General features: G+C 38.4%; 1 protein-coding gene across 1 annotated transcript; it reads right to left on the minus strand.

The window, feature by feature from the left end:
• Nucleotides 1-7,296: 7,296 nt before the first annotated feature.
• Nucleotides 7,297-75,615, minus strand: PLCL1 (phospholipase C like 1 (inactive)). Its single transcript, XM_036254836.1, has 5 exons — nucleotides 73,164-75,615; nucleotides 70,672-70,875; nucleotides 53,643-53,718; nucleotides 51,455-51,564; nucleotides 7,297-7,718 (listed from the first exon to the last, which is right to left on the minus strand). The coding sequence occupies exons 1-5, from the start codon at nucleotides 75,582-75,584 to the stop codon at nucleotides 7,536-7,538; spliced, it is 2,994 nt and encodes a 997-aa protein (XP_036110729.1). The 5' UTR covers nucleotides 75,585-75,615; the 3' UTR covers nucleotides 7,297-7,535.
• Nucleotides 75,616-144,179: the final 68,564 nt, after the last annotated feature.

The raw sequence follows: 144,179 nt of genomic DNA on the forward strand, positions 1-144,179 counted from the left end.
GATCTCATAGTGTTTATATTTCACTTGGGAAAGGCCGATAATAAACAAAGAAATCAACAACTAAACACGGTGATCCAAAGGAATAAAACCGTGTTGGGTTGGAGACACTACTTCAGCTTGTGTGGTCAGAGAAGGTCTTTCTGAAGAGGTGACATTTAAGACCAGAATCAGAGAGAGAGAGTCACTGGAAGAGAAAAGGTTGAGCGCAGAGGCAAGAATAAGCTTCATGGGTCTGAGGTTGGACTGTAACGGCAGAGAGGCTGGCAGAGACAAGGGCAGGGTCTGAGTCGGCTCAGGCTGCTACAGCAGGAACCACAGACTGGGAGGCTTCAACAGACATTTATTTCTCACGGTTCTGGAGGCTGGGAATTCCAGGATTAAGGTGCCGACTACTTTGGTTCCTTAAAGGCCCTCTTTCTGATTTGCAGACGTCTTCTTGTATTTTCACATGATAGAAAAGAGAGAGCTCTCGTCTCTTTTTCCTCTTGTAAGGACACCAGTGCCTCACAGGGGATCCACCATGATCTCACCTAAACTTAATTACCTCCCCAAGGCCCACCTCCAAATACCATCCCATTAGAGGTTTGGGGTTTTAAACATATGAATTCGGAGAGGATGCAATCATGGGGTACAAAACCGGCTCTGGCCCCTGCCTACTCAGGAACCAAACTATTAAACCTCTCCTAGTTACAATGGTGGTGAATACTGCCAGTATGTTTATGATTATAAAAGAAATTAACACACTATTTTATAAATTGCAACAGAGTGCTTGTTTTATTATGACTCCTTGTGCATACTTGAGGGGAAAAAACACAATCTCTTCATGTCTGACTGAAAAATGAGCTCATAATGCATAAAGCTTTATTCTATCTGTGCAATATTTTTTCATGATTATTTAGAAACTGTTCCAGAAGGAAAGAATTCATGAATACTATTTTCTTACTCAGAAATGAATCTTAAATCTCAGAAATGTCCAAATAGTCTCTACCAAAAGGAAAGTGGTATCATTTGACACTGTTAACAAATAAACAAATACAGAAACTCATTTAAAAATCATCTTACAATTTGATTTTAAATTAAAATTATAATTCCTTAAATTTTCATGTTAAATTCTTCCTCACAGCTAAATTGAACTGACAGCACAGATAATTTAATTTATAGTAAAGAAATTCATTGTGGTATTTCAACAAGAAACTCTGGTGACTGCTGAAATGCACAGCTTCAGGGCGAAACCCTTTGTTTTCACAGTGGAGGGTGGTCTGTTGTGAACCGTCTGCCTAGGGCAAAGGCTCGAAACACACATCTGGGAGCAAATAGAGGAATTCACCAGTCAGAGGCGGGCATGGTCCACAGGAGTCAAAGTCAGATACAGAAGCTGCGAGGAGAAAGTGGATTTGGTGGAGGTGAAACTCGGCATGTTAGCTGATTTGTTTTGTGTGGCGACCTGAGTGAGAGTTTTTAAGTGTTTCCAGAAATCTCGGTATTTGTCCTGCATGAAAGGCTAACTGAAAATTTGAGCACAGAAGGGGATCAATGGCCAGATTCTGGAAAGAGAAAAACACCCAGAGCGAGGAAGGGAAGCCGCAGGAAGACTGCCATGATAGGAGCCAGGAAATCTGGAACCCGAGGCTGTAATCACACACCTGGACCCTCTTCCAGGGCCCCCGACGCTCTGTCAAAAAGAAGCAAGGCCTTCCTAGGTCCATGACTGAAACCTACTCAGGCCTCCTCGGCATGCCTGGCAGCATTATATTTCATGAGAAGAAAAAAATCAGAATACATGGTGTCCCAGCTATGGCTGTACTGATGAAAAACACTGTGCAGAAAATCTAAAATCTGGCCTCTCCAGTTTGCAAGGTCAAATTACTTACACTGTGTGTGCTGACAAGCAGAAGCTACATCTTCCAAGTAGAACAGATAAAGAGAACTTTAAGAATATATGACATTAATATTAGCTACTGAACAGAACATCTAATCATTGAACAGTTACAATGCCTCTGAGATTTCATTTGACTGACATTTCCATTCAGCTGTGCTTCACTGCTTTCTTGAGAGATAAGAAGTTCTGTGAAATATTCTTATAAAAGCTATTGTGATCTTTCCTATGTTTGTTTTACTCATCAAGTAACTGTGAACCTGTTGTTGAGAAATGCTAAAATCTATGGTGACATAAACAAAGGACAGATGAAAAGGGCTATTAAGCAATGTGCCAGGAGCTATTAGTATGTTTGTTTTAGCAATCCTAAAATCTAAACATTCATGCATTGTATTTTATAAAGAGACTGTACAGCAGAGAGGGCAATATTTATATGGCATATTTGGAAATGGACAAATGCTGACACAAATCCATCAATCCCAATATATTCCTATGTATATTCCAATTAGGGCCTGGGAAATTTTAAAGAACTGAGAAAGAATGTAAAGCCTGGAAGACCATTTATTCCTAATACCACCGGGATGTTAGGAACATGTTCACCATGATGAAAACTTGAAGGAATAAATTCCTGCTGTTGTATCCTTGGAACTTCCTTGGGTTTAAGTTTAAAGCAACTATGACGTGCACACAGTTTGGGTGACTTACTCTTCTGCTTTCCTTTATCTTGTTGACAAGGTGATGCTAAAAATAACTGTGGAGGAATTAAAAGTCACCAAATTGAGAACCAGGAAGGATAACTTCCAGGGCCCCCTCAACAAAGAAACATGCTTGGTTTCCCCAACAGACAAATGAGGATTATAAGACCTGTCACAAAACATAATAAGGTTGTAAAACAATCTATTATATTTTCTATAAACCATGAATAATCAATTTGAAAATTTAAATTTTAAAATGTTACTATTTATAACAGCATGAAAAACATAAAATACCCAAGAATAAACCTAATGAAAGAGGAGTAAGACTTTTACATAGAAACCTATAAAATTGTATTAAGATAACTTAATACCTAAGTAAATGAAGACATATACCAGGTGATTAGATTCGAATAATAAAGTTTCTGGAGAAATGCAGAGCCAAAAATAAGCAAGACAATGTTGAAGAAGAAAACTATGGAGACCTACATTCTCTGATACCAAACATTATAAAGCTGTAGTAATTAAGACAGTGCAGTAATATGACCAGAACAGAAACAACCCAAAAGAGCCAAGCATATTCCAGAAACACATGGGTGTCTCACTTCTGACAAGGGTGGCACTACAGAGTCGTGGACAAAGGACGGGCTTTACAATAAACGGGCTGGGTCAGCTGACTACCCACATGGGCACAAAATGAAAATGGACCTCTACCTTACACTGCACACAAAAATCAATTCTAGGGAATTGTAAATTCAGTGTGAAAAATAAACCAACAAAGCTACAGCGGATAATGAAATTATCTTCATGCGCATAGGTAGGCAAAGAAGTCTTAGCACTAACCATAAAGAAAAAAATCATAAAATAGGGATCTAAATAACAAAAGACATTAGCAGCTAACACATGGTTAAAATTCTCATTAAGGAAATGCCTCTCGAAACAAATAATAAAAACATAAAAATTTACTACCCCACCCAAAAATGATCAAAAAACAAAATATATAATCTATATGAGATTATTTATAGTCAATAAACACAATATGTGCTCAATCTCAATAGAGAACAAATATAATGGGAAATAAGATTTTTAACCTAGTAGATTGGCAAAAATAAATAAGAAAAATTAAATTTAGTATTAGCCAAGATTTGAATACTCTCATAAACTCCTGGTGAGAATGTAAATGGAGACTTTTTCTGGAGACTGTGTGGCCATGTATCTCAAAATCCCTGGGGAGAAAAAAAAGTATCCTTTGACCCAATAATTCCACTTATAAAAATTTAGCCTAAAGAAAAAGTTGAACAACTATGAAAAGAATGGATTTTTGTCACAGCAATGCTTACATTAGCAAGAAATTAGGAGAGAAAAGTCTAACAATAGGAATTGGTTAAATATGTTATGATGATCCACATAATAAGACACCATGTCATTACTATAGAAAATGATTTGGATCCAGGATCACGACCGAAGACATCCAGAGGGGCAGGCTATAACACAGGAGTAAAGAGGCCCTTTGGCAAACTAGGTATTCCATGCCCCTTCGTGGAGGGCATCTCCAATTAACTGATGCCAAATAAAAAGTGTGTGGGGGGTGGGAGGGGGCGTGCCTAGTGTTTTCAGAATACTCAGAGATATTCTAATCTAATTTTTCTAATCTATATTTAAAAGAAGTAGAAAATTGAATTTTTATGTGAAATCTCATGATTTTTAAAAGTTGTTAAGAATTTAATTTTTTAATATATATTCATTCTTTATTGATTTTTTAGAGAGAGGAAAGGAGAGGGAGAGAGAAAGAAACATCCATGAGAGAGAACATCCACTGGCCACCTCCTGCATGACCCCCAATGGGGATCAGGCCCACAACCCGGGCATGTGCCCTGACTGGGAATGGAACCGGCGACCTCTTGGTGTGTGGGTCAACACTCAACCAGTGAACCACACCAGCCAGGCTTGTTTAAGAGTTTTTTTAAAAAGAGTCAGTGGACAAAGAAAATACATCATTTGTGAAAACTCCAGTGTATGTGTGTGTGTGTGTGTGTGTGTGTGTGTGTGTGTAGAATAGAAAGATATCCAAGATGTATTAGTTTTATTATTGTAAAAAGCCTGTTACAAAACAGTTTATATAACATGATCTCATTTTTGTTAAAAATGAAAGCATAATTTACAAGTATGTATAAACTCTAAACAGAGTCTGAAGGGTATAAATCTAAATGTTAATAATAGTGAGTGATTTTTATTTCTCTTACCTTTCTTTATTTTTGCATTTTTATATTAATCATTAATATTTGCTTACCAGAAAATGTGATCAAGTTTGTTTCATCTATTATAAAGGACAGAGTTAAGGGTTTAGTTTAAATTTTTGAGAACTAAATTAAAAATCAAAATTAGTAAATAAATATTGTTGCACATACAATCTGAGAAACCAGAATTCAAAGTCAGTTTTTCTATTAATTATGTCAGTAGCCTTGGGCTTTCTCACCTATAAAATGCCAGTAATAACACCTTCCATCTCTGCCTCAAATCCCCTTGGCAATGTAAAAATTAATAAAGCAGAATTAATATGTACCATATTACCTTCCCAGCATCACCAACAGCTACATGTAGAAGGGGGCTTTTTCTACTGCAGTTCAAGTCTGGAAAGGAGATGGTCCTTGTAGAATGCAATGATGCAAGAAGTTTTATGCTTGCTGTTTCATCCAGAGGCAAGATTGCAATAGGGATCTTCTCCATCGCAACTTCTTCCCTCTCCGCAGCTAAAGCTACTCTCTGCCCCATTCCTCACTCGTTGCTCAGAAACAGTGCCCAATGCAGTGAAGCAGAGATTGGCTGACAACCCATAGCCAGAGGCAGCGTCAGGCAAGGTGGAATCCATATCATGTTCTGAAGAATATCTGGGTAGGTCCTAAGTGTGAGTAGAGCTCCAGCACAAATGGAACAGACTAGGATTAGAGTTGACCCTCAAGTACAGAAATGCACATTGGTTGAGAGTTGGCCACCCTTTCTCTTCTCTTCCCTGCTGTCTGTATCACCAATAAAGCCACGAATTTCTCAGCAGAATTCAGGAAAGTGGGAAGAAGGTCCACAGAGGACACCAACCAGATGGCTGATGAAGGTAGGTTTTCTTTCTGTCCATATCTCCTATTTTTCATCACAAAGGGCTTAAATATGTGCACTCCACTATTTCTTCTACCATGCAGGATAAGTACAATGGAAAGGAAAGGAATTTATTCAGGCTATTGTAGAAATGACCTTTCTGATCTTTTCAGAAAGGAAACCTTTCATTTGGAAACCTACCAAAATGAGCTCATGTATCTGCCCAAGTGCAGGTTAAATTCAGAGAGAAACTTCATCATATCTGGTCCATGGACATATCATACCCTTTAAGATATTTTGTATATAATAACCCATTTTCATTATCATTCTTTTTTCAATTAATTCACAATAAAAGGGAACAATAAAAGTGTTGTTTCATAGCTTTACTCTTTCAGTAATGTGCAACATGAACATAATAGTGTTAAGAAGTCAGAAGTAACAACATGGTAGCTAAAGAAGATGTTTATATTTGCAAAATTTCAACAATTATCTTCCCTAGGTTCCCCCAAATTAGCATATTTGTTAATCAAATCAATTCAGAAGCTTTTCAAAATAAAAGCAATGTTTTAAATAAATATATTTTCATAACCATAGAACATTTAGTTCTGTTGGAGGTAAGAAACAATATTACACTCAAGTACTTTATGAAAATATTAGGGCAAAAATGATCTAGATATAATTATAAATGTACCCTAATTAGTCATTTGCTTCTTTTTTGTGTTTTTCTGAATGTGTTATATTATAGACATTTTGTAATCAATTAGTTCTTAAGTCATCAGGAAAATGTTATCTGACCCACAGAATTTATATCAGCTCAACGTGATGATATATTGTTTGACCAATGTCACTAAGTTTAAATTTAGTACTCTAAACTAAATGCTATCAAAGCCAAGACCCCTAGCTGCCCATATCTGCTATAGAAAATGAATGCTCAGCTCCTAGTTTGGAAGAATGAGAACTTCCTACAAATCTAAACCTTGACATTTTGTAACTAAATATTATTGTCACATCAAAATCCTAATTACAAAAGAGCTCTTGCTATATTTCAGAGTACCACATAGGTGGGTATAAATTCCCTAATGATCAGCTTTTCCACTGAAATCATATCTGTTTTGTAAACAACTACATAAAACTTTCTAAAAATTGACTTTATTTAATAAATATTTTAGAGTTTACTAACTGAAGAAATGACCTTTCTGATCTTTTCAGAAATTCTAACCATTTGTTTATCTTTCATTCACTTTAATTTCTACCGTGATTGTTGGGAATTTTGCTAATCTATCAAAACATTAATGCATTGGTAAATTTGGCTTCCTTCAATATTAAGCTATGTTAACATCTTTGAATTAAATGACAAAGACAGAGAAGTAAAGTTAAACACAGCAACAGGTCCTAGTGAGTGCTCTTTAGAATTTTAGATTAACAAATTTTTCCTAAAATGATACATTAATAACTTACTAAATGAATAATGCAACACAATAGATTTTAACAGGATCTCAGCCTCTCTCTGTCTCTGTCTCTGTCTGTCTTTCTGCCTCTCTTCCCCTCTCTCTCTCTCTCTCTCTCTCTCTCTCTCTCATGCATGCTCTCGCCCTCACTCTTTTCTGAGACACTCTCTCTCTCTCTCACACACACACACACACACACACACACATCCATACATGGGTGTGTACACATCTCAGAATTTAAAACACTGCTACTAACCATTTTAACTTACATAAATTAACTACATTAATATACTGACATTGTGAAAATATCTTTATGTCCAACACCCCATAGATGGCATCTTTCTGTGAGCATCTGAAAAAGCGTAAGGAGAGAAGAGCAGAAAGAAACGCTGACACAGAGGATGGGCGAGCACGCCGGCACGCTCGGGGTCACAGCTTCCCACTGTCCTCACCACTTTCCTTCTCCTCTATGGCTTCCAGGCTGCGCTTGCTCTTGGCCTCGGCGCCGCTGCTGGGGGCCTTACTGAGGCCACAAGACAAGCACGCCAGCTGGATCTGCTTCATGTTTTCTAGAGCTTCGTTCTTCGCATTCTTCAACAGATCTCCTTGGCCCTACAAACAGGTAGAGACATGCAAAGAGGAAGAACGTCATGGGCCAGGCATATCCTGAGTGACCACTGCTCTGTGAGGGAACAGACCCAAGAACTCAGGTCTCCAGGGTTCACCCCAGGTTCTGTCTAGCATTGTTGAGGATCTCTGCTCTCTCCGCCCAGTATGTCACCCTGAGCCTTCCCGATCAGCTCCGTGGTTGCCGGCAGCCCCTTGAGATTCCTGCAATCGCGGCCGACCTCAGGGGGACCCTCCTCTGAATGAGCTGAGGACATCAGTCCTGTCGTTACCACGATCTGAGACTGCACGCCGCTGAAACTGGAGCCCCTAGGCCCAGCATTCCTAGCCTTTGGAGAAAACAAGGATCTCTGTCTTCTGGAACTGAACATGAGATCAGTCCCTCAGTGTACAAGAGCTTACAAAGCAAAACACCTCTGTCAAGTAAGTCATACGCTCTTATGCTTGGTTAACTGAGCTTTAATATTTTGGGTTATCCTTGCGATCTTCCTTTTAATGAATTATTAGTTGTCCACATTGCCCCGTCTTCTCCATCATCCTGAGGGCAATGTTCCCATCTGAATGATGGAGAAAGAGAGGTTCCAGAGGCGCAGTGTGGCAATAAAAACAAAAAGCAAATGAGGACCACAGGAAATCACCAGCAGTCGAAAAATACCTTTGCCCATTACTTTTATTTTGTGTTTTATTTCACTGCTACGATGATCAAGTGTACACACTGGTGCTGACCCAGGGGCCTGAAGAACTCAATGTGGGAAAACTGGAATGTGTTTCCAGAGTATAGACAAGAGAGAAAGTAACTCCTCTCTGTCCTTCCTCTCCCTTTCAGGGCAGTGCCCGCGAGTGTGGAGGACAGCGTGGGAGCAGGCGGAGGTCACACAGCCTGCTGGGGACCTCCTCCTCGAGCAGAGAGCCGGGGAAAAGGCACGTCACCCACTTCACGCGCGGCGCTCCATGATGCACTGTTGTATTGCTTTAATTTAGGAATGCTTTTTCCGTAGGATGCATGAGGAAACTTGTATTTTAAAAAATGCCTCAGAATGTATCATTCTTTAAAATCTATGCAAGCACTTGTCAATTCTATCTTATATAATAATAGTTAAACTCTTCTAATAATAGCCTTTGCCTAAATAGGATGAATAAGCAGGGCTTTGCCTAATATTTTTTGTTAAAGTAACAGCCAAGTACCTGAGGCACGGAATGGGATCTTAGGTGGTGGGGAAGCTGTCACTAGCTAGCCTTCTCAGGAGAGAAGCGGAGCTCACCCAGGCTGCAGACGCCCCGGGTCACAGCGGGCAAACGCCTGAGCTGGGACTGGAGGCTAGGTCTGCTGCGTCAGGGACCGCGACTATTCCACACCCAGGGTTAGCAATGAGACTAAGAACCAAGACTGGAGAGCGCGCACTGTCGGACAGGTTACCCTCGGGAAGCATTCACTGCACCACAGGATCTGGGGTGCAGACACAGTGAGCCCCCCTCGGCCACTGGAAAACAAAGTCACATCCGCATGAAAAATGCAATTCCTAAGTAATAATAACACAACACGTGAAGTTCCTCGGGGCAGGCACTCTCTCCTCTGTGCTTTACATACATGTCACTCATTCACTTGTCACAACAGCCCTGTGAGAGAGAGTGGCACTTTTCTTATTCTCAGTTTATGAATGAAAAGAAATAATAACAACTGGGCCCAGAGCCCACAGTCACGCAGCTGGTAAGAGGTAGAGCTGGGCCCGGCGGGTGTGGCTCAGTGGTTGAGCATCGACCCATGCACCAAGAGGTTGCCAGTTCGATTCCCGGTCAGGGCACATGCCCGGGTGGTGGGTCCGATCCTCAGTGGGGGACATGCAGGAGGCGGCCAGTCGATGTTCTCTCTCATTGATGTTTCTACCTCTCTCTCCCTCTCCCTTCCTCTGTCTCTAAGATCAATAAAGAAAAAAAAAAAAAAAAAAAAAAAAACAGGTAGAGCTGGGGTTTAAGTCAAGTCCAGCAGTTGGCTCCAGTCTGTAGTGTTAACCACAACACGATGAGGCATCTCTTCTAGGCAAGCCATGCACCCTCTACAAAGCACATTTCAGCCTCCTAGTCATTGCTACCCACGGAGACAAACAGATGCAAAGAAAATCATTGCCCGCGTAGCACAATCTGACAGAACTTAGAGATGAAGTCCGAGGGTCGGGACGGTGAGGTACACCAAGAACACGCTGGCAGGAACAGAAGTCAGTGTCTCAGCTTTGCTTTCAGCTCCAACAGTTTCTTCCAAGGCCACCTTCTCTTTCGTAAAAATAAAAATATCCTCCTGCCTTCCTCACAGCTCTAAAGATTCCGGAAAATATGTTGAAAAGCTATTTGTGATTTAAATAACCACAAGTAAACTATGCTGTAAGGTGATATGAAAAGCATTTAAAATAGCCTTCTACTATAAAAAAAAATACCTTGGTACTGTGCATATTTTAATATAAGTTTTACTGATTTGTTTAAAATGCATCTGCAAGAGTCTATTTAGAAAGATGTATACTGCTACTATTTTTACAAACGAAAAGATTTCTTTAAAATCCAAACTGTATTAATAAAGAGATAATACCCACACTCATTTTGAGAGTATTACTCTTCAGAACTCCCTTTTCTTTTAGTTTTGAAATTTTCATCAAGAATTTTTAAAGTTTTAACAAAAACAAAATTGGCATCTTCCTTCATTGCAAGAGAACAGCGAAGCATGCAAAAAAACGTCAAGCTTGAAACTGCCAGTTAATGCAGAATGCTCTCACATCCTTGTCCTGCAGCAGGTTATAAAACGTATCTAATTAGTCAGTCAGAATGTCATCTCCTCCGTTTTCGAGGTGGCATCCAGGCCTGAATGCCACACAGTGCCAGTTCTGCTCAACAGAAGTCAGTCTCTCTCGGAAACAATGGCCAGTTGGAGAACAGTGTGTGCCAGTGCACAGAACACAACTACATCATCTCCTGATGCCCAGGAGACAACACGTCCTGTCTGAACGGTACAGGCAGGAAAAAATAGAAATTACACTGTGAATTAATGGAAGAACAACAAAATAAAAGACTAAGTTATAAAGAGTTTACATTGAAACATTTATGTAAAATTTTTGTTTTCTATTTTTTTAGATGGGAGAAAAAAATAGAGGTCATCTTTCTATTTTGTGATTCAAGGAATCAATTCCTTGGTTCCTCAGGACAAGAAAAGATTCATCCTAGGGAAAACTGTAGAGAGGGTGAAGTTTTCTGTTAACACCCCCATCCTGGCATTCCTTTTTATAGTGCTGACTTTTTCCCATGTTTTGTGCAGTGATTTTTCTCCTGACCAGTAGCATCTCTCTACTCTGTTACACTCCTCAAATCCCTCCTAACCAGCCAGCTTACACCACATCTCCTCCCTGAAAACATCGCTGTCCTGTGTCTCACTTTCCACAAGATGTATTAGGTATTCGGATCAGCTAAGCCATTTACAGGTATCGGTACGTAGCTTGCATTTGAGTATTATAACAGGGCATTTCTAAAAAAAAAAAGGCTCAAAAATTCTCAGAGGTCTTAGGAGAGGAGGAGAGGAAAGGAGAGAAACCCAGGAGAATTCATTTTACTTGGTGGTATATTTATTGAAACACCTTTTGGGTACTAAAATAAGTCTGGGATTGTCATGGCCTCAAATGTAAAATGAATGTACAATTTCATCACTGAAAGTTCAACCTGGAAGAAATGTCTAGCTACTGCCGATGTTACATTGTACTAGCAATCTCCTGGGACTGTGCAGTTTTTCTCCCTCTGGTATTAGGAATGCTTCAGGTAAAAAAAAAAAAGAGTAATAGAAGGCATCCCAGGAAGACTGCTGCTGATGGACAACAGGGCTATCAGAAGTCTCAAGAGCAATCGTTAGCAATTCGGCCTCTATAGTTATTTGGCTCCTGAATGTAAGAGTCCATGAAAATCCCAACACATTTAGAAAGTAATACTTGGAATGCTAGGAAACCATAGAGAGATAATTAAAGTATTTTAAATTAAAAATTAGCAATGATTAATTAATTTTTTAAAAAGAGACATTAGGCATTCATAACCAAATCCTTCCAACTGCATTAAATTGCAGTTCAAATACATTATCTAGAAATCAAGAAATATCTGATGCAACTTAGATTGTAAATGAGGCTGCTGTATAATACCACCACAATTTTTACTACTACTAATAAATCTATGACTGAAAATAAAATACTATCACAACACTAAACAGAAGCTAGCATTTATTGAACACAACATATTGAGTGCAAACCAATTAGCACACATTATCTCATTATATCATAACCATAAAAGAGGCTGGAATTCTAAATGTAAGTTACTATTAGTTCTACATTTGTAAGTTATCTTACTAACATATTTTATTATCTATCAAAGACATTTAGGATTTTTGTTATTCCCATTCTTACTAAGAAATGCAGTTTCTCCCCTCTGTTGGAAAATAGTTTCAGCTACCATCTGGTAGAGTAATTTAGAAAAGACATCCATGGCTCCTTCACACACACTTTTCCCATGAACTGCGCTATCCCTTGTGATGTCAGTGCACGAAAGAGCAGAGGAACATCTTAACTAGTGTCCTTGTCAAGCGAAAGAATTGCGTGGGTTGTCTCAGAGAACACCACAAATATTTAAAGCAGCTAATTGAGCCTCTGGGAGTGGAGAGACCCTCACATATACACAACTACATGCAAACAAATGCAACTCTGTCTCCAGGCAGACTTATGTGGGTATTTTTCAGCACACACTCAATAACACACTGATTCCCTTGATGTTGTTTCCGTGTGAGAGTCCACACCCACAGCTAGAGTCAGCCATGGATAATGCTGCAGTAAACAGTCACGGGCAGCATGGTTGAATTAGTAGCTCTTTATTTTTTCCAGCTATCAGTTGGTGGACAAGACCATACTCTAGTGGGCTGTGCATTGTTACCAGCTTGCTAGTTCAAATATCATGCTTTTGGGGAACCTCAATATTACATAAAGAGGTTAAATATTGTACTCTGAAGAGATAGAAACAACTATTACAAGGTCTTTTATTTAAAAAATTAAAATAGCAGGTCAAATTTATGTTGATGTCACAAAAGCTGTATTTTTCTTGATGTTACATTTCTGGAATATTGGTAACACTATGCAAAAACAGCCTGGAATTTCAGCTCTCCAGCATGAAAACTTAGCCATGTAGGGAATGTACACAAGATGTTAACAAGTTACAGGGCACAGAGGTGCAACTATTAGGGGATTATGTACTAAATACTTTAATTGCACAAAAATAGAAGTTTCCACTGCATTTAGTAATCAACACTCAGATTTACTATTTTTCAACACCTTGGCAACCAAATATTTGAATAGCATTCTACTCACTACTTAAAAAGTTGAATTTTTACTCTGTGAACACTCAAGAAATATGGATGAAAAATTGTAACATAGATCCAATCTACAAGTATTGGCTTAATGGAGCTTTCTATGTTACTCTTCTGAAATTCTGCACTCAAAACAAATTGAACACTGCTTTTCAAAACTTTATTATGTAATGGCATTAAATTATTTTAATTTTATAGAAACAGAAAGGGAATTACATTGAACATATTCACCTGAGCCATTTATAATTTTATATAAAGTTTAGTTTTTTTTAAAATTAGTTTTATGACTGATACATTTTAGTATTGGTCATAAAATCAATAAATCAAATGTTCTGAAGACTATGGAAATAAAAAAAATAAGTCTTCTTAATATCTGAGATTCTAGTTCTGAAGTGTAGAAGATTTCAAAGAAATTTTAAGAACAATACCGAAGAGAAAGCAGCATTGTAAATAGAACAAAATGACATGTTCAATAAACATGACCATCCATACAAAAGCCTATAAAATACTGAAGTTATATTCTGTTAAAATTAAATAAAATACAACATAAATTCAAAGTTAAATTTGAAAGCATGTTTTAAAGACCTCACAAATAAGATTTTATTATAAAAACTCTCAATAAATTGAATATAGAAGGAATGTACCTCAACATAATACTGGCCATATATAAGAAGCCCACAGGCAATGTCCTCAATGGTAAAAGATTGAAAATTTGTCACCTAAAGTTAAGAACAAGACAAGGGTGCCCACTCTCACTGTTCCTACTCAACATGGTATTATAAGTTCTAGCTAGAGCAATTAGGTAAGAAAACAAAATAAGCCCTGGCCGGTTTGGCTCAGTGGTTGGAGCATCGGCCTGCAGACCAGAGAGTCCCAGGTTCGGTTCCTGCTAGGGGCATGTACCAAAAAAGAAAGAAAGAAAACAAAATAAAAGGAATCCAAATGAGAAAGGAAGAAGTAAAATTGTCTCTGATTGTAGATACTTGTCTTATATATAGAAAACCCTAAGGACTCCACCAAAAACAAAAAACAAAAAAAAAACAAAAAAAAAACGGTTGGAACTAATAAATGAATTCAGTAAAGGTATAGGACACAAAATCAACATACAAAAATTAATTATGTTTCTATACACTAACAATGAACAATCAGAAAAAGAAAATTTTTAATTCCAATTAAAACATCAAAAATAATAAAATATTTAGGAATAAATTTAACCAAGGAAGTGAAAGGTCTGTAGACTGAAAACTGCAAGACATTGATGAAAGAAATGGAAGACACAAAAAATAAAAATATATTTCATGTTCATGGATCAGAAAAATTAATATTATTAAAATTTCCATACTACACCAAGTCATCTATATACTCAGTGGAAGTCCTATCAAAATTTCAATGGCAATTTTCACAGAAAAAGAATAACCTTAAAGTTTATATGGAATTACAAAAACCTGAAATAGCCAAGCAATCTTGAGAAAACAGAACAAAGCTGGAGGCACCACACTTCCTGATTTCAAACTATTTTACAAAGTTACAGTAATCAAAACATTATGGCACCGGCATAAAAACAGACACAAACAAATGGAACAGAATTGAGAACTTAGCAATAAACCCATTGCATATATGGTCAACTAATATTTGAGCTAAGAATATTCAATGGGGAAAAGATCACCTTTTCAATAAATGGTGCAAGAAAAACTGGATATTCACATGCAAATGAATAAAATTGCACCCCTATAATATACCACTCACAAAAGTTACCTCTAAATGGATTAAAGACTAAAATATAAGACTTGAAATCATAAAATTCCTAGCAAAAAAAATCTCCTTGATGGTGATTTTGGCAATGATTTGGGAGCGGGGGGGGGGGGGGGGAATATGACAAAAGAGGCACAAGCAACAAAAGCAAAAGTAAGCATGTGGGAGTACATCAAACTAAAAAGCTTCTTCACAGCAAAAGAAACAATCAACAAGATGAAAAGACCACCTATGGAATGAGAAAAAACATTTGCACGTCACATATCTGATAAGAGGTTAGTATCCCAAATATATAAGGAACTCTATACTTATATAACAACTGAAAACATATAACAACTCAATAGCAAAAAACAAAAACAAGTAGTTCAATTTTTTTAAATGGGCAAAAGATCTGAATAGACATTTTTCCAAAGAAGACATATAAATGGCCAATAGGAACATGAAAAGGTGCTCAACATCACTCATCATTAGGGGAATGCAAATCAAAACCACAAAGAGATATCACACCACCTTACACCTGTTAGGATGGCTATTACAAAAAAAAAAAAAAAAAACAATAACAAGCACTGGCAAAGATATGGAGAAAAGGGAGCCCTTGTGCACTGTTGGTGGGAATGTAAACTGGTAAACTGGTGCAGCCACCAGATAAATCAGTATGGATGTTCTTCAAGAAATTTAAACTACAACTATATGATCCAGCAATTCTACTTCTGAGAACATATGCAAAAGAAATAATATTAGGATCTCAAAGAGATATTTGCATTCCCATGTTCATTGCAGCATTTTTTATAATACCCAAGACATGGAAACAATCTGTTTGTCAAACAGATAAATAGACAAAGGATATATGATATATATACATATATATATATATATGCAAAAGTAGGTTAAATTACCAACCATCATTTCCTCATAGATAAATCATAAGTAAGGATATGAAATAATATCGATAATAAGACAAATAATACAAATAAATAATACAATAGTAAATAAATAAATAAAAATACAAGAATAAACAGTTTTGCATACTCACACTCCAAACCTACTTTTGCCCACCCCTCTATATATCTCACATCATCTTTTTATATATAACATCTTTAATGTTTATATATATATTGAAAGCTGTTATATATATAATGAGAAAGAAGGTAATCCTGCCATTTCAACAACATAGATGACTTTTGAGGGCATTGAAATAAGGCAGGGAAAGACAAATACCAGAGGATCTCACTTACATGTGAAATCTAAAACACAGGAGTCATGAAAATAGCATAGACTGTTGGTTGTGAAGGGCAGGGAAATGGGTGAAATGGGTGAAGGTGGTCAAAAGGATACAAACTTCTAACTACAAAATGAATAAGGCCCTGGCCAGTTTGGCTCAGTGGTTGGAACGTCAGCCTGCTGACCAGAGAGTCCCAGGTTCGGTTCCCACTAGGGGCACGTACCAAAAAAAAAAAAAATGAATAAGTGAGAGCTCATGTATATAGCCTATTGACTATAGTTAACAATACTATACTATATACTTGAAAGTTTCTAAGAGAGTAAATCATAGAAGTTTTCACCACAAAAAAAAAACAAAAAAAGTAATCATGTGAGATTATGAATGTGTTATCTAATTATGATAATCATATCACAATATATACATAAATCAAATCATTACATTGTACACCTTAAACTTATACAATGTTGTATGTCAATTATGTCTTAGTAAAGCTGAAAAGATAATAATATAATCATCATAATAAAATTAATAATAATCCAGTAGCGATAGTGCTGACAACAGGTGCTATTAACAATGGGTGATGTCTTATCAATAAAACCTACTGTATTTGAGATGCACTTGTTGACCAGAGCTTTAAAAAGAGTATGGGAGGGGTGGGAAGAGATAAACCAAAGAACTTATATGCATATATGCACAACCAATCGACACAGACATTAGGTTGGGGAAAGCAGGAGGGGGGTGGGAGCAGGAAGGAGGGGGTTGATGGGGAAAAAAGGGGGACATCTGTATTACTTGCATATATATATAGTGCATAAACATGAAAAAAGAAAGAGTATGGAATTTAACACCTCCATTCCCACTTGTTGTCCCTATAATACACTGTTCTAAGTTACAATATGTGAACTGAGACATAACCACCACCTCCTCCCTTTGATTTAGGAACAATGGAGGTCTCCTTTAGCTATCAATGAGGACTTGGGTCTTCATCTACCTATCCATCAAGAAAATATTTGTTAAGCCCTGGCCGGTTTGGCTCAGCGGTTAGAGCGTCGGCCTGCGGTCCCGAGAGACCCGGGTTCGGTTCCCGCTAAGGGCATGTACCTCGGTTGCAGTTTGTCCCCGGCTCTGGTCAGTCGTACGGGTGGCAGCCACTCGATGTGTCCCTTCACGTCGATGTTTCTCTCTCTCTCTGTTCCTCTCTCCCCCTCCTACTCTACCTGAACAAAAAATGGAAAAATGTCCTCGGGTGAGGATAAAAAAAAAAAAAAAAAAAAGGAAAATATTTGTTAAACATTAACCACATACCAGACTTTGTCTTTTACCTGTGGTTCTCAGCCCTGTCAAAACCAAAGCTCTTTAAATCACATATTTTGTAAGTCTGTTTTATTATCCTAAAATAAAAGTAATAAATAATATAACTTAGTTATATCCATTAAAATGTAAGTAAATATAGTATCCTAGCTATAATATAAGGAGAAATAAGAGACCGATTATTTAAAACAAAATAATATGTATCGCAACATGTAAATGCCCAGGCAGGCACACAAGAAACCATGATGAAGTAGGCAGATGCTTGCGCTTACTTAATATGGATGGATTCATTTAAATGTAAAATAGAAATAAGAAAATCAGATGCCACCCCACACTCAAAAATATATATATATAAAATGAAAATGCAGATGTACCAGATAGACACTAATATAAAAACAAAAAGTGGCAAGCAACGAGACTTATTTGCATACAATAAAAGAAGGAAGGAAATAACCCTAATTAAGGTAGGGATAACATGCCAAGACAAGTAGTCTCTCCCATGGAGAAAAAGTCTGATAATCCCACAGGTGAGGTAGTACATTATGTCCATACATCCCACCAAAGTTGCCAAACCTTCAAAAGTACCTCAAAGGACATTTTTTTGTGTGATTGAAAATATCAACTTCTACTTTGTAAGACACTGTAGAATGTCTACCATGGACAGTCAATAATAACAAATAAAGTATCATATTAAAGCCAACATCTCACTTCCCAGTTTGTTCCTGTATTATTGTATAGTAATTATACAATAAAGCACACAGAAGTCCCAGAGTGAATAAATCATTCAATAATTTAGAAATATCTTTACTCATTTAGATTTCCCTCTCAGTAAATACTTTTCCTCATATACTGAGCCTTTAATGCACTTCAACTTGTATTTTAGAGGGTTCAGTCCAGCAGGACTTAAGCAAGTGTTGCAGGACAGGGGCAATTCTATGTTGCACTGTCCTACAGTGCAGGGCATCCAGCTTTCCAGGCCACTACCACTAAATGCCAGGGGAATCCTCCCAATCACTTCCACAATTTTTCAAAATACCCTCTAGGGGGCAGTGCTGCACCCATTAAGAACCACCAGACTATACTCCTGATAAGATGCTGAGTACAGATGCCCTTCTTGACCACACAGAACTTAAGTCTAGTTAGGGATACAGGCATAAATCAAAAGCCATAAAAATAAAGTTATAGCTAAACACAAGTTGTGCTATGCACTTGAAGAAAAGGAATGTGATGCTGTGAGGATGTCCATTCTAGGGGATCGGACAAGGCTTGCCTGTTTAAGTGATAACTGAGCAACAACTTGAAAGATAGAAGGGCACCTTCCTTTCTTTCTGGTCATCTTGTAATGAGTGAAATAGCACATGAGGGTCTTTTGATGCTGGCCTTGAGTTCTCAATCCTCCTACAGACTTACAGCTACAGATATAAATAGTATAGGAGAATGTTCTGGAAGGATGCTTCCTCCATGGTACAGCACCAAAAGAGTCTAATAGATTCCATTTTTTATTATATTTTATCTACTTAGAATTGATCTTCTTTTCTTGAAATTTGTACCTAATAAAACGCAGAAAGTGGGAAATACTCAATAAAGTATATTTAATGACAGTATAATGTTATTCTGCTAAGAGTTCTTAGCAATTATTTCAAATTTTTGAGACATTTGAAGAACAGCTACAATGTTTTTTTAACTTTATAGATCAAGAAATGGACACAAGAAAGCTAAGAAAATATACTGCCCAGGTACACACAGGAAATAAGTGTAAAGAAAATAACTAGTAATGTCTGTTTCCTAGACCAATAGATGTTTTTCCTTCACTGTATTTAGATATATTATATGATATATTGAACATGTCATCTAATAGATCTTAGAAATACAAAGAAAAAAAGCTTAAGACCTACTTGGTTTATAAAAGAAAAAAATCCTATGATAGAACCCCATAAATGCCCCACACAAAAATACCTTGCTCTCTGATTTTTGCCTTTAATGTGGCAAATTTCAGAGTTTGAAATAATTTAATAATATTAATCTGAGCCAAGTTTTCGGGAAACAAATACAAAAGCAATGGTAGAAGATTCGTATGGAGAAGTGTGGAAAAGATGACTGGTTTTCATTTCAAAGTTATCAGCATAGCCCTACTGGATCAGACCAAAACAGACAATTTTATAAGAATCAAATTCATTACAGGCCCCAGCCGAACGTGTTAAAGGATGCTGTTAATGTGAGGACTCCTCAGTCAGTTCTCAGGTCTCCAGACCCTTAATGTCCTGGTAGTGTCCACGAGCCCCTAAAAACCTCGGGTCCAACTCAGCAGCAACACACACAGCTGAGGAGCAGAGCCCAAACTCTGAGTCTCAGGACTCTTTCTATTTCTCTCATAAAATAAAAATCTGGTCTAGAGACTTTGAATTGTAACCATATTGCTACTGACAGGTGAACTTACACTGTGACCTTCACTATCAGACTACCTGGTTTCAAATCCTGGCTCCACCACCTCTTTGTTTATTGACCTTGCGCAAGGTCACTCAGTGCCTTGGTTTACTTATCCATTAAATGGCTAAACTAATTATACTCATGTCTGGGCTTATTGTGAGATTAATAAAAACAATATAGGTGATTCATTGAGAACAATGCCTGGAATACATGGCAAACTGTAATGACTGTTAGCTATTATTATTAGTCTATAAACAGAAAATTAAAAGGTTTCCATAAATGAAATGTTTTGATATCAATAATGACAATGTTATTGGTGTCTACCGTACTTTACTTTATAAAATGTGAGGAAACAAGACCACTTTGAACCTTAGAAAAGACAAGTTGGTGGAGTGAGGCAAACAACTGTTACTGAGAACAAAATTCAGGATGGCTCACCCACTAGTCCTATAAAAGACCCCATAATGGTTAATATAAAAAGAGTAACAATTGCACTGATGCAGGAACTTTCCTTGGGGAACCCCAGAACATGTCATGCTCCGGCTCCACAAGCTTATGTTTTTATTTGTAATTTAGAGCCTACAACATGGTTCAGTGAAAAACACTAAAGCATTGCTCACTAGTGGAATACACAATTTTAAACCGCTGTTTCACTTCTGTCACCAAAAGAAATTAATGACAAACATTATCTTTTGTGACAGACCTGTTATTCTTCTGAAGATATCATAAAATAAGTTCCTGCAAGGGTACTCTGGTGCTCCCTGCTTTGGGCAAATGACTGCCAGCCTCATCCGCTTCCAGAATATGTCAACAAAATTGCTTCAACACCGATGAGTTGAATAATAGAAAACCCTGAGCTAAACTTTAAAAATACAATTCAGCTGCAGAAAGCTTTATGAATGTAGGTTTGTGTGATGATACTGGCATCCTGGAAATTCTCCTGCAGTCATTTTGACAAAAGAACCATTCGATAAAACGCTAAGAGTCACTGCCTGTTGGCCCGCCTGCTCTCTGCTCTTACCTTCCTATCACCGCAGGCATCTGCCTCCATGTCAACAGCTCCAATGAGAAAGGACACAAGATTAATATCAACATTTAGCAAGGTGACAAAGGTAATTTACTACACTCCAAATGTAGCTTTAGTAATGGATGGTCATCAGCACCAAAAACAAATACTGTTTAAGCCCTGGCCAGTTTTTCTCAGTGGTTAGAGCGTCAGCCTGTGGACCAGAGAGTCCCGGGTTCGGTTCCCACTAAGGGCACGTTGCAGTTTGTCCCCGGTCCTAGTTGGGGTCGTGTGGGTGGCAACCAGTCGATGTGTCTCTCTCACATTGATGTTTCTCTCTCTCTCTTCACCCCTCTCTCCCTCAGGTAAGAACTGAAAAGAACAACAATAAAAAAATACTGTTTGAAAGTTCCAGTATCTCAAATTAACTTTCCCTGGATAATAAATGACTCTGAAATCTAAATTCATACTACTGTTGGGAGTGCCATAAGCCAAAGACAGAAGGAGCTTCTACAGAAACCTCTATTTAGCCAACTCATGCTCGTCCCACTTCAGAAAGATCAGTGACAACAGCTTGACAGATGCAGGGTGCTCCAAACCCCCGAAGAGACAAAGGCTATAGAGACAGTTACCAATATTAGAAAGATATGTTTAAGTGCATTTTGGTATTTGCTTGGTAAGGTTTCACTTTAAGAAATTTACTGATTATATTGCTTACATTATTGGCTACTTGATCCATCCAAAAAATAAATAAATCTGCAAAAATACCAGAATAAAAGTGTAGATACAATAACAATGGTCCTGAAGCAGAATGGATTGATCACAGAATGCCTTTGAGCTGCTTAACCACCTCCACAGTGCTGAAAATTTCAGCAAGCAAGTGGCTTTCAGTGACGTCTGGTCCTATGTTGCACAGCTCCAGGGGCACCAATGACACTGCCTTCCAAATACATGCCATTCCCTGCAGCCTAATGACAGCCATACTGCCTCTGGCCTAGATGTACCCTTTACCAAGGACATTTATTCCGTATTTTCTGCAAAATTATAATGCTTTTAAATAGGTTGAACTGTCCCCTTTAGGAGAGCATCATGGAGAGTGCAGGGCTAACCCGTCCAGTGGTGTGTGTTCTAGGTTTAGTGCCATTTGCAGGGGCCAAGTACGTGCTAGCAAGACATTGTCAAAGGGGCAGCTTCCCTGCACTCTCCACCCAATAGGTCATTGTTTTATTAATAATGGCAAGGTAAGTATCAAATGAAATGGGCTACTTCTTATTAATAGTTAAATTGAGGAGTGGCCAACTTGGCTCCCTCCACAAAAGACTGTTTAGAGATTTGGTTATTAATGAGGTTGTCACTGTGGATGCCCCAAATCCAACAAGGAATTCAGTTAAACATCAGACTACCTGTTACTCCAAGGAAATGTCAAGACCTGTTTTCCCTAATCTGAGACTCACTCAAGTTTCAGATCTCAAACTCAAACCATCTACAACACCAAACTACTAGCAACACAATTACCCTTCGATTTGTTTATTTTTAAAATAATACTGTACAAAAGTTGAACTAAAAGCATCTATGTTTTCTTGTCATTTATATTATGTCATATTGGCTCAATCAACTTATCTGTTACAATCTATCTATCGGTGTATATTTCATTCTAAATACCTCACTAGGGATATCATGAAAACATGGGTGTTCTACATAACCACAACCCAATGAAATGAACATTCATTCCACAATTTCATCTGATATGAAGTGCATAGTAAAAGTCCACAAATGCCCAAAACATCTTTTATAGTTATTTTTGAAAATCAAGAATCCAATCAGGTTTACACATTACCTGTATCTCTGAAAATAATAAGAGATAGACAAGAACCTGGGAAAAGACAACAGCAAGTTCACGGCAGTCAAGCACCACTTCCTTGAAAGACATTCATTTCCACAGCTTCACTCCTGTCCATGTTATGGAACATGCACCATTACATGGTGACATATACTTGTCAAAACATTTCTTCTGAATGTCAAATACCATCATTCTTACATTCGTATTTTTAAATCAGCTTTATAAATGTGTATGCCTGGAAAAATCCACCACACCTACTCAATTTTGGAGTGTCATGCTGACACTTCTCTAAATGCTCTTCCAATCCAGGTCTCAGATTTCTCCCTAGAATACATGACTGAAAATCAATGATCAGAAACTAGTGGAAGAGAACATTCATATTCAATTCCAATGTTTCAGTAGCTGATATAATTGAGGCCTTAGCTATGCAAATCAAAAAACTCACATTTTTTAGAGGAACTCTAAATTATCACCATGTAGAAAATCCAGAACTTCTTGCATAATCCTGTCCATGTACACAGACTTTGCTAAACAAACTAGCCCAGGCTGAACTTGAACTGGAATGGTCCTGCTAGATACTATAAGAGGCCCTCTTCACAAGACATTGTCAAAGGGGCAACATCCCTGCACCCTCCACCCAAAAGGTCATTGTTTTATTAATGACAGCAAGATGACTATCAAATGAAATGAGCTACTTCTTATTAATAACTAAACTGAGGAGTGGCCCACTTGGACGGAGCGGTCACACATGGCCCAATCAGTAGATGCCCAGTGGCCTATGAGCTGGCCTGACTCCAGGCAGTGATGACGGTAATTAGTCAAACCAATCAGATTAACTCTCAGAAAGCGAGACTGGGGAATTCAAAGAGCCTCAGTCAGTTGTCAACAGAAAGAAGTGCTAGAAAAATACACGGAAGAAAGAGACAAGAGAGAGCTGAGCCCCTCTAAAGCCACAGCACTAGAGTAAAATCCACAAAATGTTGCTCCTCGGGGACAGGAAAAGATAACACAGTCCCCTCTGGCCAGCTTGTTTGTCATGGTCTCCCAGCCCAAGGTTCTGTGAGGCTGCCCATGCTGTGCCTTCTCTTCTCCCAGGAAAAGTGTTCCTTGCATCATCATGTCTAGTCTCACCGGAAGAAGCCTAAAGGAGTCTCTGTTCCCTGTAACCCAGCCAAAAAAAAAAAGAGAGAGAGAGACTTTTACTTTGAAGGAGAAATGACAGGGCTGTTAAAATTTGAATCATGGTATTTGATTGGTTGATAACTAAGGTAAAATGGGGTTTAAACCATGCTTCCGTCCCAGCTAAGGCCTTCTGATCTTCTTGCAGAGAAAGCCAGAATCCAAGGAAAGGAAAGACGGGTGTGGCTGATGTCTGTAGTGGGAGGAATGATTAAGAAATGATGAACCAGCTGTGTGACCTTGGGAATATCGTAACTCCTGTGGGCTGCCACTGCCTTCTGTATGAAACAAGAGGATTAAATGAGATGTTCTTTGCAGTTCACCATTTATACTGAAGGTCTATAATTAATTAATTAGGGTTCAGTTTGAAATTGCGGTGCTTCAATGAGACAGACTGTCTAGTTGCAAAGAGATAAGGAAGCAATTAAAGTGCTATGATGGGGGAAGAACGGGGACTGTGGTGACACATGGCAAGAAACCTAGCCCTGTTGAGCACAGGCGGTGGGAGAAGGGGCAGGGTCAGTAAAGATATCCTGAAGAGGTGGTACCTGAGCTGACAGACAAAGTGCCCTGGTGCAGTGTGTAAACAAGGGGGTGGCTCCCAGGGAGCAGGGGTACAAGACACCTTTAAAGCAGGAGGCATTGCTCAGCCTGAGAACACTACCTGTGCCACTGAGGAACTAGAAAACTTTAGTGTGGCTGGAGAAGCACATGGAAAAGAAGGTGACGAGAGACGAAGCTGGAGAGGGAGGTGGTCACCACGAGCTCCACAGGGAAAGGTGAGTTTGCAGGAGGAGCCATGGGAAACCTCGGAAGGGCTTTAAGCAGGCAGATGGCCATGGTCAGCCTTAAGTTTAGAAAGGTCACCCCAGCTGCGGAGTTGTGGGGGCAGGGGACTGGGGTATATGGGAAAGGAAAGAGTTTTCACTAACTCAGGTAATATGAAAAGAACCAAGGGGATAGCTATGGAAATGAGATCTCTAGGGAGACAATTAGAACGTTTACCCAATAATACTTGGTAACTGCTTATAGCTGGAAATTTAGGGGAAAGATCAAGGATTAACTTCCAGGATTCTTGCCTGGACAACTCTGAGCTGTCATTCAATCATTCAGGTAGGGACACCATGGTGTCGCTGAGGGCAGGCAAGAGATGAACAGTTTAAGATATGCTGACCTCACCGTGGCTAACAGACCTCCAAAGTGTGATGAAGTCTGGTGGGTAGTTGAGAGGAGGTAAGTGGCAAATGGAGGTCATCTAGAGATAAGGAGAGACAGATGAACCAAAGATATACTTTTGAGATTTGATAGCCTAGAGAGGGTAACAAAAACCATTTGCTTGGACAGTGTGAGCCAGAAAGAAAGAAAGAAGAGGAGAGAACCTAGGTTAGAACCCTAAGGAACTCCAGCATTTAATAGAACAGTAGACGAAGGGTAACCTGCAGAAGCTCCTGGAAGAAAGAGCCAGACATGTAAGCGGAAGACCAGACAGAGTGTGGTGTCCCAGAATTCTAGGGACGCGGTGACGCAAGGTGGGAGAGGTCAGCCAGGTAGGACATTCCCAAGTAATCAAATAAGATAGAAACTCAAAAGTGTTCACAAGCTTTCGTGACAGGAAGGCGACTGGAGACCTTGGTGAGAGGGCTTTATGGAGTGTCAGGGAAGAGGACAGATGAAAGCGGGCTAAGGAGCGTGTAGGAGGTGAGGGAGGAAGTGGCTGCAGTAAGAGTCAACACAACTTTGTTAAGAAGCTGGATGTGTAGGAGGGAGACAGAGAGGAAGTAGGGTAGCTGGAGGGGAGCTTAAGTCTCTTATAGAAGCCTTTTTATACAAATAAACAGAGGCTGAACAATGAATTGTGAAAAGACAAACACAAAATATAAAATGGAATAACTAAAAGCCTCTACTTCTTGGACTTACTGTTCTCACTTCATTTTCCTAGTGTCCTAAATTTTCCCCCTTAGTTCAGAGCCTATTATTAGTATGAAGTTGGAAAATTATGCAGCAATTAAAATTGTAAAGCATGTTAATTTAAAGACATAAGTAAATCTACCGAAACTTAAAAGTAAAATATAGGGATTTCATATGATCTATGCATTTATGACAACCTCCAGAAAATGAAGAATTCTCACTGTGTACACCAGGTGATGACCCTGTTTTGGGGATTAGTAGGAATTTCTTGTCTGTCCTCAAAAAGCCTGTGTTCCAATGGTTAGAAATGGCCTCCTGTGATCCAATGGTTAGAAATGGCCTCCGAAAATCTTTTTCTTTTTTTTTTCCTCATCCAAGGACATTTTTCCATTTTTTGTACAGATAGAGTGGAAGGAAGAGAGAGAGAGAAACATCGATGTGAAAGGGACACATCGAGTGGTTGCCACCCGCACAACCCAACCAGAGCCGGGGACAAACCGCAACCATGGTACGTGCCCTTAGTGGGAACCAAACCCAGGTCTCTCTGGACCATAGGCTGACACTCTAACCACTGAACCAAACCAGCCAGGGCCTAAAATCTTTTTTTTATTATTCCTCTGCTTCCATGTAGATTTGAACCTCGATCATTCTTTTTTTTTTTTTTTTCCTTTATTGATTTTTAGAGGGAGAGGAAGAGAGAGAGAGAAACATTGATGAGAAAGAATATCGATTGGCTGCCTCCTGCATGCCCCCACTGGGGGTTTGGCCCACAACCTGGGCATGTGCCCTGACCAGAAATTGAACGAGCAACCTCTTGATACATGGATCAACGATCAACCACTCAGTCACACAGGCCAGGCAAACCTTGATCATTCTAATTATGTAAAAAGTGGCCTCAAATAAATTCTGAAAACTTACAAGTCATCAAAAAACATTAGTGTATCACCAACATATAAGGAAGCATTTAAATTATAAGTGAACACCGAGTACACACATTTTCAGATGGAAAATATCTTAGCAAAATCAAAATAGTCATTTTGACAAAAAAAATCTAGTTACTTGTTTTCATAATTTGGTGAAAGGAAAAAATTATAACTAAGAACATCTAATATATGTGTATCTTATATAATAAAAGATAGGTTAACATATCAATGTTAAGTATAGAACAGTATCTTTACATTTGCTGTTTCAAAAATTTAAACATGCACAACTCAATCTAATATAATGTAATGGTCTCAGGTTTAAGTAACCTGTTAATAGTTAGAAGACATAAAGACCTTTCCTCTACTTGAAAGGGCTTATTAGCAAGATTTAGCATAAGAAAAATAGTATTATGCATTTATGAATATTCACAATAAGGAAGATATGTAGGTTGAAGGGCAATGGAAAGGTCTACCCCATAGATACTTCCCTTTGCCCCTCCCTCGCCCACCCTGCTATGCCTGAAACGTCCACCAGAAATAAAAGGGTAGAGGGCAACAGTCAGTTTTATAATTATCAGTGTACAGAGACTAAGAATACACACCCCCACCCCCACCCCCACATTAGCTAAAACCAGCCTCCCTCACTTGCCAGTCTTCCGGGAAACAGGTCCACCATTTTTAACTTGCTAACAGTGCAGAATGAGTGTTAGCACCTCAGGTTTGGGATCCAAATGAAAATGAGAGAAGGGCCAAGGTAAGGATGGCTCCCTCCAGCCGCCCCCGGGAAATCCCCACGGCTGGGGCAGCAGATCATTTTACCCCCACTGTGTCCATCTCTCCTCATTTTATGAGAAATTTAAATGAAAAAAAATATATATATATATACGCAACAGCTTAGCCACTGAGCAGAATCACCCCAGAAGGCAGGACGACCATGGTGTACTGGGAGAACTGCAGAGGAACTCTGTGCCTGGGACACAATACATAAGTAGAAGCTAATTCAAGAATGACAGCATATCATTAAGGAAAATGACCTCCTTAACAAGGTGAAGCCACCACATTAGAGGCAAATTAAAAGAATTGTCTCTTATCCTTTGAGATGACATGGAGGGACCTGGAAAGTATTATCCTAAGCGAAACAAGCCAAACAGAGAAAGACAAGTATCATATGATCTCACTTATTTGTGGAATATAATGAACATAACAGTCTGAGGAAGTCCCAGAGACATGGAAGTGGGGTACAGACTGACAATCCCCAGAAGAGGGGGTGGTGGGGGAGAGATAAACCACAGAACTTACATGCATGTATGCATGAACAATGGACATGGACAACAAAGCTGAGGATAGGGCAGGGAGGGAGGGGTGGGGGGGATCAGTGGAGTGAAAAGGAGAAACACCTGTAACAAAAATAAAATAATTAATTAAAAAAAATGTTAAGACTAAAAAAAAAGAATTGTATCCAACTAGACAGGATTTTAAAACATTGTTACCCTAGAGACAGAGAAATTATATTTCTCTAAGGAAAATAATTGTTTATCAATATTTGTTTATTTCATATGCTGATATTTATTGTGCTGCCTAACTATAAATTTACATAATGTCTATTCAGAACAAACACTGAAGCATTCTGACCATCTCCTAGCAGGGTCCCAGGGGCCAATCTTCCTTCTCTTTAACTTTCCAAACGTATGCGCTCGAACAGCTAGGCTGCCAGCTGCCAGAGATGTTTCAGTATAGAGCGAAATCAATGGATCCCGGCGGCTGTCTCAGCTCCCTTCAAAGGGTGACCTTCAGGAGTGGCAGCAAAAGCATATCCCTCACCAGGATGTATTATTTTTTTAATCCTCAACTTCGGATTGCATATTTTAATAAAGTCTTCCACTAATATCAACTTCAAGGGTATTAAAGACCATAGCGGGTTTCCTTCTCTACCCAGACATTATTATCTTCTTTTTTTCTCTTATACTTGGAAAAATAGAGATTGGCTGTACTGAAGTTGAAATTAATTCTCTCAGCTGTGGATAATACAAATGTTGCTATACTATTTTAAAGTAACAGTCTCCAACTCTCCCATATTTCTAAACCACAGGATGTTTTTTTTAAATAGTCGGGTTTTTATAATAAAAGGACAAAGTATATATTTTTAAATCCCCTAGTTACTACAAGCAAATTGCTCATAAATACAAAAATGAATACTCAAGGAATGAAAAGCCTCAATATTCATAATACTCAGAGAAAAGGAATTCTCTCTGTAGTTTAAAGTCAAGTCTCATTCCTCATTTTGAAGGCCAGACCAAGATGAGATTTGTACTGTGGCCTATCGCCAAAAGTGGACTATTTTGGTGGAAATTATATATATCTCTTATGTTCTCTAAGGAATTAACAGTTAAGGATTCTCTTATTTTACTTCATAATTCTGGCATAACTCTAGAGCCCAAAACTGTGTTTGCCAAAAGAACTTTCTGTGACAATGGAACTATTCTGTATCTCTGATGCCAACATGATCGTCACCAGCCACAGGTGACTGGTGAGCACTGAAAATGTGACTAGACCACTGAGAAACTGATCACATAATCTTATTTCATTTTAATCACTTTCATTACAATGTGGCTAGTGTTTTCCACAATGGACAGCCCAGGCTAAAAGATAGTGTAAACCTTCAGCAATATACTAAATTAAGTAAAATTGTTTTTCACTCTCTCCAGCTTCCTTCCTGACATAGCACTCGCCACAATCACAGCTTAATAACTAACGATGGCTTGCATTTGTTACCATCTGAGTCTTCCACAAGAAGCACGTGCCTGAGCGTATGGTTGCCTTTGTCGTGTGCACAGGTGTGTCCCCAGCAGCTAGCACCAGGCCTTGCCCAAAGCAGGGCTCCAAGCACTTGTTGAATAAAAGAATAAACTGGGTGACACTGACTACACATTCACCTGGCCTGGGACTAGTGCTATCCACCCCCAGCAAAATCTCATTTCCAACCTTTTAATTCTGGCAAAAAAATAGTCAACTCACCCCAAGAGTAGCCCACCCTTTTATAAGCAATACACTACCCCCTATCTTTTACTCAAGAACTTTTTAACAAGAATTTTCTGGAAGGACAAAAAAAATCAAAGGACTGACCGCAATACTAGTAGAAATTTCAAGACCAGGTGGAGTGGTACATAGATCTGGGGAGGCAGGCGCCAGTGCAGTAATAGCTGATACATTTGGTGGGAGATGTGAGCTGGTGGAGTTCTTCTAATCATATCACCAAGGAGATTGTTCTATCTGCCCACGTCGAGAACAAACACCCACTTCACATAAAAATGTGTTCTAATCAAATTATATTTTCAGCCGATGCCCAACAGAAATTGGGGAGGCGGGGGTTCCTAATGGGTTTTATATTAGAAAACTCCTTAAACTTTAGCTTTCAATCTTTCTCTTCCTGGGTCACTGTGATGGACTAAATGTTTGTGTTCCTCCAAAATTTGTATGTTGAAGTCTTAATCCAAAGTTAAAACCTTTGGAAGGTCATTAGATTTCAATGTGAGATCATGGGGGCTGAGCTCCAATGACGGGATCGGTGCCCCATAAGGGGATAAAGAGACTTGAGCTCACTCTCTCTCTCCAGGAAGAGGGTTCTCACCAGAACATAACCTGCTGACACCCTGGTCTCAGACTTCCAGCCTCCAGAACTGTGAGAATCAATATCATTGTTTAAGCCACCCAGTCTGTGGTATTCTTGTTAGACCAGCCCAAACAGACTGAGACAGTCAGTATATTACCCATTGGGCTTCCATAGCAGAGTGCCACAGACTGGGCCAATTACACAGCAGAAATCTATTTCTCACAGTTCTAGAGGCTCAAAGTCCGGGAGTAGGGTGTAGGCAGGGTTGGTTTCTTCTGAGGCCTCTCTCCTTGGCTTGGGGACAACCACCGTCTCCCTGTGTGTTCACATGGTCTTTCTTCTGTGTGCGTCTCTGTTAAACCTCCTCTCCTTATAAGGACACCAGTCCCGTTGGAGTAAGGCCCACCTTAATGACTTCATTTTTACTTAATTACCTCTGTAAGACTCTGTCTCCAAAAACAGTCACATTCTGAAATACTGAGGTTGGGATTTCAACATATGAGGTTGGGATTTCAACATATGCATTTGTGGGGACACAGTCTAGCCCGTAACTGTTACCCTCTTTTAATGTTCCAGTTGGTATCTTAGGTTAACTTCTTATCTACGTCCAACCACACTGAAACCTCTGTGTTTAAAATTCTGGCCTCGTGTGCCTACTGTATTATGAATAAGAAACCCTTCTCTGATCACCTAGAGACCCACTTATAGTTATATATTTGTAATTTTAGGATTCTAATTATTATAAAGTACGGCTTTAATGTCATCGATGTGTTTTTCATATATGATGTGTGAAATGGCTATGTAACAGGGGACAGTCCTGTCATCCTGTGGGCAAGGACCCCCGGTCCAGACTGCCTGGGTGTCAGTTCTGGCTCTGCCTCTCAGCTAGTCGACCTTTCTAAAGGTGAGTCGACCTATCTAAACTTTCTGTCTCTCCACTTTCTCATGTATAAATTAGAAATAGTAATACTACATACATCATAAGGTTGTTATTTGAACTAAATGATTAAGTAAGTATGAAGCACTTGGAACACTGTCTAGCAGAGAATAAGCATTTTATAGCTATTATTTATTGTTACTGGTAAACTGCATTCTTTATTTAAAAAATATTTAAAAGAGAATCAAATTTATGAATTCCAATGAGTCATGCTTGATTCAAGTTTTACAGTGAATATTCTGATTTTCCCCAAAATGTCCCATTTTTTTCTGGTGCACACAAGTTGTTTTTTAAAAATAATTCTTTGTTTTTTGACTAAAAATAAGATTAGCCAAGATTAAAGGATTTTTCCAAAAGCATAACTAAGACCACCAATGAGAGAAATTTTGCCAATTTGGGGCTTAAGTGAAGTCTAGGGAGGAGAGCAAACTCTCAAGACATTTTCATATATTTATAGCACTAGGTATATGATGAGTTCTTAATAAATACTTAAAAGGTGACAATGATGAAGATGATGACGACTCACAATGGAAGAAGGAGCTCAAAGGTAAAGATACCTAGATTATATAAAAAGATCACATAAAAATTCTAAAGTTTAGTCACTTGGATTATTAATGATATTTCAACCATGTTGGAAAAAGACAAGAAACTCAAAGAGAATTAAAGTATCTCTTTTCAGTCCTCTTAAGAACAACTAAAGGAACCCGGCTGGTGTGGCTCAGTGGTTGAGCGTTGGCCACAAGAGGTCGCCAGTTTGGTTCCCAGTCAGGGCACACGTCCAGGTTTTGGACCCAATCTCCAGTGGGAGGCATGCAGGAGGCGGCCAATTGATGTTCTCTCTTATCGATGTTTCTCTCCCTCTCTAAAAATCAATAAAGAAAAATAAATTTGAAAAAAAGAACAACTAAAGGGAAGAACTTTAGTGACTAAAGTTTTATTGCACTAGGACAATTTTTAATATTCTTTCTAGCATTATTTTCAAATAATTCAATGCAACAAACACATGTTGAGCATATACCATGTGCTGCTTCTATTGTAATAACAAAAAATGAATGTAGGCACTAGAATTTTAAAATGTAGAACAGGGCTACCAAAAAGTACATAAAATGTATATTCAAAATATTTGTGTACATGTGCACACACTGCACGTACATGGCATCAACAGAGGAAAATGGCTGGAAGGAGCTGAAACAGTGATCTGGAAACCAATGCATCTCTACCTGAGAATAGTCACTAGTTGCCTGATAGACAAAAGATGAGTTCCCAGAGGATAAAGAAAATAAAGGTGGGTGTTAGGCCTACTGACAGAAAAAGCTAAAACCAAATTACCAGTCTAGTGCACATAGGCACCTGCCTGTATTCCTTGAAGATAGAATCCCCTGGCAAGAAAAGATGATCCTGAGTAAGAATAGGCCAGGGAAGAGGAAATTTCCCAGAGGCACAGCGAGGAAAGAAGAGGTCAAAACATCAACCCCATGAGAAAATAAAGCAACAGCAGAAATGCCCATCTTCCCAAGTAAGTGACACACAGGAATCAAATGGTAACATTGGACACCATGGCCATGGGTGTTCATAACAGGCTTTAAAGTCAAGGTTTGCATCCAGTCCACTGCATAACTAGTGAGTTATGTTATCTTGAACTAATTGACCAGCTTCTGTAATCCTGTTTTCTCTGCTTAAGCTCAGCACTATGCGAAGGCACAGACTCTGCTGAAGGAGCTAGAAAAGACAATCATAACACTACAGTCAGGCAGGGTGGGGAACACAAGAATGAAATTATGCAGAAGCTACAGATATAGCACTAAAAAGTCATTTGCTTATCTGGTTTTGATGAGAGTTGGGAGATGAAAATCGTGGAGAGAAAAGAAGCAGATAAATTTTCCCTAGAACAGTAACAGATAACACTTGTGCTGGATTTGAGAGCTGAGGAGATGCTGGTCAGTTGACCGAGGGGGAAAGAACATTACAATGGGCAGGAAGAGCATGTGCAAAGGCATGGAATTCTAAAGTTGCCAGCTCTATGTTCCAAGAACCACGGGAGTGCGGGAGTGCGGGAGTGCGGGAGTGCGGGAGTGCGGGAGTGCGGGAGTGCGGGAGTGCGGGAGTGGAGGACTGGGGGAGTGCGGGACTGCGGGAGTGCGGGAGTGCGGGAGTGCGGGAGTGCGGGGTTGTGGGAGTGCGGGACTGCGGGAGTGCGGGAGAGCGGGAGTGCGGGAGTGCAGGACTGTGGGACTGTGGGAGTGCGGGAGTGCGGGACTGCGGGAGTGCCGGAGTGCGGGACTGCGGGAGTGCGGGAGAGCGGGAGTGCGGGAGAGCGGGAGAGCGGGAGTGCGGGACTGCGGGACTGTGGGAGTGCGGGAGTGCGGGACTGTGGGAGTGCGGGAGAGTGGGAGAGCGGGAGTGTGGGACTGTGGGAGTGCGGGAGAGCGGGAGAGCGGGAGTGCGGGACTGTGGGAGTGCGGGAGAGTGGGAGAGCGGGAGTGCTGGACTGTGGGAGTGCGGGAGTGCGGGGGAGCGGGAGTGCGGGAGTGTGGAGCACGAGATGTGAAGGTACAGAGCTAAGCAGAGGCCTCGTCACTGAGGACCTTCTATCCAGACCAAGAACTTGCGATTATTTCCTGTAGATGACCGACAAACATCAAAACATTGGTCTCACTCAAGTCTACTTGAGCTATCTAGAAGGTTTGTTTGTTTTCCAATCCTGTTCAGTGGTTACAGAGAACTTTTTTCTGAATATCAAAAATGTTTTAATTACATTTTCTCTCATAAGAAAGTTGTATTAGACTTGAAAAGGAGACTGTATATTATTTTCCCAATGCCTTCTGTTTCTGTCATCTGGAGTTACAAACTGAATCAACTGTATTTGGTTGTCAAAACCAATCAACGTGCAGCTCTACCTAAGTCACAAATGAAATTTTCCTTGTCTGGATTGTGAAGCTTCTCCACCATGATTCCAAATGCAAATAAACGGCAGCTTCACAAACAGACAAACCACTGAACATGGGTCTTTTGGAAATTACTAAGACTTCTAATAAATGTAAACTTCAGTAGGAAAAGCACTGTAAATAGACATTAATTACAACTAATATAAATAAATACTTATAGACACTCCCAAAAATTCACGGAACACAGAAGGCTAGAGGTAGAAAAATGCTTAGGCTGACAACTTGGTAACAGCTGTGTGACAAATCTAGAAGGCAACATTCACATAGATTCAAAGGAAATAGCGCCCCCTAGAACCATGTAGTGCACAACCCACATGATAGTATGTAGCAACTCTGGCCAATGTAGGGATCAGATTGTTAAAACTTGTGTTGCAAAAAATAATAATAACTGCACTAGCGTAGAAGATAATTTTGGTTGTACTGATGTTTAACTTTAATGAATTCATAGTCTCATGTAACTCATTATCAAGACCAGCTGTAGTTCAGGGTCTCCTATGAAAACTCTCCCTGGGAATCCTTGACAAAGGAGCCAAAGGAAATGACCTTCCCAGGAGCAGTTATTTAAAAATAAGGATAGTGGTGATCATTTCACTCTTTGCTCCCTCTCTATCTTACCAGAGAAGTTCTAGAACAAAATTATACTTTCTGAGACAAACTCAATAATCTGTAAGGTGATGGTTTTTAACCGAAGGATTACTGAAATGATTCCATCCGAGTGGTATGACTATAATTCAGTAGCTAAGAACGTACTTTTCAAAATTCAGATATGGAATTTCCACCCTGAAAGTGCTTGTAATTATATTGTTATACACATATTGGTGTTTTTCACAAGAACTGAGAACAGTTTTAAATAGCCAAAAACTTATAGGAAGATATTTCTCCAGTATTGTTATGATTATATCTGCATGTATCATTACAAGGCTTACAATAAGTGGGTTAATGAATGGATTGTTTAATATAAAAACCACAGGGCTATGTTATAACACACATACGCGCATGAACACACACACACATACACACACATAATTGTTCCTTTCAATAACATTCTTCCTCTCCCAGGCAAAATGTATTAGAGATAAAAGAGAACAGGAAGGAAGTTGCCGGCTTTTTCCTTCTCAGGTTTCAGATTCTATGAAAAGACTCGGTGGGCTGACCCAGAGGATACACAATACACATTGTTAAGAATCTTTAGTCTCATTTATTCAGATTTAATATTAAGACACAGTTACTACTAAAACATACTTTTCATGTACAAGCATTGACATGCCAGCTTCATTTTTGGCAGCCTTAGATATAAGTTTCTTGGTTGATAGCAAATCCACAATAGGCAATAGTCTGTTTCCTACAACATGTATAGTAAGTGTAAAGAACCATATGGAAGGTGCGAATAAGGAAGGGGTATGTGATTTCCCCAGAAATTAGACTGCCAGTAATTCAGTCACTATCAGGCAGACTGAACGATTAAAGTACTGATTCAACAATGAACCACCAGAGAATGCAAGTAACCCTCTCCTGGTGGTTCCCAACCTTCCTAATGTTGCAACCCTTTAATACAGTTCCTCATGTTGTGGTGACCCCCAACCATAAAATTATTTTTATTGCTCCTTCATAACTGTAATTTTGCTACTGTTATGTCTTAGGCAAACCCTATGAAAGGGTCGTTCGACCCCCAAAGGGTTCGTGACCCACAGGTTGAGAAGCGCTGGTTTAGAGTCTAAACCATCCAACCTTCCCTCAATATTTGTGTTTTTAAAAAAGTGAAGTTCAACTAAATCTGGAGAAATAGAAAATCGCAGTGAGACAAACCCACGCCACTGACCCAAGGCAATCAGAACTAACTGCTGAAACCCAAGCCGTACTTTCAGGGTTTCTAGTATATTTTTAATATGTATGAGAAATACATCTTTTAATGCATGTTTAAGAAAAGAATTCTCAACTTTCTGAAACTAGATTTGTTAGCGATTTATCAGGAACTTCTTTTCAGCCCACGGGACTAATATTTCACCGGCAGCAGCATCCACAAACCAATGTTCTTCTAGTTGTTCCATAATGCCAGCTGCTGAGCGGCAGACACCTGGGAGAGCCAGAATATTCTAACTGATTAGGGATACCTCAGAGAGACTTAGATTGCCATGTTTTTATCCTGAGGACATTGTAAAGCAATTAAAGAACTTTCAATCCCTGAGTCCACTGACTCAACTGTCCATTGAGAATAGTACTTTTAAATAAACACCCAAAGACTTTGGCTGTTTTTAGAACACATAGCTTTGTCCTGGCAGATTTACAAACCAAATCATAAGGGGTTATGTATTTTGCTGCATAAGGAAGGATGTTCTTCAGATAGGAAGAAACCTATTCTCTTTTTTGTCTCTGAAATCAAGCAGCTTCTACCTAATGATTTTAAAACCTTTCCATAACAACATCTGATAATACAAAGGTTTAAGACTGAATTCTAAGTCATAGTTCTGTGATAGGGAGTCTTTCTTTCCTTCCAGAAGTTACCTTCTTTAAAAAAATTAATATGATGATTGTAATAAAAATGAATGTTTCTTGCTTTAGCCAATAATTTCCTGAAGAGTTATATGTACATTTTTTATGAATCTAAACTTACTTTAAAACATCCAAGGGGAGCCCTGGCCGGTTTGGCTCAGCAGTTGGAGCATCGGCCTGCGGACCAGAGAGTCCAGGGCTTGGTTCCCGCTAGGGACACATACCAAAAAACAAACAAACAAACAAACAAAAACATCCTGGGGGATTTTTCAAAATATATATAACTAATCTTTTTATAAAGCCATGGTTTTTCTTTAAAAGAAAAGTTAAGTTCCTAATTATTCTGCTTTGGTGAACAGGTACCTTCACTTGTTACAAATACTTAAAGTACCACTAATGCCCTGGCCATTTTGGCTCAGCAGTTAGAGCATCGGCCCTCGGACCAGAGAGTCCCAGGTTCAGTTCCCGCTAAGGGCATGTACCTCAGTTGCAGTTTGTCCCTGGCCCTGTTTGGGGTCGTGTGGGTGGCAGCCACTCAATGTGTCCCTTTCACATCGATGTTTCTCTCTCTCTTCCTCCCTCTCTCCCTCCCACTCTATCTGAAGAAAAATGCAAGAAAAAAATAAGTATCACTAATATGTGGGGAGTGATTAATACCACACTATAGTTTCACAAGAAGTGGGAAATAAGGTTGGGGGGTCTTTCCCACCTCCTTGTCTATTAGTATGGGCATGTAATTTCATACAGGATGTATATTTGAGCACACTGAATCTACTTGAAATAAAAGAAGTCTAATTAAATTGGAAGGTAACTACTTCTGGATGGAGAGAAATTTTCTTGCTGACCATTGTGATCTTTTCAGAGTTTTAAAAGAGTAACATCTAATTTCATTATTCTTAAGCTAAAGTATCTTTATATACTTACGTATACAGGTAAGTATATACATGTGTGTATATACACACACATATAGAGCCTTTCATATGCATATTTATATATGTATGTGTGTATGTTGACAAATGTTAAACTTTATCTGAGCCCTGTGTTCCTGGGAAACAGGGATGGTTAATAAATCCCCAGTCTTTTGTGCTCTGGAAGGTGGCTTACTGCAAAGAAACCCCTTTGCCCATGCCTTAGGTAAGCCTCAGGGATGCCCCCTTGTTTACCTATGCCAAGGCCTGACATGCCCCCTCCAAGTTCTCTTTCAGAAATGATGTAGGCGAACTGGATAAAATACCTGCTTCCTTGACTTGGCCAAATGTTAGCTGAGCTCCTCTCCTTCCTTCAAGCACCTGAACTTGACCCCCCCTCAGCTTATAGCCTCTTCTTTTCTTTTCTTTTTTTATCCTCACCTGAGGACATTTTTGTATTTATCTTCAGATAGATTGGGAGGGAGAGAGGGGGGAAGAGAGAGAGAAACATCTATGTGAGAGAGACACATCAAGTGGTCGCCACGCACATGACCCCATCCAGGGCTGGGGACAAACTGCAACCGAGGTGCATGCCCTTCGTGGGAACCGAACCCAAGGTCTCTCTGGTCCATAGGCCAATGCTCTAACCACTTAGCAAACCAGCCAGGGCTATAGCCTCTTCTTAATGGCCTCTCAGGTTCATAACACCCAGCCACCCACTCCCCATACCCTGTCCTTTCTAGCCTATTTGATCCTCCCAGTAAAAGAAAAATTCCTTTTGCCTGACCTTTGAGAAGCTTACAGATATTATGGAAGGAGGAGCCTCCCTATTTATTGCATTGGTCTCCTTCCCCATATTGCAAAAATCCTTTCAAATGAAATCTCTCTTGCCCAGCCAATGTGGCTCAGTGGACTGAACATCACTCCCATGGACTGAGAGGTCCTGGTTCAATTCTCAGATGGGGCACGTGCCCGGGTTGCAGGCTCAGTCCCTGGCAGGGGGCGTGCAGAAGGCAGCCAATCAGTGTTTCTCACATCAGTGTTTCTGTATCTCTCTCTCTTCCTCCCTCTCTAAAAAAATCAATGAAAACTTTCATTTTATTTTATTTTTATTATTTTATTTTATTTTTGGTACATGCCCCTAGCAGGAACCGAACCCAGGACTCTCTGGTCCACAGGCCAACACTCCAACCACTGAGCCAAACTGGCCAGGGCCATGTTTTAAAAAAATCTCTCTTTACCTAAATCTGGATTTGCTTTTACTTACTAATGTACATGCCACACTTACACATGCATTCAGAAGTGGGAGCCCACACTCTGATGTGGTTAGGAATAAGGAAATCAGCTAACTGTCTCCCATCTTCGTCTCCCTAGTGTAACAGGAAAGTAGAGGAGCTTGCGTCCCAAAACCTTGAAAGGGCTACGTGAAGTTAAAAATGAAACACTTTTGTTATCAATGCTTTCTTTCCTCTTCTATCATTGTAGAAAATAGTTAATAGAGTTAAGACATCAAACTCACCTTAGCTAAAAATTCACCTTAGACTGAAACTATATGTGTAAGCAAAACATCTTCTCTAAAGAAAGTTTTCCTGCAAGAAAAGTAAGACCTTCCAGAACATCACAAATTGGAGCTAAGTCCTCTGGTCTATAGTAGCCATTCATTAAGATTCTGCCACTTGTGAATTATTCAGAATCATTACAAAATGCTGCTTTCATCTGGAAAAAAAAAGTGTACTTCCCAGAGACACTAAATTTAGTTGTACTGGAGATAAAGTAGAGTGGTCTGTGCTTCCGTAATCATGTCAACAGCCTGGCTTTTATCTCTACTAAACTCCTGGGAGGCACAGCTGGGATGCGGCCACCCAAGGCAGAAATCTGGGCGCTGTAACCAGCCTGCTTATTGCTAAGAAGCATTAACATTCCATCTGAACTGTCCTATATTGGTGGACAAGAGCTGTTTGAAATAATGTTTTAGATTTGCACTTTGTTTATAATTATAAATCATACTTTTATTTAAATTTACTGTTTTTTCTATTGTTAATACAGCTAATATTCTATATTCTGTCATTCTCTCTCTAAATCTTTTCAACTTTAAATTACAGAAACCTCTCAAAAACCAATCTTATAACATTCTCTTCTGCAACTATAATCTGTTAAATGAATTTTATGGATACACATGGACACAGAAAGCTGCTACAGATTACTTTTTTAGAAGACTGGTGATTAAATTCACTTGTGATTAACAATATGACTCATGACCAGATTTTATATAATAACAAATTAGCTATGATGCTAATGAAGGGTAATTAAATGAGCCAGGCAGACATTTTAGAACTTCCCAGACCAAGTTAAGGAAGTCCAGCACATTTATTTTGATTTGTTTTCTTCTCACCATTATTTTCAGATTGTTTTGGCAACCACACTCAAGTATCAAGATACAAGGCAGGATTTTGGACTCCATGAAAGGCTGAAGTTATCTGCTCACTGCTCAACTGGTACTTCCCCATAGAAGACCTCCCTGACCTCTCCCATTAGGTCAAAACCCGTTACACTTTCTCGGTAACTCCACACAACTTCTCCCCCGTGGCACTCTTCACAGAGACAAACTGAACATGCAGTGTGTGATTATTAATGACTGTCTCTCCCACAAGACTGTCAGCTCCATGAGACCAGGGGACCATGTTTTTATTCACCAGTACATTCCCAGGCACACAGCCTAGCGCCCTGTAGGAACTTGCAGATATTTGTTGAATAGATAAGGGCGATTTCACACAAACACACAGACACAAAAATTACCGTTTGCCAATTACGGATTAGAAGAAGCCTCTTTTATAGTTTATACCTTCTTATTTATAAATGTTGGGGGTGGGGATAAATGAAATTCCCTTCTTGATATGGAGAGAAAGGTATTTACTCTGCACTAATAAGCCAAACAATAACAAGGTCCTAAAAATGTGCCTTGGAGTACCTTTTCAGACACCTAGCCCAAGTATAAACACATCAAACTTAGCTTTTAAAGCCTCAGGAGTTGATGCTATGCCTTCTAAATGCTCTTCACTTCATAAGGCCCCGAAACATTTTCTTTTGAGTATGGAGAGAACAGTAACGACAGATGAGACAGAAGGTGTTCTCCTAGAACTGGTTCACCCGTTCACTCTCACCTGCAGCCTTCTTCCTGGTGATAAATGACAAGCATTGCAAGGCAGCTGGCTGAGGTTGCAGGTGAGGCTAGAGCTTGCTAGGCTGACTGAGACGAAACCAGCTGCCACTATAACCAGACCCTCCATTTTGGCATCAGTTATTTTCCCTTCCCTGTTCCGGTCACTAAACATTGCCAGCATGACAATACCATAACTGCTTGCCAAAACTCAAATATTATTTTTAAACATATAATAGGCAAAACTATAAGAATGAGAAATCAAATGAAATTTTCAAAAATAAATGTAGCACAGAGATTTAGATAGACTAGATCAATATGCAACATTCCTTTCGCTATTAGGCTCACTTACCCTAACAATATGAGAAATTCCTTACATCGGTAGGTAAGTTTTTGAGCAGATGAGTACACGACTAGCTGGACAGATAAGTGAACAGTCAGTGTATCTTGCGGTAGTAATTATTTATGTGGTCTATTCTGTGCAACTTGCTTTTTACAATAGACCACTTGACCTATGTTTGACAGACTGTAATCTATATTTTCAGAGCAGAACTTCTGTGAGTTATAAACTAAATTTACTTATCAGAACCTCTATGATGTTGTTTGAGTATTTTTCACTGTAGGGCAGTCTTGTAGAATGATAGAAAAGATCATTTTGTTTTGTTTTCTCCTTTATTGATTTTTTAGAGAAGGAGGAAGGAAGAGGGAGAGAGAGAGCTAGAAACATCAATGAGAGAGAACATTGACTGACTGCCTCCTGCATGCCCCCCACTGGGGATTGAGTGCACAACCTGGGCATGTGCCCTGACCAGGAATCGAACCGGCGACCTCTTGGTGCATGGGTCAATACTCAACCACTGAGCCACACTGGCCAGACAATCATTTTGTTTTCAAAAATTCCTAACAAAAAGACAATATTCTTACAATGTCAATACTACCAAAAGAAATCCAAAGATTCAATGAAATCCCAATGATGTTTCTGGAGACATAGAAAAAACCATCCTACAATTCATAAGGAATCTCAAGACACCCTGAATAGCCAAAAAAATTGAAAAATAAGAACAAAACAGGAGTACTCATACTTACCAATTTTAAAGCTTACTACAAAGCTATAGAAATCAAAGCAGTGTGATACTGGCATAAACTCAAACATATAAAACAAAGGAATATAACAGATATTCCAGAAGTAAACCCTTGTATATAGGGATCAAATGACTTTGATAAGGGTGCCAAGACTATTCAATGAAGACAGGACAGTCTTTTCAACAAATGGTGCTAGGAAAACTGAATGTCCACATGCGAAAGAATGAGGTTGGACCCTTATCTAACAACATATACAAAAATTAACTCAAAATGGATCAAAGACCTAAATGTAAAACCTAAAAGTATAAAACTCTTAGGTGAAAACATACATCAAAAGCTTCATGACACTGAATTTGGCAGTGACTTCTTGGATGTAACACCAACAACATAGCCAACAATAGAAAAAATAGACAGATTAGACTTCATGAAAATTTTAAAACTTTGTGCATCAAAAGACAATAGCATCAGAATAAAAAAGCAACCCACAGAATGGGATAAAATATTCACAAATCATATATCTGATAAGCAATTATGTCTATACTTAATAATTATTAATGATATAGAGATGATTAAGCAATTAATCATCTATAATTAATAATATATAGAGAACATCTGAGACTCAACAACAACAATAAAAAAATAAATTCAAATGGGCAAAGGACTAAATAGATATATCTTCAAAGAATATACAAATGACCAATAAGCACATAAAAAGATGCTCAACATCATTAATCATCAGGAAAATGCAAATTTTCCTACGAGATAACCACTTCATATTCATTAGGATGGATACTATAAAAACAAAACAAAAAAACAGAGTGTTAGTGAGGATGTGAGGAAATTGAAACTCGTATGCATTGTTGTTGAGAATGTAAAATGATACAGCTGATATGGAAAACAGTATAATGGTTCCTCAAAAAAATTAAACATAGAATTACAATATGATACAATTCCACTTCTGGGTATATACCCAAATTAATTTAAATCAGGGCCTCAAAGAGACATTTGTACACCCACGTTCATAGCTGTATTACTCACAAAAGTTAAAACCCGGAAGTATCCAAGTGTCCACTGACAGATGATGGGTTAGCAAAATGATGTCTTTATATACAATGAAATATTATTCAGCCTTAAAGAGGAAGGAAATTCTGACATCTGTTACAACATGGATAAACCTTGAAAACATGATGCTAAATGAAATCAGTCAGTCATAAAAAGATAAATACTGCATAATTCTACTTATATGAAATACCTACAGTTGTCAAAATCATAGAGACAGACAGTAGAATCATGATTCCCAGGGACTGAAGTGAGTGGTGAATGGGGAGAGCCTGTTTAATAAGCATTATGGAGATGCATGGTGGTGATGGTTGCCCAACACTTTGAAATGTATTTGATACTACTGAAGTGTACACTTAAAATGGTTATTATGGTAACTTTTATGTCATGTGTATTTTACCACAATTTAAAAAAAGGCAAAAAAAAATTCCCAACAAGATGCTCAATATAGATCATTCCACTTGGAAAGAGCAATCGGGAAGGGAGAAGAGAGTGGTGGGAGGGATCACAGTGGTAGACTGTGTGAAGTAAAAACAAAAACTTTAAATTAGGGTCTGTGAGCACCATGAGTTTAAAAGAAAATCAAAAGTTGGAGGGGGCAAGACATAAAAGATAGGATCTATAAGTAGAGAGATTTACACTATTGATAAGGTTAGTGACAAAAGGACCAATGTATTTAAGCAATGTAATACAGTTAAGTGACAGGAAAAGATTGAAAACACACATAATCATAAAATGTGGAGACCACTTCATCTGCCCCATTATGCAGTTGGAAATAAAGAAGCCAATGAAAAAATATAGTGTGTGGCCACACCTACCAAGAAGAAGCCATTGTTCGCATGATTGAGTTCAAGCACAAGCAGAAGAAAAGGTCTGTTGCCCTAAAATCAGCTGCAGCCACACCCATGTGAGAATGTCTGATCTCATCCAGGACAAAGCACTGAGAAGGGCAGTGGAGAGCCACCACAAGAAAAGACACTGTCAATCAGAGTAGGGAAAAGCCACCTGCTCGCAGTGAAGTCCACATACTACCTCTTACCCAGCCACCTGTAGAGAGAGAGGTGCTGTATAGCATACTTTGGGGTAAAACTTGAAGGTTTTTAAGTGTAATTGAAACCATTTTTCTGTTATAATAAAAAGTCATGGGAATTATATTGTTTATTTTTAAGTATTGTATAATTTTAAATAATATTTTGATTATCAAAAAAAAATGTGAAGAGCTCTAAGGACTCTAGCAATCATAAAGTCTAGTCTCATTGTTAGGTGAGGAAATCTAGCCCCAGAGAAGACAAGATAATTTTTTTAAAGTATATTAATTGAAGGTTTCTAGACTCATTGTCCAAATTCCTATAGGTCTAAACTCTTAGATAACTTAAAAATAAAAAGACGAGAATTTACGACCCCAAAATTTGTTATTTTGTATGTCTCATCAGAAAATATTTTCCTTGCCCAGCTGGTGTGGCTCACTGGTTGAGCATTGACCCACGCACCAAGAGGTCACCGGTTCAATGCCTGGTCAGGGCACATGCCCAGGTTGTGCACTCAATCCCCAGTGGGGGGTGTGCAGGAGGCGGCCAATCGATTTACTTTCTCATCGATGTTTCTATCTCTCTCTCCTTCTCCCTTTCTCTCTTTCTAACATCAATAAAAGAAAAATGTAAAGGAAAAAAAAGAAAAAGAAAGCATTTCCCTCAGACCAGAAATAAGAGCTTTGCTTAAACTCTTTGAAAGTTGGCTTCTCAAGGTTGGTGACTTAAAAGGTTCATCAACTTTGTCTCGCAGGAAGCTCCTCTCTTCTCAGTGAAGCCTGAAGAATTTACTCCTCGGGACTTCACCTCTCATTTTTCAATCATCTCAAGTTTTCTCTTCAGAGGAAGAGGAGCCCAGGACTCGCGCTCTCACAGCACAGGCGATGAAGGACAGACTGGGGTTCTGAGAGGAGCTGACGCTGCGGACCAGGGGGCTGAGGAAGGAATGTGAAGGCAGTTTGCTGGAGGCAGGAGTCTCAGACTTCCTCTGTGTTTTGTAGATGTGGAAGCTGGCAACGTCCAGACTAAAAGTGAAGCCGTCCAAGAGAAACAGGAGGAAGTGGGCTGGGTTCCCAGGGTAGGTCCAGGGTCTGGTCCTCTGCTTTGGTGTTTTTGGTGTAGTTTTTTTTTTTTTTTTTGCTTTCACTCTATGGTATCTGTCCAGGGGCTCAATTGCATCCATTTGCTCAGGGATGATCAGGCCCCGGAGCGCCAGTTCATGCTAACCAAGCTCATAGGAGATGGACTGATCAAAAAGGAAATTAACTGACTCGTTTACAAAGAGAACTGTAACTGCCAGGCATCTGGGTCTAGTTATGTCGCTTGGTCAACCCATTCCATTTCCACTAAAAGAGTATACTTGGACAGCCACATGGAGAACAGAGGAGCTTGGTGAACAAGAAAATGTGGTGGTCCCAAACGATGTGCTCTCAATGCACCTTTCTACGCTGTAAGAATACACTGTGAGTGGAATACTCATGTTATTTGGACAAGACACTCCCTTGGACAGTAAGACAGTAAGTATAAAGCATTTAGTACAATACTTGATACATAGAAAGCACTCAGTTAATATAAACTATTGGGGGGAGGGGGTCAGAATGAGCCACTCCAAATGTGCCTCAGTAGTAGGCAGATTATTTTGAGCTAAAGGCAATTTTAGCTTTAGGTGCCAGAGAAGCGTCTGCCCTCCCCCCTATAACTACCTAGAGGAACTTGAATTATAAGAATTTTCCCATAATAAGAGATCATCAGAGATAACCTCTTCTAACCTATCAATAAGGCAGGGCAAACATCTATTTACTAAACATTCGTTCTTATCATCCCACAATGACCCTTTGAAGCCCCCCATTACATGACCTTATCCCTAGATCAGAATGTCTTATATACCTAGATTCCCCTATCTCTGAGCCTCTCATGTATGTGGGGTTCCCATGTGCATGAGATTAAATTAGATTTTCTCGTCATTCTGTTTATTTGATTATTCATTCAGCCAAAAAAACTAGAGGAGGAAAAGGGTAATTTTCCCTCTTCCCCACACTATCATCATTACATTGCTACACATATTCTGACAATCTAACTCAGTGGGCTGGCAGCATGGGATTCTGAGTTCGATCCTTGCTCCATCACTCACTATCTATGTGCCAATGGGAGAGTTATGTAACCCCTCAAGCCTCAGTTCTCCTATCTGTAAAATGAGTGTAACAACAGTATCTTTACAGGGTTACCTTTAAAATTACTTAAGATGTTGTATGAAAATCACCTAACTGCTCATTTTAAGTACTGAGTGCTCCTTATCAATAATAAAAATAATACACACTTACACAGCACTTGTTACATGCCAGAGATTGCTTTATAACTCCTTTAGTCCTCACCATAACCCTCTGAGGTGGGCACAGTGAGGAACGTGTTGCTGGTAGACCATGTTCACCGGTATCTGCTCCCTTTCTTGAGCAGGGCACACCTGCACCACCACACTAAAGTCAGATTTGACCACTTGGTTTGCTTTGCCAATCAAATGTGAATGGAAGGAACGTGTGACACTTACCTGGCAGAAGAGTTTAAAACCAACCTGTGCTTCCCTACCTCTAGGACTATAGTGTTTGTTAAGATAGAGCCCCATTAGTTTGAGTTCCTAAGTAACCCCCGCTGACCCGTGAGAGACATACACTGTGAGCTAGAAATAAGCCATTGTTTTAAGCCACTGAGATTCTCAAATTTTTGTTACCACAGCACAACCTAGCATACCCCAACTGATTCAGAAGCATAAAGACAAAAGAAACATTTCCCAAGGCCACACAGCTAAAAAGTATCTGGCTCCAGAGTCTGTACACCCAACCACTTGCTTTATGTTTCTTAATAATTAATAGCAATATCAATATAAAGAATAGTTTGTTATTAATGCATTGTAATTGGGGACCTATTTCTAGACATTATTATAAATACCTGTTCTTTTCTGAATGAACTGGCTCAGGAGAAAACCTTGCCATTCTCTGGCTTCTACTGCAACAATAGCCAGCAGCTACCAAGAACACCATTGGAGTTTTCAATGGAGGATACTGGACATGTCCCAGAGCAGCCGCAGGGGCATGGCCACTATGACTGCCAGAGAGCTTGGTTTGATCGCCACTCCCTCCACACATACACAGTATCTCATAGAATGTTTTAAATATCTATGGCCATTCAGTTAAGGGTAACTGGATTCTTGCTATCCTTCAGTCTTTCAGAGAGGGATGCCTCTCCTAATAATTGTTTTCCCATTAGCCCATCACCTTGTTTTCCCTTCCTTTGTCTTTCAACAATGAGAGAGACTTCAATGTGTTTGCAAGGTCTATTAGAAAGCATAGTACTACACTGGCATCTATGTAATGCCCCGGACGTAGTAAAATTCCCCAGAGTTGTGAAGGATGAGAGAACAAGTTCCCAGAGGAGAAGTCAGATGCTTCAGCCATTGTTCTGCCCAAGGAAAAGGAAAATGTTGTCAAGATAAAAGCAGAAGGAGCAAAGGCTTAGCAGTGATGAAAAGCCAAAAAGTTAAGTGAAAAAAGATTAGCCAGATCAACTGAACATAAATCCATAAAAGAGACCCAGTTTTTATGGTACACATTGAAATGCATTAAACTATAACTTCCTTCAATATTATTTATACATATCTCTACTCGACACTGCAGCCTGCTAAAATTGATTTTTTAATCAAACTTTTAAAAATATAAAGATAATGGAATTTATTTCCTTAACATAGTCAACAGGCCAAGTCAGAAAAATATACCTTGGGAAAACTCAATGAAATGCTACTCTTGGCTGCTTTCTAATTTCAATTGTATATGTGTGACCACCCTACAATGAAGTTCTTTTTGTACTTAAAGAGTCAAAACACTCTAGATGGAGTCCCAGACTTTATTTTATTTTATTTTATTTTTTTATCCTCACCCGAGGACATTCTTCCATTTTTTGTACAGATAGAGTGGGAGGGAGAGAGAGGAAGGGAGAGAGAGAGAAAAACATCGACGTGAAGGGACACATCGAGTGGCTGCCACCCGCACGACCAACCAGGGCCGGGGACAAACTGCAACCGAGGCACGTGCCCTTAGCGGGAACCGAACCCGGGACTCTCCAGACCGCAGGCCGACGCTCTAACCGCTGAGCCAAACTGGCCAGGGCTGGAGTCCCAGACTTTAAATGAATTCCATTTCATAGTACATTGTGTTTTATCAGTGATACAATATAAGCTCATATCTCTCTTCCAAGAGGAGATCTTAGAATTGTCACGAGTGAAACACTTCCAAAATGAGTGATAACTGAGTACAATAGGTTTGCGATGCAATGAAGTTGTCGTATTTTTTTTCTGGAAGACTTAAACAGGAGACATTCCTATTGTAAGATTTTAATATTATGTTAATAACCAAACAAAACTAATTTCTGAAGGAGATAATGGAGAAAAGACAGATGGAAGGAACTGTTCATGGGGGAGGGAGGGCCGAGACAGACCTATCTTGGTCCAGGGAAATCTGGAAAAGATACTGAAGACTGAGAGACAGGCATCATCATTCAACATGGCGGCCATGTAAGGAGTTGGATTTTGTGCTCAGTAGTGAAAGAGAAAGAAGGGGAGTGGGAAAGGAGGGGTATATTTGGACACTGGCATATGGTAACAGTGTGGGGAAATGCAAAAGATCTGCTAAGCTAGTCCCTACTGTGGACCCATGCATGGTGCTAAACTATGAATTAAAGAAAAACCTGAATGGGAGCTTCCAGGACTATCTTGATTTCAGCCTCCTGCTGGATTCTAAGTCCTAACCCCTGGCTTAGAAAATGTGTAGACTGTAATTACAATTCATATTTATTATATTATACAGCTATTCATCTTTGTCTCTGAAAACTTTTCTCCAGCTTCCCTGACATTTTTTTTTTTATCCTCACTGGAGGACATTTTTTCGTTTTTTTGTTCAGATAGAGTGGGAGGGAGAGAGAGAAAGAGAGAGACAGAGAAACATCAACATGAAAGGGATACATCAAGTGGTCACCACCGGCACGACCCATCCAGGACTGGGGACAAACTGCAACTGAGGTACATGCCCTTAGCGGCAATCGAACCTGGATCTCTCTGGACCATGTTCTAACCACTGAGCCAAACTGGCCAGGGCATTGCCACTTATTTATATCAGAAGAGTATAATACTGGATTTCAGAAAACATAAACTAAGGAATTTATTTTATAGTCTCAGCTCAATTTACTTTAACGCCAATGCCCCTTCCTACCATTCCATGCTGCCAACCCACCACTTACCTAAAGGCACATTTCTCATTTTTTTCAACTCCTCCCTTACTTGTTGGAAATTATATTGACATTAAATATTTTATCTACATGAACCCACATATTCAACCAATACTGATCAAGCTCTATTCTCCTCACCCACCTAGATAGTGGGGAGAACTCGTGTAAGTTTGCATGTAAGAGAATCTTTTCAATAGGCAACGCAGAATTTTATAGGTGAGCCCTGCCGTGTCCTACTAATTCAGTGACTATAGCTTACCAGTGTGGTTATTACTAATTCCACCAGTTGCAATGAAAATTGACTCTCAAGAGGAGGGGCATTTATTGGAAGACTTTGAGGAGCTCAGAAAATCAACAGGAAGGCAGGAGAACAAAGCAGGAATGAAGAGCTCCAAATCCTGATACAGAAATAAAGAAATCTTGGAGAGAAGAGGATCTTCTCAGAGGTACCATTGGAATAAACAGTCTCCATCTGAGTCCAGTCTCTTTGTCTCTCCACTAAAACTTCAAATTCCAAGGAGGTCATTTGTCCAGTATGTGCAGAAGGGGCACCTGATTAACAAGCCCACCAAACTGTGACTTGGATCTTTTGTCATTTATTATCTCATTTAATTCCCACTAAACCTGGGTGCAGATATTATGAGCACACTACATAACTTGGCTAAAGCCTCACAGATCTCAGACGATCTGCACACAGAGCCTGTACCCTCACCCCTGCTCTAGGCTGCCCTGACTCAGTCACCTGGACTGAATTTCACAGGAGGAAGGAGGTCAGGGTAATGGTTAGAACCACAGGCATAAGTTAAAATCTCAGCTCTGCCATTTACTAGCTGAAGGCAAGAAACTTAGACCTCCCTAGGCCTCAATTTTCTCATCTGTGAGATGAGAGAGATGCAATATCAGAAAAAACACGAGTTGTTTCAAGGTCACACAGTTATTGCACAGAGGAAAGGGAAAATGTATATCAGCTACTTAGCCATGAGTTCTTGTCACATGTTAAGTGCTGAATAATCAATGGCCATTATTAGCTATATGTCTGTCACCCCTTGTAGACTAATTCTGGAAGCCTAGGTATTCCTCTTTTGCTGTTTGAATCCTAGCACCTTTCTCAGTGACCAGAACATAGTAAGTCCACATAAATATCTGCTGAATGGAAAGCATTTGTATCAGGGTTCACACTGACACACTGTACTCCAGTGTTAGAATGAGCTCCTCTTTATATTAATGTGATAGCTCCTTCCTGCCTAGTAAGCAAACGATGTCTATTTTCCTCCACCCGCACCCCTTGCCCCTAGGCTGTCAATTCATGAGGTCAGGGTCTGTATCTCTTTTGTTCCCCATAGATCCCCAATGTCTAGCACACAGTAGGGCTTAACAGATATCTGTGAAGTGAATTTTTAAGCATTTTTGATACATTTTACAGATCACCTAGCATTTTCACACAAACGTGTGCAGCATCTCTCTGCAGAGCAGTTAAAGACACTGCAGATGACCTGGGTTCAAATTCCAGCTCCAGCCTTTACTAGCTGAGTGACCTTGAGTAATATATGTAACTTTTTAATGCCTCAGTTTTCTTACCTGTGAAATGGGAATAATAACAGTATCGGGTTGTTGTATTAAAATGTTAATTCGTATAAACCTTATGAAACAGTACCTGACACACAGTATGTGTTCTTTAAATGTCAGCAATGATTAATTCTGTTTGTGGCTGTTTTCCTCCTATCATACTGTCAAAAACAAATTATTCCAACTGCTTAAATCATTTCTCCTTTCATGTAATAAAAAGTGGCATCTTTACTTAAAATTCTGAAATTAATTTTCAGCAGAGCAAATCATAATCTCAAGAAAATGACTTCCAAAGCTATTTGCAAAAATAAATGTATTTATAAAGTCTGTTCTTAAAATAAAAATAATTCTAAATGGCTCAAGATAGTCTATAGCTTAAGGCTCTTCTGAATCACTTGCATCGGGACCACATTTGACCTTATTCTTTTCCCAAACAGGAACAGCTATACTGACTTGACCAAAAGGGTTCATGTGCATAAATGCACATGCACAAACACCAGGCAACAGTACTGGGTTCTGCTGTCCTCTGCAAACCTCCTTGCCCTCTTAGGGCAAATAGCATGTCAATCCCAGTATTTATCTCGTAGAGCATGAGCCTGGTGATTAGGCCACACATTACTGAAAAATGCAAAGCACTGTATCTAACTGCTGATGCTTCTCTACACTCTGGAGAGATGAGGAGGAGAAAAGCAAAGGAAAAGGGGGCACCTGGGCATTTCACTTACCTTCAATACTGTAATGTTCCAAGCAAAGCTCTCGGTTGCCTTGTTGAGTTTTCTTCCTTTCAAGCCTTCCTTTGCCCCCAGATTATGAAGTTCCTCATGGAACTCCATCCCTTGGAAAAGAGAACATGTAAGAATTCTTAGTATATTCTGAAGAAAAATAGGCATTTTATGAAAGTGTTATGAATAAAAATATAATTTCCCATTCGTATCTTCCTCTTATAATCTCTAAATCCCTAAATTAAATTTTCCTTCCTAGTCTGTTGATCCCCACTAAATGGTTATTCTTAGGGGAAATCTAACAATAATCAATGCATTAGACTAAGTTATATTTTAAACAGCCAGGAGCCATAGACAAAGACATAGGAAGGTAAGAAGCAAATTCTTCCAACAGGTTACATACATCTTGTTTGTCCTCTGCCTGGTTTTTATATGAAATGGTATAATGTGTGGAGGGCAACCATATGTGATGGATGCAAATATCTCTCTTTTCCTATGAACCATCCATGTGGCTTCACAGTAGGCCCTGGAGCCCACATCACTAACAATGTTAATTAATAAATGTTGAATATAAATAAAAAGATTCCTGGAAACACCCAAATGTTTCAGATTTGAGGACGACCTTGAAGTGATTTTTAGCTCAACCATTCTTGCAAGCTTGAACACTACAAAAACATCACCACGATCTGTTCCTTCAGCCTCTATCTTAGAACCTCAAGGAACGGACAGCTCATTCCATCTTTGAAAAGCTATGACCAATACCCAGCCAAAGACCCCTCTTCCCTGGAATTTTAATTCATTCCTTGGTGCTGGCTAGACCCAGACCAGCAGGTCTAATCTCGTTTCCACAGAGCAGCCCTTTAAATATTTTAAGAAAGATATTAAAGTCCACTAGAGTCTCCTCTTTTCCAGATTAGACATTCTAACATCTTTCCACTTACTAATACTGTCCTTCATTTAAGGACGACATCCAGGCAGGGCGACTGCATTGCATAACTTCCCAGAGTGAAGCTTGCAGAGACCTGCGACCAGGCACATCTATCAAAATGGGCTTGAAGCAGCCCACACGAGGGAGGGATGGACCACCCCTACTTGTTCCAGCTACTCTGCTTTTATTAATGCAGCCTAAAACCATATCAACTTTCCTGGTGCTAACATCTCAAACACAGCACATGGTAAGAGCGTGACTGTGGAGCCTGGGCTAGCACTGGCTCCACCACTTACCAGGTACGTGAGCAACCGCAAGTCTGAAACACCACGATTCAGTTTCTTATTGGTAAAACGGTGATAACAGGAATGTTTACCTCGAAGGATTGTGGTGAGGATTAAATGAGTCAGTACCTATAAAGCTCTCAGAGCAGTGCCTGGCACACAGGAGCATTATATAACTATGTGGTAGTATTATCTTTGTGCTTCCTGTCAACTGGAACATGTAAGCCTGCTGGTCAGTCAGTAAGGGGCGCCATTTTTAAAGTTCAGTCTGGGTTCAAAGGTCAGCTTTACCATGTTTTAATATGGGATGTTAGGTACTTCACTCAATTTCTCAGAATCTCAGATGCCTCGTCTGTAGATTGGATATAATGATGATTACCTTGCAGAGTTGTTATGAGGTCTAAGTAATATAATATAGTGATTAGTGTATTATACCCATATATATTAAGCAATTGTCATTATTGTCCTCATTCTCATCATAACCATTATTGAGTGTGTGGATCAAGGAGACATGGATCCAAAAAAATGAAAGTACAGGGTTTGAATAAAAATAAACATAAATAGAGGTGTGTCCCCACAGATATGTAACCCATCCCATCCTCAAAAGAAGAACATTCTAAAATGAGGACCAGCAAATGAGGCAAAAACCTGGAAGATTAAAAGGATCATGTTTCAAATTGTAAAAATAAACTGGTTCCTAAGAGGCAATACAGAACCATAGAGTAGTAAAAGGTTTTGATAGGCTCCCAAACCACAAAAGCAGATTCAGAAATCCTCACCTGTCCAGAAATCTTCAGACGTCATCCCCACATGTATACACTCTGTACTAAACAGACTTAACTGTAGCTCAAAGTACAAACTACGCCATGAAATATTTGCATTTTAAAAGAACACAAACATTTTTTAAAAATCTGCCAAGAATTATCATTATGAGTTCTAAACAAAACAGTGGCAGCAGGGTGACGTGGGAGGCGATTACCTGCGTTCTGGCACTGCACAATCTTTTCCTGGACTGTGTCAGCCATTTCTATGAGAAACCGGCTCTCTTGAATCATCTGTCACAAAACAAACATCAAAAAGGTGGTTGTCAGAAATCCTTAAACTGGCTCATTGGAAAGAGTACATACGGAAAGACCTACATGATATGGCCAGCAATGGGGAGCCATGGTCTTAACCACAAGAAACGGGAGAAGGGAAGGTCATCTCTGCTCCAACTCTCACCCACTCTAACACTACCGCTAGAGCCACCTACCTTGATTTCTCTACTTATGTAACATGCCTCTCACACAATGAGTGCAAAACAAGTAACTGCTGAAAAAATGCATACACATTCTTTAAGTCCCAGATGGCATTCATGAATATATCTTTTTCCACTCCCTCATCCCAGAAGTTATTACAACATCAGGGAAAGTGGCATTAAAACAATAGCAATAGGAATCAGAAGAGGAAATAGCCTAGTGATGAGCTAAAGGACTACAAAACACATAAATGAAGTTGTCAGCCTGGATTTGGGTGGCCTAAAGATGGCAAAGGTCGCCATCCCTCTAGAAAGGCTCCACCTCCATTGGTAATAATGAGGAGTAGGTCAGGTCTCAGAGCTACCAACTCAACAGAGCTTGTAGGTACCAACACTGAGGTGGTTGTCCCTACCCTCCATATTTGGGTAGAAAGTAAATACGTCTAAGAGATCATTAATATACTGAGTGAAGTAGGGGAAATAAGATAACTGTTGGAGAGATGGAGAAAATAAAAATCTGTATGTGAAGACAGGGAAAGATGATAGTAGGTAAAAAAGTTTGATCAGAAAGAGTAAGGGACTGGGGCCCTTTTGAAGAAATTATTAAAGAAAGTCAACGAATAGGCAAACTAACACTTCCTGAATTTCCAGCCACTCTTCTCTTCTCAATAAATGTTGTCCCATTTCATCTGACTATTCCATGTTTCTCAGTCTGGTTCAATATTCTCAAGGGAGTTAATTCAAAGCAGAATTCAAAGTGAACATAAAAGGTCTTAAGTAAGACACTTTTCATGTCAAATGCTGTTGAACAGACTGTAGTCTTGTATAATCACTTCCAAATATAAAGTGGTTTATGATTACAAGTTTTCAAATAGAAAAGAACATTGAATCACAAATTTTCAGTGCCTAACAACTCCATAGAAGTAAAATTCTATCCTTCATTCATTTAACAAATATCTATTAAGCAGCCACTATGTGTAAGCACTTTGGAAAATACAAGAGATGTGATGCATCGATGAGAAAAAGACACATCACTATCTCCATGGAGCTCAGAGTCTAAAGGGAAGTCGACTCAAATGAATAAAATATGATAATCAATTCAACCAAACGGAATTCATTTAATCATATTTTCTGTTCAGAGTGATTAGTCTCAAGTTACTTATTTGAAGGACAAAATTGATTGTCAAAACCATAAAACCAGACTCGTAAGAAGGACCCAACTGAGTCAAACTTTTTAACTGCAGTAGTTAACTCTTTCGACTCCCAACAAAAAGTAGAACGCTTGTGAACAACAATATATCAAGTGGTTAATAGCAGCGTGAGTTACCACAGCTTCCATGTGAATGAAATTTATAGGCAGAGAAAAATTTAATATAAAGGCAATTTGATTTAGTCTTTTCTAAGCTTAGCATCTACACCTGTAACATCAATTGAGTTTCTATAATGTTTTCAAAAGTTATCAGAGGTTCCAATTACTTAAGCAGCAGACAAGATGTTTTCATAAAATTCAAGCATGGGAAACATTAATTTTTACAGCTGCATAATATTCCATTGTGTAAATGTACACAGCTTTTTTATCCACTCATCTACTGATGGACACTTGGGCTGTTTCCAGATCTCAGCTATTGTAAATAGCACTGCTATGAACATAGGGGTACATATATTTTTTCTGATTGTGTTTTGGGATGTTCAGAATATATTCCTAAAAGTGAAATAACTAAGTCAAATGGCAGTTCCATTTTTAATTTTGGGGGGGAGATTCCATACTCTTTCCTACCAGTCTGCATTCCTACCAGCAGTGTACTAGGGTTCCCTTTTCTCTAAATCCTCACCAGCACTGTTGCTTGCAAAGTGGAAATAGAGGGATCATACCTCAACATAATAAAGGCCATAATGACAAACCTACAGTCAACATCACACAATGGGCAAAAACTAAAAGTGCTTCCCAAAAACTAAAAGCATTTTCTCACAGAAAACCCTAAAGACTCCACCAAAAACTACAGACTTAATAAATGAATTTGGCAAAGTAGCAGGATACAAAATTAACATCCAGAAATCAATTGCATTCTTATACACCAATAATAAACACTCAGAATGAGAAACTAAAAAAATCCTATTTACCATTGCAACAACAAAAAATTAAAATAACTAGGAATAAACTTAACTAAGGAGGTAAAAGACCTGTTCTCAGAAAACTACAGGACATTAAAAAAGGAAATAGAGGAAGATATAAGCAAGTTGAAGCATATACCGTGTTCATGGATTGGAAGAATTAACATCATTGAAATGTCCATACTACCTAAAGCAATCTATAGATTCAATGCAATCCCTATTAAAATACCAACAGCATATTTCACAGATCTAGAACAAATATTCCAAAATTGGTATGGAACCAAAAAAGACCCCGAATAGCCACAGAAATCTTGAGAAAGAAGAATAAAGTAGGAGGGATCATAATAACGGGTATCAAATTATACTTTTGGGGAGGTTTTTGAAAGGTGTTTCAATTTTCTTACTGTTGATTGGTCTATTTAAATTTTCCAGTTCTTAAGGTGGGCTGATGATCAAAATAGACCCAAAGACATAGAAAGAAGTATGGTTCAGAGTGACAAACTTCAGAGTATGGGGGCAGGGGGATGGATGAGATGAACCAAAGAACTTCTATATACGTATGCATAACCAACGGATGTAGACAACAAAGCTAAAGGGGGGGGGGGGAGGGATGGAGAGGAGGGTGTCTAGGGGGGAAAATGTAGAAACATCTGTAACAAAAATAAATTAATAAAAATTGGAAAAACGTTTTTCCCAGTTCTTTGTGATTCAGACAAGGAAGATTATATATTTCTAGGAACTTATTCATTTCTTCTAGGTTACTGAATTTGGTAGCATATAGTATTTCATAGTATTGTTGTATGATCCTTGTATATCTGTGATGTCTATGGTAACTTCTCCTCTTTCAAGTTTTATTTTGTTTATTTGAGTCTTTTCTTTTTTTACCCTAGTTAGCTACAGTGCCCAAGACATGATTTAAAAATATGTGGTATGCCCTGGCTGGTTTAGCTCTGCAGTTAGAGTGTTGGCCTGTGGAGTGACGGTCACAGGTTCGATTCCCATCAAGGGCACGTACCTGGGTTGCAGGTTCAATCCCCGGCCCTGGTCATGGTCATGCAGGAGGCAACCAGTCAATGTTTCTCTCTCACATCAATGTTTCTCTCTCTCTCTCTCTTTCCCTTCCACTCTTCCTCAAACAAATCAATGGAAAAAGATCCTTGGGTGAGAATTAACAACAAAAAAAAAAGAAAGAAAGAAAAATCTGGTACATATATACAATGGAATACTACTCAGCCATAAGATGAAATACTGCCATTTGTGACAACGTGGATGGACCTTGAGAATATCATGCTGAGCGAAATAAGTCAGGCAGAAAAAATTAAGAACTATATGACTTCATCCATATGTGGGATATGAAACTGAAAGCAACAAACAAGACAAACAAACAAAAACTCATAGACATAAACAGCAGTATAGTGGATAGCAGAGGGAAGCAGGATGGGGGGAGTAAAGGGTAAAGGGGTCAAATACATGGTGATAGAAGATGATTTGACTTTGGGTGGTAGGTACACAACACAATATACAGATCATGTATCACAGAATTGTACACTTGAAATCTATATAATCTTATTAACCAATGTTGCCAATGAATTTAATAAAATATAAATAAATACAAAGATGAAGCTAATACTGAAAAAAAGAAGAAAGAAAGAAAGAAAAGAAACTAAGACTTATAGGAGTTGAGATTCTTGACCTAAAAAACAGAAGTAATTCATGCTCAAGCTAAAATTAAAATACCAGTTTCCTGGCATCCCTATTACTTTCATGAAAAAATAGCACTCATCTATTTTTGTCTGGCCTGGTCATGCTCCACATGAGAACACATGCCTTCACATACATGCAATCTTTCCAGTCTGAAATGTAGCATTCCAAAATCACTTGGCCCAGCCTGTCAGAAAAAAAAACAAAAGGGCACGCTCATAACTAATCCATTTCAACTAGATTCAAACATACTCTTTTTAAGGAACATTTTTTTAAAGAAATAAGATCTATAATTTCCTTTGATAATATCCTTACTGACATATTATATTCATTTCTCTTGATTTTGCTCTAAGTAGAGAATATATGATACCATTCTCTGATTAAAAAAACAAAACCTCTTGTAGAGGTTTTGTAATTTGTAGAGCCGTTTTCTTTGTAGTATTGTGCTAAGTGTCTTCTCCTGTTAAGAACAAAAAGAATACAGTTCCTGCATCCAAAAACTCTTTGTAACAATTTGAGAAGGAAGTGTCCTCTTCTTTCAATCCTCCTCCCCGCTGCTTCCTTCAGGAACCGGTTCCTAATGACTCCTGCTTTTCCTCTTCAACCTCCACCTCTCTCCTGGCTTATTCCCTTCTCTCATAGTCAAATCCTACCAAGCCTCAAAGCTCACTTCAGTGCCCCCTCTTCCACTAGAATCCTGATTCTACCTTCCCTCCCTATTTTACCTCCAAATTCCCAGAACATTCTATTTTTTTAGTCTGTTTGTAATTTTTTTCTATCTTAAATTACAGTTAATTGTTTACTTATATTATCTCCCACCACTCACTTCTTCAGTAAATGGTAATTCTGGTAGTGCAGGGACCCTATCTTATTCACTTTTACATCCCCAGATTCATCTATCCATTTATATAATCACTTTTTTCCTACTTTACTTTGTGATACTTATTTCCCCTACACATCTATTGCCCATACGTGTATGCACAATAAAATATTTTATGTATGATTGAATTGTCTTTTTTGAATTCTAAGCTCTCTTTTTGTTTCTGGTCTTTTTGTCTAGGCTCCTCCATTTTTTTATAATCTTACATGCCCTTAATTCCCTTTCAGAAAAAGTCCTGAAAAATGAATATAAAGCTTTTAACAGAATCATCCCTACAGAAAATACAATCCTCAATATCAGAAAATAAATTTTAAAACTATATTACTTGTTTGAGATAAAAATAAAGTCCGGCTCAAAATATACAACAAATTCTATGATTCAAGTTGTCTTCAAAAGCCCCCAAGTAAGTATTTGTTAACTTCATATCATAAGAAGTTTGTTCTTCCCAATGTCTAATAGATCACTCCATAAAGAGACAGTCGAGGGTGATTTAACCTTCAACGTGGAAGAGCATCCCTTTGACATCCTCTAGACTAGGGGATAACCTGAAATCTGTTAGTAATAAAAGTCAGAACTTTTATTCTAAAATACTGCATCACTAATATTCTCAGAATTTAAAATCATCGCTCATATGAACTATTCTCATAAGAGTATTTGATCTTTTCTATGATAACCCTTTCCATTGTATTTAGAAAAATAATTTTATTCTATTTTCCACGGTCAACTTTCAACTACTACTAGTTTAAGAGAAAACAATAAGATGGATGGCTGAATGTACCAATAATTCCAAACCACATTTAAATGAACAATTTCAACCTTTCCTCCAGCTAAGTAATTTATCTACATTGTCAGGAAGGAAAAATGGTTGCTTTGAGTTTCATCTCCTTCTTAGGTCTCTACAGATCCTGGCAGAAAGGACATGTAAGGTGAAAAAGCCAAGGAGAGCAGGTTAGAGAATGTCCTCGGATACTCCCCTGGCTGGGTAGATAGGACACTGAGCTGGCCAAGGCTTGGTTGACTCAATCTATAGAATCTGGAATTAGCCTGATTTACCTCCCCAATGTCTCATCCTGAGTTCCCAGTTGCCTTTGCCTGTGGCAGTAATACAAAGAGCTTTTCTTTGGTTCTGTCACATGAGTATCTCCTAATGAATCTTATTTCCTTGCCACAGCTTTGTATCTAAAAGATTAGAGGATTCACCCAGATAAAGGGTGGCATTACTTAATGCATTAGATGTCCTCAATAGGGCTGCATAAAGTTATCAGTTAAGATTAAAATCATTAATTTAAAATGAAAACAGTAATGCTTTTACTCAGAGATGGACTAAATTGTCCAATCTGTGTGAAAAAACTGTCCTTCCAGTTCTTCTCCATACAGAATGTAACTAACTGCCTAGGATCACTGCAGAGTTGCTGTAACTATTTAATGTTAATGAAAGATGAGCTTCCATCGCATCGAGACTCATAAACCTTTCATAGATTCCAATTTTCTTCTGAATTATATCTAAATTCCTAGAACCACAGAACTTTATCTTTGTAAGTCACTTTAAGGACCATCATGGACAATCCTATTTTATAGATGAAAAAACTGAGCCCCCAAATGACCTGTCTAAAGCCACACAACTAGTTGGTGAAATAATTGAGTGTAGAAGCCAGGTTTTCTTGAGTAGACCTAAGCTGATAAGTTGATCTATGATACGAATATTATATTAAAGTTCAGAATTCCTACTGCAAGTGTAAGTTGGTGATTAACATTGAATAAAGTAGAATTCATCAAGCAAAGCATCCTGAAAATACATTTTTGCCTTGACTGCTACACCCTCCAAGTCTAATTTGCAATATGCATCAAACAACATAGAGAGTCTTCCTAGGAAACCTAGAAAGAAGTGTACTTACTTACACCCTCTGTTTTTTCAGAAAGGAGTTATCAAATTTGGAAAGTCAATCACCTAAGAATATGTGAGCCAATAAAAAAAGTTTAAAAAAATCTACTCTAGACCTAGTTTGTTCTCTCCCCTTAAAAAAAAAGCATGAAATAATTCATCTATCTCTTACCTTCCTTCTCATCAAAACACTAGGTGTTAGTTTTTGGTTCTGTGGTCGCTCAGCTGTTCAGATTCCTTAAAATTAGACTTGAATTTTATTAAACTTGGCACATTTTAAAATCTGGTTGCTGTTATACATATATCTACTAATTAGAATAAAGATAATTTCCTTTCATTTTTTTATTTCTTAAAAAAGTTTAAGTCTGATAAAAGCCATGTTAATAGATATTGTTTTTAAGCAAAGTCAATCCTATCAGGGGGTTAATTTTCAGTAAAACAAGAACACACATAAGGTCGGAACATTTGCACGCTTATTGGAAGTCCACTGCCTTCGGTGCATGTGATGAAGTGTTCTCTGTCCTGGGACCAGCTCTGAGTCACATTTCAAGCCTGATTTATAATGCGCAGAGCTCGCATGGAGCAGGCTGAAGGGCGCATGTCTCCACAGCCAGGATAGTAACAGGAGCTGCTTCACGGAGCCGCTTTTTCCTCCAGTTGTTCTGTTTCCAGTTGTTGGCTATGTACTGATTAATCATTAGAAATGTTTGATTTTTCTCCAGCTATGATTAAAATTTAGCTAATTCATAAAATTACCAGTGTCTAACCATCGTGAACCACTTCCAGAATCTGCAGGCCAATTTAAATAGCTCACACTGCCTTTAACTAAAAGTGTTGCAAGAACTTGAGTGCTCAGGAATACAAAGTAAACTTGGAGGATACAGGCACAATATTCCACAGCAGAGCCAGCCTGAAATACTTGTTTACTGATGTGTCTCTGACATCCAGTGTCTTGGGACCCTGGTACCAAGTGGAAATGTTGTCAATCTTCAAGGTGCTGACAACTCCTCCATTATGCAGAAAATGTTCAGAAGACATTACCACTCCCACGAAGGAAATGCACTAAGTGCACAACATCTTGTTTTAAAATAACCAGCTCTGGATGGGCACATGCCAACAGGCTCTTCTTTCACTGAGCTCCATTACTACACACGTCAACATCGTTTCTGAAATGCAAACTATATAAATTTCCACATAAACTTCATAATGAGAGAGAGGGATGGAAGAACATTATCTTTACTTATCTAATTTAAATTGATTTCAATAACCAAAACTACTGTAGAAAGGCCTACAACTTTTTCCACCCTGAGGCTTAATATATCTTGGTATAACTGACAGAAGAGAATATATTTAACCCAACTCATTGTGGTTGGCTTAATTGGGATACCTGCCAGTATCCTGATTCCAGTGCAAGAGTGATTAAAGAAAGCAATTAGCTCTTTTTGCTGGATTCCTGGTTATGCTAACACAATCAACTGCTCTCCAAATCACACCCCAGCTGACTTAGTAAAAGATTAAATAACCCTTGACTTGCGTTCTCTAGAATGTTTTGATTTCTTTTTTAACTTCAGAATATCTGTTGCTCTTACCATAGTATAGTTTTAACTTTTATGTTAATGATAAATCAGCACAGAAGTCACCTTTGGAAAATGCTTTGGTTTTATTTTTTTCACTGCAGTCCCCTGTAACTATTCCTCCTCTGAATGCTATATTTAAAACACTAACTACACAAAAGTTCTCACAATAATTTAAAACATTTAAAAGGACCAAATACGTTAGGCAAATATTTCTTGACTATGCATGGAAAAGAAGACAAGTGAGAACATTAGAAAAGTAAAAATTAAGCTATCTAAAGAAAAAGTTATATAAATGTTAAACAATATTTTTATTTCAAAATTATTTGTAAATAAAATTCTGCTGACATGGGGTAAGAGTGGGGGGATGGGGTGTATTACAAGTCCCTGTGAAAAGTCCATCATAGGACTCAAGGTCCTTAGACTCCTCTGAGCTCAGGACATAAAACATTATTGCGCTCACTCTCTGGACCCTGTGTCTCTGCTCCTTCCCTCTTTGGGGGTAAGCCCTGCTTTCCTATCAGGATTTTCCATTCCTAAAGGACAGAAACTTTGTTGCATACCATTTCTTTCCCCCAGCACCCTGCACAGTAATAGGTATCCAGAACCTGTTTGTCCAGCTGAGTAATCAAAAGCTTAATGACTCACACAAAAATAACTTCAAAAGAGAAAGTGTTTTACAAGTGGCAAATACATGTTCCATCTCATTTTACTTCTATTTCTCTCCAGTCAAAGGTCTGTCATGCTTTACATTGGACCTACTTGTGCCTCCACCTGCCTCTATTTATTCGTCTCTGTGTTACAGAGTCTACTCTAGTTCCTTATATGTGGTATATATTCAATGTCATGAATAAAGTCAATGAATGAATCTTTCCTTAATAAGGTCAGTTTTGCTAGAAGTTAGGACAAAGGGCTGGACATTGAGGGAGAGGGAATTAAGGCTGAGAAGGCATTCTAGGTGGTATAGAATAAAAATACAAAGGATGAAGAAAAAAAAGGCATGGGAAACACATCACCTGGTTGAAGGAGGGGGATTCAGGCAGAAGGAAATGGAAAGTGAGGATGGCAAAACAGACTGCACCGGTGGGCAGAGGCTTTGTAAGGCGAGTTAAAAATCAAAAATAGTGTTTGAGGATGAATATTCCAATTTTCAAATTAGGGAAAAGTAGAGGCTAGATGGGGGACTAGTCAGCCTACTGACAAATTCAAGCAGGAGGAGAAGAAAGCCTGGTGAGAACCTTGGCTAAGTCCATGTAAAAAATGGATATAAGAGTAATGCCGTAAGAAAAGAAGTAGATCTCATTAAATTGAATTGTAAATTTTAAAACAAAAAGACTTTATTGGAGTTAATATGGAGAGAGAGAGAGAGCACGCATGCATTTGGAAAGGATTTAGAAAAGTGAAGACCTTTGGCCTGGTGGTACCTTTTACAGCGGTCAAGAAAAGGTGAATAAATACCTTAGGAAAGAAAAATATTAACTCAGTTTTAAACCTATTAAATTTCTGTTGTTTGTTTTTGAGATACCCAAGTGATATCTTGTAATCAAATGTGGAAATGTGACTAGAGTCATTTAGGGTGAGTGAGGTAAAGATGGGTTTCTAAAAATAATATTCAATCTACATGCATAAAAACACTATTGTAGAAAGAAACAAGTCAAAACTATTTTGATAGTACTCTGCTGAAATTGCTAAGTATTTTCCAGTGGAATCACCCACCATTATGACCTCAGATTAAATGACGAGGAACAGAACAGATCACCAATCACAGACTCATAGGCCAGAGTTGGACCTCACCAGGTCGCCGTCCTGACAGTGCGCTACTGGAACACAGGGAGTGCTGTACCCTTCACGGATTTCACACAGCCATGGAGTCACTTAGCAGTGACTCTGGGGCTGTGTTACCTACTTCAGTGGGATATTTTCTTAGAGAAAGTGACAATCCAGAATGGGGAAGTGATGCTTACTCTTTCAGAGGCTTGAGCCAAAAACAAAAGCAAAAAATCAGAGTGCAATAAAGGGATAAGTCACTTAGAAATGGCATTCTTATTTTAAATTAAGTTCTTGGGTAAAAGTGTCCTGATGACCACAGAGTCGCCAAAATAGTTCTGTGGCAAGCTGTGGACAGCTCTCCTCTGTGGTCCTGGGCCCGCACCAGGCAGCAGCTCCGCCTCCCACCATTAGGGCCTGTTCTGCTTGCCCGAGTTACTGATGGATAATGCTCCCAGTTTGCCCTCATGCTTTTCAGAAGCTGTCACGTCCCACCTCTGGCTGTGACATGTATTTGATATCAGGAAAGTCACCTCTTCTTCAGTTGCACTAAATACCAGCAAGGCATTTACATAGCTACATCCCTCTTCAGTGTATTAAGGGAGACTGTAGACAGGGATGCTCTCAAGAAACACTGCAATTACTTGAGCGACCTCTCCCTCACGTGATCCTGACCTGGAGAACCCTTTGTCACTGGGATCTCTTACTTTTCCCAGGTGAAAGCTGCCTGTAGGACAGAATCTGTAAAATTCACTCAAAGCTACAAATTACTGATAACCCAATATGTTATTACTCACGGAGAGATTTTTTGCATTTTAGAAGAGATAAAAGTCTTAACCCAAAAGAACTGATTGTAATTTTGAAATTTCAAGTACTAAGGAGAAGATAGCAAACGTGTTTTAAATAGGATATGGAATGGAGGTAGGAAGGTATCTTCTGAAATTATGCCATGTAAATACGCCTTTTCTATCACAGATATATTTGGTTTTTTGTTCATTCATATCAACACACTTGCTACAATAGAATTATAATTGCAATGTTAAGGTTAAAATGACTTTTAACACTGAATGGCTTCTAAAACCCTCAAGAGGAAATATTTCCAGAGCTTAGATAAGCCAGAAGTTTGGTATGGCTAGGGTCAACTGAGGTCATTAGGGAAAAGCTAAATTTAGAAAAAAAGATCTGTGCAGATGAACGTGGGCTCAATGTTTTCTAGATATTTTCAATTATTTCCTTTTCATAAGTAGTATAGTATACTGCAACTAGGTTGGCTTTCAATAAATGTAGGTTACCTGGTTTCCTGATTCGTTTCTTTTGATACTGAAATAAGCCAAACATTTGCATCTGTTCAGAAATTATTTCAGGCTGTTTTTCATTCTAAACATATCCTGCATTTTTTTTAGTGGTTACAACTTTTTTTCCTTTGAATGGCATATATACAGTTCATTACCATTTTGAAAAATCCAAACATTTAAGCAACTTGAGTCTAGGTTGAACATACAAGCTGTTCGTTTTAGAATACCTGTCCCTACCACCACCACCAGGCAATAAACGCTGGATTTGTCATCTGCCTTAGTCATCCAAATAAGTTTTATTGATGTCTCTAAGGTTTATTAAGACAATTTTTATGAGAAGTTTTAGGTTTACATCACTATAGAGCAGCAAGAACGGAGAGTCCATATACCCACTCTCTCTCCCACACACTACTCGCAGTTTTCCCTACTGTTATCATCTTGCATTAGTGTGGTACATATATTACAATTCGTGAGCAGATACTGATATGTAATTATTAGGTAAAGTTTACTATGGGACTTTACAAATGCATTGACATGTATCACTACTACTATATCATAGAGATCAGTTTCACCGCCCTGCAGCTGCCCTGTCACGTATTTATCTCTCCCTCGCGCACCCCACCTCTCCCAGCCCCTTGCAACTACTGGTCTTTTCACTGTCTCCATCGTTTTGCCTTAGTCTATAGGTTTGTAACTTTGTGGATAAGACAGGAAACAATTTAACTAGGGTAGTGTCATAGAGAGGATTTAAAGATTTACCACATTCAATTATTGTGTGGGAACCACACTAATTTCACCAAAAATAGATGCTGTGATTTACTTTTTATTCAACATAAATTGATAGCATACTGCATACCAGCACTGTTTTAGGTGCTAGAGATAACATAGCAAGCAAGACAGATGGGGTCTCTGCCCTCTTAAAGTTATACATGCAAACTGAGGAGTAAAGGAGAACATAAATTAAACAAAAAGTCAAGCAAAATATTTTTCAATGCTTCTAAGTAGAATAGTGGAAATCAAACTGAATTATGTGATAGTGACACGTGGAGACAGTGGTTAGGGAAGGCTTCTTTTTTTTATTGATTTTAGAGAGAGAGGGAGGGAGGAGGGAAGGGAGGGAGAGAGGGAGTGAGAGAGCAAGAGAGAAAGAGAGAGAGAGATTTTGTTGTTCCACTTGTTTATGCATTCATTGGTTGTTCCTGTATGTGCCCTGACTGGGGATCAAACCCGCACCCTTGAGGTATTGTGACAATGCTCCAAGCAACTGAGCGACTTGGCCAGGGTAGGGAAGGCTTCTCTGAGGACATGACACTTGAGCTAAGAGTTAAAGGATATGAAGCAACTATCCATGCAAGAGAAGAACTTTCTAAGCAGAAGGAACCACAAATAAAATTATTTGGAGATGAGAATAAGCTTGGTCTGACTGAAGAAAGACAGAAAGCCAATTTGACTCAGAGAGTGAGCTGAAGGGAGTATGAGGGTGAGGCCGGTGAGGCAGGCAGACAAGGCAGATCACAGATGGCCCCATAGGCCACAGTGGGGAGTTTCCATTTTATTGTAATGGGAAGCCATTGGTGGATTTTAAAGCAGGAAAGTGACACGATCTGATTTATGTTTTTAAATGATCGCTCTGGATCTACAGAGGATCTTAGGAGTCATCCTTAAAGAAATACTAACACTAATACACTAAGAATATTAATGCCAAACAATACAATGCAAATCTTAGAAAGTAAAAATGGCATTTTTACATTCAAGGCCAAGTTAATCATGATATGTATCTGTCCCTACCCACCCCACTCCCTAAAAAATAACCAACAGAGATGTCAATAGTGTTTTCAACCACATCCATGGTCCATTGAGGTTACCATTTGGTACAAGGATATTTACACTCAAATCCCTACCAAAATAAAATATCATTCCATAGGGAACTATAAATAAAGATATCATTACAAGTATGTCTGCTTTCCACTGTGGCTTTTTACATTAAGTTTTGGGAAACTATATTATGCCTGCAATTAAAACTTGTACTTTAAAAATGCAAATGAGAACTGGCTAATGTTCAGATTTGGCTCCAGCAGACAGAACTGAAAAACCAAACACCACTGGACACTCGGGGACATGAAATGGACGTTGGTCAACCATGGTCCAGGTGCTTTTCTGCTCGTTACAGGCCCAGCCCCAGCCCCAGGGGACAAGGCTCCCTCTCAGTAATAATTTTTCTTTCTTTGCTTAAAAAGGAATTGGAAGAATAAGTGATTTCTACTGTCTGTCTCTATGGCAACTAGTACCCTAATTTCACCTCTTAGATGGCAATTATACCTATTCACTGAATAGCTTTCAGTCCCTATTTTCATGATGAAAAATTGATTTCATGAAAAATGAGATATGGGCCATAAGTGAACTTTTCCCCCAGCAACCATGAAGTACAGTTTATAAGAAGTACCATCATTCATAAGCAGAATACACTCTGTGGGGTGTTTTTCTTTTTCAATTGTAGGGTATTTATCCTAAACGTCTTTCTTCTACTTGTTTTTAATGATAAAATATTATTCTTTTCTTCCTTAGCATTTATTTTTATTCAACTATGAAAATTACTCAGGTTCATTGTAAAGAGTTTGGTAAATACAAAAAGTATATAGAAAAGCATACACAAGAAAATAAAATTCACTCCCCCTATTTAAAATGATCACTAAGGCCTGGCCGGTGTGGCTCAGCGGTTGGAGTGTTGGCCCGCAGACCAGGGAGTCCCGGGTTCGGTTCCCGCTAAGGGCAAGTACCTTGGTTGCAGTTTGTCCCCGGCCCTGGTTGGGGTCATGTGGGTGGCAACCAGTTGATGTGTCCCTTTTACATCGATGTTTCTCTCTCTCTCCCCCCTCACCCCACTCTATCTAAAGATAAATGCAAAAGTGTCCTCAGGTGAGGATAAATAAAATAAATAAATAAAATAATCACTAAGCCCTGGCCAGTGTTGCTCAGTGGTTAAGAGTGTTGGCCTGTGGACCAAAGGGTCATGGGTTCAAGTCCCAGGCAAAGGCACATATATGGGTTCCAGGTTTGATCACCTGCCCTGGTCAGGGCATATTTAGGAGGCAACCAATTGGTGTGTCTCTCTCGCATCAGTGTTCTCTCTTTATCCCCCTCCCTCCCTTCCACTCTTTCTAAAAAAAAAATCAATGAAAAAAATATCCTTGGGTGAGGATTAAAAAAATAATAATAAATTAAAAACAGTTTAGATGTGTATACATATAAATATAGTTTAAATACTAGAGAGTATATTTTTGGAACCAGAGTTTTTCACAAAATATAGTATAAGTTCTCCACATCATTATATATTCTTCCAATGGATGGTTTCAAAGGGGTCCATAATAGGGTTTACTATTATTTTAGTTAGCCAATCCCTCTATGTTGACATTTTTATTAAATGTGTTTTTATTGGTTTGTTAGAGAGAGAAGAAGGAAGAGAGAGATAGAAACATTGATGTCAGAGAGAAACATCAATTGGCTGCCTCCTGCACACCCCTCATTGGGGACCAAGCCTGAAACCTGGGCATGTGCCCTGACTGGGAATCAAACTGGTACCTCTCAGTCCATGGGACAATGCTCAATCCACTGAGCCACACCACCCAAGCTCTGTGTCGACATTTTCAAATAAAAATGTTTATATACAAATCTGTTGGCTTAGAATAATTCCCTGGAAAGGAAATACACAGATCAAATGAGATAAATATTTTAAATTCTATTCCCAAATTTTTGTCCCTGTAAATTATATCAACTTATTTTCCCACTAGAGGTAAATGAATAGTAGTACCTATTTCCTTAAATTCTTTTTTTTTAATTTTTTTTTTATCCTCACCCGAGGAGATTTTTCCATTTTTTGTTTAGGTAGAGTGGGAGGGAGAGAGAGAGAGAGAAACATCGACGTGAAAGAGACACATCGAGTGGTTGCCACCCACACGACCAACCAGGGCTGGGGACAAACTGCAACTGAGGTACGTGCCCTTAGCAGGAACTGAACCCGGGTCTCTCGGGACCGCAGGCTGATGCTCTAACTGCTGAGCCAAACCGGCCAGGGCTATTTCCTTAAATTCTTTATCAGAGGTACTTTTTTTTCAAATATCAATTTAATGGAGAGAGAATGTATCTCACAACATTTCTTTGATATTTTTAATTAAAAACTTATTTTAAGGTTAAACATGTTTTTACATTTCCATTATACTTTTAGGGGGAGGAGACACATGAATTGCCTGTACACGTCTGAAACAAAGACTGTTTGTAATCCCCTAATACCTCTTATCCCTTTATTCCTTAGTAACAGAAGAGATGATTTTTAGTTGAACATTGGAAATAAAGACATTTCCCATCCTCCTTTGCATCTAAGTGTATCTATGTGTCAACTCCAGGCTGAAATATGAGCAAAAATTATCTATGATATTTCAGGGAAATTTCCTTAAAGGGAAAGGATATGCCTTATATTTCCTCTTTATCATTCTTGTTGGTTAAAATTAGATGTTATGGTTGGAACTTCAGCAGCCATTTTGGACCATGGGATGGTGGAGCAAAAAGCTAGAAGAAGTCTAGGTTCCTAAAAACTTTGGAGAAGTGCCACCTTGGATGACTGGTCTCCAGATTTTTATATGAGAGGGAAGAAACCTTTGTATTTTTTAGATATAACTGGCTTGCATTTTAGTTTCATGATCCTGACTAATGTAAGACTTTTTCCCCCAGATTTTTTTCTTATCAATGTTTAAATACTCTTTCTATTTTAAGAATATCTACTTTAATTTTTTTTTTTTTTCCTTTATGGATTTTAGAGAGAGAGAGGAAGTGAGAGGAAGAGGGAGATAGAAACATCAGTGAGAGAGAACATTGACTGGCCACCTCCTGTATCCTCCCCACTGAGGATCAGGCCCACAACCTGGGCCTGTGTCCTGACCAGGACTCGAACCGGCGACCTCCTGGTGCATGAGTTGATGCTCAACCATTGAGCCACACCAGCCAGACTAAGGATATTTACTTTATCTGGCTTACACATTATAATTTTTCCCAGTTTGTTATTTCTTAATTTTTTTATGGAATAAGAAAACACAAAAATATAATTATTCTTAAAATTAATTGCTACATAAATCCATTATATATTCAGGAAATTAGAGAAAAGTGTTAGCTTAAAAATATAAATTCCTAAAAAATATTTTGTCTCAACCATCATAAGGCAGCACAGAGGCTTAAGTTTACTTCCTATGGGTATGCAATTAAATGGTTTTATTGTAGGCTAAAGTCATTTAGATGATGAGATACATATGCTTTTGAGGATTTAATCAATAATTCATTCTTCGCTAAAGCAGAGATTTTCCATGTGCAGTCTGTGGAGCCCTGGGGTCAAGCACAGCCTCAGAGGTCTCCACTGGGGCTGCGGGGAAGCTGTGGGCTGGCTCTGCTGCCGTCCCCAGTTCGGTTTTCAAAGGCAATCACTCTGTGTTATTCATCAGAGATACACAAAAGAGCCTCTGCCATAAGATTTCCCACACGCACAGATAAGGAATACAGAGTCAAAATCTCCTACCAGATCATAAGCCGCCAGCATTTTTTTCTGCACATCTGGAATTGCCCCCAGAGGCTCCAGATAAGGAAAGTTGTCTTTCATCACGAGAGAGACTGAGGGAGTATTGTCACTAGTGATCAGCCGAGAGGACAGAGTCAACAGGCACTGCTTCAGACTGGCGATCGGAGGGAGTCCACACAGCTCCTTAACAGACACTATGGCATTCTGGGGGGAAGAAAACGTGGAATTACACTCTGACCACAGGACACATCACCGTGGCACTTCTTACTTTACACAAAAGTACGTTCATTGAAAGCACAGCCGTAAACTTGAAGCAAACTAGATTATAACCAACCAGAAATGTTGTGATATGCACAGAGGTAACACAGAGCTAATTCACTATGATACTTCATCTTCCTCAGTTTCTAGTAACTGCCACAAATATGCCCCAAAGCAAAGCAGAGTATGCCCCAAGGCTGCACAGTGCTTTTCAAAGCAGAGCACTGGGATATTCACACAAATTAGCACTGGCTGGTCACGAATATCTTATTTGATTTGTATCATGATGGTCATTAAGACATGTCAGTGGTTGCACAGTAGAGTGCATCTCCTTTGAGCTTTTCCAGTCAAGGCAGCAGGCTGCTATTACTCACCACCCACCTTTGGACTAACCATCAATGGCATTCCTTTGTCATCCCAACAGAAATGCAACTGACAGACACACATACTGAAACACAGTCCATCAAGAGCTGCATGTGTCCATGCAACAGGCTTTTAAAAAATCATCTGAAGTAAGAATTATTACTATCCTGTTTTATTAATGGTGAACAGTACCTAATGTGTGCCTCATGAATGTAGTGACAACGATGCTACTCGTTTCTCTGCTGATTGGGCTCCACATAATCCTTAACCCAAAGGCTTTATGTTGAGATTATATAAATTATCAATACTACCTGGAAAAACTTCATCCATAGTCAACTCTCCTTAATATGTATTTTAAATACATAATGTATGCAAAGGATACATTTCAAGAATTATACAGAAATATATAAAATCTACTTCTAACATGTAAAATTGGGTTTAAAACTGATTTATAACTAATGTAATATAGGGATTTGTATTAGCTACAGAATTTTGTCAGAAAAAGTCAGTAGAAGACGTTATTTTTAAATAATCCTTACAATCTAAGTGTGCGTGATTTATATATTATATATATATTTTTTGGCTTTTTGGCATTTTGGCTATTTAAAACTGTTTTAAGCCTATCTCAGAATTTCTCTGTGAAATAATATAAAAATAATTTTTTTACCAACCGGTGGGTGTGGGATTCAGCATCGCATAACTAAAAACCATGAATGATCATGGAATAGTAGGCGATTCTGGATTTACAGCCCAACATTGCTATTTATTAACTGCAATATTTGGGAAATTACTTAATCTCTTAAAGCTTGTTTTCTATCTTAAAATTAGGGATTTTTTGGCTAGGGTTACCATTAAAATGTTAGCTAAAGGAGCACTGAAAAATATTCCTCTCATTTTGCTCTCAGACAAGACCACTGCTGCTTCTGCAAACCGACACCTCGCACATTGTAGGGACTTAGTGAGTACTCGTTGTTTGATAGCTTCACAGTTCCATGAGCCTAGAATAGTTATATTAAATGATATAGAAAAAAGAAGTTTGCAGCCATCTCCAGTTAGAATAATTAATGAAAGGAAGGAAACTAACATTAATTTTCTATATGCAGAGACTGAGCAATCTATCTATACTCTCATTTAATTCTCATAATAATCCTGTGATGTAAGTAGGACCATTTTTGTTTCCTTATGTGAAGAAAACTGATGATGAGAAACCTAAAATAATTTGCTTAAGATCACAAGAGGATAAAGTTTATTCCAAAAATCTATATTCTTTCCATTAGACCACATTTCTAAGAGAAAACTAAATAGTTTTCAACAAGTTCATTTTTGTTTTTTTAGTTTTGTTTGCTCTTGTGGGAAGTAATTTATTATTGTTGTACATTTAAACAAAAAAAAACTAATAGGCATTATATTTGCTTTATATGACTTCAAATTCCCTTCCATGTTCATATCAGCAAATAATATATATATACATATACATATATATAGTTGTAATGATTATGCATGTGTTTGCATACATATTTTATATATATAATATTTTCTATTCTATTCTTTTCACATTTTAAATATACATTCCCATATATCAGTTTAGTTATGTACTAGGGATACTTAATAGATATGCAGCATTTTGAGGCCTTGATACTTCATTAGCTGGCTTAGTGCAGCCCAAATTTAACACAGCATTACAATTAGAAACGTAAAATTCATCTGCTTCATCAAAGGCAAAACCGAACTTCGTTCAGTGGTATTGGGTATATACCACCTCACGGATAATTATCTGAAGAATCAGATCATTTCTAAATCACAATGTTCACTGGTAAGAGTAGGATCAAAATAAGGAGGGATCAGGAAGGAGTGTATGGGATTTTTCCTACCTGCATATTTTCTCTCATCTCTATGGCTTCTCGTAAGGGATGAACTGCTATTTTAAAGGTGTCATCTATGGTTTTCAAACCGATATTCCTGAGCATGGTGTACTCTCGAACCTTCTTCCCCATCCTCACCGAGAGGCTGCGCTTCTGCGCCTTTCCTCCTCCGCTGCGATTAGTTATTGCTACGTGGACAAAAAGGGTCACGTGCTCCATGACGTCACCCACGAACGAGCGCAGGGGGACATGCCGGTACCCCGGCTGCAAACACTCAAACGGTATCGTATACTGCCCTATGAACTCATCCCCGATGTAGTCATCATCCAGAACGACGAAGCGGATCATGGCCCGCTCAGGGAGGTTAACTTGAAACTCAAAAGTTTCATCAAAAATAGGATTATCACTGTTTTGTTGTACAGTCTTAGTTCTTTGTTCTGAGCAGTCTGCTGGTAGTCCATGTATCTCTATGCACACGTAGGGATCTATGACATCCCCTTTGGCACAAGCTCCCTTGGGCTTTGGGAAATTCTGACCACTGATGATCTTGATATGAAGAACTACAGGAGACACCCCAGGTACAATGCCCTTTGTATTTGCACTGAAGTAAGAAACTTCATCCCTCATGATAGATGGCCTTAGAACATAACCACAGCCTCCGTTTTGAAGAAACCAGCCTGTGTGAAGGTCCATCATTGGACCTGGAGTCTGAAAATTCATTGCCACAATCTGACAGCCACAGTTCCAGAAGTCCTGTGGATTCAAGTTACTGGAATCAATCCTCATGGCACTTGGATAGATTCTTGATAAGAACTTCTTATTATAATTGACAAAATCCTCTGGGTATTCATTTGCAATTCTGCTGGCCTCTGATTCACTAAATGAACAAATTTCCCAGTAGTTTTGGCTTTTCATAGACAGTTCAAAATCCCGGTACTGAACAGATTTACAAATAGACACCAAATCAGAAAGCTCTCTGCACAGCCAGATGTGTTTCTGCTCACCGTTGTAATCTGCTGACATCCTTCGAGACATTTCAGCTTCTTCATCTTCATCTGTTACTTCTCCTTCTAAAACATCTGAACCAGAAGGCAATTTCTTTCCTTTCACAATGATCATTCTTTTTAATTTTTCTGGTGATGGGAGGTAGGATTCTGATGGCGAAGGTGCTTCGGTATAGAGTTTAGTGCCAAAGACCTTTCTCATCTGTTGAACCATTACCTTCTGCTGTGGTAGGGAGCAATGGTTCCCCAAGCACAGAATGAGTGGGTATTCAGAAGCAACAAAGGCAAATTTGTTTATCACCTCAATGACACTTCGAAAGGAAAGGTGTGTCGACGTGTTGTTTCGATTACAAAGGATTGGTTCATTGTCTGAACCATCACTTACATCGAGTTCAATGCTTCGACAGCCCATTTTCAAAGCTCTAACATACCCATTAATATCAGCCGGCCCCCTGAACTGATCTTCTATGAGATAGGTGTTGTGAGAGGCGTTGATATAGTAGTGAGATAACGGCTGGGTCATATCTTGGGCAACCTTTTTTTGCTCGGGATCAAAAATGTCACATTCTGGTGACAACAAATACTGGGTAAAGCCATCAATTGCGAGAAACCCTTTTTGACGTCCCTCTTCAGAAAGTTCATATCTCCGAATAATATCCAAGCACATATCCTCAGTGATATGTGTGACTCCTTGCTCGGCTTCTAAAAAGAGCATCAGATCATTGGCATCCAAGTATTCTTTGTTTTTAGATATCTGTACAAGTAAGAAATACACTTCCGGCCTGGTGCAAAGCTCACAAAAAGCTTCACAAAACTCCTCTTCCGTCACTCGGGTGGTTAGCTTTTCTTTGCTCTTCTGGATTTCTTTAAACTTTAACCTGATCTTGGATTCCTTCAGGGTAGGGTTGAGTTGTTTTATTAACTCCACAGAGGTGTCTTCCAACATAATCCCATTCCCATCGATATCTGCTGCTTCAAACACAGTTTTCAACCACATGAACCTTGGTGTGTTCTGGTTGCCCTCCATGAAATCAAGCGGTTGCTTACTTCGAGAAACAAGGTACCGCAACCCTGATACCCAGATGTTTGCCACATCTGCTGAATTAGCAACTAGGTCCAGAGACTCGTAGTTTTCCCCATGGAGTATGGAAAAGGCACAGTCCTCACAGATCTGGTCGGCAAGGCCATTGTTCCTGAATGTTTCCGTGTTCTTCCCCAGTCTGATCTCTTTTATGGCAGAAATATCAAGCTTAGCTTTCTCAAGGTCCTTCTTGGAAGGCTCCCAGCGAAGAGCTTGGAGGTCTGTGTCCAGAGTGAAGAAACGGTTGTAAATGCGAGAATTCGGCCGGACCTTCTTCAGCTCGCAGCCGGCTTGCATGAAGCTGATGCAGTCGCTGGCGCTGCTGATTTTCTTCTCCGATGGCATGCTGCTGAAAGACACGGTTTTCTTTCTTCCACCACCTTTTTGGTTTGAAGGGTCCTGTAAAATAATTAGAAAATAATGAATCAACTTTGTTTAGAAAATAGGCAAATTCAGTAACACTCTGAACTCCTTGGACTCCATGCAGATATTATGATTGTTTGGACAGAGGCCAGCCTAAAATTTACCTGTCCGCTGTTTCAGAAAAGAGAAACTGACAAGAAAAATGATATTATTGGGTTCAGAAAAAAAAACTGATTTTTCAAATGCTTGTGTGTTCTTTGAAGAAAAATCAAGTACTATTAAATTAACTACAAATCCTTCTTATTTGCTCATGTAAGCAGACTTTGTAAGAAACTCTACATGCTGGTACTTTAACAGCCTAGCTAAGTCCCTACGGATATGTGAAAGAAAACTAGATTTGTTCTAAAAGTTTTCCTTATTTACACTTTGCAACAATTTAAGTTTTACACTTAAAACTAGTTCAAATAAAAGATTTTACCTTTACCATACTTTACATCACAAAGAACTTACAATACAGCTTAACTAAAAATTACCTTTTATCCTCATATTACAAAGGGATTACAATTTAACTGAGAATTATTTTTTTCCCTCAGACTAGTTTGAAGACTATGTGTCTCGAAAGTCAGATGGAGAGCTAACGGTAGAGAAATGACTCTCACTTGAGCACATTTTCAGACTGAGGTAAACAATTTAAATGAGCGTAATGAGAATTCACACCTGCATCTCAGCCTAATGCTGTTAGTAGCCACGACTTAGAACCAAGCAGATATATGAATAGCTCCACTAACTTCTAAGGTTCTTCCAATGTAAATTAAATTCCAAAGCCTTTTGCCATAGCGTTCACAGGGAACACGTGCACCTTGCCTTTACCCATGTCTGTAAGTGTCCTTGGTACTTAGTCTTAGAATCCTGGTCTCCTCACCCCATTTCACCCTTCCCTAAACAACATGCTAACGGCATCAAATTTCATCCATTCAGATTAGTGTATCTTCTACAGGTTAATGATTTCTTGTGGCTCTTTCCTTCTTGGGTGTATCTAGGCCTTCTCTATGAACTGGGTATTTCTTTATACTTTCCTCTGTTCAGACCATAAACTCAAGTTAATCATGCTTCCAACCACACAGTCTCCCAGGAACAAATTTCCCCAAAGCACCTGACTGCATGTTTGTAGTGCCCAATTTTATAAGCCTACCAAAGAGGCAGCAAAGTAGCGTGCACAAGGCATTGTCCTTCATAACGAGTCTCAAGCTGTGATTATTGCTCTCACTAGATATATGACCTTTGTAAGTCACTTAGCTTTCCTCTCTGAATCTTTATTTCTGCTTTTAAATGGGAATTAGTAATCCTTCTACATAACAGAATGCTATTATGAGGCTCAAAAGAGAAAATGCACATCTATTCTTTGTAAACTGTAAGTGCTTATAAGGTCACTCTTGTTTGAAGGAAGAAAAACATTTCCTCAAAAATATCATCACTGGAAGACCATCAGTAGGTACCAACCAGGACATTAGAGGTTATCAAGAGATTAATTAATTAATTAATTAATTAATGTTGACCTTTGAGCATCTATGACAAATGTTCAGGATAAACAGGAAGTATTTAAAAATAGCCACTATTATTTTAAACACTGGAAAGTATAGCCAAAGTAGTCCAGGCTGTCTCCTTCGCCTTTATCCTTATAAAACGGTGTCCAATCTCTTCTCTAAGGTCTCATTTAATCATGACCTTGCCTGTCAGTGCCTCCCTATCCTATGATTTGGGAAAAGGCAGGATGATTTATTAGTTAATTGACTAAAATCTTGCCTGTGAAAAGGAAACAAATTTTGCTTTAGTTATAGAATGTTGCTGGGGTGATTTATTAACTCAAATACATACCTATTTTTAAGTGACAAAGATATAAATTACCCCATTTAGATTACAGAATCTTGCCTATTGGTGCCCTGGCATTTAAGAACTTTGTTCCTCTTTTCCAGAGAGTTGTTATTTTTAATTATCCCATAGTGGTCAAATTCCTCATCCTTAAGTTAAAAACAACTGTTTATCTGCAGATGCACTGTGAGAACACATTTAAATTCGTCACAACCCACATGCTCAGAAATATCAGATGTTCATGTGTATTTTTCCACACCATCAAGGCAGGCACCTAATGGCACTGCTGAGATGGGATTAATCTAGCAAGTAAAACCGAGGGGGAAACTGTGAATTGGGAGGGTAAATTAGACTGTGACTCAGCTTTTAAAGCTGCCATTTAACTAGTCATTTAAGCTAATGAGAGTTTTCACATTAAAAATTATTTTTATATAAGCAGATCATGTTCCAAATAAGATTATTGTCAACAGAGTTATAAAACCTCTAATAGTTTCTAACAAACTTCAGATGGGAAATTAGTGTTCCTCTAAGTGCATGTATATAGTTCCTTTAACCTATACATTAGTATGCCAACCTTCACAGTCTAATGTTCTACTTCTGACTTGAGCCACTGTTTGTTTTTGAGAACAAAAGTACTGCCGTCAGAAGAGATTTATCTGATAAGCCTCTCTTCTTTGTGGAGAAATCTCCTTAAATCTCTGTAAGTCAAGATAATTTCTCTCCTAGTAAGTTAAGCCTTCAAGAGATAAATGTTTTATATCTAGCCTAAAAAAAAAAAATCCACCTGCCCCATAACACTTATTTTTTTTGCTTTGACTTGCAAATCCTGCATGATTATAAAACATATCCCCAAATGCCTTAAAACTTGGAACCAATGAAAAAGATATGATCTGAGATTGTCATTTCACAAAGGACAAAATCCAAAGTTATTACAAAGCCCCAGTGAGCAAAAAAATGATCATAGCACATGTGAACAAATAATTAGCTTGTCTGCTGTTGGCTAGAGACAAGATTATTTCTATTCAAGATATGCTAGAAAAGTTTCAGGACTCTGATATTTCTCTAGGTCTATTCTCTTAGTGGCCATATTATGCAATAGCTCTGAAAAGTTGGGAGGAGGGGAAATGGAAACTGTTAGAGTGGATAGGAAGGGCAGACGACTCCAAATCCCCTCTGAGCCTCTTCACCACCATGGCCTCTTTGCCAAGCCCTATCCCCCCAAATCTTTACTTCCCTCAGGAAGATGTTGGCAGATTGTTGGTGAGGAAGGAAGACTATTCAGGTAAACAGACAGGGAATATCTCCAACTGAAGAAAGTAGACGTATTGGTTAGAGATATTCCTTGTTGATAAATGCAAAAAATATTTGATGACAAAAGGAGAACAAATCCATTGCAGTTATCTGTATATTGAGAAGACAGGTACTTTCTAAGAGAAACCAAGTTCATTATCAGTTCAGGTGTGCTCCTGTCAGCTTTCAGCTGATTAGATGAATGAATTGACTCCAGTGGCCAGCAGGTCTAGCCGAAAGATTTTTATAAAGTACAAGTGCTTCCTGTTTATCTCAAAGCTAAACTTCCTCACTCTAGAATGAAGGTTAAAGGCTAACGTACCAATTCTCCCACAAAATTTCTCTTAGAGCAGCTTACCAAAAAGGTGTGAATTTATTAGTATGAACAGCACATTGTGATGCCTCTGCCCCCTCAATTCAAGTTCAACCTCGTATTCTAGTGGGGTCCCAGAATTAGTCAGGCATAGAGCTAAGACCTATTTCCTAACATTCTGTGTTTTATTTTCCAAATGATCATTTTGCAAAAAGGGATCACCTTTAACAAGGTTAAATAATAAAACAAATAGACCAAATTTTGTTTATATGGTCTCTGAACATTTTCAGATAATAATTTTTTATCTATTGTTTTCATAAATTAATCAATATTTTATATAAAGGGTTTAATAATCAGAGTCGAGAAGTCTCATAAATAGTAATATAGTAGACACATGTTTTATTCTTTTTTTTTTTTAATTCTCACTCGAGGACATTCTTTTTTTTTGTTTTTTGTTCAGATAGAGTGGGAGGGAGAGAGAGGAAAAGAGAGAGAGAGAAACATCGATGTGAAAGGGACACATCGAGTGGTTGCCACCCGCACAACCCAACCAGGGCCAGGGACAAACTACAACCGAGGTCCGTGCCCTTAGCGGGAACCGAACCCGGGTCTCTCAGGACCGCAGGCCGACGCTCTAACTGCTGAGCCAAACTGGCCAGGGCAAATGTTTTATTCTTTTATTAAGACAATATAAGACATTGATTTGACTATGAGTACTTTTTCTAATATATTCATATCATATCATAAAGATAATTTCTATCTAATTTCATGATCTAAGGGTTGATTTCAAATCTTAGAAATAATTTCAAAATATTAGGGGGAAATGTACAAATGTTTTGATTTTTTAAATCTGCATTATTTTCTACATTGTTGCTTATCTACTGTTAGGAATCATAATTCAATGATATTTCCATACCACAGTGAAAGCTTTATAGCTCCCTAAACATGTTTAGCTAAACTAAAATGGAAAAAAAAATAAACATTGAAATAAGCCAAACTACTAGGTTTGTTTTCATAAGTTCCCACTGGCTTTTCTTTTGTAAGACCAGTATAGTTGGACATGCTACAAGTTTCTTGACAAAAAACTTAACAACCAAAATATTTTTTCTTCACAACACACTAATAAGCCCCAAAGAAACTCCGCTGCTATTCAATACAAGCACGGCTTTGGGTCTCAGTCACGAAACTACTGAATTATTCTAACATAACAATTTCAGGGAAAAGTACAATAAAGATGCACAGAACTGTGAATATAGCTACTACCAGAATGTATACTTAAAATAGTGAATTTTATGTTATATATAATTTAATCACCAAAAAAAAGAGCATACTGAATCATTGCACAAAAATTTAAGAATACAGAAAACATCATACCCACATTTCCCTACCTCTGATCTGATGATCATATTCAAACATCTAATTATATTGTCACATATTCTTTTATTTTTTTTGGCAAGTTGTTTTCTAAAAAGTGAAGAGTTCTAAAAGTATTTTTTGTTAAAACAGAACAAATTTACAAAACCCTAAAGAATCAAACACCAGTTGTCAGACTGTGAGTAGAAGTAATCGTTTTATAATGCAGAAATCCAGCCACATAAATTCAGATTTCTCAAAATGACATTCACTTTTCTCTCTTAGTGTAAGAGGGGGTGAAAAATTAGTTCTGAAGACTCTTTTAAAAAGTCTTCACATAAAAATTTACTAAGTTATAATTAAAAGACAATAAAATATAGGCACATAAATCTTATTTTCACAGTAAGGATTATATCTGTTCTCTTTTTAAAATATGTTTTTATTGATTTTTAGATAGAGAGGAAGGGAAAGGGAGAGAGAAACATCAATGAGACATTGATCGACTATCTCCTGCACACCCCCTCCTGAGGATTGGCCCGAAACCCGGGCATGTGCCCTGACTGTGAATGGAACTGGTGACCTCTTGGTGCACGGGACAATGCTCAATCCACTAGCTACACCAGCCAGGCAATTATATCTGTTCTTATAGACAACCTATAACACTATACTAACCATATTCATCCTGGTTTTATGCACTTCCAAGCAAAACTCAGAAACAAAGTTTTGGCTGATACAGGAAATCTTCAAAGGATTGTGGACAATATAGTCCAAAATCCAAATGGGCTCCAACCTTGAATACTGAGAGACCTCTGGTCTCCATCCTTCCTTCATTAATTTAACAAACAATAGTAGATACCTACTGATCCAGGGACTAGCACATTGTAGAGTTGGAAAAACTGATATGGTCTGATTTTTATCTCAGATAGACCTCTCTGGACATGCACTGAAATGATATAATATGTATAAAAATGAAGACAGTACAGCAGGTGACCACTATCACATTGAGGAAAGACACGTTGGTGGCCCAAGGAAGATGACTAATAAAAGGATGGAGAGAAGTGGGAAGTATCAAGAAAAAGGAGATAAAATCAGGTCTTGACTAGGTTTGGGATTACTCCTAGTTTTCTGGTTTGAATGAGAGGTGAATTTGGAATTGTTGCTGAGACATGGAATACCAGGGGAGGTGAAGTTGAAGAGGACCTAAGTTTACTTTTGACTATGGTAGATTTCCGGTGAGTATGGGCCATTGAGATATAGGGGCTGGGGAGAGGAGGAGACCTAAAAAAGGGGGTACAGGGTAAGAGAACCAGGAGCATAAGCTCTCACAGAAGCTAAGAAATCGACCTGAAGAAGCAAGTACTGGAAAATAAGATGTTAGAATGGCTTACTGGATTCAGCTGTTAAGATGTTACTGGTATAGGGATGTAAAGTACAGCATAGGGAATATAGTCAGTAATACTGTAATAACTATGTATGGTGTAGGGGGTACTAGAGTTGTCAGGGTGATCACTTCATAAGTTACACAAATGGCTAATCACTATGTTGTACACCTGAAACTAATATAATATTGTATGTCAACTATAACTGAAAAATTAAAAAATAAATTTGTTTTTAAACAATGATGTTACTGATGACTCTGAGGAGAGAATGTGTTGTTTCCTTCAATATGGGGAGGACAGTGATAGAGGTGACAACCAAACCACAGCCAGAGAAGAGTTGAGAGCAAAGGGTTCCAGGATAGAAGAGCAGGTGCAAAGGTCGTTCAGTGGGGAAAGGCCAGGATGGCTGCAGCATAACCGAGGAGTAGAGGGCCCCGGAGAGACTGGAACGAGGGGCAGAGGCAGAGCGTCATAATCCAGGAGACTATCCGCACAAACGCTGGCTCCACTGAACTGGACATGTGATAGTTCACGGAATGGAATGAGTTCTCACACGCACACTGTCCCTGACCAGTGCGCTCACGCCCAAATCCACAGCCACCGTTGGCAGTTAGGCAGTCCAGAGAAACGCACCACGTACATGAGGCCTAACTCTACACACAAACTCAAGGAGGTCGGGCTTGTGGGGGATCCTCACTACATTTGTTATCTTCGAGTTTCAGGTAAGGGAAGGTTGCAACTGCAGAATCATACTAATTCATTCCACACTAAGATGTCCAAAGTTGTTTTCTCAAGGCAAACTCAAATCACTGAATGCAAAGACACGAGTGGAGGTGGAGGTCCTGATATTCATTGCGGAGAAGTGGCTGAAGCCAGCCCAAGGTCTGTGAGCCACGGGCTCTCCCTGGAGGCTCCCTAAGCCTAGTTGGTAAGAAGCCGAGTAGAGATTTTATTGTCCATATAGAAAATGTTCATTCTTCACACCATTTATAATTCAACCGAATTAATTAAAGGCAATGCTAAGTGTATGCATGCACGTATCTCTTGCCAAATTAAGGTTTATGTTTGTATTTAATGTTAGATTTCATTTATAAAAAGTGATACATTTAATAAAATGTACTAAAGCCATATCCTTTAGGAAATCTACTCCAATATGTATACACTGAGGCAGAAGTCGGAAACTAATTGAATTATAGGGAGCAGGAGACCTTCTAAATATTCTTTGACATAACATCTCTTAATTGACTCTCCTCACCTGAAAGAAAAACAACTGATGTTCTGAAGGCAAACATGGGGAGAGTGTAGAAAGAGCCCACTTCAGGGTGGTTTCTTGGTGCCATTGATTTGTTTTGCTGGACAAAGGAGGGTTCCACTGTGCCATAGCTCACTGCAGTCATTCACTCATCTGAACTCATTAAGAAATAACACTCTAGCCCTGGCCAGTTTGGCTCAGCGGTAGAGCATCAGCCCCCAGACCAAAGAGTCACAGGTTCGATTCTGGCCAAGGGCAAGTACCTGGGTTGCAGTTCATCCCCAGCCCTGGTCAAAGTTGAGTGGGAGGCAACCAGTCGGTGGGTCCCTCTCACCTCGATGTTTTCCTCTTTCTCTTCCTCTCTCCCTCCCACTCTATCTGAAGATAAATAGAAAAATATCCTCAGGTGAGAATTAAAAAAAAAAAGAATTAACATTCTAAATAAAAATGATTAGCTCTTCTGTTGCACAGGTTTATCCAAGTTAGAGTTTTTCTTCAAGTATGACTCTTACTATGCATGTCACATGTATTATTTAAAATTACAGCATTCACTTATACAAAGATTAAGCACCTACTATATGCTAGGTACCATCCTAGTGATTTGTTCTCTGAAAAATCATTAATCCCAACACTAATGTTGCCTGGATCAAATGCTTTCTCTCCATCACTTTTTTAATACATAGGTTTTTAAAACTGATAAAATGAATAAATAGAATAATTAAAAAATCATCAAATTTAATCATAAAAGCAAAGTACATAGTGAACGCTTCTTTATAAATAAAAAAAAAAAGGTTTAAATAACATTAAAGATGTCTGAAAACCAAGATCACAAAGGGGCACAAGCACTAATGAGGCAATATTAAAAATAAGTACTACAGCAATTATGTATAGTTGATATATCTTTAAGACTGGGGCCTTTATTGAGGTATTTAAAACCAGACAAGAAGCCAACTAAACACTGAAATGTTCAAAATCTATAAAGATGGTCTAGGGAGAGATCATTTTTAAAAGCATTGTAATTTAACAAGTAAACAAATTCAACTTCTACATGGAGCCTCACTATACTTTTAAGTCATGGAAAGATGATCTTAAATTACACAGCTCTCGTTCGGATTCCATCATTCCTAGATGTGCTACAAGACCTCGCCACCAACAGTGGGACATCTAGCAAAGTTTGGTGCAGGAACCCAGAAGATGGCATTGGTGGGTTTAGTCACACCAAGGTCCTGTTTCCATGCTCTCAGAAAATGCTAATAGACTGGAAAGCATACTGTGCGCCAGAATGGCACTGGATTTTCAATAGATTAACGATTTTGTAATGCCTCCTAAAATAACTGTAATAGCAAAATCAGGATTAAGAAGTAACATTCTATCATTTTCATTTTTGAGACAAGAGATTTATCTTTCTCTAAACCATAATGTTTGTCACAGGCTAAAAAGGCTTCAGTTTGGAATTTTTAGCAAACACAGAGAAGACTCCAGTTATAAAATAAATTATTCATGGAGATGTAATGTACAGCATGGGGACTATAGTTAATAATACTGGAGTGTATATTTGAAAGTATCTAAGAGAGTAAATCTTAAAAGTTCTCATCATAAGAAAAAATTCTGTTACTATGTGTGGTGACAGATGTTAGCTAGACTTATTGGGTGATCATTTCACATTATATACAAATATAGAACCATTATGTTGTATACTGGAAATTAGTACAATGTATTAGGTCAAAAATGCCTCAATTGAAAAATAACTGGGAAGAAACTGACTCAAAAGAATGATAAAAATAAAAGTATAGGCTACCAAAATACCCTTTATGAGCCCCAATGTATCATGATTTATATATTTAAATTTTTATTTATTGAACACCTGAAACAGACCTACTTAGGTGATGTTTCTTCAGCAACAGTGGAGTAAAGGCGAAGAATGACCTCTTCTGAACCTTTGTCTATATTCTTTCATCTCTGTGATTCATTCAAGCAGCAAAATCATTAAAACCTAATAAAAATCACTCACCTTTCACTGAATATCACTGCTCACAGGTAGAATCAAAGACTATTTCACCTGTTCGGGTTTTTTTTGTTGTTTTGTTTTTTTGTTTGTTTGGGGTTTTTTTGTTTTTTGTTTTTTTAATGAGGAAAACGAGTCCACATAGGTGAGGAGACCTGGACACAGAGAAAAACCAGGTAGATGATGGCTGTGGACGCCTCTATCTCCAGATATCCGGCGCATCTGTTGTTCTGTTGATACCTGCCATTTCTGTTTTCTCGGCAGCATTAGGGCAAAAACCCTGCATCATTTATTGTGAAACTTCACTGACTAATGAGCTTTCCATTCTCCACTTTTATTTCCCCTCAGCTCCACAAGAGTAGATTTTTTTTTACATCAACTACTTTCATGGGAAAAGCATCATTTCTCACTGAAATCGTACCAGCCACCTCTTGCCTCCTTCACGATCCACTTTGTATTCAGTTACAAGGAACATGAACACTCCCATTATTCTGGTCACAAACATGGTCTTTCCACCGTGCTGCTGGGGCAGCATGTTTGGCCTGCTGGAGACCAGGACAGGGCCGCCCCGCGGGAGCAAGCCAGGCGGACCCCAGCACTGTCATCTGACAGTTCTCCCGTGGCCTCTGAGGAGCGACATGCTGCTGTCAGTCCCTCTAAGGCAGATGTCCACCTCACAGGCTAAACAACACCACATTTAAATTTCATCCGTAGGCTGCGCAACTCTGAGCAGAGACGCCAAGAACCAAGTGAGCCTGGAGACGGATGCGACTCCGGCCTTTCTCAGGACACGGCCTGCCCAGCAGGGCCAGGAGTCTGGCTGAACGCGCGCCAGCCCGCTTTGCTGTTCGACGTGAGGGCTCATCAGAGGCACTCTGTGCCAAGCAGCCTCTCAGGGTCCCGTAGTAAGAGAAATCCATAATGAGGAATATGTAAACACATACTTCTAATATCTATATCCAATGTATCTCTTTCAGTGTATTATTGTAACGATTAAATGTAATGCCCGAGGGAGAAGCATATAACTTGATACTTAATTAGGACATCCATCAGAAATTGATAAATAATTAGTTAGGTCTTTAAATCTATGCATTAATTTTATTTTTTCATTCTAACTTATGTTGAACATTTAATTAAAGTACTTTATCTGAAAAATTAAAATATCAATAAAATGATACATTATTAAATGGAGTTCATTTCACAAATGTTCCTGACAAAATTTCCTACTTTCCTTTGTGTGCTAAATATAAATAGCTGATCCACAGAATAGATACCAATATATAATTTATATTGATTTTAATCCCTTTGGAATTTAAATACATTCTCCATCATCCAAACTTGAATACAGCATTTTTAAAACTGAAAAGGAAATAACCAATATATTTCAAAACTATGTGAGTTCAACAATTTGTTATCATAGGGAGTAATTGGAGATGAGTTTCACAAACAGATGAGATTCATAAAAGTAAGAAAACCGTTTAGAATTTGCAAGTTGCTAGAAGAGTAGATCTTAAAAGTTCTCATCACAAGAAAAAAAAAAGTAAATATATGTGGTGATGGATGTCAACTAAACTTATTCTGGTAATAATTTCACAATCTATACATATATCAGATCACTATTTTGTACACCTAAAACTAATACAATGTTATATACCATTTGTTTCTCAATTTAAAAAATAATTTAGTTACATTGGCTTAAATGGAAATAAGAAATATAATCAGCCTTGTTTCAGACATAAAGTTTTATTAATGAACTAGAATTTGATGAATGGTCAACTTTCAGAAATTCAACTTTCAGAAATATTTGGTAAGAACAAGATTTTGGTTTATATATATATATATAGATATATATAATTTATAATTAGGATATATAAAACATATTCTCACTAAGAAAAAAATTTTATAGGAAATTTTAAAACAATGCATTTATGAAGTATTTTAGCCCTCGCCAGATGGCTAGTTGGTGGGAGCATCCTCGTGTACACCAAAAGGCTTCAGGTTTGATTCCCAGTCAGGGCACATACCTAGGTTTTGGGTTTAATCGTGGGTCAGGGCACCATGGGAGACAACTGATCAATGTTTCTTTTTCCCTCTTCCTCTCTCTAAAGTCAATAACAAAACATATCCTGAGGTGAGGATTTAAAAAAAACATTTTATAAATGTGTGTGACTTGGAAAATGGAGATTAAATGTCAGTTGTATAAAAGCAAGTTTATTCAAATTTAAGAAGCAATTCATTTATAGTCTAAATTAATTTCCTCTAGACTTACAGAAGTCTAGTCTACCATTTAATAAATAGATGTATAAATTAACAAATAGACAAGTTCTTACATATGTATTAAGTCTTTCTGGATTCTAAAACTTACATTTAAATTATTTTAAACTTCCCAACTTAATATTTCTTCTGTAATAAATCCCTAAGAGCAATCTCTGAGCTTTCCATAAGGTAGATCCCTGAACCACATATAAAACAGAATGTCAATTCTCTTGACCCAATGTAATGTGCAAACACATCCTTAATATTTTTTTTCTCTTATGGTGATAATGGAATATGCCCTTCATGACTAGTTACCATAGACATGTAAAAGCTTTGGCTAAAATAGCCAACTTGACTTGAACATCAAGATGAAACTGATTCAAGTTTTCAAGCTTTATCCAAAACTTCCGGAATGGGTTAGAACCATCTAACACTTTAATCCATATTTTATTACCTCTGATTAACTGGCATCAGCTTCTGTCCACATACAACAAACAGATGGTAGACCTCAGAGAATGCATATTCTTAGCACAGAGATTCTTAGGGTGACTATCCTTCTTTCCTCGCTGATACCCACTAAAAGTTCCATGGTCAAAATGGAAACAAATCTTTTGTTTTAATTTAGAAAAAAATGTGTGAAAAGAAACTATGTAAAGATAGTTTTATTTGAGATAATAAAGCTCAAAGTCTATAAATACCTTACTGATAGAAATCACTGAAATAAATTCCTTCTCCCCAAAACATTGGACTGAGAACTAATGGATTTTACTCTTACCATCACCAACTACTTTGCATGACTTTGTGCCAAACAAAAATTTCTGTGTCTATTTATTTTATTTGCAAAAGATTATAATTCCAGTCTAATTCATAGGACTGTCTCAAGGACCAAAGGAAAAAAGCATGCTAAAGCACTTTAAGAAGCACAAAATTCCACCCTGGCCAGTTTGGCTCAGCGGCTAGAGCGTCAACCTGCGGTCCTGAGAGACCCGGGTTCGGTTCCCGCTAAGGGCGTGTGCCTCGGTTGCAGTTTGTCCCCGGCCCTGGTCGGTTGTGCGGGTGGCAGCCACTCGATGTGTCCCTTTCACATCGATATTTCTCTCTCTCTCTCTCTGTTCCTCTCTCTCCCTCCCACTCTACCTGAATAAAAAATGGAAAAATGTCCTCGGGTGAGGATAAAAAAAATAAATAAATAAAGAAGCACAAATTCCAAGAGCAAATTACATGTCCACCTCATTTATGAATGAATTACAGATCCACCTCACTTACTTTAATACACTACCATATAAGTAAAATATAAGTAAAATATGGGAATGTATTAAAAGACCAATAAATTCTTCAAAATGTCAGGTTGACTCCAGAAATGCAAGAATGAATCAACTTTAGGCACTCCATCAATGTAATTCAATAAATAAATAGGTTAAAAAAGAAATACAGTATGATCAGACCTCTAAATTCCCCAAAGGCATTTGATTAAATACAACAAAAACCCCCAACAAAATTCTCAGTAAACTGGAAAGAGAAGAAAACTTCTTTAAAATGATACAGTCCTATTTCAGAATCCTAGAGAAAACATCATATCAACTGGTAAATATGCATAAGCATTCTCACTAATCAAAAAGAAACAAAGGAAAAACTCAACTATTTATATTTGAGCATAATTTTGGATATTTAAGCCAAAGAAATTAGTTAAGGATAAGAAATTAAGTGTAAAATATTGAAAATGAGATGAAAAATCATTACTAGTTGCAGAGAATATAATTGTTTACCTAGAAAATACAAAAAGATCAACTGAAATGATTGTCATTAATAAAATTGATAGTGACAAAATAAAATATATAGAAAAATTAATAGCTGTCATATATGCCAACCTGCTTTTATATGTAATGGCAGGGTGGGTGGGAGTGAGAGAAATCTCATTCAAATTAGCAACAGATATTATAAACAAGTCAAGAATAAACATAACAAGATATGTGCAAAAATTATGTATAGAATTTAATTTCATTTATAGTAAAACAAAGAAGGATTAAATAAATGAAACAAAAATTGCTTACTAAAAAAATAATGTAGGCAAAATTCAAATTCTCCATTATCAGTAGACAAATACAATAAAACTTTAATAAAAAGTCAAATAAAATTGTTTTAAGGGGTAAGAGTGAAAGCAGCATTTCAGTTAACAAAGAAAACAATATATTATTCAGTTATTAGTACTAAAAAAAAATTCACTATCCATTTAAACAAAAGTATATAACTAGATTTTTGCTTTATTCCAAACCAAAAGCATATAAAAATCATAAAACAATAATAGTAATGGATTAAAGATTAAATAAAACACAGAAGTACTAGAGAAAATTGTAAGTATATATTTGTATAGTTTGGGAAATCTCTTTTTAGCAAATTTGCCAGTGCAAGAAACACTATAGAGAAAAAGACTACTGATAGATCTCACCACATAAAAACTTAAAATTTAAAAGTACTCCGAATTTTTTTTTTTTTATCCTCACCTGAGGACATTTTTTGATATTTTGTTCAGATAGAGTGGGAGGGAGAGAGAGAGAGAGAAAAAAAAAAAAAAAAAATCGACGTGAAAGGGACACATCGAGTGGTTGCCACCCGCACAACCCAACCAGTGCCGGGGACAAACTGCAACCAAGGTACGTGCCCTTAGCGGGAACCAAACCCGGGTTTCTCCAGACCGCAGGCTAACGCTCTAACCGCTGAGCCAAACCGGCCAGGGCAAAAGTACTCTGAATTTAAAAAAAAAAAAAAAAAAAACCCTCCAACTGAAAAATATTTGCTATATACTCTTTAATTTACAAAAAAAAAAAAAAATGTTTGCAAACAAATGTTGGAAAAGACAAATTCACAAAATTATATGACTTCTAAATTATATGAAAAGATGCTCAAGTACAAATAATTATATGTATATGTACATATATACACTAATAATATTATTTTTGCATATCAGAGTATGAAAGGCTAAAAAATGTGGGGTTATAGGGAAATAGAAATTTCATACAATGTTGTGTTGATTATAAACTGGTACAACAAGCCAATGGGATATGTTTTAAAATGTTAAACATGCATCTCCTTTGATCTAGCAACATCATTTTTTGAGAGTTTATCTTAAAATATTTGAAGAAATGGGCAAAGATATAAGTACGAGGCATTTTAATGCCATCTTGTCAATGATATAAAAAAAATTAAAATTAAACTAATAAACTAAACACCTATCCCCAGAAAGGATTGGCAAATTATAGTACATTAATGCAACAGGACTCTATAGAGCCCTTATAATTTTATAATAGATGGCATAGATTTATAGATCTTAAAATGGATAATCTGTGTGTGTCCTTAAAAAATAGGTAGTAGAAGTAAACAGAATATGAGATCTCATTATTTATATATGATAAATTTGGAAGGATATATTCTAATTGATAATAGTGGTTATCTCTAGGGGGAAAGTAGAATTAGCCAATGAGTTTTCTTATATTGCTCACATTATGCAAAATTAATATATAATACATTATGAGAAAACTTATTAAAAATATTTCTATAGCACTAGTCCTATAATTACCTCATTAATTATCAGTATGATGCACTTTTAGAAACAATATATTTTTAAGAATTACTTGAGGTATAACTAAAATGTCTAAAAGTTCAAAGTTCATGGGCTTATTTTTATTAAAATAATTACACCATTATTATTTGTTAAATACAGTTAATATTTCTTTTTCTTGGGACTGGTTAATGCATCTTTATTACAGTATGACAAAATATCCCTTAGATCTTATGACATACCTTTGATTTGGAAATTACTTTAGAATCTTACACTTTAGAACTACTGACTTTAATTAGCCCTGGTGTAAAGAATGTCCAAAGCACAATTTAATTTCATAATGTATCTGTAAAATTAATTTTAGTAATACTTAATCATATAAATGAAAATTTATAGTATGTCTCCTCTTAAATCAAAGTTTTGTTGCCTGTAAGATTAGAGAGTTAGGTATATGTAGATGAAGTTCCCAGAGGAAGAAAAGGAGATTAAACTGAGATTTCCTGACTAGTTTAAATCAATTTGATTTCAATTAAATGCACTCCACTGATAATGAGATTCCAATCGGCTGTATTAAATTAGGATTTAAATAGATTTCAAAGAAATTGGATTCAGCAAGAATTCCATATAGGTTATAAGAACTTTAATCTTTCAGTGCACACATCCTAATTATAAAAATCTCAACCAATTTTATCAAATGCAAAGTGTAGCCTTGAAAAGTTCTCCATCAAGTAGGCGGGGCTTATCCCTCTGTTTTCATGTCTAGATGTGTGATTTCACATTTACCTTTGCATTCTGTCCTCCTCAACAGCTCCCGGGTCTTTTAAAAATATACTATACTGCACTAAAACTGTCCTTGTCTCCTCACCCACGTTCCTTTACTTCTTTAATTGTAGCTATGGAGTCCCTTTTTGAATAGAAGCACCTTATCTAAACTCAACTAACCCCAACTCGTGAAGTAATTTCTGTCCATCCCTGGCACATAAAACACTCTTCCACCAACTGTGCTTAACTCTCTCATATAACCTGTGAATCATAAAATTCAACAAATGAACCTAATATTCTGTTTGGATGATATTTAAAATAGAAAATATTTATCTGAATCATTTTTACACTCAGGAAAAATAATGGTTGTTAATATATCAAAATATACTAAGTTTGCTCAATAACCACCAGGGTGGTTGCCTCATAAGAATATAATTTGCATCATGAGAATATAATCCTAAGAATAATAAGAAACGGTAACTGGAATAAAAATGCTCTCGTATCCCATGGGAATCTACACCAAATTCAGCTGAAAATAGTAAGAGGAAATTCTGGTGTATATTCTTAAGCACTGGCTCGCTGTTTTAAAAACTGCCAGGTGGCTTGCTTTCTTGGCACTGAGAGAAGTTTACAAAACCTTATAAAATTTGAAATAGCTAGACTTGTTCATCTTAGCAGTTTTAAAAATGGGATGAACGTCACAGCTTTTTACGGGACTATAAATTAACACATACTGATCTCTAGGCTATCAATTTGTCTGAGCACAGAGATATTTAAAACACAGTTTGAATTGGGAATGGTTATGTAAGGTCATTAGTTTTATTAAAGGGCTTTGAATTCTCATTTGTTGATGAAACTGAATTGGCACAACCCCTAAGAGGATACATGTCTAATACCACCACTAATGTTCTCTGAAAAGGCTAAGATATTTTATCCCAGGGAGTGTGAATCCCATGGTGAAGAAATAAAAGAAAAATATTCACATTACAGATCCTTTCTTAGTAATTCATCATAAAAAGATCATAGGCAGCAAGGATTCCAAGCCATGCTGGGTCAATTAAATTAAACCTATTTCAAAATAAGGTTTCACCCCTTAGATCTCATTTAAATTATCAGTGAAAAGAACATTAAAGTCATTTATTACTATAGAACTTGTAGGATAACAGGGAAATAAAGTACTTAATGAAACCATTTATAATCTATAACTATTTTTCTAAAACAGCATTTCTACTAAATACTTTACAATAAAAAAGCATAGTAATATACAAATAGTTTAGAGATTAATCCCTAATTAATCTCTTAGAAAAAGTCTTGACCGCCCCCCCCCAACATATTTAAACTTAATTAGCATTGCTATCAGGAAGCTTGTAAAGAATTAAAAAGGAAATCCATAATGAATTCACTATAGTTACTTACTTTCATATCATCATCCCTGGGTGGTTTCTTAATGAAATTTCTATAAATTGAGAGACAGTGACAGCCAGTCTTATCTATGAGCATGACTAAATTCATTATTCCTTTAAAAACCTCCACGTAAATCACTTTATTTTCATAAATAAAAATAAAAATGAGTAAGGGCAGCTCACATTTCTAAGAAGAGTTATATCTTGCAAGGGGCTTCCACATTCATTTTCTCATGATATTTCCACAAGATTTTTCAAGATGAGCAAATTTAAGACCCAAAGAAACTGAATAACTTGCCAAAAACTTATAAATCAGTGGCAAGGCTGAACATCCAACCCAGATGTCCCTATTTTTAGTTGCATTTCCTTCTACAAGCTCATACTGCCTTGCATTTTACTACTGTACCTTTCCAATTCCCAGTATATGTTTTCACCCCTTCCCCATGGTCAGGAATGCAAGTTTTACAACTCTAATCATTTCTTCTCACTGAACGTTGAATAGAAGGCACTGTCACATATACTAGCTATCTCTTCCTCACAGTGTTATATTACATGGCAAAAATGCTCCTCTAAAAGAGGGACCACAAAAAGAGAATTCGGTATAAAAAATTTCTCATAATTTTGGAATATTTAAAATTCTTTCAATACACATTTATAGAGCCCCAATTTAGTGCTAGACACTGAGCTAGGTGCACTGTAATGGCCCTTGTAGCAGAAATATCTATTAAAGGATAATTATACAAACATGTAATTAAAAATTATAATAAATGTTCTGAAAGAAAATACAAATATTTTAGGTAGAGGGGGCTAACTTACATTGCCCTGGGGTCCTGTAGGTGCCCTGAGGAATTAACATTTAAGCTAGACAACTGCCAGGCAAACAGAATGAGAAGAATACTCTCATACTGTTTACAGAATAATATGCAGATGAAACACAGAGGAAGACCCTGAAGTAACTACACTAACAGCAGGCCAGCATAGCAATGCATAGTGCAAGGAGGGAAAAATGAAATGAAACTGGAAGGTCAGGAAGAAACCAGATCAGGCGGAGCTGTAAAAGCCATTTCTAAAAAATGTAGAGGTTATTCTACAGAGGTTTAAGGCAGAAAGGTGGACGTTCTCACATTAAATATATACATTGGTATATATCTGCTGGAGAGTGGATTTTGCAATACAAAACTATTAAGGAAGAGATCTCTTAGGTGGGGACTGCAAGAGCAATCAGAATATACTAAACTAGGGTGGAAACAAGAGATAAGTGGGTTTGAGGATTTATTGTAACTGGGGTGGACTAGAGGAGAAGGAGGTGAAGAAATGGCCACAAATGACCCCCAGATCTCTGGTTTGAGCACCTGAGAGGCTGGAGGAGCCATTTGTGGAGAGGACTAGAGAAGGGACAGATATGTAAGTGGCTCTGGAGTTGTTGAGAATGAAGTTGCAAAAAAAGAGACTAGACCTCATAATATATGTCTCAGTTCAAGATATAAATCTGGACTTAGAAACTATCAGGTTATTAGTAAGATCTGAAACCATACAACTGAATGATATACCTTAAGGAAAGAAGACAGCAGGAAAAAAAAAAAAAAGAGAAGTATACCTAGTAGTGACCTCTCGGTAAGCACATTTTGCAATCAATTAGAAGAAAAATTAACAAAGGAGAAGGCCAAAGCAGCAAGGGGGACCAGAAGAGTCATGACAGCCAAGGGAAGAGAGCAATGCAGCAAGAAGGAAGGAGTGGCCAATGCTAGTAAGAAGTCTAGTGAGATGATATTATCAACGTTATTGGTGATCTTAGAAAGAGTAGTATTGATGGAGTGGTGGAGTGGTGGGTATAGAGTACAGGAAGTAGTAGATTGAAAAATGAATGTGTAGAGAACACACAAGTTTGGATAAGGAGTGGAGCTGAGAGAGGAATACAAATAAAAGATTTTTTTTTTTTTTTGCTGTTGTAATAAGAGAAAAGAAAGAGGGAGCAATTGAGACTAAAGAAAATAAGGATGGGGCTGGGAGGAGAACTGAAAAGAAAGAGAAACAGAGATCTGGGACTCATGTGAAGGAAATAACTTTGATCATAGAAATTCTTCCTTCATTGTAACAGGAAGGAAAAAGAGGATGAGTGCAAAAATCAGTAGGTGAGAAGAAGGAGTGGTGGTAAAGTGAATAATTATCATCTGGTGGCTTCTACTGTATTCCTAAAGAATAAGGCAAAGTCATATGTTGAGCATGCAGAGAGGTAGAAGAAATCGAGGTTTGACAAGAGTGAAGAGGAAACAGGCTTCAGGGGTTTTTGCTGGCTCAAAAGACAGTTCTACAAAATATGTGAAGAACACTTAAAATTCAACAATAAGAAAACAAAACCCCAAAAAAGTGATTAAAACATGGGTCAAAGACCTTAAAATACATCTTACTAAAGAAAATATACAGGTGACCAATGAGCACCCAAGAAGATGCTCCACATCATGTCATCAGGAAAATGCAAATCACAACAGCAATAAGACACCACTACACACCTATTAAACTGGCCAAAATCTGTTAACACTGACAACACCAAAAGCTGGTGAGGATGTGGAGCAACAGGAACTCTCATTCATTTTTTTTTTTTTTTGCTGGTGAAAATGCAAAATGCTAAAGCCACTTTAAAGACAGTTTGGTGGTTTCTCTTAAAACTTTTATCATAGGATCCAGCAATCACACTTCTTGGTATTTACCCAAAGGAGCTGATGCTTTTGTTCATATAAAACCCGCACATGGATGTTTATAGCATCTTTATTCATAATTGCCAAAACTTGAAAGGAATCAAGATGTCTTTCAGTAGGTGAACAGAAAAATAAACTGTGATACATCCAGACAATAGATTATTCACCACTAAAAAAAAAAAAAAAAAATAGCTATTAATCCATGAAAAGACATGAAGGAATCTTAAAATATATTACTAAGTGAAAAAAGTCACCCTGAAAATGCTACATACTGTATGATTCCAACTATATGGCATTCTGGAAAAGGTCAAACTATGGAGAGAGTAAAGAGATCAGTGGTTTCCAGGGACTGGGTTGGGGAAAGAGATGAAAAGATGGAGCACTGATTTTTAGGGCAGTGAAAATACTCTATTTGATACGATAAGGGCGAATGCAGTTCATTATACATCTGTCCAAACTCATAGAATGTACAACACTAAGACTGAAGTCTAATGTAAACTATGAACTTTGTGCAATTATGATTTCTCAATGTAGGTTCCTCTATTGTAAAAAATGTACCACTCTGGTAGGGAAGTTGACAATGAGGGAGGGGGGAGGGGAGTGTATGGGAAATCTCTGTACCTTCCTCTTAAATTTACTGTGAACTAAAACTCTTTTTAAAAAACTGTCATTTAAAAAATTTTTTTAAATTTATGTATAACAATACTTTCCCTTGTCTCAAGTTTAAAGCCATACTCCAATGTAAAAATGGTACAATATAAAATCATTCAGTGTCATATCAACATATAAACTGGCAAAAGGCGAATCAGAAGATGGTTTTCTCCTCTTTGTTTCCAGATGAGGCAGAGACTGATATTTGCCTAAGGATTAACCAAGGGAAAACAGGCCCTGTAAATTCTATTAAATTATTTAACAGCCACAAACAAATGCAATAATTCAATGTCAGTGAGACAAATCATTTTCTCTCTCAATATCAATGAAGCAAACATTTGCAGGTGTTCAATCAGCATCCTTGAAGCCAACAATACAACCCTTTCATGACTAACAAAGGAAATATACATTAATTGGATGAGAAAATAATGAGTCATTGATAAGACCAATATTTGGAGAAGTTTTTAAAAAATAAAAACTACCCTGATGGATATGGAAAAAAAGTCTTACCAAGATTCTAAATGTAAAAGTCATTTCATTGAACTGACCTTTACCGAGCAATTGTTGGGGAGAATTCTTTAAGAATTAGATTACCAAGATGTGAAATAATTTTTTCTGACTATTTGGACTAAAAAACTCATTAGTCTTAACCACCGTGGAGTAAGAATACCCTTGGACTATAGAATTTCTCTAAACTGAAGAAAGAAGTTTTCTAAAGAAATTTTCTAAAGAGGTTTTCTGACAAGGTGACACCTAAGCCAACCCAGAGAGGACTACCAGAGAAGACACAAAATTTCCCTCTGTAATTCTCACTTTAAATCTCACTCTAAAAATTATTCCTCATTCCTTCGATGATGAGAGAGTGCTTCTCTCTGTTCTGCTCTCAGAGGACACTGAACATCCGCTGTTCCCGCAGTGCAGGGCCTACACAATGTATGCGTGCGCACGTGTGGCTATATTCTTGAAGAAGAAATCTGTGCTGCCCCTCAGTCTTTTACTTTGCATTTCAAAAATCTGAATGCCATTCATTTTCCCCATGTATTCTATTTTCTGAAGCTTTAATTATCTGTGCATGTTCCATCTGAACCAAGCATTCTACTAATCTGGACAAATCATTACTGGTCAGACCAGTGCCAAGAGGAAGACAGCCTCAAGTCTTCTAGGCCAGTACTTCTTGTTATGTATATTTTATGACCCTGGATCTTTATCTCTCTTATATTCCAATTACCATTCCAACTCTCAATTACTTTCTTTCATATTTTTTCACATCTACATTAGGCTTTAAAGTTTCTAGTATTGTGTTTTCTTGCTACCACTATGTGGCTTTTGCCCCCCTGATTTGGGGGCTTCTGTGGGGCTCTGTAGATGTTCAACATTCATGTCCCTAAGCAAATCTATCCATCTAAATCAAGCATGCTACTGATCATGCTAAAAATCCTCCAGGTGGGTAGACTTTAAAGTAAAAACAATGTTACAGTATCTTCTATGCATCATAGAGAAACTAACGTCAGTCCCTGGGCCAGAAAGAAATCTGCCCAGCCCATTCACAGTTCTGCCTCCATAATCTTCCCTTACCAAACAATCAATCCCCAGCAATTATCTGTTCCAATAATTCATATGACTAAGGACATGTGCCTAGTATGCAAAATGTAGACTTTCATTCAGTCTTTGCTTTAAATTAGTTACAATCTTATAAAAAGAAGCACAGTCATAAGTGAATCAAGGTTAATGATTAATAAAATTTTGGCATATTTTGGGAAGACTAAAATAGCACTCTCCTTTTGGTCCAGGAAACAAACTTCACTTAAATTTTCAAACATAAGACTATAAATATGATGAGGAGAGTAGAAATCAAAATCTTCCTAGATTATGTCGTCAAATCTGTCCTCAATCAAATGAAAATTACTAAATTATAAATGATGGAATTTCCTAAGAAGTTATAAAATGAACATACATTTTAGAATTATAGTTATATTTTAATTGTGTCTACGTCTTAAATAACAGCAACATCGAATAGAGTTATACAGTTTCTATCTAAAAATACAGGAAGTTCACTGTTATTTGCACTGATAATGTAAACAAAATCTATTCATGCCTAAGAGAGGACAGAAATAAACAACTTTTTTAAGTTGCAAACTAACCACAGTTAATCCATTGAATTAAGAAACTCAGTCTGATGGTTAAAGCAAAGAATTCTAGTCAGGAAGGCTAAGCTATCAGCTGCCTGTGAGGAACAGGAGTAATGTGAACAAACTTAGGTATGAGGCTCTGCAGTGGGAGTTTCAAAGACAGGGACTTTGTTTTTGTTTTGCTTCTTGCTCCATCCTTAGCACCTAATACTATTACAGTAACTTTCTTAGTCACAAGTTTACTGCCTGCCTCCCAGAGCTCCCTGAAGGTACCTAGAGCCCTGTCTGGCATTGTATATGCATTTGATAAATGTTTATTGAATTAAAAACTTGTAGAGATCTCATAGCTGCATGTTACGATGATGACTATTCGTTTACTGAGCATTTCCTGTGGCACAGGCACTGTGCTAAGCCCCCCACCAGAGAGGAACAAGATTTGACCCCAGGCATCTGAATCCTAGACCTTTTTTCTTAACAGCTCCAGGAGTTCAATTTCATGAGAACACTGTCTTCATATGATATACGGCTTCTACATGAACACTTGATTTTACCACTCAAATTGGCTTTTTAAAATTTCTTATATCATGAGAAAAGGATGCTACTTAAATGTTTGCCTTCCAAAAGAATCTATGGAACAAAGGATTCATATTTAAATAATGGTGTTTGAACCCTGAATATGATGACTATATTTCTTTCTTAGAATTCAACTAAATTTACAAATATGTCATTAGTCACGTGTATAAGGAGAGCAGACAGCAATGATTTTATCCTCAACTGACATGGGAAACAACTTTAGGTGATTGGTTTCTCCATTTCAACATTATTTTCTTCTCTTCAGTATCTGAATTTATAGAATCTTGACAGTAATGATTCAAAACATTCAAATTAATCAATGCTATCAAACTCATACACCCAAGTGACCTTTTCTCATGAAGTTAAGAGTTAGCTTGACTTTTAATAGATTCACTTGGTATTCTTGGGTTGGATTCAGATTATGTTGTTTTACTCGGATCTGGCTATTCAAGCATTCTGTCATCACTCTGCTGACTGCTCCCCCTCTTACCTACCTACCAGCCTCCTCTCTCACTCTCATGTCTGCCTGTTCCTCCTCAATTTCCATCTGCACGCCACATTTAACCAACGCAGCTTGCGTGACACTTCCCAAGCATGATATATAGCTATGTATGTATAATGTGCATATAAATTTTTGTAACTTTAAGTATATGCCAAAAAAGTGAAACTAGAACAAGAAGAGGGAAAAAAAAGCTAAGGGTTATTAAGTAACTGTAATAAAGCTTCCCAGCTAATAAATGGTATTGTAACCCAGATGTATCCTGTCTCAAGTCTACAGTCTTAATACTGCATCAGTGGTTTTCAAATCAGGTACCTGGACCACAGCAACAGCATCACCAAGAAATCTGTCAAAAATGGATATTTTCAGGCTTCTTCCCAAACCCACTGAACCTGAGGTGGGGTCCAGAAATGTGAGTTTTAATAAGAGAAGGGTGGTTTTGATGCACACTAGAATTTTATTGCATTCCATCACTGGCCCAAATCTTACCTAACCATAAGAATCACCTAAGATTGCTTATTAAAATAATATATTCCCAGATTCTACCCATCTGATTCACTACAGCTGAGGTAGGTCCTAGGAATATATATTGTTAACAAATGATACCCCACCCCCATCCCAAATGATTCTTATGGTCAGGGAAATTTGAAAACACTGCACCAAGAATATCCAACTTTGTACACATAGGAAAAAAGGTAGACATTGCATATAATCACATGACAGCTTTAGGTTAAGAATATCTGTATACTGAAACCATCATTTTTCAATACTTTAATTTAAACACTATTGTAAGTTCAGGGAGAAGAGGAAATGTATCACAAAATCAAGAAAAATAATCACAAGTCACCACTTGAAAAATGTTCAGGAAATATGGCTTTAGATAAGCAATTCTAAAGAATTAATATAATTCCGGGGTGCCAGAGACTAATAGTTATGAATAATTGTAGCAATTTTGAGAAAACCCAATATCCATTCAAATGTAGAAAAACTAAGAAAAGATTTCTATTTGCATTATAAATGATTTCTTGCTTTAAGAAAGAACTCATCACAAGTCATATAAATTGGAGCTCTTCTAGCGTAGCTAAACTTGTTTTTTTAATAAACAAAATTTACCAGAAATGATCATCTTTGCTATTTCTCTCTCTCTTTCTCTCTTTCTCTCTCTCTCTCTCTCTCTCTCTCTCACACACACACACACACACACACATACACACACACAGTCCAATAACTTGAAGGGCTGGTTTGGGGCCTACTTTAATCTCCACTTTTATTTCCTGAACAGTAAGCTCCAGCATCTCACCATGTTCTAGATGATTCAAATTTCTGGTTAATGGATTATAACTGTTATATATACTCAAATGAGAAGGAAGGGACCTGCCATTTATTAAAGTCTGGCCATTGCCATGCCAGAGAGTGAAACACCTTCTCTCTCAGTATCATGCAATATGTATGGAGTGGAAAAAAGTAATAACCAACATAATGATCTTGATAATGATTCAGAAGAGAGGAATGATTTGAAAATTCCTAAACCAGTGTTTCCCACTCACTCAGAACATGCGCCAGGGAAGCTGCCTCACCAATTCCCCTCGGCTCCGCTCCCACCCTTCCGCTTTCCATTAACAGCTGCGCCTCCTGCCCTTGTGTCCCTCACTGTTGGGGGCCATTACAGAAGATGTGAGTGGATAACATCCCTTTAATATATGTAGGTAGTACAAATTATACTGGGAAACATTATTCGCAGCCCAAGCATTTTCCAGTGTTCAAGAAATAATAGCAATTCTACCTGCAGGATATAAACATATTGAGAGTCGCTAATTAACAAAGTGTGTTGTGTAGGTTCTGCATGAAATTTTCTCATTCCTTATGCCCCCTTCCATTATCAGTGGCTTCCAGTAATCATTTCTTCCCCATCTAATCCAGTGCCACACACTGAATTCCTAATTATAATCACCCGTAATCTTTTTTGCACAAGCAGATGGAACTAGAGTTCCACCATGGGACATTTCCATTGCTAATCATTACACTTCCTGGGTCAAATCTGCAGCCCTTACTTCCAGTTGGGATTCATTTACATCAGAAGTAGCTTGCTAAGAAACTTAAATAGAATGTTCCAGATAGTTACTGATGTATTTTCAAAAGTGATTCTGGGTCTGCCATACCCAAAAGTATTGATAAATGTTTTCTGCTAATAACAATAATGTTTGTTACATCAATAGTGCATTGATCCTCAAACAATCCTATTAACAATCCTTCTGTTCATTTTACTTAACAGCACTTTAAAGGAAGGTGACATGAGAAAGACATTTTTCAAGTCACCTCAGGAAATGAAATCTACCACTGTCTTTAACAAAGAATTCAGCATTATTTTCTTAAACAAATAGAATGCCAAAGGCAGAAAAATCCCATCAATTTAACCGAATTTATTTATTTTCAAAATATAATTTGAAATGTATTAATCAAAACTTTCTACATGAATGTCTGGGGGTGGGGAGGAAGGAAGGGATGGACTCCATTGAGATGTCAAGAGCCTGCTATGTGTTCGTGCATTCCCAGCCGTCTCCGCGGACAAAGGGACGGCATACTGCTGGTGACCGTAACAATGAAGTGCTCCAGCGCATCCATAACTACTCCTGCAGCTCAGAAAAACACATCTGAGACCAACCCAACAAGTGGCTCGTTGGGTGAAAGTGTGTTTAACGTTACAATGTTCTGCAGTCTCCAGGTCCAGGAGTATAGACATAAACTATATATATATATATATATATATATATATATATATATTATATTTAACATCTGCAGTGACTTACATGGAAACAACTTTAACTTGCTGACTACCATGGACCTTTATCAAAATTTGGTAATGACTTTTCTGCTGAATTGAGAATTTGGATCCAGTGCTCTTTGTACTTAAAGTTCATACATTTTTTCTGTTGTGAAGATGGCAGGAAATAAATCGACAAACCATCAAAGGCTTTTCCTTCTGTGCATTTTTATGAGGGATGGTCATTTCTTCAGTTTTAAGGAAACAGAGGTGAGAAAAGCTAACTGGTGTCTCCTTTAAAGGATGCAGATCCCGCAGACCATCAGAAGCTAGTGAGCTGTCAGCAGTACATCACTCCTCGTGTGTCCGTGAGGACGGCACATCCCACGCCTGCAACAGTAAGTGCAGCCAGAAAACTTTGCCCAGCCCTGCCAAACTGACACCCTCAGATTTGGGGGTCAGCATGGCCTGGATCTATTTCTACAGCCCAAAGCTCTCCTGACTGCATGTCTTCATGGGCTTCCGGCAACATGAACACCCTGGCGCTGGCCTCTGTCTCTGGCCTGTTGCCTGGGTCACCTCTATTCTAGGTCTCTGCATGCAAAACATAGAATTCAGAAGCTCTCTCAATCTCCTCAGATAGCCACACAAGTAGATATCATGATGCTGCTCAAGATTCTGAGTGTCTCTGAGCTGCTTAGAGGAGAAGGTGTTAACTGATAGCCATTTCATTGGTTTCAACCCCTCTCCCTGCCCTCTCTCAACTTTCTCCTCCCTCAAAATTAAAACTACTTTCTTCCAATTATATATCCAGACTTCTCAGGGTCTCTTCTTTCTCTAGTAAGCAAAGGGCTCCTTTCTCCGCTCCCCCTCCCCCCAAAAAATTCCTTGCTTCAATAAAAAAAGATGTCTGCCAGACACGATTAATCTAATGTCATTTTCCTGTCTCATGAGATGTAAAATAGCTAATATAAAAATCCACTTTACTGGTACCATAGAGAAACCAAATGGCTAGCTTTTCCAGGAAAAAAATCTTGACTCTTCACACATTCTTCTTAATAAACGAACTTTTGGTTTTCTGTATATGCAGTCTAAGTCTTTTCATACCCGTCAATGCACAAACAGAAAGAGAACTTTGTCAGGTCGTGTTGTCCATTTTCAAAGTTATATGGTTCAAAGGAGAGAGCATGATGTGGCCCTAAAGGTTTGAGCTGGTTTCTAAGAACTAAATTCAGATAAATGTGGGGACAGCATTCCAGATTGAAAGCCCTACTTATTCAAAAGGGGAAAATGGTGTTGAGTATGCTAATTGTTCAGATGGCAGTAATTATATGAACTTGGCCAGATCTCACAATTTGTGTTGGGGTTACAAGTGATGAGATAGCACATATTAATACACCCATAAAAATCCTCAAAAATCTTTAAGAAAGGGATACAAAAGGAAGTCATATCCTGCTCTGCTATCTGTTTTTCCATGAATATGTAATGTGTATGATTTCAATTCTGTCTATAGTTAGCCTGTTTGAAAGAAGAAAGTCACTGGAACAAAATAAAATGAAAGAAAACAAAATAAAGCAGTCATGTGTCTTAATAATTATACAAAAGTCTAAAAGAGAATGGAGAATTTTTAAAACTGAGCCATACAAGACATAAAACTGAGTAGGCAGAACAGCTATTTTTCAGATTGCTGTAATATTTGGTAGAGGAAGGTAGAACAACCTGTTTATAGAATATAATTAAAATATTTTAGTATTCTTAATATTTTTAACTATTTCCTTAAAATTATTTTTTAAATGCTTAAAGAAGCCAAGCAGTTTGGTAATTGCATGTGTTCAATCTTACAAAATGGCTCTCTTTAGTCCTGAAGACGCTCTCTTGTGGTTTGACTATACGGTAATATAATATTGTCTTAATGTGTCGGAACTCACACGGGAAAATGAGTGTTTCCTCCTTCACAGTAGACATCTTGAGAAGGGATAGACTTAATTCAGTATGCAGCCTTTTCTTAAAGATATTATTTTATTAAATATTAAAACTGTAGAACTGTAGGAAAGCAATGTCAAACAATATAGTAATGCTATTGTTGTAATTTAACCTAGTTATTAATAAAAGGGAAGGCCAAATATTATAGTCATCTGTGCAGCTTTGCCAGGAAGCTGCCGTTTAACACTCCCCGCACAGCCAGAGTGGGCTGGACGGGGAGAACAGACACATGCCCAGGAAAGTCCGGGCGAAATAGGGAAAGTGCTTGCCTGTCAGCACACCTGGGGATAGGTCACTGGCCAGAATGGGCATGGCCACCGCAAGGGCACAAAATACGGAATACTTAATCTCCTAAACAGAGGAGTTCTCTCTCTTGTTTGCTCGAACTTGACTCCTGGCTTATGGGGCTCTTACGCTCCTGCATTCGCCCACATGGCCCACAGCCGTATGGACCCCACACACAATGGACTAATGGACTGTAACTAGCCGAATACTAAACCAGACCCAGCTCTGCCATGGAACAGAAACTTTGGATGCTGGTTTTGCTTTTAACTCAACTGAATCCCAAGCTGCAAAACTTCCAGGACTGGATTAAGGGAAATGGAATTTTGGAAACACAGGGATATAATTCCACGCAAGTAAAAATCACTCATCTCCCATGTGAGTCTCAGAAAGACTTTTTTTCAAGATATTGTAAGGACCCAACCCCCAGCACTCAGTGGGGAAAAGGATACTCCACTTTCACCAATAACAGTAAGACATAAAAGGAAAATTCAACCAATATCACAAAATGCAGATGCCTATATATGTGTGTGTGTGTGTGTGTGTGTGTGTATATATAATTTTTTTTAATCCTTACCCGAGAACATTTTTTTGCATTTATCTTCAGATAGAGTGGGAGGGAGAAAAGGAGGAAGAGAGAGAAACATCGATTTGAGAGAGAAACATCAATGTGAGAGAGACACATCAAGCGGCTGCCACCCACATGACCCCAACCAGGGCCAGGAACAAACTGCAACCGAGGTACGTGCCCTTAGCGGGAACCACAACCGAGGTACGTGCCCTTAGCGGGAACCAAACTCAGAACTCTCTGGTCCATGGACCAACGCTCTAACCACTGAGCCAAACCGGCCAGGGCCCAATATTAATATTTTAGCCAACATCTTTCCAGAGACTCATTTATGCAAACATGTTATAAAAAAAAAAAAATTACAAAAATGTCATCCTACAAACATACAGTTCTATATAAACTTTTTACTCCGCAACCTATCATAAGCATATTCAAAGTAAGCAGTTTTTTAAACCACATAGTATTTATTTAGTGATTCCTCTCAGATTCATATTTCTAGGTTTCTCCCCTGAATTTTCTGTATAATAAACAAGTCAGCAACAAGTTCAATGCATTTTCTGAACACCATTTCAGAATTCTAACATAGAGGCATCCTCAGTTTTAGGAAACTGCACTCCTCTGAGTGTCTCTTTCCTTGGAAATATCCAAGTCTTTCAAGTCAGGTCTGATTTAATGAGGGGAGCATTATTTCTGACCACACCCACTGTGATTGATGGAGGAAATTCCTTGGAGTTCCATCCATCATGTGCTTCTTTGGAGGCAACACAATACAGAAAAAAAGGGCTTTGAGCCAGGAAGACTGTTTTGGTAAGAAAAGTGCACAAGCCCTGGCCAGTTTGGCTCAGCGGTTAGAGCTTCAGCCCTCGGAACAAAAGGTCACGGGTTCCATTCCAGTCAAGGGCACGTATCTGGTTTGCAGGTTTGATCCCCAGCCCCAGTCAGGGTCATGCAAGAGGCAACCAATCGATGTGTCTCTCTCACATCGATGTTTCTTTCTCTCTCCCTCTCTTCCATTCTCTCTAAAAAAAAAAAAAAAAAAATCAATGGAAAATATTCTCGGGTAAGAATTAACAACAACAAAAAAAGCACAAATTATCAATAGACATCTTGATGAATTTTCACAGAATATACTGTAACCAAAACTAGTATTTTCTTCTCTGTTTAATATTTCTTCTCTATTCACTATATAATTGTGGACCAATCATCTCTGAGCCTAGGAAATGGGCATGATAATATACGCCTTAAAGATGCAGTAAATGGACTAAATGAAATAATGTAAACTATGCTCCTAGTACACAGTAAACAAATGACTTTCCTCCCTACTGCTCGTCATATAAGGAGCACATCCTGGACATATCCTCCTCACCAGCTCATCCTCTCCTGCAACCCATATCACCCAAGGCCCAAACACCTTGTTCCCCTGACTGCTTGAATTACAAGCCTCTCCACTGTCAAATGAGTTCATAATAATGTTTGAGAAGAATACAATCACACCAAGGATCTTAATTTAGAACCACAAAGTATTAGCTACTAAGAGATAAAGAAACTCATCTCCATTAAGAAAAGTAGTTGTTAGAATGACTCACAAGTTTCATTCTGCTACTTGTTAAGTATTATTAAATATATAATGAAAGGCAAAGCCCCTGGATTTTCACCAGGGTACCCACGCAACCCAGGTGCTGTCTCACTCAGAAGCTCAAAGAGGGTTATAACCTCAAGCATACAATTTTATCTTTATTCAAAAAGCCAAAATCAAGTATTGTGGGTAGCACTGATTAAAGGGGACTTTATTTTTTTGTCATTGCTGCTAAAGCTACACAGGCACAAAATGCGGTCTAAGGGTTCGAAGGAGAATCAGCAACACCTAGCACTTCAACTCTTAATCTGTAAGATATCAACCATCACCCAGGGACTGTTCTGCAAAGAAAAAAAACGTATAATGCAGTAATCAGTCTGCCAAATGCTAATGGTCAACAAAAATAAATAGCATTATTTATATATATATATAAAATATACATATTTTATATATATATATAAATACATATATACTTTTTTTTAAAAAAAAAAAAAAGCTACTGTGGTTTAAACCTTACTATGTGCCAGGTTCCCTGTCATGTAAGCTTTTTATCCCTATGACCTGTCTTTCTCTCCCAAGGTCTTTGTGAAGGTTTTTCTATCCCTGTTTTCCAGATGGAGAAACTGAGGCTTAGAGAAGATGAAGTAATCTGCCCGAGATCACAGAGCAGAGATGACTCCAGATTCAAACCCAGGTCAAGTGTTTGTGTCTAAAGACCAGGCGGTCAGAACAGACACTGCCAGCATGTCAGGTTCCACTGTGCTCGTGTGACCAAAGAGGAAATGATGAAATGGGATTAGCTTCAGTCCTTTGCACTGGTGTTTCATACAAAGCATTGTGCTCTTTCCCTGATGCCCACAGCAGTTTAAACCTAATCAATCCCTATTGGCTGGGAGGACAGAAAAAAAACAAAACCTACTTGGTTTTTTCCTTTAACCAAAATCTTCCCTGATGAAAAATATTATTGCTAGAATTTTTCTAGTTATTTTGTTTTCCGTTAGCAGGCAATTAATAACGGGATAAACAACACGAAGACAGAAATGTCATTAAAGTGGTGGTGGTTGTTTACAAGAATTGTCTCCCTTTCTTTGAATGCTTTTAATTTTAAAATTGCAAAAGTCATCTTAGTGTAACTCCCATTCCATCAGAAGCCTAGAAGTGGTGGAAATTTCATATGGAAATTTTAATAATCCTTCTCTCTCTGAAGGCAATTATTTTTCCATTCCATTCAACTCCCAGCCATGAGCTTGGAGTTTGGTCAGACAGCTTTAATGAGCAGACACTGCCAGCACGTCAGCCTTCATTGTGCTCGTGTGACCAATGAGAAGACTGATGAAATGCGATTAGCTTCATCTTCATCACCATAAATGAACGTGGTTTTACGACACCCTGGAGCTTTCCTCGCTTACTGAAAAGGCAGAAATTAAAGGTGGTTACTCAGCTTTATCAGTAAACCTGCTTGCCCCCTGAGGTCAACAGTTAATTTTCATTTTGTATTATTTAAGTTGTTGTAAATAAAAGTCTATTCATGTAAACATTGACCCAAGGAGAATTATACTTCATCTCACCATATTTTAGGACATAACATAAATGGTTTTCTCTAGCAAAACCTAATCCACTCAGAATTGAAAAAGACCATAGACAATAAAAGATTAGTTTGGGAAACTATAGAATATTGATACATTTAACATTTGATTGAATCAATTATTTAATTCACTGGAAGTTATATATACTGTGGCACTCCAAGGACATCTGGACTCTGTCTCTCTCTCTCCTGTGCATGTGGCCAGCACATACTTACACAGGGTTCAACCAGTAGTTCTTGAGGTTTGTAAATACTAAAGAGTTTAAATCAATTGTTTTGAGCAGTTTTCAGCCCCAAGTTCCTACAAAACAGGAAACGTAATATTTGCAGAAGGCAGGTCAGAGCACTAGCTGTTTCTTCCCAGAACCTTCGACCTGCACAACGTGACTGAAAAGTATCTGGGAAGAGACTTTAGGATGAACTTCCTGTTTGTCTTCATTTATTAGACTCTTCTTCTCTTTCCCAACTCACCCATACAAAACATCATAAATGCCCTGTGATGTGCTCTTTCTGAGTTGCCGGAATGATTTCATGTTTGTTTTTCATCTGAGGTCATTAGTATTTCTAGACATTGTTTCTGAAGATGTGGAATCCTTTCTGTCCCTGAGGGATCATTTTCACAATGCCTCCAGCACGCTGAGGAAGAGGACTCCGGCCTGCTGCAGCAATGCTGACCATCCCCACCATGAACTACCGTAACCCATGGGGAAATCAAACCCTCCAGTATCTGCTGCTTTGTTATTAAGTCTGGTCCTAAAAGCTGGTCCCCAAAATGTCTCTGGATTTCTCTAGGCCATTTGGAAGTCAGTTTTTATCTCCTCCCACAACACTCCTTTTGCAAATGCTACACTGGCAAAAGGAACACCCTGCTCATTTCTGTCCCTTTGGTGAACAGCTGCTGCCCAACTGGCAAAGAACAGGTTCTGGGCGGCCAGCTTCCTATTCTACTCCCCTGAAAAGGGTACAGCGACAGAGCTGCAGTCCAGGGCATGGGAGACGTGTTCCAGACTCAGTAAGGCACCCGAGGGCATTCCCTCTGGGCCCCAGATTGCTCTCCTCCATTTCCTCTGAACTTCTCCCCTTCCCCTCTCCCAAGAGAGAAAGGCAACTCCGCACATCCTCCTGCAGCTGTAAGAGACTTAAGAGCGAAAGGCAAAGGGCGGAGGCAGTGAAATCATGAAGTTTCTTCTCTGACATGCCTGCATCGAACACAAAGCTTCTACCCCACAGCCAACTCCCTTCCAGGGGCCTACCTCCGTCCATGGCTGCCACCACTATCTGAACTGCCTGATTTCCCCTGGCCTTTGCCTTCCACATAGCAGGTCACTGCTCTGTCCCTTCCTCCTTTGACATGTCTCTCCTCCCCTTCTTCTCCTGTCAGGACCAGCCTGGTTGAAGCAACTCTCAGCTCACAGTTAGATTACTGAAGTGGACTGTATCAGTAAGGGTTCAATTGTGGAGACAGAAACCACTCCAAGTGTTTAAAAGAGCAGGAATTTAATACAGGGCTTTGGCGGGGGTGGGGGGGTGGGGGGGTGGAGTGCAGATGTAGATTACAGTCGATCGTTGAACAACACAGGTCTAAACTGTGTGGGTCAACGTATTTATTTATTTTTAATGAATTTAAATTTAATAAATTACTTATTTTCAATAAATACAGTAGGCCCTTCGCATCCACAGGTCTTGCATCCCTAGATTCAACCAACCACAGACCAAAAATGGTAATTCAGGGCCCTGGCCAGGTGGCCCACTTGGTTGGAGTCCTCCCATACACTAAAAGGCTGTGGGTTCTATTCCCAGTCAGAGCATATACGTAGGTTGTGGGTTTGATGCCCGGTTCAGGGGGTATATAACACAGGCAACCAATCAATGTTTCTCTCCGTTTCTCTAAAAAATCAATTAAAAAAAAAGAAAAATATATCCTCAGGTGAGAATTTTTTTAATGGTAATACAGAGCTTTGGACAAGTGCCAGAAGGGCTGAGAAGCCAAGAGCGAACAATGAGGTAACCCAGAGATTAGCAACAGCAGGTAGGTACTCCCCTCCTGGCTGGAGGCACAAAACCAAGAGGTAGTGTTACCAGCACCCAAGGGCCAGAGTCAAAAGAAAGCACAGTGGACTCCCCGTCTGGCAGGAGCTGGAGTCACAGGGCAAACAGCAGCTGCTTTGCTCTCCCATCTGCCTGTGCCTCCCACTGGCCAGAAGCACAGCTGGGAAACCAGCATGCAGGGGTCGAACCCTCTGCCAAGCAGAGAATGGGAGTGGGGGATAAGGAATTGATCTGATAGCAGAAAGGCAGGGCCAGCTCATGAGCTAACTACATTATGCTTCAAGAAGATAAATGCCTTCCCCACCCTTCACTGCCTACTCTGGCCAGTCGCTCTTCAGCTATAACATTTACAACATAACGGGCTCTAGCATTTGATGACTTCTCAATCGTAAAGAGAGGCTACAACTGCAATCTCCAGGCTGCAGTCTTCTCCCAGTCCAGCAATGAAGAGTGAGGTCCAGCACTTTATTCAGAGGCCCCCAACACCTCAAACTGACGCATGCACTAGCCAAGGCCGGAGCATGAAGGACTGATCAGTAGAGCCTGTCCTTCCTGGAACAGGTAGATACTTCTCAAGTGGGATTTCAGGCAACATTGGAGAGCCTCCCGGCCTCCCTCACTGCAAAATTACACTTCATCTTTTCATTCATTTATTTTTTTCAATGTATTAAATGCTCAAATATACATATTCAGTGATAACCAATAAGAAAGGGTTAATCAGACTCTGGATGTATATCCTTTTTTTTAAATGTTCATGAAAAGGGAAGATAAGTTATAAAAGTCCAGGGAACCTGTACTGGTCTGTGCTAAAATTTCACTCCCAAAGTTTAGATTAGTTGGCTTAAAATTGCTGGGTTTTTCCCCATCCTAATAGCCATAATTCAAGGCAGACCAAACTTCTACCTCTAGGGTCTGTCTGCACACTGGCGGAGTCCCACTTTAAAACAAATCTTACCTTAAAAACTGCATGAATTTTACATTATACTCTATAATAATTCCATATGCATTTAAATATAAAAGTGAGATTTAAAAAAAAAAAAAAAGTTTCAGTAGAAGCAGTTTCCCACGATAATATGCCATGGCAACTTGCCTAAAATGGTAAGCTTGGGCATAAAGCTTTGCATCCCTGCTGAAGTGTAAATAACCCTGAAGAAGAACAGTTTCTTTAAGCTATTATCAGATTTTATTATTGTTTTTAAATTCTTTCTTTATAGGAATGCAGTGGGAGTTGGTCCTGAGAGCAGGTTTTAACAGTAGAGAAAGAAGTGTTGACAGATTCAGTTTAACTATGGGGCTAAGGAGGAGTTACCATTAACAAATGTAAAATGTACAAAACAGAATTGTCAGGGCCCCAAAACAAACTTGACCCACTTTCCTCCTGTAGAAAGGGGGCACAGGATTGGTGGAAGTGTGAAAAGGCAACCCCTCCTCCCACTTCGTACAGACCACACCTGTGGGCACTAGGAGACCCAGGAAACATTGCATGGTCTTCAAGTGTACACAAGAATATGAAGTTTTGAGTAGAACATTCAGTATTTCTACTTTTTTTTTTAATAATATAAGAAAATGGTAACACCTATAAATCATAGATTCCTGTTTACCATAACCATGAAAAACACAAAGCTATAAGATGTTAACACTAGAGAAAGCTGGGGGGAAAGGGTATACAGAATTATCTATACTTCCTTTACAACTTTTCCATTAATCTAAATTATTGCAAAATTATAATTTTATTTTATTTTTTAATCCTCACTCAAGGACATTTTTGCATTTGTCTTCAGAGAGAGCAGGAGGGAGAGAGAAACATCGAGAGAGAGAGAAACATCAATGTGAGAGAGACACATTGACTGGTTGCTACCCACATGACCCCAACCAGGCTCGGGGACAAACTGCAACCAAGGTACATGCCCTTAGTGAAAACCGAACCCGGGACTCTCTGGTCTGCAGGCTGATGCTCTAACTGCTGAGCCAAACCAGCCAGGGCTATAATTTTATTTTTAAAAATTTGCTACATATTTAAAGTCTCCATATTATCTATGGAATATCTCCCCATAGACAGGGAAGAACCCTGGGTTTGTTCCTCTTCCAATCCACTTTACAGTCCCATTCCCAAGGATTTGGTTCTCCTTACAGGTTTCTTGTCATCCCTGATCGTTTAATTTGATTGCATTTTGTGTTCAAGCCAGGAAAATGCAGCAATTTTAACTTGAAAGAGACTGACCTCATTCGGCTTAATTTCCACTCTCTACCTTGTGGTTCTGCCATGTTAAAGCATTCCCCCTTTAAACAATTACACTGCATAGCACTATTGAATATAACTCTTTGAAAAAAGTCAATTCGAAACATCAAAAATAGTACACAAAGGTGTTGGCTGGGTAACAAACTGCTTAATCTAGCATCATAGAGGACTCTGAAGAGAGTGTTTCTAGGTCTTCAGTATATGACATAAAATAAAGGCAGAATTAGGAAAGATGAGGCAGAGAGCAAGAAGGAAAAAGGAGACCAAGGCTTTGGAGGAGAAAAGCTAGAGAGAGGAATTTTTAATTCCCAATCATTCATATCAGTGAGTAACACCTGGAATGTGTAAGTCTTAACTGAAATACCACCATCTAAGTCAAAGGAATGTTATAAGACTTATATTTTAAAGTCTTCTTGTGGCACATATCAGACAAAATAATCTTTAAACATTCAGCTTTAAACTAACAGAGCTCTAGTAAGTATTTTCTTGTTTTCTTTTTATCACCCCCAAGGTACGCCACATGATACCTTTACTAGATCTTGGTTTTAGCACTCAAATAGAAAACACCTTTTCCTTTTATGTGTTTTTTCCTTTCTCCCCCTCTGCTCACCACACCCCACCACCTCCCAGGAACGCAAGAAGGATACAAGATCTTTAAGCAACAAAAATTAGTCACATCACTGGGTACCGAAAAGAGTTACTTTTACTTTTTTGGTAAAGTCTATTTTCCTCAAGTATCTTATTTCTTCCAAATCTCACCAACCACTGTCTTCATACAATAATAACCAAGAAGTCTGGGGGAGGGGGCGGCCTTGGCAAAGGAGGCCTTGAAAACTAAGCTGGAACCATTCCCATTGCCCAGCCAGGCAAGGGTGAGCCGGAAGGCTTTCAACATCAGACCGAGCAGGACAGGAGGCCAGTTTGCAAGTCACAGACCTCACCTTCCCGCCGGCCCCAAGCAGCCCGCCTGTGAGGTCCACACTCATCCAGGTGCATTCCTCCTTTCCAGTCTTTCTCACAGCTTTCACAGGCTCTTCCAGGAAACAGTGACCTGGGTGACAGAGGTGCCTATCAACTCTTCATATTTCCCAGTCTCTAGTTACAAAGAGAGAGGCTTCCTTGGCATCCTCTTACTCTTTTCTCTGCAGAATCCTCCAGGCTCCCAATCCATCATTACTAGCACAGGCCCGCCCAGTGTCATTATTCAGTGGAAGGTGCCATCTATTAATATTGTTGAAGTCAGGGATGGTGTGACCACCACACAGCAGGAAACCGGAGGTGCCAAATTTCATTCCAAAGGCGTGAAAGATGCTGTGATTTACAGCCGTCCTAATGAGCCGGGGCATTCTGGACCTGTAAGCACCTGCTGCTTTGGCAGCCTCTGCCAACTCCACTGCCATGCCCTAGAATATCACACAGTACCCCCTCTGACTTAGGAGAATTTATCACTGAACGACATTGAAAAGCTTCCCCTGCCATCCACCGTCATTAAAAAGGCAGCACTCATGAGGAAAGTCCATTTGAGGAAATGAGAGGAAGGGTCCTATTTTTGCAATTTTTCTTTCGCTCTGTGACTACTCTCAACAGAAAAGAGATTCCCAACTAACTCTATAGAGAAATAAAATCAGGAGGTAACTGTATTTATTTACTATGTATGCTCTATATTCTTATATAAAAGGTTCAGAGCAGAAGACCAGAAGGCTACAGGCACTGTCTGTTCAGAGAGAGGATTTATGCTGTTGAATTTCAGTACGTGATGTTCCTTCCCTCCAGGGAGGTGATGTGTCATTCATTACAACCAGGAGCAAACAAACAATCTCTGTGATTCCCAAACTAGGCAGACCTGCTCACACCACATGACCTCTGCGCTTTACTTCAGGTGATGTTTCTTAGCGTTAAACACTCAACCCCATCATGCAGTGGAATCCCAGAAACCAGGCCAACCAAAATGGCCCTTAGATCCTTTATGTTCTGCCACCCATCCATTCCCTCCTTTCCCCACCCCTCTTGCTACACAACTAATCTACTAACACTGGCACAAACCCTCCACTCCATCCAAGCTCTTCCTCCACACAAACTATGCTCATTCAAATCCCAGAGTCACCATCTTCTCTATCAAACCAAATTCATACTTTTTCAGAAACTGAGATCAAATCCAATACTCCCCACTGAGTTTTACCTAGTTTGTTGAGGCTACCACATTGACCTCTCCTTTCTTTTGAATCATATGACATTTTGTAGTTGGTATAGTGTAACAAAAAGATTCTACTATAGAAGGTTCTTAATCTTCCAACATTCACAGGAAAGACTTTATGTAAGATGAGTGCCTCATTCTCTGATTTTAACCTGTAACAGCCATTTCAATGTAGAACAGAAACAGTCATTGTTTAACGCTGAGACCTAATTTATTATAATGCAAGAAAGTCAAGGTACAGAACTAAATGTAAGAGAAACATATTACAGGTACCTCTTCTGGTGTGGCTCAGGCTTGCACGTAAGTTCTCACCAACTTATAATTGCTTCTACTGCCCCTTCTAAGTTCACTCTTTTCCCCATAAATGTTCAGCTGTTGTGTCAGGTTATTTCTCTCAGTTCCATTTAGTTCTGGAAGACAGAAATCTACTGTTTCCATCCCAAGCCTCCCTACCTAGGTCCTTATTAAAATTACATTCTTCAGAAACAGTTGTAGGGACAGCCCTAACCACTGATCACAGAACTATCGTGAAGCAATTGCTTCTTTTCTAGCCCATACTCAAGAAAGCTAAGTACATCATCCTTTCTGATCCCATGATTTCTAGCACAGCTATAGACTCCTTTAGAACTCTGGCTAACTGCATGCAACCATACTGCTGTGTGGCAGAAAGTTGGTGCTCCCATTTCTAAGTCATAAAAACAAAACATATCCTCACACATTAGTGTGCTCACATTGTAATTTGGAGAACTCTGACTCTGACCAGGTTGCAATGAGTTTCAATTCACTTATATTTATGATACAGTAATCAGAGAAGGTTTTTATTTTGGTTACTATCAGAAAACTTAGTTCTTGATTATAAAGTGTCATATTTTAATCCAGTTATTTCATTTAGATATGTCTTGTCTGAAAAGTTCTCCAAGTCAAGGAATAGTTGTTTTTGCTTCTTTTCTATCTCCCTTGGCAGCTTGGTAATTTGATTCCATATTGATGTAAACAATAGTGTGCTGTCAGGTTTTAAAAATATTATAAGGGAAAAGTTTGACTAGGCGTTGACAAACATTTTCAGTATAAAGTTAAATATTTAATATTTTAAGCTCTGTGGTCCATATAGCATCTGTTAAAACTGCTTAACTCTGACATTGTAGCGTGAAAGCAGCCATAAATAATACAGAAACCATTGAGGGTGGCTGGCCTCCAAAACATTTAATTTACATAAACAGGGTGGCTGGATGAGGCCTGCAGGCCAACGTTTGCCAACCTCAAACTTACACTATAACAATATCAAAAGAGACAAAGAATATATGCCAGGCACCCGGTACCACTGTAAAGCGAACTCCACTCAACAAAAAGCTTTGGCTGCTCATTAAATTGAAAATGCGTAGTAAGATATAAACACCTCAGTGAAGACCTCTGTCAGATCAGGTGGCACGTGTGTGTCCTGGGAGAGCTCAAGTCAATGATTCTTGTGCCACCTTACTTTCCCCCTCACCCCTGAGTATTTTATTCCAGAAAGAATCATAGTTCAGCTCAAATAACTATGTATTAGTATGGACAATTCTCAGCTGTTCCACGTTTCATCCGAGTCTGAAGAAGTTGATTCCCAAACAAACACCTATTTATTAAAGATTCACACTTGAGTCTTTGGCTGACCCATTGATTTCTGGCAATTAAAATTCATAACTCAGCCCGCATAACCACAAACGTCTTTCCCCTTCTCTTTGGCTCCTGGTTGCTTCTCAAGTGCTTAAAATAAATGTAAATTCATGCAAAATAATTATTTTTTTCATTGTCAATTTCAAAATGAAAATTCTATTAAGTAAGATGAACTGACATACCAAATATTTCTACAGTGAAATATCCTATGTAATAAAAATCAGGATAACATCCAAATTACAAATGGTTTAACTTTCTGCCTAAAATAATACAATACTGTGTTTCACAGAATTCCTCCAGAGTTGAGAATAAAGTATTTTACATAGTTTGACTACAGTGTGGAAGTAACACCAGCTAGGAAATCATGCAACATGCCATCTGCAGTCTCATTAAAGTAGTATGCTTCTTTAGGACATTGGAAGAATTGTGTTTCAGAGATTACCAGGAGAACCCGCTGTGAACGAAGGGCAGGTCTCAGCTACACTGTTGGAAACCAAGGCTGAGTCCAGCAGGAGTGCATCTGAACGTGTGGAAGGGCAAAATGCTGCTGGAATTGGAACAGCAACAGCTTTCTATTTCATTTAGCAAGACTCACCAAAGTCAGATAAAGCTCATTAGATTTATGCTTAACTCGTACTCAGCCTAAATATATCTCTAAGTAAATAATACACCAGTATATTTTTTTATAAATGCTGTGTAATTTTGCCCAAGGGGTTTTCTCCAAACCAAAAAAAAAAAAAAAAAAAAAAGGAGAAATATTAGAACAAGAATTAAATTTCTTTTTGTAACAAGCTACTGTGTCCTCACCATCTCAAGGTCCTGCTCCACAGGTGAGGTCTGCATTTACTCTTCTCAGGCCACCACCCTTCCTCTGCCACGTCCCCCCACCACACCCTCCACACCTGTTCTCTGTCCTCCAGACACTCTTCCCTCTCCCTGGCACACCGGACTCTCTGCCTCCTCCCTCCCAGGAACATCGTTCTAGACTCCCTCACCTGTACAACTCCCCATGAAGCCTCCAGCACCCGCTTTGCTGCCACAGTGCTGCACTGGAAAAGTTCAAACTCATGCAGCCTTGTCTTTAATGGCTCTTACCATCTGACTTCAGTTAGGCCTGTTGATCTTTGCACTGATGCCTCTTGAGCACACACCCTCACAATAGCCAACCCAGAGCTAACCCCTCTGAGCTCCGCTTCCACTCTTTCCCACCACCGGCCAGCTCCTAGCCCCTGACTCCACTCATCCTATGGAGAAAGATGCACCCACTTCTTTTGTTGTTGGTCCTCATCTTGTTTGACCTCTCTAGAGCATTGGATACTAAAAATGACCTCATTTATCCCTGCAACATACATTCATTGATGGCCCACTATGGCCCACTATGTACCCTTTGCTTTGATGGCATTGCAGCCTGTTTAATCCTCCAACCCTGGGTTATCTCCTAAGTGTCTTTAAATGCTTTCTTCCCTGTCCATGCCCAAGGTCATCAGACTCACTAAATTCAAGTGCTATTATTTCTAACTGTTGACAACACATTTTCACTCAGCACCCCATCATCATCTCAAACTCAACATACCTCAAAACAACGTTAATCTTTATCATCCTCTACCTAGTCCCAAAACTGCATGGCTATTCCACTTATCTTATTTACAAACCTGGATGTTATCTGGACTCCCGTCTCCTTCACTGACTCTGTATTGAACGCTTTTGCTTCTTCTCTAGGATGTCTGCCTCCCTTTCTGTTTCCCTTGCCATAGCCTTGTCCAAACCCTCTGTACCTCAAGCTACATTGCTGTGACAACCACCTTGATTTTTACCCTCTTCCAATTCACTTTACACACTATTATAGATTAGCCTTCTTAAAATAAGACTAACCCACTGCAAATAACAAATTCCATGACTTGGAGTGTTTTATATAAACAGAGGTGGATTTTTCTTACATAACAGGAAGTCCAGAAGTAGAGAGCAGTTTAACAATGTCAGAAACAACACCTCTTAGCCTTTCCTCCTGGCAGCAAAAGTGCTGTGTGGCTCTAGTCTTTGCATTTCACTGGGAAGGGGAGAGGAGAATAAGTTCCAACATTATATCAAGTGAACAAAAACTTTTCCAGACATGCCATCAGCAGTATCAACTTAGTCAGAATGAGATCACAGAGCTGGTCTATCTGCAAAGGAGGCTGGGTAAGGAGGGAATAAAACTGTGGGTAGATCAGACAAATCACGATTCTGGGAATAGGCCCAGAATTGAGGTTCACTTATCAAGGAAGAAGGAGCAATGCCCAAATTCATGTTTTAATCCTTTTTAATACTAAGCTGGTCCTCTGGTCAACCTGGTCTTTCCTCACACTGTCCCAATCATATGCCATGCTCAACTTCACCATTTTACCTTTGCTCTCTTTACCTGGGACATCTCCCACACACATACACACCTCTTGCCAAACCTTATTCATCCGTCGTGGCTCTGCTCATATTCTATCTACTCCATGACATATTACAGTCCACAAAGATGTCTTCCTTGAATCAACACTTTTTTCATTCATTCATTCATCTACTTTCAGTATTTACTTACATTTAATTCCCATCTATAGTGAGTACTACACAGTGGAATATTTCAATTGTTTTGTCTTGGTTTCATTGCCCTACAAATACTGTAAACTACATGAAGATGTGAACTATGCCTCAGATTTCTTTCATATGCCCCAGTTCCTTACACAGTGCCGAAAACATGATATGTGCTTAATAAATTACTGGCGGACTGAAAAACCCTATAATTGCCTAGAAAGAACATTTACATGAATTTCTACTTTAAAAAACAAACAAACAAACACTGTGCTTGGAACTTTGAAACCAGTACATTATTTACCTATTTTTGTCAAAATATACTACACAAAACAAGAAAATAACAGTGATTATATTTGAACTTCCGTGGTGAAAGTAGCAAAATACAACCCATTTTCTTCAAGAAAGTTAAAAAGACCAACCGAACGAAGTAAAATTCAAAACTGTCAAGTAGAGAAGCAGTTTGCAGATTTTTCAAATCACAGGGTTAGTCTGCTAAGCCTTCTCCTGCCATGTGAGGTAGAGAAAAGGCAAGTGAGAGATGCTGGTCTGTATGGGGCTTAAGAGATCTCAACCAGCACAGCTGTCAGCCACAGAGCAGCTTTAGAAGTGCACTAAGAAGATTTCAAACTGGGCACAACTTGTACAAGAGACACAATTCCCCAACCCCCTACTGATCAAGTTTTCAAACAGTCCTTATAATTTGCTTGTCGCCCTTCCCTGTCCTGTTTACTGAGTAGATTACCTACGATGTGTGGGAACATGCTTTCTCCAACAGCCATGAACCTGCTGCTTCACCGCTCACCAGGGAGCCCACGGAATCAAAAGCTGTATATTTGTCTCATTCCTCTTGGCCCTGAATGAGGACACACCATTTCATAAGTTGGGAACAGAACACAGTTCACAGGAAGGCTCGGAAACCCCCTAGGTCCTCTCCAGAAGCTGAGATTCTGCCCATAGGGAACGGTGGTCCGGATGCACTGTATCACTGTGGGCATTAGGTTTCCCTCTGCATCTCCTGTCTCCACCAGGACAAAGAAGACCCAAAGAGAAGCCTTGGGCAAAGCTGAAAAAAGGTCTCCTTTCCCTACCTTCACTGCTCTCAGTACAGTGACAGTGTTATGATGGTTGCATTCTCACAGAGAGCAGAAGCTGCAAATATCACCTCCTGTGACATAATCACTGAAAGGGACCTCTGTGATGCTGACTGTCCAAGAAGCCCCAAAGCCAATTTTTCAAAGTAGCCAATGCTCACCGGGTAAAAATCCTGTTCTGTTGCCTATATTTTCCCCAACATTCCTCAGCTAGCTCTCTATGCTGGGAACATTGGCATGTTTTATGACTTCTAGTACAAAATAACATTCAAAAAAGAACATACACCTGAAAGAAATATTACTACAAATATTACTGTTGAATTTGGGTACTGCATACTATTTAGGACACAGTCTATTTCCCTACTTAGGACACCATGTCCATATCTGGTTCATTCCCTCTTCCTAACTCCAACTCACTCTCATGAGAAGTAATTATACATGAATTCCACAAGTTCCACAAGGGGTTTGGTAGAGAATTATGTCACTAACCACAGGAACATGATTTCAACATAACATCAAGAAGGCTCTTAAAAAGTCTATAGGACTTTTAATAGATCACTTGGTAGCAAATAGTCCACGCTGCTTAGGATAAAGTATAGGTAGATAAATCACTACAGTTTAGAATAGTTTTTCTATGGTAAATCTAAAAGGACACTACATGCAGATCCCAAAACATTCATGCCAATTACTGCTCTTCTTGAGAGTGAGAAGCTATACCTCTACATCTCTCTTCAAGTCCACCTTCCCCCTTGAGCTTTCTATATCCTAACATGGTTAGCCTCCCAAAAATGTACAAAGAATCTGGCAAAATGAAGCACACAGGGTTTTTTTTTTTTTTAAGCATTCACTTAATTACCACCCTAATATAAGGGCTTTTTATGTTTCAAAAAAAGCAATATTGTAGAGGTGGAAATATCCTTTTCATACTCGAATATCAGCTTAATATGTAGTTTGACAAATTACTATCTTATGGCTCTGTTTCTTGTATTTGTGGGGAAAACAAAAAACAAAAACAAAATAAAAATTGACTGAAGTCCAAATCAGTCCAAGAGTCCCCCTTTTATTTTTCTTAATGAAAGGATCAGGCCATGTTTCCTCCTTTTGGTCCATTTTGTACACAACAAAAGCATTTCTCTGCCTCACTGCTTTTATAATCTACACATCTCTGTGTAGACACAGTCTGAATTAAAACTGAAAAAATGATTCTGTGTTATGCATTTCAAAATAAAAGATTGGTCCACAATAGAATAATTGTTTTGTTTACATAGCACATATGAGTACAAATCTCAAAAGTTTTTAAATAGCAACATAACCTTAACCTTAAATTGTAGGATGCCATGGAACCAAGCCTAAGAGAACTCAGATAGAAATCAAATATTATTTACTGCACATTCTTTTAAAAACTTTTACTACAAAGTAATACTGAAAAAATACACTAATAATAAATAAAATCTGTTCCCAGCTACAAAACCAAAAAAAGAGGACTGGACTCAAAAGGATGCACGTGTGTACATGTATGGGCCATTCCCAAAAAGAAATTTAAATGCTAGCCCTCATTTTTTAACAGCATTATGGACACTAAGCAATCCCACAGATTTACAATAAAGCCAAAAACAAAACAACACACACACACACACACACACACACAAAATAAAGGCAGCAAGTCAGGGGTGGCAAAAGGTTTTAAAGACAACTGATCCTGACTCAAGAGACATGGACAAAATCTGCACTGAATATTTAAAAGCATACAGCAAAGTATATATACATTCCTCTTTGTGATGCCTCCTCTTCAATTTTCTATTGTTAGAATATGAGGTCTTTTATTTGACACCCACAGAGGCTGTAATTTGTCACTTAATAAAAAAAATCAGTAAAAGCAGGAAATAAAAAAATTGCTATATATGTACTTTAGCTATTTCATTTAAATGTAAGGTTTTGAGTATGGCTCCAGTAATTTGAGTTCTCCACTCAATCTTTGCTAAATAATGGTACATTTCAGTTTCTTTAAAATGCATCTATAGCCTGGCTGGCATAGCTCAGTGGATTGAGTGTCATCCCATGGACTGAGAGGTACCAGTTCTATTCCCAGTCAGGGTACATGTACAGGCTGTGAGCTCAATCCCCAGTAAGGGGCATGCAAGAGGGAGCCAATAGATATCTTTCTCTTACATCAATGTTTACTTCCTTTCTCTCTAAAAAATCATTTAAAAAAACATTTTAAAAAATGCAACAGTAATTTAAAGGATACTTGAAAAGCAATCTACATAAGAAATTCTTTTATATTATTTTTCCCCAAATCTTTAATAGTTGCCCTATTCTCACCTAATTAAACATTATCAGCAATTCTTTTATTATATCTTTTCAAAGCATTACATTTATTTTTTCAAAGAAATAATAACTTTATATTTATACACACAAATCAGAATATTTGTATTATTTAATTATGTCATTGTAATTACAAGTAGAAATGCAATAAACAAGTTTCGAAAAAACTCAACTCTGTAAACATACAACTCAAGTGATAGGAAAGCATATTATAGATGAGACTGTTAATCTCCAGTTTTAGGAAGGGAATGCTGAGTGTCAGTTAAGTGGATATTTATTTTAACCTCAGAGGAAGGGGGATGGTAGGTGGGAAGAGATAAACCAGAGAATTTATATACATACATGCATAACCAATGGACACAGACAATACTATGGAGAAGGCAGGAGGGGGTGGGAGCAGGGAGGAGGGGGTCAGTGTGTGGGGGAACATATATAATACTTTCAACAATAAAGATAAAAATAAATAAATACAATAATAAACAAAAGCTTCCTCTATAATCTCTAAAGCAGTGTTTTCTAACATATGTCCCAAGGAAAACTAATTCCCAAGGACTCTGTGGTCAACCAAGTTTGGAAATGCAGGGTCAGTCAAGGCTAAGGAGTGTTATTGCAGGGCACTGACCTCTAAATAGCTCATGTGCATTTTTAATTTTGAAGATGGCATTATAGAGTATACTGTTCTCCCAATGCATTTCATCAAGAATCTCTTGTCACTGGGATTCCAAGGTATATACTGGTGGTTAGGCCATTTCCTCCTCTCCCAGTTCCGTTACAACTTGCATAATTTACTTTTTAAACCTTCAGTTTAGACAGTGCAATGTTGTGCACATGCAGGTTAATTCAAGTTTTAACTCTGGGGCAACAGGTTGCCCTGAACAAGATCCATATTTGGCCTCTATCCTATCATGAAGGCAACACTCTGAAAGCAACCACTATTAAGTACTTCTATTATCTGTATTAAAGCCTTAGGCTTTGATCATCTATATAATAAATGCTAACCATGTGTTTTAATTGGTGAAACTAGTGGCTTATTAACTAATATGAAGTATTTAGAAATGGACTCTCATAAGTAAAATTTAAAATAGTCAAGAATACATGATGCAGCAAAATATTTTAGAGACACTCTCCACTCTGGTGTGAACGACTATAAAGAGGCTCTCCCACGGAGATAGACCTGAGGCTTGATCTCTAAATAGCCCTGTATCCACCTACTGGTTTGAAAAGATTTAGGGTTGCCTGATAGTTGTAATAAGGGTAACAGAATTCAACTCTCAATGTTGCCCTGTCTGCCCTGAAGAAACATTAGCAGGGTAGTGGAAGGAACTGGGACTTCATAGCAAGTCATAAAGCAAGTTATATAAATTGTGTTTTGCTTAATTGCTTGCCTGTGAATAAGACTTTATTTAGATCTTTCTTTGTGTAGCAGTATTTAGTCTTAGAGTTGCTTTCATTATAATACAGTAGCAACATTTTGGGTAGTAGATAATACACACTCACCTCAAGTCTCTTTTTAATTGTGAACCAAGAGGGGAGGAAAACAAAACAACAAAAACAACAGCAACAACTCAGGGCTGTGTATGACCTAAAGCTTAGGTCAATTCTCAAAACCTTTCTTTAAGGTAAAGAAATTATCTACCAATCCATGACACAGGAGGAGGCCCAAAAGTCTTATTTGCCCCTAACAGACTCCCTTTCATCTGTTCCCAGAGGCTGAAATAACCCCTCACCTATCTGGAGTTCACCAACAGTGTGTTTGAAAATGCACTCACTTTAGCTGAAAGGGAAAGATGCTTCCTGGGCATTTCTCTAGGTCTTATCTTGATACAAACTAATATAAAACAAGCTAACTGTTTTCTTGGGAAGCCCAAAGAATCTGAATAGAAAGGATAAGATATTAATCCAACAGTAGGAAAGCAGGGTGTTTCCTGGTCTTAGGATACTTAGGCACATGGCAGGATGGCTAAGGGAAGGTCGGTGTAAGAACACATTTGACCTAACTGTGCTGAAAGTTGTGGATTGAACGATGGAGGAGGGAGATGCCAGGAAGAGCAAATTCAACATTATTAAAAGTGGGAAGAATCCATTTGATGATGTTTGCCTCAAGCAACTATTACTATAGTAGCTAATAAATGGTAATTTTCATTCAATCATTTCTTCTAAATTTATTTCTTAGAATTCCACTATAAGGATTAATTTTCTCTCCTCCTTTATTTTTTCTTTCCTTCTTCCTTTATTTATATAAGCATGGTTTCATGGATTCATATTTTATTCCACCTATCATTACCACTTACTTTTATGTTCAAATTGTTCCATGTTTGGGTAGGAGGAGTTACCCTTCAAGCGGGCTCCTGTGTCCTTCGGACATGTCTCCATCATTCTTAGCTCACTTCCTTACTTCCTGTTGAAACAAGCTGTTCCAGCCTATCTTGTTCTTTTTCTGCCCAGCAAGAAGAAAAGATTTGGTTGATCTAATCAGAGAACAATATTTGGAAAACAAGATATGATACTAGTTGTGCTCATTGGTACCAAGTTATCATTGCTTCTTTATCTTCTCAGAAGACAGAGCTAGGAGGATTGATGGATGGGTGGATGAATGGATGGACAGACGGACGGACGGACAGACAGACAGACAGATAGGCACCTATATCTATATAAATATAAAAACCATGTCTTCAAATTGTTATTGCTAATCCTGATCCAACACTACATGGAATCCTTCTAGGCTTTAACCTTTCTCTATGTATAAACCCCTTTGACAATACAAAACTTGACCCTCGTTATCCACAATAGATATATTTATTTTCATAGTCTCAAAGTATCTCCCCACAAGATAGTTATTAGTTATAAGAAGAATAATAAATATACACTGCAGAAATACTGCAGACAGCACATTAACTAAGTGATGACAAATGATGGCACAAGCAGATATCATGTGCCCCTGATATATGAGACATAAAAAGGGCACAACACCATTTCTGAGGTATTCCTGCCAAAAAAACATATAATCTCAATCTAATCATTAGGAAACATCAGACAAACCCAAAATAACTGGCCTGTACACTTCAAAAATGTCAAGGTCATGAAAAACGAAGAAACACTGAAGAACCGCTCCAAGTTAAAAGACCACAAAAATGAGAGCAAAATGCAACTTGTGATCCTGGATTGAATTCCTAAACCACAAAAATTGGTTTCCCCCTTTTATAAAGAACATTAGTGGGACAATTCACAAAATTCAAATGAAATCTGTAGGTTTGATAATAGTATTACTAATGTTCATTTTCTATAATTTGATAACTATACTGTACTTATATAAAGTACTTTTTTTTTTTTTTTGAAATATATACTGAGGTATAAAGGGACATTAAATCTGTAACTTAACTTGTAGCAGGTGGCTCCTAGGTGATTCTAATGCATAGTCAGCCAGGCCAAAATAATAATAATAATAATAATAATAATAATAATAATAATAATGAAGGCTGGGAACAGAATCGTTGGAAATAACCAGCTTGACGGGGTGTGACTGAGACTCGGAGTTAAAAAGAAGTAGAAAGAAATCATGTAAAAGGAGAATCATTAAAGTTAAGAAAGAGAGTTTCAACCAGAGGGAGAGATGGGTGATTTCCAGTGCTACACAAAAGTCACAAGAAGAAGCTGGATAGAGTTTTCGATTTTGGCAGGTTGGGCATTGGGGAACCTCAATCAACCACATGTGTGTTCTGAAGACGTGAGGGCGAGAATATGCGAGAGGGGAACACAGCTCAGGCCCTGGGCGCAGCTTCCCCTGGACCAGCGGCTGTGGGAACAACACTGCCAGTGAAGGAGTTGCTTTGGGGGTCACCTGATACCTCCCAACCCCGTCTTCACCAACTCTCAGAAGGAGCGTTCTCCAGGCCGGTGTGTCCCAGGCCCTGCGCCTGGGCTCCCGCCAGGGCAAGCGCAGCAGGGCTGAGAGTGGGGAGAGGCTGCCTTCGCCACAGCTGTTTCAGACGCCGGTTAACGGAGACGGGCCTTGAAGGGTGTTCACGTGCTCCGGAGGGCACTGAGCAGTCTTCAGTCTCCCCTGACGGCAGCTGACCTGTGAGGTTCAAACTCTAGGTCTGTCTTCACCATGAAAAGTATTCTTTTGTGCTCCATTAACAGGAATCGAATTTTACCTATTCTACAATAAAACGCATTTTCAACTTGGCCCGGAAGCCGAGGGAAGGGCGCCGCGGCCCTTGGCTCCCTGCTGACCTTGCACTGCCCTGACGTGGAAAGTTCAGGACGCATGCGCGAGGGGTGCTGGAGCAGCAACCTCGAGTCCCAGTTCTCAGCTTTCAAACAGACGCACCAAGGAAAATTCCCAACTTCCTAAGAGAGCAATGCGGGTGGGAAGGCTTGAATAAACACGGACATTTTACTTTGTGGTCCAGATCATAATAATTAAGATGATAAGTAATATTTTACAAATGTCTTTCAAGTGTATTCTTATTTGATCTCACAACCTTGTAATAACCTGAATAAATAAAATTTCAAATCAAAAGCCACTGAAAAAAGTGATTTCTGTTTCCGGATTCCCTTATCTCCATAAAACAGTCTGGGTTAGAAGAGTCTAGTTTAGCACACACTAGCTTAAGCCCCCAAACCAGAAAATCCACCCCTAAATTAGATTAGAAAATGCAATAATCTAAAGAAAAAGATGTTAATCAACTAATAACATCGTTCAACTGATGTTTAGCAAATTATTTTTTAACTAATGGCAAATCTGTCTGCCTGTTTGGTTTCTTGAACTCTCCTTTTGCTTTCATATAAGTCAAAGACACACAGTCCTACATTATCTTTCTGGGGCAATCTCCTGCCACTGATGACACACGCAGGCTTTAATTAAAGTGATAATTAATATAGGGATTGGAAGGAGTTTGTTTTTTTAATCTCATTTATTTTGAGCCTGCTTTAGAAATGTTAATGTCAGTGTGTTTGCCCAGAACAACCATATCTCAGAGAAAAATGTCCAAATATTTAAAGGCTGACTTCTATTGGTTTAAAAAAAAAGGAAGAAAGAAAGAAAAGAAACTGATATGTTTTCACAGTCTGTTAGCACACAGATTTGTTCTTAGAAAATGATTAGTTTTTTTGGAGACACATGTGATAAAGCTGTCGTAGAGATCACAAAGAAATTTTAGTCATTAACTTTTTCTCCAAGGAGAATCAGTATTTTATGTCTCTCTGAATACACATGCAGAGATAAGCTTCCCGTACACTGACTTTTAAACTCATTCTACACGTCCAAAGAATGAAAGCTAACTTGAGTCCATAGGTGCTATCTTTACGTAACAATGCCATGTGATCTGTGCTCTCAAAGTATTTTTGATGCAACAATCATCAGTTTCTGATTGTCACTCAACATACTGAGAGGCACAAGTTAGATAATAACAAGTAAATATTCAATCCTTTGTGATACAAATATTTATTCAGGCCCATGAAATTAAAAAAATAAAAAAAACCTCAAAGAGTTTCCAATTTAATAGGAAAAAATAAGACTCATATATGAATAATAACATAAAACAAAAGTGTTATATAAGAACAGATAAAGTACTGCTGAGTGATTAATCCCTACAGTTGATTAATAAAACCCTTTCTCTAATGTTGCTGATGTTTCCAAATAAAGTAGATATCATGATGTTAAAACAACCAATTATAAATACTGAAAATGTTGTTTTAAACTAGATACCCACTTACTCAAAATATTCTGATAACTGCACTTCAGGAGATATGACAATCTCAAAAACACTCTATTGATTCATCATATTAAAACCAAGTTATATGTTTTAAAGTTCAATAATGATGCAATCACAAAATGTAGAATATGTTTATTTAATGTTACATTACTAAAGCAACTAAGATATCATATATAGGATTTTTTAAACATGTGTTAGGCACCTTATTAAGGAACTGATACTTTAATTAAGCTCACTGATTTTGAACCTTTGAATACGATGTAAAATGAAGCAAAATAGGAGGTCTTCGGTAGACCCACGTGTGCTATGAGCATGAGAAGTCCATGTTCTCTGTGACACACTCACCAGTTCACGTCCTATTACCTCCCATGCCTCCTGGGTCAAAGCAGAGAAACGGAGTAGAAAACGCTCTGGTTGGAACTCTGCCTCTGGTGCACCCTGTAAACTTGATTCAATTGCTCCACTAAACTCTCTAAGCTGCTGTTTTCTCATTAGTAACACTAACAATGCACTTACCTCACAGTGCAGTGAAGGAAATTTACTGCAGTATTGAATGTAAAGCAGCTGCACTGTGTCAGGAACATAGTGAGTGCCCAACAAATGATAATTACTACTATTATTACCATCACAGTATTGCTAGTATCTTGTATGCACACATATACATTTAATAACAGCATTAACCCCATACAAAGACGGGAAGGCGATTATAAACTTCATTACCACTCTCTCTGCTTCCTAAACTTCTTGTACCCTCCTTCCCCTAATTTGAGGAAAATCTCTTACTTTTAGTAATTCTGGGATTCAAGACTTTGAAGGACAGAGTGAGGTGACAGCACCATCACCAGGCAGTGCTTGCTGTCCCCTCGTTCAAGGAAAGCAAGACAGAAAGGGACGTGCTGGAAGCACGATCACATCCAGCACTGGCTTCAGGGGGCTTCCACCTGCCTGCACTTGGCAGAGGGTTCCCATCTCCATGGGTGATGGCAAGCCTCGCCATTGGCCCACATGGTATATCCCTCTATCTGATAGAGTCTCTCGTTTGTCTAACACAGTGCTTCTCCTCTGTCCTGGTTGTTCCTCAAAGGCACAGCGATAACAATACACAAAAATGCCTGCCACTGAAGCAGCTTAGACCCCAAACAGAATGCAATTCTTGTCCTCCCTAGGGAAAGAACACAATGTCTAATGGCGCTATCTGGTAGAAAATGTGTTACATGTTTGTGAAAATCTTTAGATTACTCTAAAAAAAATTATGGTTTCTGAGTTTGGTAAGACAGGAAAATCTATCTGACTTTCTAGTGTTAGACCTATTCAGTTAAGTAAACTAAGCATGGAGCATGCCAAAAATAATTACATTGTGAGAACTATCAGAAAAGTCAGGAACGATCACCTTCCTAAACACAGAAAGCCTTCAGGAGGATGAATTACTCTTAGTCTCAGCAGAGAAGACATCTCAAGCACCAGGTAAAAGTCATGACCATGCTGTGAATAGCAAAGTAAAGCTGGTTATTCCTTCACTGATCTGCTGTAAATATACCAAGTCAAGAATTGTCATTCATTTCTTTGTTCATTTATTTATTAATCTGAATCCAACTGCATCCAATTTCAGATGTTTGAAAATAATTATATACCTGTTTGAAATCTCTTCTCTTTACATAAACTTAAAACATGTGTTCTGTAACAAGAAAAATGAAGTTCCAAGAGGGAGCGGCCCGTATGAATAGCCACATGAGAAGTCACCTCAATCAAAGAAAATAATTCCATGAAATTTCAAGTTGGCTTTTATAACAACTCTGAACATCAAAAGCTAAGTAATTTGGTGAGAAAGCAAGTAATTAATACCCTTCTCCATGAATGGAAAAGATCAACATTGGTGTGGGGTAGAGAAGGTTTGTGCACATAAAAGGACAGTGACTTCTCTCTTCCAGGGCCACATGACGGATAACTAGTTTCATTGAGTCAGGGGGAAAAAAATAGGAAATACTCAGAGTGAAAAAAGAAACAGTGTGAAGAATAAAAATAATTCCTCCATTCTGCTAAGTGGAAAACAGCAAACATCCTCCTAGCAGGATTTGATTACAAAGTATCTGAAGCGAAGGAACCATCATCTCAAGTTCCACAGAGAAAGCTGAAGACCAGCGCAATCCCAACACCCCTCCAACTGAACTCACACATGGCCTAGAAACTTTTTTTACTCTTAACATAACAAGTCCTGGTGAGGTTAGGGAAAATTTGCATTGCTGATATTTTTAAGAAAATTACTAAACACCTTCCAGAGTTTTAAAATTTCTACAAATGGTGCCCTGGCCAGTTTGGCTCAGCGGTTAGAGGGTCGGCCTGCGGTCCAGAGAGACCCGGGTTCGGTTCCCACTAAGGGCACATACCTCGGTTGCAGTTTGTCCCCGGCCCTGGTTGGTCGGGCAGGAGGCAGCCACTCGATGTGTCCCTTTCACGTCGATGTTTCTCTCTCTCTCCCCCCCTCCCACTCTATCTGAACAAAAAATGAAAAAATGTCCTCGGGTGAGGATAAAAAATAAATAAAATAAAATAAAATAAAATAAAATTTCTACCAATTGTTAAATATGCAATGAAACCAACACACAGTCTGAGGATCTGCCTTCAATCCATAACGGGCAAGACACTAACACCTGTGCTCAGCTTCCTTGCCCGTTCAGTTGATAACCCCTCTTTCTCCAACTCACTCTCTAAATCGTTTATAACTGTAAGAAGCTTACCCATTACATCCAACTTTCCTAAAATGTGCTCCATGAAAAACAGGCTCTATAAAGAAAAAAAAGTCTGGGAAATCAGCAGGATATATCCCTGAGAGCCATGTGTATATTAGTTGTTAAAGGCTCTGAGAAATCTTGCAGAAGTTGTCTAAGCCAGAATTTTTCAAATGTGTTGGCTCATGGAATTCTGTTCCCAGGAGGACACTTTGGAATTTTGTTCCAAAGAGGACACTGTGACAAATACTTCGCGAGTCTGTGAAAGCAATACCACCCCCCCACCTGATGGCCTCTACCAACATCTCAGACACAGTGCCCAGGAATTCTTTTTTGAAAAAGACTTTAATGCTAGTCTTATAAACCAAAACTATGAAGAGGCAACAAAAAGACCCCATCACAAATATGATAAACTCCTTTTGCAATGTGAACAAAATCTTTAGTCCGATGGCTCTAGGCAACTCACCTAAACAGGTTATTATTCACTACTTTAAAAATGTATAATCTAACATTATTCAGATTTTCAGAAAAGTCATAAGTGATAATTACCACCCCCCCAACACTTATTTATCTGGGTTCTTAATGTTTATATAGGAGTTTTCCCAGACCACCCAGGAAAAGTCCTCACTGGGGTGGGAGGAGGGGTTGTGCCTTGGCAGCTTTAATCAAACCATATACGAAAGTCTGGGGCTCCAGTGTTTTCCTCAGGGTTGTGAAAAAATGATATTCAAACACACATAAATAAACAACTCAAATCAAGTATTAGTCTGTAATGAGAAATATAACTACCAATGGAATAGACATTTAGATCAGCTGATCAGCCCACTTCCTTTCCCAAGTAGGAATTTCCTTTTTGGGGACATCATGAAATATTAGTGTAAAATTATTTTACCACTCATTGTAGTAGTTTTTAACCATTAATTGCTTTAGGATATGATATTACAGTATCTATATATATATAAATAATTGTAATGTCTTAAGTATAAAAGATAGAAATTTATTTACCTTTGACATTTCCATACAACCTAGAATGATAAATAGTATGCACTTAAATAACTGTTTACTGTTGAATGAATGAATGTTTGACCAATGTTGCTCAGGGAATACACATAAATTTGTTTAAAAATCTGTTTTGGGTTATAACTTTGCAGAACAAAGGTTAGCATTTTGGACAATGTTATTCCCAAAGCATTAAAGCAAGGAACACTGTTATCTGTCCCTCTTGCCAGAAGCAAAGAGTTTCTTAGAGCTGAGAAATCAATAAGCCAAATATCATTACAACATACTACACGGGTCTGTCGAAATCTGTATACTGTGTTAGAACAATGCCCAAAAACAGCTTAGAAATCTTAGGGTTACATAGAGATATACAGAGAAAACATCTCTCTCTTTTTTTTTCTTCCTTTTGTTCATTAAATAAGTATTGAGGATCTGCTGCGTGGAAGATTTTTCCTACCTATTATGGTAGGTAACTGTAGTACTGACAGAGGGCCTGGAAACACTCCACCATAGCACAGAATACAGCTTCTGCAGATTAGTGGGACAAAGGCTTTGCCACCCTATAGGCTTAGCCAACCTGGATCTTCTCAGATATTATAATTTAAACCAGGCCCTCTGCTCCCAACCCAGTTGTAAGGCCGAATCCCATAAGATAATTCCAGACTGTTTCAGGAGGAAGCAGATGTTTAAAATTGGCCAGAATCCAAGGTCTTGGCCCCATGACTGTTGTTCTTTATGAAGGTGAATTCCCATTGTGTTTTGGAGCATGCTGAATGGGCATCACACATCTCATTGTGGTTTTAATAAAAATAAAATGCATTATGTAATTTTGGTTATGCATAGAGGTTATCAAATAATACAATGTGGTTTATTTTCCTATTCACCATTATGACTTTATTAGCTGATTTCATATGGTGCCACCTTCTCTCCCCCATCACCACCCCTGGACCAAAACCTGTGGAGGCACAGTGTGAGGAAGCACCACTCTCCATGCCGTCATGGCCCCTAAGTTTAAGAAACTTTTGAAAAGACAGTCCAGAAGTTGAATATAAACATTTATTAAGTGCTGGTTTGGTACTGTGAACTCTGCTAGGTGCAGTGGAAGATAGAAAAGAAGCGTGAAATATGTTTCCTGCCCTCAAGGTTCTCACTATGGGAGGAGGGAGACTCACAGATGAAACAACGTGAAAATGACCTGGCACTGAGCTTTGTGACCTCAAGCGCTTTCAGAATTGAGCCTTCAGTATCAAGCAGAATCAACTAAGTGCCAGACACCGTACAAGATGCCTCAGCTACGGCCATCCCGTTAATCCTCACACCACCCTATAAGGGAGGCTTCATTCTCCCCCATTTTAGAGTCAAGGAAGCTGTCAATCAAGGAAGTTAAAGAACTTGCTCAGGTCACACAGCTAGAAAGAGTCACAGCTGGGATTTGAATGCGGCACTACCTATGACCCAGACCACTTCCACTAGCCAACAGCTGCTGGCTCAGTGGCACAGAGTGTTGCCATTTATAAAAGCCTTTCTTAGAAGGGAGGCAGCCATATGGGGCTTAAAGCAAAGAGGCTGAAAGAGAGCTCCAGGCTGAGCAAATGCCTACTGCTTTCAAGTTGGGGAAACAATATTCTCACACAAAACCCGTTTGCTTTCTGTGAACAGCACAAGTAACATTAGCGTGTAGGTCTTTTACTCTATTCCCAGCCTACTCTCCTATTAACTGGCTGTTATCACATTGACTCTGGAAGTGAAAGACTCTATTGATCAGCCAGAACTTCAAATATGTTGCTTCCGACTGGAACCATTCATCTGTCTTTCCCCAACAGCATCTGCCTCCCCACTGAGCCAGGCATTCATGTCACTATTTTACATGATATTATACAGTAGCAATTTTGAAAGTAAAAAAAAATTTTAATCCACATGTCAGCCATTGTACATTTCATTTCAATGTTTTCCAACACATCAAATCTATTGTAATCTTGGAAAGATCATGTCAGGTTGTCACAAAATAAGTTTACCATCATATATACGTATGTATATATGCATGTGTGTGTGTGTGTATACATATATATATATGTATATGTATATATATATACACATATATATATATATATATGTATACACACACACACACACACATTTTTAATGTATCATTCTGAGAGTAACTCCTTTCCCATGAAAAGTGGTTTCAGATGGGTATTCAAAATGCTGACATTTTGAACACACTGGCAACACCTTCATTTATCAGGCACAATGTGTATAGCATATGTAATTATATTTTTCTCTATTTGTTAACTTGAAACTGTCTGTCTCCCCATGGGACTGCAGACCATTTTATTCACCATTTGTATACCCAGTGTTTAAAACAGTATCTAGCCTGTCCAATAATTGCTTCTCGGATGAATAAATCATTTCCATGCCATGCAGCACAGCAGATATATCTCTTACTTAGTCAGTTATTAGCTTAACAGCTAATAATTGATTGCTCACCACAACCAACAAGGTTTACTAGGTTTAAGCCAAATAAACTTTGCTTTCTGACTTTTCACATGATTATTTAAATTGTGAAGAATTTGTGGAAAATTATGCTTTATAAAATAATCTCTTTTGCTAAGTCACTACCATTTCCCACTCTTGTAAATAGATCTTCTAACGACATTTTTACTCTGCTTTTACAGTCCTATTAAACTCCTTTGTGCCTCTAAAATTAATGATATAAGTAAGTAGATTAATAGATGAATTCATACACATGTATATTCATATATGTGGGGGAGGGGGGAGGGGCAAGAGTACTAAGATGCCCAATATGTAACCGTAATCTCCCTGAGGTTTTAGATTTGATGAAATAAAAGGGAAATAGTATATACATCTTGTCACTTCTTCTTCTACCCTGTTTCTGGTGGAGTGGGAATAGAGAGGTTTCTTCATTTTATTTTCTCCTGAACCTCTGAACTGGTAAGTGCCAAGGGTAAAGCAGACGATAAGTTCTGAAACATTGAGACAACATGACTCAGTGACTATACCAGAGAAAGCAATAAGACCAACTTTACTGGCCACAGCTCCACACAACTGCATGAGGTTTAAAAATCTTTGGGAGAAAAAATAATTCCTGTAATCACCAGAATTTATTAAATCAAAAGAGAAGCAATTTGCACAGGTAGACTACCTGGGTACAAGGACTATGAAACAATTGTCACATTTATAGCTGTATTAAGTGAATTACTTGCAAAGGCTAATTTAGTTGTACATTTGAACTGAGTCATGAATCTTTCATTCAAAGTGAATTAGGTTCTCGGGAAATGCAAGAATTGTCCAGCACACATTGTAGATGTTATCACATATTCTCTATTTTAAAAATCCAGCACCATTTATTACTCAGCACAAAATTTCCCACATGATAATAAATATAACATTAACTACAAAAATAACAAAAGAAGCTAATACCTTTGAGAGCTTATCATATGCCAGGCATTGTGCTAATCACTACTTTACACAAATTAGTACATTTAATTTGAATCAATACTCATTAAATTTTGGTCCTTTCATTATGTCCATTTTATAGATGAGTAAACTGATCACTGGAAGAGCAAGTTGACCAAGGGGACAGAGATGGTAAATGGAACAACTTGAATTTGAACTTAAGCAGTCTCACATTTGAGCCAGAGCTGAGTTCTTAACTAATAAATAACAGTTAAACCCTAAGAATTTCCATTCCTTTGAAATCGATTGTTCCCTCAAACCCAAACTTTTTACCTAAAATAGCCAGAGAATCATTAAGCCAGAGCATGTCCTCATAGGTAGCTCACGAGTTCATTATTTTAAACTGTACTGCTTCCTATAAAATAAAAAGTTTACTTTATTAACCAACTCTCCAAATGAAATATGCTTTGAGCTGCTTCTCTAGAGGTGATGATCCATCAACATTCTTTTGCCTGGTTCAGCCTGGGAGCAGAGATACACAAGTTGAAATAGACCAGAGGAACTAGGGGCAAACTCTGTGGCCGCGAGGAAAGCAGAGTTTCCCTTCTTTACAGTCTCCACATGCTGAAATGGCCACAAGTAAAATTAAGATCTCAAAAGAGATGTGAACTACTTGGGCTGAAAATCAGGAAACTATTATGCCAAATCCCCATAGTATTTAACCTTAAGAAAGAAAAGTTTAATGCTCACACAAAATATTGTTTTAATTTGGCTCAACTATATAAAATGATACATCAAGCCCACATAAATACTTAAATCCCCGACTGTGCTGGGTTACTGGTGTTTAATAATGACTCATCTCACACACATGCTCACAGCTTCCTTGCCCACTTATCTATAATAGATCTAATCATTGGCCGTATTTTCCTTACATTCAGACCACCTATGGAATGCTTTCTTAGACTTTCTGAGAGAAAGTCCATATATTTTCAGGTAAGTAACAGTTGAATAAAACTGCATACCACTTGCCAGTGTAATATTTATAAACTTGATACATAGATATAGTTAGATTCGTCAGGTAAGAACATTTACTCAAAAGGTGCCTTGAGTCAGTTAATGGGATTCAGCTAGAAGCAGACAACCACCTTGAAGAAAAAGCACCAACCTTAATAAAATGCTCACAGGTAAAGGATGATGATAACAGTCTCATTTAGTCATATACTACCACAGATTGATTTCAATATCGTAGTATAAAATCTAAAACCTGGCCCCATAATTACTCAAGCAAATGTAATATAGTATGTAAACATTGGAAGGGTTTGTGTAATTGTAAATCAAAATTAACTTTGATTCTGGAGATAATAACTCAGACTAGAGGTGGTCACTAACATTTCTATAACAATCTCAGCTTGGGATGAGGGGACACAGTAAAGAAACACTACATAATGGGCACTGTGTATGCTATTGGAGATCCCTGCTGTCTTGGCTGCCAGGAAGCTTAGATGTAAGTACTCATTATTAGTATTAGCACTCATTCTCAAATGAATAATTAGCCTAGGTTTGGAAGGCACATTTATTTCCTGTTCCCTCTATAATCATTGGAAATTTTATTTCTAATTGCTAATGTCTTAACGATAAGCCACTTTATATCACTTTTGGAGGCTGTCAGGGAGTAAGTTACAAATGAATAAGAAAATATCAATAGCTGTGGAGGTTGAGGAATAGAATCTGAACTTTAAAACAACTTCCTGATGAAAACAGTTATAGATTCTGGTGCTAAATGTATTTTTCTTTTTAGGTTATCTATGAAATTGGCATAACTGATTCATAAATGTAAGGGTTAACATTCCACAAATACAAAGGTTTCCTTGACTTTGAGAAACGGTGCTATTTAATTCACATCTTTTCTTTGCATCATTTCAGTGAAACTTCACGTCAGTGGGCTCCTTCTTGTCTATAATATTGTAAAGTTGGCATTTTTAATGTGTATTGAATCACACACATGTATCTTAGTTGTCGCTGTTGAGACTGGTAATTCCAGTTATTCTGTATGGGTTCTTGACTCCCACGAGCACTAATAATATAACTAAATAGCCAATAGGTTATCAAAAGAGGGTAAAGACAAATGAAAGGAATAGAACACTTTTTGGTTAAAGGTTTCCAAGGAATTTTATTTCCTAACTGTATGTAGTGGGCTGAATGGTGACCACAGAAAACATGAGTCCCCTAGAACCTGTGAAAATTACCTCATATGATAGCTTTTGCAGATGTGAATAAATTAAGGATTTTAAGATGAGATTATCCCAATTATCTTGGTGAGCCCCAAATGCCATCACAAGTACCCTATAAGAGAGAGGCAGAGGGGATAAGACACACTCACAGAACAGAAGGCACTGTGAAGACAGAGGCAGAGATCGAAGAGAAGCAGTCACAAGTAGGGAAATGCCAGTTGCCATCAGAAGCTGGCAGAGGCAAGGGACAGATTCTCTCCAGAGCCTCTGGAGGGGTGTAGCCCTGCTGACAACTTGATCTCAGATGTCTGGCTTCCAGAGCTTTGAAAATGTTTTGTTGTTTTAATTCAACAAGTTTGTGTTAATTTGTTACAGCAGCAGCCGGGAACTAATACACCATGTAGTTCCTTTGATCAATAATCTGTGCTACATGTGAAATATTCTACATAACCAACCAGTTCCATGTATGAACATTTCAGCAACACAGATTTGAGGTCTATAGTGGAAACTTCAAAACTGATGTGGCCAGCGTAAGTAGGAAGAACACTAGGAGATTACCTGGCTATCTGGATTCTACACTACATTCTAATTAGCCAGGTAACCTTAAGACAGATCAGTTCCCTTCTTTAAGCCTGATCAATGAAATAATAGCCCAGCTGATCTTTTATACCACTTCCTGGCTTTGATGGTCTACAACGGTCATTCAAATGTCCTAACATTTAAAATAAAATTTAAAAATTACTCACTTTAGGTCATTCACTAATTCTAATAATGTGTTGCCTTTAAATTGTAGGGGTATGAGTACTTCATGGTTCACAAAACATTTTTATAGACAATATTTCATCTGACACATCAACCCTCATATTAAAAGCCCGGTTTTTGAATTTCTGTACTTTCCTCTTTAGAAGAACAAATAATTATGCATATTATAGCTGTTTCTGCATGTCCCAATCAGATTCTATTTTTATAATTCATCAACATCATCATTCATATTCAGAAACATTTCAAAATCCTGCCACCCAAAGCAGCAATTGTTTTCATGTGTGTAGATTACCTTCTAGGCTTTCTCTTCATGTGTTGTTTCTCTTTCATGGTATCTACACACTGAGCTGATTAGCTGGTTTGGTAGAGCGATAGGGGTTCCCACTCCTCCCTGAAAGATCTCCCTAGGAAGAGGAAGCAGATGTCTTCTGAAACTGGTGAGAGGTTTAGGGTCCACAGCTCAGCTTTAAGACAGCGGATGAACAATCACTGTGAGGCCGTTGCAGCAAAGGCAGCCCTCCCTCTGTTCCAGTGCTCCAAAGGGCATCCAGTCAGCAAAATGCTCCAGTCTCGGTCTTGGAATATTAACACTGGAGAGACAGAAGCCGAGAGCAACGAGTCTCAGCTATAAATCAGCTGGCTCCACAGGATTCCCCAGGCTAGGGATCCTTCATCATGTGACTGCACACTTACCAGGGGTTCCAGATTAAGATTCTAAAAATATATGTGGCAGGAATGAACTGAGAATAAATAAGCATAAATATGAACATTATATATGCAATGGTTTAAAATATGGGAGAGTTCTCAGAGGGAAATTGCCCTATAGTAGAGCATTTTGGACTTAGGTATAATAACAATTATTCTTTGTTTACTTGAAATTCAAATGTATGCATCCTATATTTTCATGACAAATCTGGCAACTCTATCCTCTCTTAACTAAATGTAATTTGGCCTCAAATATATATGTACACATGTACACACTGCACACACACACACACACACACACACACACACACACATTCAATGGGAGAAAAGACTGCCTATCTTCATAAAAATCAATGTCATTATCACTCTTAGCAATAATAATAATTTCTGAATCATAACATCACTGACTTGATTTGCTCATGTTTTCTGTCATCAGATATCTCACCTGCACTTTTAGCAACTCCTGTCCTTTTATGCTGCTTCTGTTGAAGGGGAGAAACTGTTAAACTGCCTCTCTCTTCTCTCTATTCAAAATATGCTTTTCTAAGCACTCAGGAATCAGCTCTGAATGTGCTAAGCATCCTTCAACTGCTGCTCTAAGTGTCTTAACCAGCTCTCCTATTTCAATAAGTATCTATTAAGCAGCTATTATATGCACACATGGGCTATGTCATCCAAATGTAGATGTTCTCATCTTATTAGAAAAGGAATAGTCTGAGTTGAGAAAATCTGCACCATTTGCCCGCTGAAAAGAGGCCCTCAGGCATTTCTTTGTGTGACAGTCCACTTTCCCAGCCACCAGCCTTGACTCTCCCCTCCTCAGGGGGTTTGCCTGGAGCCTCCTTCTCTGCCCCCTTTGCCCAGTTCACCAGTCTCAGGCTTCCCTCACCGTCTCCTGCACCTGTTATACACTCTCATGCATGGCGTATCTTTCATCCCATTATGTCAAAAGATGCTTGTGTGAGTCTTTAATGTCTGCCTCCCCCTACAACACTGGATTCTTGTGGGCAGGACCCAAGGACCTAGCCAATGTCTACCAAAAGGCAGGCTGTCAATAATTATTCTGTAATGAAGAAATCAAAGAATGAAGGAAATAGAGGTCTTTCTCTAGCACTGGTCTAGAGGGACACTCAGGGTATGAATGAAGTGCAGTCTCCTTTTCAGCCCCTGAAAGAGAGGCTTCCTTTCCCATCAACAGAGTGGATATATTCTGCTGAAGGTCACATCGACCCCTGGTACAAGAAGGGCATTTTAACCTTTGAAATCTGGTAGTGAAACCCTGTCACTTACCCTTTTCCACTTACTGCACAAGCAGAGATCAAGTGTGTACTTCACTGTTCCCGTCACTTAGCGCTGGGAGATCTTGAACGTGAAATTAGAAGTTAACACACTTGGAGACAGGGACATAAGGGAGGGATGGAAGGAAGGGAGGATGGGAAGGAAGGAAAGTTAAAAAAAAAAAAGTTTAAAACTCACCTTCCTACCCTACCTTATCTGAATATTTTATTTTCACTAAGCTGTCTTAGGAACCAAAAGCTAGAAAAGGACTATTTCTAGATGTGTTAATGGCCTCATGATTTCTTTTCATGTTCCACAGTAATGGCTAATTTAGAAGTAAGCACTTCTATGTTCATTGACTAAGCAAGACCTTTTTAAGAATTTGACATTGGACACAGAACTTAAATTTCAAATAATCAGTATAACATGGCAAATCTATTCTCCCTCAAGAAATCTCTTACACAAAAAGATGCAGAAGGTGTTTATGCCAATAAACAATGCTGTATGTTTAGATTTGGGGGGGGTATATGAGACTGAGATCGATATATGTGTAAAAACTTGGGTTTTAAATATTAGGGATTTTTTAAGAATTTATTTTTTCTAGTGTTTAAAGTTGATTAACAATAGAAAGTTATAAAATTAGTCATCTCATTCTTAAATGTATTATTTAAACATGCCACCCTAGATTTTATAAACAACACTGACTGTTAAACTCCTGTATATTTTTCAAGAGCCACAAAGATTCCTTAGCCAATACATCATAAACTTATTTGGACACACACTCTATGGATAAGTTACCCAGAGCCACTTATGAATTAATATTGGAAGCAAGCCTAAATAGTACCAGTAGGATACATTCAATATAATAAAGATGCTCATTCAAAGAGCACTCTCAAATGACAAGTTCATTCAGAACATTTTAATCACTTAAATGTTCCCTGGCTTTGGTACATGTGAACAATCCATAAGGAACTGAATGACTAACCCACTAGACTTCCCTGTAACTCTTTTCAATCTTTCTTGAAAGCAAAAAAGGAAGTAATTTAAATAAACCAAGTGTTTAAAATCTACTGTTTCTACAAAAGGCTAGCTACTGAGCAGAACACTTCTAGAAATAGGCCCAGCTTCCAGATTTGCTATTTAAAAAAAAAAAAACAAACAACTAAATATATTAAGTTGAAGCCTCAAGTAATGCTTAAAGTTTAAATTATTTATAGGAATACAGCCAGTGAGATGACATTTTAGTTTTAATTTTTAAGTACCCTGTTAATTCAATAACTTATTAAAATAAGACGGCTGGTCCTGTGCGTGCCCTGACTAATATTCATCACTTCAGAAAAGCATCACATATATAAATTAAGCCACAAATGAGGTCAAGTTATTTTTAATGGATCCTCTAATTCAAATCTTCAGTTGTGTGCCTGTGGTGAAGCGGTCTTGAAGTCAGCAGAAGCCCGAACTTTTTCAACCACGGCGCTTTGTAATGGCCCCACCTCCACTTCGGAAGAGACACAGAAATATTTGTCTAGGTCTATATAAAGAATGTAAAGTAGAAATTTATTTGCATAGGGTATATATTCTTCTGCAAACCACATCAATAATGTCAGTGGGCATTAACTAAAAATATTGAGCATATAATAAGCCAAGAAATACCCTAAGGCAGAGCAGGTGAAGTAGACAGGCCCTCTATCCTGAGAGGCTACAAGCAAGAGTATAAGTTTTGGCTATCATTTCCCATATTACAATTAAATTCACTGAACCAATAAAAGATTCCAGAAAGTAACTCCTCGATGCGGCAGTTTGGGGAATAAATGTTTTCATGCCTGGGTTCCATACAGAGCACCTCTACTATATCCATGGTGATCATTAAGTACAAAACTGTTTGGACTGGTCCTGTGATTCAAACTATATTTTTGTAAATTGTACTATGAATTTAACAGAATTTTACATATATTAAAATATATTCTATTTGTGGGAGTGTAAATTGGTACCATCACTCTGGAAAATTATTTGTCGCTATCAATTAAAATCAAACGTATGGGCTCTGTTGTGCAATGGATAGCGCACTGGACTTCTAAAATCAAACATATGTATACCCTCTCACCCAGCAATTTCACTCCAAGATATATACACAGCAAAAACGCATATATATGTTCTCAAAAGACATGTGTAAGAATGATTATGGCAGCACTATTCATAAAAGCCAAAAATCAGAAACATTTTCTACCCCTCACCTAAATAACGGTTACATAAATTGTGGTAAATTTGTATCCCAGAACACCCTAAAGCCATGAGAATGAACAAACTTCAACGACTCAGAACAAAATGGATCAACCTCTCAAACATAATAGGAGCTGAGGAAGCCAAAAAGGAAAGAGAACATTTTGTATAATTCCAAAAGTTCCAAATTAGGAAAAAGTAATCTATGGCACTAGAAGTCGGGACATCGACCTTTGCGGTGAGGTAGTGACTGGGGAAGAGTCACAGGGTCTTCTAGGGTGTTCTTTTTATAGTCTGGGTTCTGGTTACACAGGTACATTGACTTTGTGGAAATTTCTAAGGTTATACACTAATGATGTTTGTATTTTTCTGCATGCATGTTAAACTTCAATAGAAAGCTGATATTCAAATAACTAAATAAATCTTTTTAAAAAGTCCCTCCATACGCGTAACAGCGTAGCAGAAATGCTTCACAGTTTGCAGTGCCCTCCGCCCCTGTCCCACGCAGCCGCAGTGCCGGGTGGGGGCAGGCTGTGTAACATTGCCCCTAACTTACAGATGCGGTAGGGAGGACACAGATATCACATACTGTGTAAGTCACCTCATTTTGTCCTGTGAACAGCCCCATAAGGGGGTTATTATTTCTCTATGAGTCGGTTGCACAGTAAACAGAAAAACGAGGATTCAAACCATTCCTTTCTACTTGTAAAGTCCAAGTTTTTACTAATAACTTTAGCTCTAAAGGAAACTGAAGGCTTGGCAAAGTTCATTAGGTAATTTATTACTAGCCCAGACTTCTTCCTCTTGGTCCAGTGGTCTTGGGAGAACAAAACTGACTCAGCCTCGTGTGCCACCCAGCATGCCTGTGGAGTCTGACCTTAATGCCCCCTCGTGGCTGGTGTCAGAGGCACCTTTATTACAGCGTTCTAGTGATAATTCAGTGAAAGGATGTATATAACACAGTGCCTGGGATATAGTCAGCTATCAATAAATAATTTATTGTGATTATTCATAACAGTACGAAATTCATAAATCAACTGTAGGCTCCATGAGAGTAGAAATCATATATATTTTTCACCACAATCTATAGATTATGTACCTCAGTGCCCAGAACATAATAGAAGGTTAATAAATATTTTCAAATAAATAACCAACAGAACACTCAGACCTCATAAATATGGGCCTGAAAGAAAAATCTGAATAGTTGTTTTAAATAAAAGTCTCCAAAATAAAAATTGAAAGTCAGTAAAGTGATGGCTGGTTTTTCTTTAGCTCTCCAGTGCTAGGACCTTAACTAAGTCAACCCCTGTGGGCCTCAGTTTCCTCATTCATAAAATAAGGGTTTAAAGCATAACACTCTTCTGACTCCTTCCGAGTGCAGTATACTAGGCCTCCATGACCACAGAGAAGACCCCACAAATGGATATTAAATGTCACAGTAATTCTGAAAAGGGTGTAATGCTATTATAGCCTTACTTGGTTAATTTTGGGCTTACTAAATTGGCCTATGGGAAAAGGTAATATAATAAACTGCTTTTTCTAAAACGCCACACTAAGCAGACACTGTGTACTCACAGGTATCTGCGGGGTGCAAAGCATGACAATTGCAATGTACTGAACTGGGACAAAGCTGAAGCCTGCCTCCTCACCTGCTCTGGCATCACCTTTCCT

The sequence above is a fragment of the Molossus molossus genome, unplaced genomic scaffold (assembly GCF_014108415.1).
Source record: "Molossus molossus isolate mMolMol1 unplaced genomic scaffold, mMolMol1.p scaffold_m16_p_11, whole genome shotgun sequence".
NCBI classification, from domain to species: domain Eukaryota; kingdom Metazoa; phylum Chordata; class Mammalia; order Chiroptera; family Molossidae; genus Molossus; species Molossus molossus.

What these genes read in the sequence shown, in the direction of transcription:
- PLCL1 (XM_036254836.1), bottom strand. Translation starts at nt 75,584, where the DNA reads ATGCCATCGGAGAAGAAAATCAGCAGCGCCAGCGACTGCATCAGCTTC. An exon ending in TGCTGGCGGCTTATGATCTG is followed by an intron (nt 53,719 to 70,671) that starts GTAGGAGATTTT and finishes GTTTTGTGACAG; the next exon opens with ATGATTCAAGAGAGCCGGTT. An exon ending in TGTGCAGTGCCAGAACGCAG is followed by an intron (nt 51,565 to 53,642) that starts GTAATCGCCTCC and finishes CTCTTTTCCAAG; the next exon opens with GGATGGAGTTCCATGAGGAA.